This window comes from Gouania willdenowi, chromosome 5 (assembly GCF_900634775.1).
Source record: "Gouania willdenowi chromosome 5, fGouWil2.1, whole genome shotgun sequence".
Taxonomy (NCBI): domain Eukaryota; kingdom Metazoa; phylum Chordata; class Actinopteri; order Blenniiformes; family Gobiesocidae; genus Gouania; species Gouania willdenowi.
The window spans coordinates 4,995,238-5,139,416 of NC_041048.1; the positions used below are offsets into that span (position 1 = coordinate 4,995,238).

Genomic DNA, 144,179 nt, shown 5'->3' on the forward strand with positions numbered 1-144,179 from the left:
GTATATGCAAACAAATTAATACTCTGGGTATGAGCTTTTCAATTCAAATATGAAATATAAAATTATACATAAAAACTTTCTTTCCTCCTATTTTAACTTATAGATGTCACTGTATGTGTAGCTAGGCTACAGTGTTCGAGAACGGTTTCATTTCGTGTGTGTGTGCGCGCGCGGGGGGTCCAGTTTGGTGCGCGCGCGTGTGTGTGTGTGTGTGGTCCAGTTTGGTGCGCTCGCGTGGTCCAGTTTGGTGCGCGCGGGGTCCAGTTTGGTGCGCGCACGTGGGGTCCAGTTTGGTGCACGCGTGTGTGTGTGTGTGGGGTCCAGTTTGGTGCGCGTGCGTGTGTGTGTGTGTGTCTGTGTGTGTGTGTGTGTGCGCGTGGTCCAGTTTGGTGCGCGGGCGTAGGGTCCAGTTTGGTGCGCACGCTTGTGGGGTCTAGTTTGGTGCGCGTGTGTGTGTGTGGTCCAGTTTGGTGCGCGTGCGTGTGTGTGTGTGTGTGTTTGCGCACGTGGTCCAGTTTGGTGCGCGCGTGGTCCAGTTTGGTGCGCACGTAGGGTCCAGTTTGGTGCGCACGCTTGTGGGGTCTAGTTTGGTGCGCGTGTGTGGGGTCCGGTTTGGTGCGCGCGTGTGTGAGTGTGGGTGTGTGGTCAGTTTGGTGCGCGTGTGTGGTCCAGTTTTGTGCGCGCGTGGGTGTGTGGTCCAGTTTGGTGCGCGCGCGTGTGTGTGTGGTCCAGTTTGGTGCGCGCGTGTGTGTGTGGTCCAGTTTGGTGTGCGAGCGCGTGTGTGTGGTCCAGTTTGGTGTGTGTGGGTGTGTGGTCCAGTTTGGTGCGCGTGTGTCTGGATGTGTGGTCTAGTTTGGTGCGCGCGTGTGTGTGTGGGTGTGTGGTCCAGTTTGGTGCGCGCGTGTGTGTGTGGGTGTGTGGTCCAGTTTGGTGCGCGTGTGTGTGTGGGTGTGGTCCAGTTTGGTGCGCGCGTGTGTGTGGGTGTGTGGTCCAGTTTGGTGCGCGCGCGTAGGGGTGAGATGAATTTATAAGACCCTGTGGTCTTCCTAAACTTTTCAGAGATCGGGGACTTTCACTGCGTGGTTAAACACAAACGTGCGTGTGCGTGTCCTGGATAAACTGCAACATCCATTGTAGTATCACGTTTAAAAATCCGTTGATTTTCCATTTTTGTTTCTAAAAACAAAAATACAAGAGGACAGGACCAAAACAAAAACCACCTGTTTTTATTTATGGTGAGACAGGAAAATGTTCTTTTCAAAACAAGAGTACATCTATGAAGACCAGACATTTTTCTGTGCAAAAAAATCTCACATCTTGCTGAAATTTCCGCAGATGACAAACCTTGTCCCGCCGTTTCCGCTTCCGGTTCCGGTTCCAAATATATTTTTAAACAGCAGGGAAAATATAAAGATAATTCATATATTTTGACGCCAGAAATACAGCAGCGTCCTCATATATGTGCTCTTGTTTTGAAAAGAACAACTTCCTGTCTCACCATATTGAAAAACGGGCGTTTTTTTTTTTTTTTTTTTGTTTTTTCCTCTGGAATTTCTGTTTTATGGTTTTGGAAACAAAAATTCAAAATCAACCGGAATTTAAACGTTTGTTTATCCATTCTTGACCCTGATGAAGAAATATTCGTTAAATTTAAATTTAGTTTTTCAATTTGAAAACAAAAATCAAATAATATAGTCGTTTTTTTTTTGCTTTTGGATTTCCTTTTCTAAACGGAAAATTCAATGACCAAAACATACACTGATTATTTGTGCCAATGATCAAATCAGTGCCTCTGTTTATGGAATGGTATGGAATTGTGTCATGATGCTAAAAATAAACACAGAAAAGGACAAAAAAAAGTATGATTACTTGAAAAAACAAATAAAACAACTACATAAATACACCAAAAATAACACAAAATGAGTCAACACTCAAAACAAACACATAAGAAACGAAAATAAAAATACGCAACTTTCATGTAAAGCTCTACATTATTTTTTGAATATGCATCAAGCTCAAATAGTAATGTAAATGTTAAGTAACTTACGTTCACCTAATATTTAAATTCCCATTACTGCCTCTGGGCGGCGCTGCTCAAAGTGAAATCAAAGTGACAGGTGCGCATGCGCGGTCTGCCCTGAAAAGGATGTTTTTAGTCTTAAATGTGACATTGTTTCATGTTGTTTACAGAGAGTTTTTAGCTCCTCCTGGGTCTCTTCAATTCTAACCCTCGGAATCTGAATTTGAGCATCTTCGGACATCGTTTGAAGGACTTTATCAAAGGAAACTGATAACGTGAGTTTGATTATGATCAGTTAAAAAAAAAGTCTGTGTTCATGTGACTTCCCTTTAATGTTGTCAGTTTAATGGCGGTCAGATTGAACTGATAGAAAAACCAAAAGAACATAAAAACACGTCGGAACATAATCAGGTTCTTTGTGTAGAGGACGTTAGCTTGCTAGCTTCTGGGTTTTAGTAAATAAAACGATAATTGTGTGTTGGTGTTAATAGTTATTTATAGTTATTTATCCATTATTTTGTAGCCGAATCCTTCTACATTTGGTTAACATTGTTTTACAATAGGATGAACAGTTTTTGTTGTATACATTTGTGTTAGTTAAAGTGCAAAGCTTCAAATGGTCGTTTTTAGGAAGGACTTTGGTCTGTGGTTAAAGTTTCATTTCCCGGTAAAACAACAGCAGATCTAAAAAAAAAAAAAGAAACAAGATCTGTCTTTATTAATGCGCACAAAAAGCTAGATTTTGACGTTTGATGCATGAATGTTGCATCATAAACATATTTTTATATACAGTACCTTATTTATCTCTCCACTTTATAAGCCTTTTCACACTCTCGCGCTGGTTCAGTACTTCCGCATTAGGTCAAAGGTCAAAAGGGATAAAGTCGCCATGTTAGATAGTGTAGGAAACAAGTCTGTCAGAGATTTAGATTATTATTATTATTATTATTATTATTATTATTATTATTATTATTATTATTTTTACTGTTGAAGCGTTGATAAGATATTTTTCGTAAACATTGTATTGTTCTCTGGGACGGAAATACCGAGTTAGCCGCTAAAGCTAATGCTGCACACGAGCTGAAAATTCATTTTTTTCCTGACATTACAAACTGTTTCAGCTGATGGCTTCACTCCAGTTCACTTATCAACCTGTCCATCTTGTGTACTTCCTTCAAATTTATAAATTGAATTCAAATAATAGCTTAATAAAAATAATCATGGACCTGGTTAGTGAATTGTGTATTTCGTAACTTTACCTTTTCATACTGTCCTTTTCACACTCGGAAATCTCACTTGTCCCATCAATAACAAAATATCAAACCTGTCAAATGTTCGATTTGAAAATAAGTGAAATTTTCTGGTGCCCGTGACGAGCCAACCAAGCTCCAGTATCCCTTATATTTTAAAACAAATCTAAAGTAACCACCTGTCAATCATTTACTAAATACAATGATGTGATTAGAATCTGGACAGCACGTGTGAGTGAGTTCTGGCTTGTTATGGGGAAGGTCTTGGTTTGAATGTACTCATTGATCATCTATCTGAGCTTTACATTCTGTTCTGAGAGGTAAAACAAATAAGTTATTATATATATATGTGTATTTATATGTGTATATATATATGTATATATATATGTGTATATATATGTGTATATACTGTATATATATGTATATGTATATATATATGTGTATATACTGTATATATATATGTATATGTATATATATATATGTGTATATATATACATGCAATATTGTAGTTTTCTATATCTCCAAAATAGAAAACTCAATACATCTTGAATCTCGATATATCGCCCAGCCCTAATCCCTACATCATAAAACAGCCTAAATTAAAACATAAATGTGTATATGAAGCACATGTGTTTATTTAATATACTTACAGTTTATATACAAGTCAACACATTGCATATTTACTGTTAATTTCATGTGGCTTGTCTTTAAGTTAGTCATTTACATTTTATTTTTCATTACATATTATTTGAAATAAAAATAATGACTATAAGAATATGAACTGCTACTGTTTTCACTGCTGATGCTGCTTTGTCTCAGGTGACGTTGAACCAGGAGGACTGGGTCTGGGTCTGGGTCTGGGTCACTGAGGACCATGTGGTGGTTCCAGCAGGGTCTGAGCTTCCTGCCCTCTGCTTTAGTCATCTGGACCACGGCCTCCTTAGTGTTTGCTTACATCACAGCGGTGGTGCTGAGGCATGTGGATCCTCTGGTGCCCTACATCAGGTGTGTGTGTGCGTGTGTGGTGCGTGCGCGTGCGTGCGTTCTCTTCCCGATTCTTTAGCTTCAACACTAACCACTGTCATAACATAATTAGAGCTTTTATTTTTAATTTCAGAATTAGTCCCAAAGTGAAGACATCACAGCTAAAGATGAAAGAACACACGTTAGAACAAAATATCAAAGGATTAAAATGCAATAATGAGATTAACATAAGAAATTAAAAATGTCATCGAAGAAGAGAATCTGTAGCCTCCTGGTCAATTACTGTTTTCAGTTACAATTACATCTTTAATTACCCATATTCATTTATAATTAGTGATCAGCTGTTTTTGTCCCCAATTACAATTAAATTACAAATGTTTTTTTATCCTCAGAAAGTCAATTACAATTAATCACAATTACTGAGGCTGAAAAGTTAACCTTCCTCTTGTGTTAGCTTTCTGTTAGCATCTCTTATGCTAACAGGTCCTAAATCAGCTGTAAAATACACTATGAACAAATATCATCTAATGTTGATATTGTAATTGTTAGGCTTCCTAATCAATGAAAATATTGGTTTTAATATTTTTGGTGTGGACATCTGAGCTTCTTTTTGTGTCACTATAACCCTAGATTTCATTTTTTTTATCATGGTAAAATGTGTAAAAGCCTAATATGACACATTATTAACTATAGACATATGTGTAGAACTGTAACATTGTTCCCCAGTTTTGTGTTAAATTATAATTGACATTTTTTATAGAATTTTTATTTGGTTATCATGTGACCAAAAAGCTTAAAAAACAAACAGACAGGCAAGCATTAAATAATAAAGATAGTGTTAATAAGAGCTATTTTTAAGCTAGGTATCTATTTCATAATACTAATATATTACATTTATCATTATATAAAGTTTACTTCCTATTCATGTATTTATCATTGTGAAGAAATGTAATATCGTTGTAGATTAAGTAGCTCATCAAATAGTTCATATTAATGTTATATTTATTAGTATAAAAATATTATATATATCATTCTAGATTAAATAGATCATATTAATATATTATATTGATCATTAATTACAGAAATACTATGTATATCATTGTAAATGAAATGTCTTATCAAAGAGATCCTATTAATGTATTATATTTATCATTATTAAAAGGTTATACATATCATTGTAGATTAAATAGCTAATATTAATGCATTATATTTATAGCTCATCACAAGGGGACATGAGACTTAAATATGTGTGATGTTATAATTATGATATATTTAATGTGGTTGCAGTGACATTGGCACGACGGCACCAGAGAGATGTGTGTTTGGTATCATGATGGATGTTTCTGCTTTTTTAGGTAACACACAAACACACTGCACTGCTGTATAATAAATATATATATATAGTGGCTTTAGGATATAATTATCATTTAAACGGGATATGAGCACAGTTTCTAAAATAGAACTGTGTGTGTGTGTGCGTGTGTGTAGGCATAGCCACTGTGTACGTGCGCTACAAACAGGTGGAGGCTCTTACAGCTGAGGACCAGCTCCTCCTCCGCAGGCTGAACCTGGGGGGTCTCCTGCTGGGCTGCATCAGCTCCTTTGGGATGTGTGTGGTGGCAAACTTCCAGGTGAGTTTGTTTCCAGCTCCTCTAAATGCTGAGGTCATGTTAAAGCCTGGTGCTGACTCAGCGTGTGTCCGAGCAGAAAACCACGCTGTTCAGTGTGCACATCCTGGGAGCCGCGCTGACCTTTGGCGTGGGAGCGCTCTACATCCTGGTTCAGACGCTGCTGTCGCTCCACATGCACCCGCACGTGCACAGCAGGGGCGTGTACCTGGTACGCCTCGCCGTGGGATTGTGGACGCTGGTCAGCATCATCTGCAGTATCCACATTCAGTGATATATTATTTAATTTACCAAATCTATTAATTAGCATAAAACCATAAACCACATGATGGGAAATAAGGTTTAATCAGCAGGCAGGTGTCAAACAGCTGGGAATGTTTTAATTTTATTTAACCTTTTTATTTTATTCATACAAAATGTTGCTCAAAAACATTTTAGCAACGTTTATATTTTTATAGAATTTTTGCTGTTACTTCACAATATTAAAGTTGTAGGGGATGATATTTTTCTCACAGTAAAAATGAAATTAAATCCTTTCTAAGCGTCTTTACGGGTTTCGGGCGTCGATTGTAAAGTTACTTATGCTAAAATAAACTTTTTTGCACCATTTAGCAACAAACTACGTTTTAGAAAATGTATGTGAATTTTTTAATGTTACATTTGACCAGATTTTCAGCAATATTTGTGAAATTTGTGATGTTTACTTTTCTCGTAAAAATATAATGTCAATGATAAATATAAATGTGAAATGTTACAGCTAAATGTTAAATATGAATGTTGAATCTGAATGCTGAATATTAAATATAAATTTAAATGTTAAATATATGCAAATTCATAGGAAGTACCAAAATAAAAGCTCACCCGTGCCATTTAGATTGAATGTTTAAGATTTACATTTAACATTTAATATTTAATATTTATTTATATTTAACATTGACATTATATTTTTATTAGAAAAGTAAACATCACAAATTTCACAAATATTGCTGTAAATCTGGTCAAATGTAACATAAAAATGACATTTTTTAAACGTGGTTTGTTGCTAAATTTGCAGAAGTTGCTGATTATGTTAGCGTGTGCAACTTTACAATCGGTGGCCCATATACGGGACTCCATATCCCACGATGCAATGCGTGAAACTTTACCATCAATGTCTAGAGAACAGTGTTTACAGTGGAGATCAAAAGAAACTTTTAAGCGTAAATTTATTTCTGTTTTGAGAAAATTATCTTTGTTTTATTGATTTTTGACGCCTAAACTTTGTCTTTATCTGTGCTTTAAAAAAATGTTAGTTATCGTCCCGACCAGCTTTAAAGTCAGCGTTTTCAATTGAAAAGCTCTTTATGATTTATTGAAAAAAGAGATAAACATATATATTTCCCTTCAAAATAAGAGCACCAGACCAATGCTGAGCTGGTTTTAAAATAGTTTCATCAGGAGATTAAAACAAAGCAGATCTGAAACATGTGACCGACGTACGATGTGTTATTATCACAATATATATATATATATATATATATATATATATATAGTGATGGTTGGGATCCTTAACAGTGTCAGTGTTCATCTCCTCAGTCACCTTATACAGCAGTTTGCCAGAAGTGGAAGTCGTCCGGAAACTTCACTGGACGCCTGGAGAAAAGGTGTGTGTGTGTGTGTGTGTGTGTGTGTGTGTGTGTGTGTGTGTGTGTGTGTGTGTGTGTGTGTGTGTGTGTGTGTGTGTGTGTGTGTGTGTGTGTGTGTGTGTGTGTGTGTGTGTGTGTGTGTGTGTGTGTGTGTGTGTGTGTGTGTGTGTGTGTGTGTGTGTGTGTGTGTGTGTGATCAAAAACTGTACTTGGCCAATAAAACATTTCTGGTTTCTAAGACAGCACAAGAAATTTGACTTGGTAGTTGGTGCGCAAAACAAAAAAAAAACAAAGAAACAAGCCAGCAACAATAATAATAATAATGGTGATGAATATAAAGGATGAGGGATAAATAAAGGATAGATAGAGAATAAAGGACAAATATGATAAATATATATACAGTGCAGCAGGTAATGTCTGCATGGAGGTGGTGATCGGGTGGGGGGGTTCATGTGGATGGTGGCAGAGGGAAAGAAGCTGTTCCCCTCTCCAGAGGGGAGAGATTGAAACAGTTTATGACCGGGGTGGGAGGGGTCGGCCACAATCTTTCCTGCACGCCTCAGAATCCTGGAGGCGTACAGGTCCTGGAGGGAGGGCAGATTGCAGCCGATGACCTTCTCTGCAGAGTGGATGATACGCTGCAGTCTGGCCTTGTCCTTGGCCGTAGCTGCAGCGTACCAGATGGTGATGGAGGAGCAGAGGATGGACTGGATGATGGAGCTGTAGAAGTTCACCATCATCTTTGTTGGCAGACTGAACTTCTTCAGCTGCCGCAGGAAGTACATCCTCTGCTGAGCTTTTTTGATGAGGGAGCTGATGTTCAGCTCCCACTTAAGGTCCTGAGTGATGATGGTCCCCATCATAAAGACCAGAAGAAGAACACTTTCCTTTCTTATTGAAATCTTAAGGAAAGAAAGAAGTTCAGGGACCTTTAGAGAGTCTTTGATCCCTATACAGCGTCTAGTCCACTAATTAACAAACGTAGTGATAGGGCAGATACTCAGACACACGTTCATAAATAAAGTCAGTTTAACCTTTTTATGAGATAAAAGCTCATCACATGGTTTTTCCTTTTCATTACCTCTGTTTGTTAGCAGGAGTAACGTCAACGGTACTTAACGGATTTGAACTAAAAACAGTCCTTACACCATGGAAGATTCCTTTAAGTTTTGAATTAGATCTGGATCAATATACTGATTCTGGATCAGTTCGAAAAATTAACACATCCCTATCGCTCATCAGTGGTTAAATCTAAAAAAATTCATATCTTGGTTCGTAATTGATTGATTTTCATGAAGTTTGACTCAATTATGTCGAGATTTTTTTCTCAATTATTAGACCGGGTTTCATCCAGATTAAATCCAGAATGTGCATTTCATTACAGTTTAAAAAAAAATGGATATATCTACATTCTGTACTTATTTACAATATGTGGTCTGTAGAAAACAAACATATTTCTTGTTATTGTTTTGGTGTCTTCAGGGTTACGTGGCTCACCTCGTCAGTTCAGTGTCAGAATGGTCTCTGGCTCTGTCTTTCATCAGCTTCTTCCTGACCTACATCAGGGACTTCCAGGTAACCACACATGTTCTCACGCTGCTCTGAGATCTACCTTCACTTACATTTAGGCTGTGTTTGAAATGTCAAACTAACATACTACTCATATTTAGGGGTATGAAGAAAAAAAATAGATTTCACTATAAATCGTGATTTTTTGGGTGCCAACTTTAAATTGATTTAAAAAAAAAAAAATATTTTCTGATATTTAATCAATCAATATTTTTCTTATTGTATTTTTCACATTTTTGTAGACGTGTTTTTCTACTACTGGAGACATTGTTTCTTCTCAGCGGAGCAGCCTAACTACTGGGCATGTTAACCAGCTCCTGTTCCTACATAAACACCTTGAAAATTGTGCCTTTTCCACACCTCCACTCCGGTAGATGGCGCCGTAGAGCCACTTTGCTGTGCGGCGCAGCACCATTTCTGTAGTCGAGGCAGCCACATTGGCAGAAGCAAACTGACTCAAATCCCAAACAACATGGCAAACAAAATAACGTCTCCACAGTCCAAAACTGACGTTTGGAAGTACTTTAGCTTCCAACTTAGAGGTTGTAAAAATGAGCTTGATAAGGACAACGCCGTCTGCAAGATTTGCCTCGCTCCCGTGAAATATTGTGGGAACACGACTAACTTACGAGCTCACCTAGCAAGACATCATGCAGAGAAACCGCGTTTAATTTTAATATTAACTGGGTAGAATATCGTGATCTTGTGATTATATCGTATCGTATTGCAACATCCTTGCCAATACTCACCCCTATTCATACTAGGTTTGACGTCAAAATGAGTTTGTAGTGCGTTCACATTAGATAGTATGGAAAGACTGAGTACGCAACAAATACCTTGAAAGTATACTATATGGGGATATTTTTTAAGTGTGCAAGGTGGTCACACTAGTCATACTCAACTGTCCCATGATGCATTGCGAGCAGAATGTAAAATTGTCCTGGAACCAGCTTCAAGCTAAAAATCAAACATCCACTTTTCAAAACAAAAGCATGTCTTCCATTACTTTTTAAAGCTTTTGTAAATAGGGCTCTTGTTTTGAATTTTCGTCAGTAGCTCAATAGAGGGTCCTCGACAAATCTCAAAAAATGTTGGAATGAAATGTGTTTACGTGAGTTTTATGAATCAAATGAGCACATGTTGATATTCTACTTGGTCATTTTCTCACTTTCAAAGATGGAGAATCAACAGAGATATTTATCCTCAGTGTGATTCAGGTTTTATATGTTGTAGGTTCCAAATGCATCTTGGGAAACTTGGAATTATACTACAGTGGGAACGCTCATCATACTATCGATACTTATCGTATATAGTAAACAGTATATACTCATTGAGTTTGTGGTGCATAGTACGAAGTGTGACATTTCCAACACAGCCTCAGTTAGCGACGGTTCACATGAACAGGAAGTGGAGCCGTGTTTCCTGAGCTGACAGAGTTTTCCTGGTTTTTGTCTTGTTTTTATTAAATAAAGAAAATCAATTTGCGAGTGGAGGTGAACATGCAGACCACACACCTGTACGACTGGCCTCAGGGAGCCATGGTCGCCACCGCCGCGTCAAATCACAACATACCAGAAGCTTCTGAAACGTCGCCGCTGCTGGGCGGAGCCATGTATCCTCAGCTCTCTGATCCACGTCCATTCGTCAAATAATTTCAGCTAGTAAATGTAGTTTATGATGCTTTAGCACTTTGGCTTCAAGGTGAACACATGATTGTTCAACCATTCATCCTGACTGCTTCTTTAAACGCTGCTGGGAAACGGTTTGTAAACGTAAATTGGACTGATTGCTGTGTGTGTGTTTTCTGTGTGTGATAAAAACACTGAACTGAGCTATAAATTGTCTCCATTGGAGGATTAGCACCTTCCATGGCAGCAATGGTGTGTGTGAATAAGTGGAAACACTTAGCAGAGAAGTATTTTTTACACGTCTATTTGTGCTGGATCGGTTTCTATTAATGCTTTTTATTATAGATTTAACTGTAAATCGCAGATATTTTGGAGACTTTTTTACATTTACAAGCGCTAACGCTTTATATCACCGAATACTGGAATAATGTTCTGTTTATATTCTGTTATTAAATAAAGTTACAAAGTGATTTGTACAAAAACAGGATTTTACATTGATGCTTTATTCTTTCAATATTACATATTCATTCTCTAAGTTTTTAATTTAAAATTAAAACTATGGTGGTAGATTTCTGTCTATTTTTTTCAATCAAAAAAAGTATTTTCAATCGATGAAAAAGTGTTCAAATGCAAAAAAATAATATTTGAGACCTAAATATAATTGCATTTAAACACTTTTTATTATTATTGAAGTCATCTTTTTTTGTATTTGGGCCATATTATGGGTACTACATTTGTGTCTATTACTCACTCAAAAATTAAACATTTCAATCAAAGAAAAAAGAAAATTTATTTTATTTTCAATAAAAAAGGTGTTAATAATTTCAAAGAAAAATAAATCTACAAAAACAAATTTCAAAGAACCTTTTCAATCAAAAAAAGTTTACTTTAATCAAAAATTATTTCAAAGAAAGAGTTCAAATTCAAAAAGAAATATTTGTTACCCAAATAATTGCATTTGAACCCTTTTTTTGAAGTAAAACTATTTATTATATTATGGGTAGTACGTGTCTATTATTATTCAAACAAAAAATATAACATTTCAATGATTTTTAAAAAAAATCAAAACAATATTTTAAATCAAAGTGTTTGAATGCAAAACAAATTGAGCCCCAAAAATTGCATTTGAAGCTTATTTTATTTATTTGATTAAATCATTTTGACACTACGTTTTGAAGTGGGCGGAGCTTTCCTATGTGTCAGAAATGTTTGAGTGACAAGTTTCTCCACCAATGACTTTAGACAAATGATTCTCTCAACAACAAGCAAGTCACTTACCTCCATATAAAATATCCTCATAGTTTAAAAAAAAAAATAAAAATCATACAATCAACTTCAAAATAAGAGTCCCACACAGATCAGGTCACATGACAAGGTTTTAATTTTCCTCATAAAACTATTACATCTCTGTGCAACACTTTATTCTTTAGTCACATCTTTATTCTTTAGTCACGCCTTCATTATCGTCTCCACTTTAAACTGAACCGTTAACAAATTCAAACGAGGGATTTTACTTTGAAAGCTGAAACATAATCCGTGAAGTTGTCTTTTAAAAAAAAGCTCCCAACTAAACAATAACTCGTTTTCATCCAAAAATTGTCAAACGATTCGCTAAAGTTTAAGATTAAATGCAAAATAAATCCTCCTCTCTGTACTTAAAATATATATTACAACACATTAGGACCAATTAAACACTTCCACCTCTGTACAATTATTAAATAAATAAAGATAGTGGACGAGCAGCTTGTGTTAGCGGCGAAAATCAAAGATGGCCGCCTTCTGATACAAACAAAGGATTTATGATCAATTCACCACAAGATCCCAAAATTACAGCAGAGATGACTTTAATATTTTATAATGTTTCATTTATTCAGACAACTTTTTTTCCCAGGAAATTTGATCTCCTGACATGTTTCCACTGCCAACTGTCAGTCTTCCTCAGAGGTGATTGCTTGTCAGGAGATCAAATTCCTTAACCTTAACATTTTTTTTTTTTTTTTTAAAGACAAATGTAACTTGATGAAAGAGATGATTTTAGTCAAATCTGTTTTCAACACTTTTTCTTTGAAAATATTTCTTTTATTTTTTAATTTGAGATTATTTTTTTCTGTATTTGGGCTATATTAATGGGTTGTACATTTGAGTCTATTTTCAATCAAAAAAGTTTACTTTAATAAAAAATTTATATTTTCAAAAAAAAAAAAAAGAGTTCAAATGCAAAATCATGACATGTTTCCACTGACAACTGTCAGTCTTCCATCAAAGAAATCACCTATGAGGAAGACTGACAGTTGGCATGTTAGGAGACCAAATTCCCTGAGAAAAAGTTGTCTAAATAAATGAAACCTTGACATTTTATTTAAAAAGAAAAAAAGACAAAATTAACTTTATGGAAAGAGATGATTTTAGTGAAAATCAGTATTTTCTTGTTTTTAATAGAAGAAAACCCAGATAAGATTAATTCAAAATGAACTTCAAATGTGACTCAACCAGACCGTCATTGGTTCATCCAGTCATTGGTTCATCCAGTCATTGGTTCATTCAATCATTGGTTCATCTAATCATCTGACTCGTCAGCGGAATCTGTTTCATCTTTAAAGTGGCCAACTCAAGCTTTAAGGCGTTATTTCAGATCTACAAATGAAATCAAAGTCCTTCATGTAAAGGTTGAACAGCTTCATCTTCCTTTGAGTGAAGAATCTCTGAGACGATAATCAGCTGCTTTCAATTCCACCGTCACGTTTTTCACACTTTGGCACAAAACCAACCAGAAAAAAAAAAGTGCTCGAAAATCATTCTAGAGCGACTCCTGACGAATCTAGAACAAACGGAACGTTCACTACGTGCTGATTTCTGATTTAAATTCACCTTTAAAAGTTGTTGAGTCATGTTTGCGTTCAATCCCAGTGAGAGTCTGTGAGAGTTCATCATCAGACAGGAAGGAGCAAAGAGGAAAAAACAACCACGTCACAAGGCGTCAGTGGGCGGAGCCACGCTCTTGATGACTCAGCAGGAATTAAAGACGTTCAGGGGTTAATAATGCATCGTCACATCCCTCCTCTTCTCTTCACTACAGGTCAGTACGCAGATCCATCACAGATTATGTTCTGACCTCGACCAGGGAAAAGCTCCATCTGCCAGTACCGGGGGTCAGCATACACTGAGGGGGAGGAGTCAGAGGGTACAGCGGTTAACCAAATGTAAAAGGGAGAAACACACAACCAAAATATGTATTTTTAGATTGTTTCATTCAATCTACAGGCCAATCTTATCTATGTTAAGGTTTCATTTATTCAAACAACTGCTTTTCTTTAATCTCCTGACATGTTTCGACTGTCAACTGCCAGTCTTCTTCAAAGGCGTCTGCTGATCGCTTTGATGTGTCCTTGACTTTCGTGTAATAATTCCAGCTAGTTCTTTTCGTCTTCTTTCTTATTAAAATGGTAAGTTTTCATTCATTCCTTGACGTCCGCGTAATATTACGTGGAAGTCAAGGACACATCAAAGCCAGGAGATCAAAGTAATATTCCTGAAAACAGTTGTCTGAATAAATGAAACCATAACATATTCAAAATGAACATGGTGGAACAACCACATCTAGCAGCTTTTTTTTTTTTTATATCTATGAACATCTGCTGAACAATGTTTATTCTCTCTTTCCCACAACACGTGTCGTAGGTTTAATTTAATACATGTGATCATTTTCAAGTTTTTTGTTGTTGTTGCCATTTCCAATGTTCAGATGTTAAACTACTATGGATGATCCTTCTTTCAAATCTATCTATTTCATATCACATAACAATAATTTAGGAATTCAATCTCTCATGGTGTAAACTCAGTGGGCGTGCACTCTAGCTGTTCCCACTCAGCGTTCTTGAAGCCAAAATACGGCACTTAGGGGCGCTGCCATTTTCCAAGTTTGACGTCATTTGGAGCCAGAGCCAGCTCAGCTTGGTCCGGCGGGAGGAGTCCTGGTCTTACGCAAGCCCAGCTACGCCAAGAACATAAGAATCTTTCCCACAGGAAATTCTACCAACGTCTTGTTCAGATCATAGAGGTTAGTACAAAACCACCTTATATTTACACTCTAATATCTTGTTAAACAGCTGTCAATCATCGTAATATGACACAAAATCCTGTTTTTCAACCTCAAATAACTTATTTAAAACAAACTTGACAAAAACATCAGCACTTGGACACAATGTAGGGTAATAATAACTAATGATCACAGCAGAGTTTAAGTTTGAAAAAAAAATATGTGACGAGTATTTGAACTTTACAGTTTGACCCACATCCCATCTGTTATCATTGAGGAGGCGGGGTTTATGACCTATACTGCAACCAGTCAGCAAGGGAAGCTCTAACAATAAAAGCTTCACTCCACCGGGGAGCTTGTTCCGTCCATTCTTTTTGCAGTCTATGGTTTAAATCAGCATTAAAACTGACACAAAAATGTAAAAGTTTGTTACTGAAGCTCGAAAGTTTGTTTTGATCTCCACTCAAAGCACTTGTTTTACTGACTTTGTCTGAAATGTTTCAACCATTGCATTATGGGATACTGCAGTCTTTCTGATATTTCTTGCGTTTCTTCTCCAAACAAGGAGGACAGTGATTGGCTCGACTCAACTTTGAAATTGAATGTGTGGTGATCTACCAGGAACAGTCAGATTTTTTACTTTTAGTGAAAAATAAATCATGGCAAGAATTAAGTAAAACCTTCCAATTTGTGGCATTTCATTTATATAGGTAAGAACCATTATTGAACTGGTTATAACTGATTGTTAATGGTAAATAATAAGCTTGAGTACTGGTGATCACTGTCCAGGTACTGTTGTATCACTGTGTGTATCAGTGATTGGGTGTGAATTACCCATGTCTCCCTGTGAGAGCCACAGGTTGAAGGAGCTGCAGTGTTTCTGGCAGCGTGGCACCGGCAGGACTCGAACCGTCGGCAGCCCCTCACCCACAACCAACCACTCCAACACCCCGACGCCCTGAGACACACACACACACACATACACATACAGGACTCAGCACGGCCTCCTGTTTGACACACTAACAATCGGTCTGGGTGTGGCTCTACCTGAGACTCACCTTACTCTGAGAGTTATTGCTGTGGGTGACGAGGCAGCGTTGTAGGACGGTACCAGCACTGTCCAGTAGGGGGCAGAGCTCAGCTTTTGGAAAGAGCCACCGCAGCACTTTCTCCCTCGTGCCAGAGCTGAACCTCCTACAGACAGGAAAGGAGGAAGAAACGTGATTATTTTTCAGTTTTTGGGTTATTTACAAATTTCAACTTTGGATTTCTATTTATGCATCTAAATAAGAGAAAAGACCTTTAATTTTAATTAAAACAAAAAAACAGCCACAAAAGCATTCAAAAATAAAGATTTTATTCTCTTGATCCTAAAGTCTATTGAAAATAAACATTAGCAAAACAACAGAGAGAATGAAAAATAAAAAATAAATACAGAAAAAATTCTAGTTTTTTGATGATCTTATTTGTTTCATTAGTTTAATGTTTAATATTTAGCCACATGCATTTGGTTTAAATGTCTTTATTATTTAAAGCTAAATCTTGATCAAAGCTTTTAATCAAACTTGACTAAGGTGGAACTGATTGGACCGGAATAAAAACTAGGGCTAGGCAATATGGATCAAAACTCACATCTCAATATTTTTTTCTCAAAATGGAGATATACGATATAAATCTCAACATTTTTACCTCAAAGTCTACATTTACAGGTGTAAAAAGCCACACAGACACATTTCTTAACAAACAGCTGCACAATATGAGCCACTTTTGGCTTTTTTCTCCTTTAAGAGACAGCACATGTGAGTGAGTTCTATAGTGTGGCTTGTTCAGTGGTAGTGGTCTGGTTTAGGACACAATCAGTAATCTATCTAACTGAGCTTCTCATGTTTTTCTGAGAAGAAGCTAAAGCAGTGATTCCTAAAACAAATACTTAATACAAAATAAAAATAGATTGTTATCGGCAATATTTTCTATATCTCCAAAATAGAAATCTCAATATATTGCCCAACCCTAGTAAAAACACAGGTTTTTCCACAGACTAACGCGTACCAGAGCAGGGTGAAGTTGGCCGGTCCCTGAGGCAGCCCCGGGTTGTTGTCTTGCAGGTGGTCGTCGTCCTCCAGCAGGATGGACATGGAGCCAGAATGAGCCAGATAAAGCTCCTCCAGCTGCTGCCGCTGAACGCTGAGGGAGTCCCCGCCCTGCACGGAACAGTCATGAAGAAAGATAGAAAAAAAGGGGTAATTATCAAAGAAAGAACGATAAATAGAAGAGCAGAATGGTCAGAAATATGAATATGGAAAAGGAATGTGAGGAATTAAAGAAATAGAAAAATAATAAAGATGTATTGTCTTTGCACATCTTGCTTTATGAGAAAAAAAATGGAAATGTAACATTAAATCAAACAAAGGTCAAAAGAACAATACATTTAAAAAAAAGTAACAAAATATTTTGTAAAAAAAGAGACAAAAATAGAAATGATCACTGAGGCAGAGATGATGTGAATGTTGCTCAGTGTACAAAGCTGATCAGATAAGACCAGCAGTAAATGGTGGTCAATATGTGGGTCAATGACCTGACAACTTAATATTCTGTCCAATTTCCTTTTAGTTTCAATTAAAAAGTTTAAATGCATAAAAAATATCTAATATCTAGTAACTTATCGCTAAGTTTACCGCTGTAATTTATTCTGTTATTCAAAGTATGAAAATATTATGGTCATGACTGCTGTTTGGAACAGTTATATTATAGTCCTGTATAAGATTTCAAAGTTTTTCTATTTCCATCATAATATTCATGCAAACCTTGCCCAATGATGTCCATTTTATGAAATATCATGCAGTAAAATCCTAATACATCATTGACCAATCTATATTTCCATGCGTGTTGACCTCTGACCTTGAGTAGGACGAGCTGTGGCCCTCGCCGTAGCTTCACGGTGCCTCTGAGGCTCTCAGGAACTTCCAGCACTGAGGAGATTTCTGCGCATCCTGAACAGTTGACCAGAGTCTGCCTGAGAGAGCCGGCGCTCCACCACTCATGGAAACCTGCAGCAGGAACTTTGGTGACTATTAAAGAGTCTTTTCATCCAGTGTGCGTGGAAAAACTCAGGGTTCTCGCCAGCGCTGTTGAGCGTAGGGGCCCCCGACGTTGTACTTTTGCCCCCCTACAGCGCAATGGCGCCCCCTACGTTCAGTTTTCAGCAACATAGAGGGGATTTTATGTTTTCCTTTTTTAATCAGTACCATCGTAATAATTGTTGCACATTTGGAGACAAACATTACTTCCAGGCACCCACAGGATGTTTTAACTGTTTTTCATCTGAATAACTGAGAAACACATACATCAACTGCACCGTCTATTTTGTACAGGCGATTCGCTCAGATGCTCCCGTCTTTACCTGAGGACCCCTGCAGCCCTTTAGCTGCCCCCGATGCTGCCTGTGTGCACCATCCAATATAAAAAGTGTAGCTTTAACCAGACATAGCGCACATGAAGCTGTACGTCATGTTTATAACTAATGCACACGCACGGATGTGAACGCCGTCGAGTTGAAAAGTGTTCAGGCTTAAAGAGACATTGGCTTAATTTTGGTCGGACAGGTTTAGGGCCGTGTTCTCTCGAGTCGGGTCTTCTTTTTTCGGAATTAAAGCTGTGTGTGCGTGTGTTCCAATATTACTGTAGGTTCCACATAATACCCAATATTTCTTGTCTCTACTGTGTATGTGAGTATTTATTAGTGGAGGATCTCAAACTCCAGTCCTTAAGAGCCTGATTCCTGAGACTTTTAGATGTGTCCCTGCTCTAACACACCTGAATCAAACGAATAGCTCGTTATCATACTTCTGCAAAGCTTGATAACAACACATTGGTTTCAACCAGGTGAGTTGGAGCAGGGACACATCTAAAAGTCTTACGAATCAGGCCTTCGAGGACTGGAGTTTGCTACTCCTGCTTTAAAGTAAGGCTTGAACAAAGATTAAAAGCAACAACAAAAACAAACAAACTTTAGCTTTACTTCACTAAAGTTGGCCCTCAGAGTAAAACATTTCAAAATTTTCCACGCCCGTGGCACTCGCTTGCGCGCCACACGTTCCCCCATGCTGTGAAACATTCCTGGTGAGAACCCTGACACTTCTAAGCTACGATCCAACATTTCCCTGAGGTCTGGCTCTAACCTTGCAGGTTGTACTTCTTGGCGATAGGCAGCGAAAGCAGGCGGACGTGGCTGAGGGGAGACGACCAGTTGTAGCAGCCCAGGTTGACCAGGCCCAGCTGGGGGGAACTCTGAGGGTAAGTGAAGGCCAGCACCACCAGCAACAGGAGGCCCACAGCCACCATGAACTGACAACACACACACACACACACACACACACACACACACACACACACACACACACACACACACACTTCTGTTTGAAATAGCACACTAACGTACTTTACACTACAAACTCAATGAGTATATACTGTCTACTATATACTATTTAAAATATTTATGATTAGTATGATGATCGTTCCCACTATAGCATACTTCTGACTAAATCCTGAATCTCACTGAGGTTAAATATCTCTGTTGATTCTCCATCTTTGGAAGTTCTGAAAACATTCTTAGTGAGAAATTAACCAAGTACAATATCAACATGTGGACATTTGATCCATAAAACTCACGGAAACACATTTAATTCCCACATTTTGGAGATTTTCAGAGACCTTTTATTGTGCTACTGACAAAACTTCTAGTTCACTTCCAAACAAAATCCCTATTTCCAAAACTGTTAAAAACTAATGGAACACATTTGCATACTTAAAAAATGTCCCCATATAGTTTACATTTGGGTATTTCTCACATCTTTTCATACTATCTAATGTGAACACACTACATACTCATTTTGACGTCAGACTTAGTATGAGTCGTACAATAGTATGACATTAATAATAATAGTGATGTGCATTGCCATGAATTTGACGATACGATTCACGATACGTTATATCCCGCTGCTAAACAATGACACACATCGCAATGTTAAGTAGAAAATGGCATGTAATTATATTGTTTTATTATTATATTATATAACACGTTATGCTTTTCAAATTTCACATTATAGTTTTTAAAATTGTTAGTAAATTGAGACATTGGTAATGTTTAAGTTAGGAAATCTAGACAAAATTAAAGGGCCAGCATTAGATACGTTTATACTTCTTCCTACTTCTTTTCATTCATGTGTAAGAATTTGAAGATGCAAGATATTGTTTTGTTGTTATTTCTCGATGTTAATTTATAACTGTTTTTAAGTTGTCATTTACGTGATTGAAATAAATAAATCAAATCAAAATACAATTTCCTTTTTTTTAAACTTGTGAGAACAAGTAAATGGTAATTAGCTGTAATTAAAGTACAAATATCAAGTGGAATGTTTTAAAAAAAAAAACATAATTTGAAAGTTTGATAAAGTTTAACTGTTGCTTCTATAACAGAATCTTTTAAAAATTAAAAAGAGTAACCACATGCATCTATAAATGTGCCCAGTATGTTTTATGAAAATAAAGTGCAATCAACTTTCAGCTAAAATGCATTGAGGAGTGATGTAGTTTAACAAAGTTTACGTGCTATGCATATGTTAGTACAAATAAATGTTTTTTTTCTTTATAAAAACATGATTAAAAAAATCTCTTTGGACATTTTTGGGATCGACACGATCGCAATGTTTCACGCGGTAAAACATTGCGATATATCGCTGAATCCATTTTGTCTTACACCCTTACTGTTCATGGATTTAAATGTATTCTACAATTAGAAAACAAAACATTTCCGTTATCTGTGGCTTAGTCAAACTCCACTGTGAGTTCCTCACCTTGATGGTGGCTCTAAGGATGGGAAACTGTGGCGGTTCTCTCCGAGGCTCGTTGGTCTCCAGGACCTGTTTGATGAACTTCTCGATCTCGCTCTCCGACATGCCGTAGCGATAGCCCGACTGGCGGAGGATGTCGATGCTCTCCGACAGTTTGTCGTAGATACACGGCTCGCTCATGGTCGTCCCCATGAGAGCAGCAGAGGGAGGAACGTTGAGGAGGTGGAACCGGTCAATGTGCGGTGAACTCCAGAAACATGGCGTCCTCTGAGAAGGCAGTGCAGATATCAACCAATCACTGAGCAGAGTTCTAGCCCGAGTCCAGCCACGTTCACTTTACATTTCTCATCAGCCTAATATACTGTACATGGTTTTGGAAACTAGAAACCCACACGTGATCAAAACTCCATGCAAAGACTAAGACCAGCATTCCTTCAACTTTTAATCATCATGCTGTAAAGCGTCATTTTAATTACAGTAGGGATGTGACTTTGTTTGATGTGTCTTTTAATTTTTCATTTATTTATTAAGGTATGATTATCCCCCCTTCCCTCCCCCATTTTGTGTATGCTGTTTCCAATCATTTATTCAATTTGTGTATTTTTGTTGGTATTTTCTATATTTTTCTGTTATTTTGTGCATTTTCACTGTCATCTTATGTGTTTGAGTAATTTTGTTTATTTTAGTTGTATTCTGTGTGTTTTTCATCTTGTTTTGTCTTCATTTCTGTTGTCTTGTATGTTATTTCTCATTTTGTGTGTTTGTTGTTTGTATCTATGTTTTTTTTTTGTGTCATTTTGTGCATGCTGTTATGGATAATTTATTTATTTTCTGTATTTTGACTCAAGAATTCTTCCTTCCGCTGCCGTGCGGACTAGCAGTCTATTTATACGTTTCCGTATCAATAGCCAGGGCCAAAATAAAATGACTACAAAAACAAACAAAAGTACAGAGACAAGATTCCCAAAACAAACAATACACAAAATACAGAAAACTACAAAAAATTACATTAATATATGTTTCTTTGTTTTTATATAAAAAAGTAAATCCTTTGTTATTTCACGTGTTAATGCTATTCTAAATGCTGACATTAATGTATATATTGTGGCCCCTTAGATCAGACAATCACATTTTGTGGCTCCAGTTTTAATAAAAGTTGACCATCTCTGTAGTAATATGACAAATGCTAATACAATACAATAATAAATACTAAGTAATAATATTGTAACAAATTATTTTACTTATGAATGGTCGGTTTCCTCTTTAACAACAACAAGCAGGTTCTTCTACATGTTATCTTGGATAATACATAATTATGGATCAATTCAAAACTGCTTAAAGTTACCGTATTTATTACTTTATAATAACATGTTTATGACGTTATCGCATAAATTCCGCCCCCTGTGGTCACTAAATGTGACGGGTCACAGATTTCGGTGCAACACCTGAACCAGAACCGTTTGTGGTGTGAAAGTGAAGTTATGTGAGGCACAAACACGGTTTCCTTCTAAAAAAAAATCGACATTCGGGGAACTCCAGAAGGAGCTTGAAGTCCTCACCTCACAGGGTGGACCTGTAGCATACAGCACAGCCCCTCATTCCTCACGTCCTGATCCAAAACCAAGATATTTTAGCTTTAAACGACGACAAGCTGACGGACATATCTGTCCTAAGACGAGCCTTCTTCTTCTTCTGCTGCTGCTTCTGCGTCTTCTTCTTCTACTGTTTAACCACAGACGCCTACACTGGCGCCACCAATTGGTTAGATGTGGAACTGCAACCAAACTGTTAAACTTTACTGTATACATTTTCTAAAAATGTAATTTTGTGAAGTAAAGCAAGTGAAATGAAAGACGAAAAAATATACAAAAGGACAGCAAAATAAATACTCCAAAAATTAACCACATTGACCGTAAAAAATGTAGAAAAATTTACATTAAAATACACAAAATGACTCAAAAAACAAAAAAATTATACTGAAAGACCAAATACTACAAAAAAATAACCACAATGACCCCAAAAAACATTTTTAAAATAACTTTACAATACAATAAATATTTCTAAAAATACACACTCCAAAAAAAAATCATTACAAATTACATAAAGATATACACAAAACTATTCCAAAAATACACAAACCGCACAAAATAATAACACAATATAGAAAGACTTAATACACAAATTAAACATGCAAAACAATAATATACAATACAGCCACAAAATACTACAAACAATTAATGACAGGAAAATACACAAAACAAAGAAAACTTGTTCTGTTAATGCTCAGATTGGTCATCAATATTCTTTATTTTTTGTTCTGTTATGAATGTTGATAATGTGGGCCTTGGTTCACACAATCATATTTGTGTGTGACTCCATTCCTTAAACAGTTATTTACTGGATGCAAACGAGTAACAGCAGCTGAGTGAGGAAGCTGGTGTCCAATTACCATGGTGGCTCCGACATCAAGTTTATACACACGGCGACACATTCAGGAAACAAGGTCCAGATACCAAACTCTGCTGAGAGCCTTATATATAAATGTGTTAGCAATAGAAATGAGTGTGAATATATCTTTATTTATTTATAGCAGCTAACACACAGTTAGTGAGACGAGTTAGTCGAAGAAGAAAACTCAATAAAAAAAATCCAACTTACATTTCCATTCCTGAAAATGGCACATGAATGATGAAGCAGGTTTATTGAACTCAGTCCCCACAGTGTAAAGGCCACACAAAAAACAAACCAAAAAAAAGGTCAAAATATGAGAGAATAGTTTCCCTAACAGATCAGATATTTCAGAGTCATTTACGTGACATTAATTTAATATATCTATTAATCCTGGTGTACTCTGTTTGAGCATGTGCAGGGAAACCATGGACTAACCTCCAGTCCAAACCACAGTGGAAGACGCATTCACTGATCTGGACTAAAAGATACCATCCAGACAAGAATAACAAGCCTAGAGGTGAGAAATACAAAAAAATTCTCCTTTCTAGTTAATACAAAAAGAGAGAAGAAAAATATATATATAAATGATTGGAAATGAACTGATGTAACAATAATAATAGCTTCTCCTGCATGTCAGACAATTTCCAAATTATACTTGGAAATGAAAATGATGGTATATTATCCCCCAGAATTCAATGCATTGTCCACATTTCAGTTATTAATTTCAATTATTCTTAACTTTATTGTACACTGTTATAGAAAATACGGCTGGAATAGCTTCTGTGACAACTTTTCGTGTGTGGCCCAAAAACATCATTGATTGTGTCTTCTTGCAGTGAGTTAAAGTCAGACGTTATGAACAGTCAGTCAGCATACAGACACAGACAGAAGCAGCCGATGGATGCACATTAAAAATCACCACTGCTCAGTCAGAGAAAGTCCTCCACAGCCACTTCAAGTCACACAGGAAGCTTGTGCGTGTTTGTTTACAGGGAATCAGAACCAAAACTCAGTCCTGGAACGACTTTTAGAGCCACCGTCATAGACGTCCTTTGGAAGTGGGAGGAGTCTAGTGCTGCGTCCACTTAATGCTCTTCAGGTCGATGCCTTCCTGAACCATTTCCCACAACGGACTGAGGAAGAGAGAAAGAAACAAGGTGAGAGGAACGAAGAAGAAAAAGTAAGAGACATGCCGTGTTCTAAACATTTTACTAACGTACTACTCATACTAAGTCTGACGTCAAAATGAGTATGTAGTGTGTTCACATTAGATAGTATGAAAAGATTGAGTAGGCGAGTAATACAGGGATGTATACTATATGGGGACATTTTTTAAGTATGCACGGTGGGCACACGAGTCATACTCAACCATCTCATGATGCATTGTAAGCAAAACGTAAAATCATTATGTGACCGGCTTTAAGCTAAAAATAAAACATCCCCTTTTCAAAACAAAAGCATCTTTTGTTGTCTTCCATTAATTTTTTAACGCTTTTGTAAATAGGGCTCTTATTTTGAAGTCAACCGAAAGTTTTGTCAGCCTTCTTAATTATTCCCATTTTCTGCATTTTTTCCTCTTAAGACATTTTCAGCACTTATAAACCCTTTCCACCACTTTTCCAACGTAATGTTTCAGATGTTGACACATTATTGTCACCTTTAACCTCTTTTCACCATATTTCAGGCTTTTCCAATTTAACCACATTCATGATTTGTCATGCCCATTATTTGCCAGTTTAAATTAATTGTTCCTACTTTTTAAATTACATTTCCCCCATTTCTGCCACTGTTAAGCCAATATTGACACTTTAAACCCTTCGTACCACTTTTTGGCCACCCTAAGTTGCAACTTTTAACCAATTTCTGTTTTTTAAAATCCAATTTCACCACCATTTTTGGTCACTTTTAACAAACGCGTTACAGGAGCATGTTTTTCTTTTCTGTATGAAATAAATCCAATCAACGTTACTTAATCTTAGCACTGCACTTTTGACTGAATGCACATTTGAATGCATCCATGTGGGAGAATAAAAGAATAAAACCCTAGTAGAACAACTCTAAGGAGTAAATGTCTTTATTTTTCTTTCTGTTCTCAGCGTTGGACGACTACTGTGCTCACCTCATCTCTCTGAGTCTGCGGACCTGATGGATGCATTTCTCTGCTGTGTAATCCACCTCCTCCTCTGTGGTGAACCTGCCAATACCAAACCTGAAACACACACACACACACACACACACACTGAAAGCTGGGAATCCTGTGAAGGTGGAAGCTACCAGGGAAACATACCAGTGGAAATCACACACCGTGGTCACCGTCACACGTCAGTAACATGTTACTCTTTTTTTCCCTGCAATTATCTTTTTTTCTTCACTGATTTTAGATTAGCTTTATTTGACTTTTCCAAAAAAGATGTGAAATTAACAAATTTTTCATAATAATTATGAGTGAAATTATTAGACAAACTCATTAGGGTGAGGACCAACATGTATTATTAAAACAAAACCATTATAGAATCATTTTTGTCAATGTGTGTGTGTACTTGTTCTAATGCAGGGGTGTCGAACTTATTTTAGTTCTCAAGTGAGCTGCAGATTTTAGGTGGGGTACCATCATTATGCCCTAGTGTTCAATATCAGTCCCTGCAGGATATTCACTTCAAAAATTCTTGATTTAGAATAATTTTGTGGAATTGTTTGAGGGAAATTGCAAGATTTGTGGAAATATTTAGAGTTCTTTCTTTAAAAATGACTATTCATATTATATAAACAAAAGAAAAACTGCAAGCCCCTTAAAATAATGTGAATTGGTGAATATGAGATATCTACAACTGGATTATTTGGTAATTTACACAATAATTCCTGTTTTCTCTGTCACTTTTACTGTCTCCTGCGAGCAGAATTGGATACTCTAAAGGGCCGGATTTGGCCCCCGGGCCTTGAGTTTGACACATGTGACCTAATGCATTGCCCCTGTGTTGACAGGTAACCTGTCCACTAAGCCCCGCCCTCTCCCCATGAGTAAGCAGTGATGAGCTCTAGAGAATAAAACAGGACTAGGAGGATCATTAGAACCATTATTGGATTTGGAGCTGATGATGGATGTACCTGATGGATGAGTGAGCCAGATCTTCATCTGCACCGATGGCTCTGAGGACGTACGAGGGCTCCAGAGACGCTGATGTGCACGCACTTTAGCGGTGACACACACACACACACAGAGAGAGAGAGAAATGTGAATATGAAGAAGAAACATTTTGGGGTGATAAATGTTGATTAAAATGTGTGTCTGACCTCCCAGAGGACAAAGCCACGTCCTTCAGTGCCATCAGTAGACTCTCCCCCTCCACATATGCAAAGGACAGGTTGACACAGCCTGGAGAAAACACACACAGAACGCAAATAAACACACAAAAACATTAACGCTACATGATCAGAAGTACTTGATTCATTCCAGTGGGAAATTACTTTGTCACTTTGAAAAGAAGAAACACGAACAAAGAAATAGAAATACATACGTACATAATTAAGACTTAATTAAATAAAGATTAAATAAAAGTGCACAACTTGCAGTAGAAAAATATTTTCACAATAATAATACAAATATAATAGTAACAAGAAGAATAACAAGAAGCTGAGGTTAAAAGATGGGAGGAGGGACAGGTTTCCTCCTCATTGATTGACAGCTCTATGTGGAACTGTGCAGCACTGTGACTGGGCGTGTCTTAAATCCTCTAAAAGCAATGCCCATAATAAAGTTTTTTTTTTAAATTTCCCCCAAGTGGCAACAAAGGGGTGAACTTACACTTTAAAGTTAACATTACTGCAAATGTTTTGCAGGTGAATCAAGAGTACAGGTCACATAATTAATAATAATGGAACTTAAACACTGAACATATGCTCGACTTAACACAGAAAAAAAAAAAAAAACACCTAAAAGTGCTGGAGACAGATTTTTTTTTTTTTAAAAAAGACAAAGTATAGGCCTCAGATCAATAAATCCAAAATAATTTGCTCAAAAAAATGTCATATTTTTTCTCCACTGTAAAATCTGCGTATTGGCATTCTTGGAAAAGTTTTGTGCATTGCATTGTGGGATGTGGAGTCCCTTAGACGGATTCATAGAAGTGCTTTTACATAATTCTTACCGCAATTTATTTTTGTTTGCCCCAAAAAACTCTCCCAAAGTCACTTCCCAACACATTCCTGGACCAATATCATGATAACAATCTTATGAAAAAAATTGTCTTCAGCAGCTTTAACACAACATGAAATAAAGATGGTTTAAATCAAGTAACCATCACAAATGCAATGGTATTGGTTCTGTTTTCTGTCAAATCCTCAATAAGTGACTGTAGGTGTTACCAGGGTAACGCTGCTCTGGGTCTCCATTCATGATGACATCAGGAATCTCCGACATGATCCTCTGGACCAGACGATTGGCCAGCATGGAAACTCTCTGATGGTCGTACTACACACACACACACACACACTCAGCATTTACTGTCCTTTTTCGTACCAAGATGCACGACTGTGTATTTTCACCTCCATCTCCTTCTGGGCGATGCTGCAGGCGGCTCCGATGCCAACAGCCAGAGGCGTCGGGACGGTCCCAGAGCGCAGACCTCTTTCCTGCCCGCCGCCATTCTGCAGAGGCTCCAGACGGACCCGGGGCCTGCGGCGCACATACAGAGCTCCCACACCTGTGCACGGAATCAAGAGCATGAAACCAAAGAAGATAAGACAAAGTCTGAGACGCCGTCCTACTAAACTGGTACGTTACGGAAACTTCTTGACTTTTCTTTGTGATAACATTTACTTTACCTAATCCAGAAGATAATATTATATCCAAGTAATCTGTCTTCATGACTCAGTGTACAACTACTGTTGCCTCGTGTTACTATGGTTACAACACACCGCAATTACCTATTTTGAAATCTTTTTCCCCCCCAGAAATTTTTTTTTATTACACCTTCTTGGAAACTCAACAAAGTTGTTCACATTAGGTATAGTAATTATGTGCATATAAAAAACAGTAACAAAAAAACTACGAAAACAAAAGAAAACTGACAATAATAACAGTAGCAATGATATTAATAGTAGGAATAATAGCCACAATAGTGTTAAACAAATAAGCAAAGCAATAAATTAAAAAGAAAAAGGGTCCCACGAAACTACTATGTATATGTATACATATATATATATAACACACATACCCATAGATATACTGTATGTATACACGTATAAATAAAATGGACATCATTTATGAAATAAACTGAAAGTAAATAAATAAAATACACAGAACAAAATTAAACGCACAGCATATTAATATTTTAAATAAAATGAAAATAAAATGTATATAATTTAAAACAACTAAATAAAATAAATAATTAAAATAAAAGTTGAGATAAGTCAGATTGTAAACAGAGGTTCTTCAACAAACATACCAGTCATAATGTAACAATGTGTGCAAAGAATGCGTACGATTCACATCAATCAAAACACATTAACAAGAACAACCATAACAACAAAACAGGGTTTTTGTAATGAAAACAATTTAATGTGAACCTCAACTTTCCCACTGAAACACAATTCTAATGTCAGTGATGAATGAAAATAAATATTACTGTAACATGCTAACTGCTATTAGTGTTGTGCCATCCATTGACCTATTAATGAAAAACTATTCCAAGACTTTCCATTAAAAAAAAAAAACACAAAAACAAAGAAAAACATTTCACCTTTAGGGCCGTAGATTTTGTGGCCGCTGATAGACATTAAATCGATCTTGGAGTCGGAGACGTTGATGGGAATCTTCCCGACAGCCTGAGCTGCATCGGTGTGGAAGAAAACGCCTTTAGAGCGACAAATGTGGCCTGGAAATTAAAGAATAAAACTCAGTGAATGTGATCTCATATGAAATGAATCAGCATAAAAGTGGCAAATGATTGTTCAGTGCCATGGTTACCAATATCTTTGACAGGCTGCATCACCCCGATCTCATTGTTGACCATCATCACGGACACTACGGAGGTGTCAGGACGGATGGAGGCCTCCAGCAGCTAACGGAACAAAACAGGAAGTGTGCGTTTTTTTTTTTTTTTTTTTTTTAAACAAACTTTGAAAGCCGTGTGTGTGTGCGTGTGTGGATTCAACGAGGAATCTCACCTCCAAGTCCAACAGTCCGCTCTTATGGACGGGCAGGTAAGTGATCTGGAAACCTTCAGACTCAAGGATCCGACACGAGTCCAGGACGCACTTGTGTTCGGTCTGCGTGGTGATCACATGACGCTTCTTGGACTGGTAGAACCTGGCCACGCCCTGTGGAGACCAAACACGTGAGCAACAACTCTACAATGTCACTCTTTGTTTACACATCAATAATTATTATTAATAATAATAATAAAAAATATAATATTTATTCAGTTATCCTTTGGTACATTTTTCATTCTTGGGTTATTTATTTTTTAAATTATGTTTTTTGTATAATTATTTAAAGCTTTATTTAAATTTAAACTGTACACATATTGTTAGTTTAAAAGTAGTAGAATAACAGATTTTTTCCTAACATGATAAATAATTGTGATTATGATCGTGATTTCAATATTGATGAAAAATAATTGTGATGATTATTTTGCCCTAGTAGGGTATGTGTGAATTGTCATGAATCTGACGATACGATTCACGATTTGCATGTCACAATATATCCCAATACTAAACAATATTATATGCATCGCAATATATTGCAAAATCAGGAATTACAATACGTACAAAATGGTATGAAATACAATTTATTTCATTTTTAAAAAACTTTTTAAAACAAATAAAACTAAATCAGACACAAAAAAAAAAAATAATTCACAGAAGAATGAAGTAAAAACACTTCTTAAAGAAACTTTTCCACCATCTTTTCATTTTTCTACGTCTCACAATGCACTACAGACTCAATGAGTATATACTGTCTACTATATACTATAAGTGTGATTAGGATGGTGGGCGTTCCCACTGAAGTAAAGTTCCATGTTTCCCAAGATGCATTTGGAACCTACGGCGACAAAAACCTGAATCACACTGAGGCTAAATATCTCTGTTGATTCTCCATCTTTGAAAGTTCTGAAAACATTTTAAGTGAGAAAGTGACCAAGTAGAACATCAACATGTGCTCATTTGATCCATAAAACTCATGTAAACACATTTCATTCTGACATTTCAGAGACCCTCCCTCCATTGTGCTACTGACGAAACTTCTGGTTAACTTCAAAACAAGAGCCAGCAGGAGATGCTTTTATTTTGAAAAGTTAATAGTTGATTCCATGGGGTGGATGAGTATGACTAGTGTGCCCATTATGCATTCTTAAAAAATGTCCCCATTAAGTATACATCCAGGTATTTCTTGCATACTCAATAATTTCATGTAAACACACTACATATAGATTTAGTATGAGTAGTATGTTAGTATGACATTCATAACAGCCTAAGTCACAAACTGTGAGTAAATTATCTTCTATTAGGTCTAAGAGGCCTAAACTATGTCTTTATCTGATAATAACTTATCATTAGTGATAAACTGATTTATATCGAACGATTTTTGCCTTTATTGGCATCGACCGATGCGGGCTGCTGCCTTTGCTGGTACACATTATTTACAGAGAGCAGAATTATTTTTTTACTTGTACCTCACCTTTGTTAATTTTAATAACGGTTTCTTTTTTAAAAAAAAATTGAGACTTGTACCATTTGTTATCATCATTGTGTAATTTTTATGATGTAAATTGAGGGAGCAAAAGTAGTATCGGCTCAAGAAAATCGTTCAGGCTGATGGGAAAATAAATATAATATCGGCATCGTCCCTAAAAAATCGCTATCGGTCTGTCCCTACTTATTACTAGCAGGTTTCAATGTTGACATTTGTTCACTGATTTATTCATTAAATTCCCACAAAATGTCAACAACTCTGTGTACTTTTCCTAGTTGTGAATTACCTTGATGGCCATGTTGTTGGACTCTGTAGCTCCACTGGTGAAGATGATCTCTCTGGGATCTGCTCTGATCAAATCAGCCACCTGCTGCTCAGACACACAAACATCCATCACTGGCTCAGACACACACTCTTAATGATGTCACTGCTGTCATGTGACCTCACGGTGGTGTCACAGGAAGCTGTTGTTCACTACTACAATCATCCCAACAGAGTGATAACATTAAAAACCAGGTGTCTCTTTACCTTTCTGGCCACTTCCATGGCGGTCTCGCTCTCCCAGCCGTAGGCGTGTGTTCTGGAGTGGGGGTTACCGTAGTAATTCACCTGGTACGGCAACATGGCGTCCAAAACGCGGGGGTCCTGATGGCAAACAATACAATATCAACCAAAGTTGGGATTTAGGTTGGGGAATCTCTGACATTAGCGCCGTAACCATGACAACCCAGGAGGAAACGGTTACCATAGGTGTTGTTGCCTGGAAGTCCATGTAGAGGGGGCGGAGCTCATCCTTCTCCAGTTCACGCTTTTTGATTAGCTCTGTGGGACGAAACACGATCAGCTGAGTTTAAGATTCAATGATGTCTGATTGAATATTAACTTTTAGCCAACATTACTTCTCCTGAGATTTCATAAGATAAAACAATAACAAAAACTTTTCAATGATCCATAAAATGAAGTAGCACGTCTTTTAAAGTTTATAACTAGGAATGCCCACAGAACATGCAATGTTTGGCAAAGAAATAGTGACTGAGACGGGATTCATAGTAGGCAGGGAGCCAGGGCCACTCCTCCTTTTCATTACAATAATATCCTGTTATCTTATACCAGGGGTCACAAACCTTTCTGAAACTGTGAGCTACATCATAGATACTGTTTAGTCAGAAGGACCATCAGTTAGAAAATCACTTCTTACATACTAAAATTTCACAGTTTCACTTTAATTAGAGGGTAAGATAATAAGGAAGACTAGCGATAACTTTAAAAAGTAGGACATTTTGTGGTTTTTTTTTTTTTTTTACTTCAGTGACCTCAAAGTCAAAGCTTTTAAAAGCCTGGATAATCATCACTAGTTTGTTACTGATTGTCAGACCTGATTTTGTTGATTTGTATTGCTTTTAGTGTAGTAGGAGATAAACATAAATTTAATGCGTTTTTCTGTGTTTATTGTAAGATGTTTGGTGAAATTATTGACAAATTTTTCATGTTCCTTACAAATTTGGCACTTTTTCAATCCAGGAATAAAACACACTTAAAAGGACATTAATTGACAATAAAATTGCTAAGACACATGATCTTCTTTTGTTTACTTAGGCTACTTGATATAAAAAGGTAGAAATTGATAATAAACAGGAGTAATGCTCACTAAGTTGGTGATTAAAGTAATGGTTGTTTACTCTATTACTGGACAAAGTCAGTATGTGACACTTTCTCTTTCGGTAGGAGTTAAGTTTTCCCCAAACTGCGTCACAGTCTTAGTTAGCTCCATGCTAGCTGTTATATGAGACAAAACGACTATTTAAACTCCAGTTACCTTGCTGCGGTGATGCAGCGGCTGTCCGCTCAGAGACCAGCCGGACAGAGAGCCACAGGGCCGGTTTGAGCAGCCGAGAGGACACGTTACTACCCGTGGAAAGCATTTGGTCGGCGGGTGTTTAGGAGCCAGGGACCTGCAGACCTCCGTCAACCACAATGAGTTCAATGAACCCAAACCTGCTGAAACCGCAGCACTTTGGGGTAAAATCTAATAAAGTCCCGACTGAACAGTCTGAGGTTAAATGTGAAGGAAGCTCGGTTTGATAACAGAAATAGTTCCGCAGCGTGTGTGTGTCATCATCAACGTACGTAACAACTTTAAAAAGCATATCCTGTGTGAAATTTCAAAATAAAATACATTCAAACACGTAACCCGTATTCAATTTGAAAAGCTAGTTTTCATTTCGTGGTTGCTTAAAATGTTAAAAGCATACAATCAGAATTATATTAAGTAAAAGCTAAATATCTGCATGGTTTGTTACTTATCTAACACATTAAATTAATTAATTTAAATGATTTTATTGACAAACGTTGACTACTGTATGATTTCTTGTGAAAATAAATAAATGATACATACAATTTAGACAAAACGGAATTAAACAGTATTTCTGAGTATAAATTTATTTAACCATTGCCTATAATTAAATACATATTCTGAATTATTATTTTTTTTTTTCCGTCGTTGATCTGCTCAACGTGTTTTGTTGTTTTTTTTGTCTGTAATGTGTGTAGCTTGACGTGGTGGAGGTATCAGCATGTTCGTTACGTGTCGACGCAGTTTCATAGTTGCACAAGGACCGGACACGGGGGCGGGACTTCCGCCGAAGAATTCCGCACTCTCATTGGCTAGTCATGGATGTTTTGGTGCTTCGTGGGGCGGGTAGCAGAGGAATTTCCAACATTGTTACTAACCAAGAAAACCTTCAAACTTAAGTAACGAAGATGATTAGATGTAAATAATTTTGTGTTTGTATTTTCACTGTAAGGAATCTGAGTAAACCAAGAAGAAGCATACATTTGAATAGGAAAACAACATCATTATATTTGATTGTTTAGTGTTTTTTTTTTTTTACCTTGTCTGCACATGCTGTCGAAGGTTAACACTACAAGAAGTGCAATCTTTTGACAGCAATGCATATTTTATTATTGCAATTAAATAAATTTATTTATTTCATTGCATAATTGTGACCGTCACCAGCTCTCCCTAGGGAAGGGTAAGAAATACTTTATTAAAGGGAGGATGTAAAAAAGAGAGGGCAGTGTTACACCAAGGTGAGGGGTTGGAGGGGGGTGGGGAAGTTAACAGGGAAGAGGGATACAAGATAGGATATGGAATGGGTGGGGAATAGTTTTAAGTGATGCGATGTGAAATTGTGGTTGTGTATATTGTGTTTATTGTTGTGTTGTCAAGCCAGTTTGGTGACCAGTGTGTGGTTTAGGAATAATGGTGGTGGCTGTGAACAGAGGAAGAGGTGAGTGGAAATTCCATAAAACAGGTATTTGGGAACAACGTGTCTAAGGTTGAGCCCAGTATGAGTGTTATCCCACAGCCCAAGGCCAGTGCATCCATGACAAATGTATTTCCAAGTACCGCCACTGCAAAACCCAAGAGCCGCCCCCGGGCCCGAAGAAGCAGTCAGGCCAGCAGCAAGAGCAGGCAGCCTAAGGGCCCCCGGCGACCACCCCACGGCCAAGCAGTCCCCCGAACGCCCCCAAGATCCCAAGCCGAGAGGCAGCCATCGCCCCCCCATACACACCCGAGAAAGCCCCAAGGAGCCAAGGACCCAGCGCACCACGCCACCAATCCCACCCCCAACCCCCAGACCCCCCACCCCATCGACCCCCCCACCCCCCCACCCCACCCCCGCGCCCAACCCCCCGAGGGGAGGGCCCAGAGAACTCCCTGCCCGAGGCCCCAGCGGAGGAGCCGAAGCCCACGCCCAGCAGACGACCAGAACCGCGCCGAACAGGCAGCCAGTGGGCACCCGCCGGCGAGCCCAGAGCCAGCAGGGGCCCGACCCCAGGCCAGAAGGACCCGGAACGGATGCGGCACCAGGAGCAGCCCGCCCAGGGAGGACGACCACACCCCAAGCCGCATAAGGCACCAGGGGGCCGCTGGGAATCTCCCCGCCGGCCCCCAGGCACCCCAACCTAGCCCCCCACGGCGCCCCAGATCACCCTTCACTGATGCCGCCCGCGCCACGAGCTTCAGTTTTTTTTTTTTTTTTTAAAGCCAGGGCCCCCTCCAAGGGCCATGCCAGACCGCCCCGCCGGGATGTGGCCCCCTATTCCGGCCCCCGACACCCTACCTCACGGGGCACTGCCCAAGCAGGGGCCGTACCAGTAGGTACGCAAGGGCGCGGCACGCGCCACCCGCCCCGAAAGACCCCCGCCAGGACCGGCCCGGCCAGCAGGCCAAGCACCCCGGGCCCCAGGAGCACCCCCCGGGACCAGGACCCCCCAAGGGCAAGCCCCCGGGCCAAGCCGCCCGGGACGCATCCCCCACCCCCGCCCGGGACCCGGCCACGGCTCAGCAGGACCGCACAGCCCCGGACAGCCCACGGCCAGCAGCCCAGGGCCCGCCGCCCCCCGGACAGCGCCAGCCACGGAGCAGCGCCCCCCGCCGGCCCGCGAGCAACCGGCGATCCCCACCGCGGGGACGGAGGCACCCCAATGGCACACATCAAGTGCGGGACAGCAGCCCCCAGCCAAAGATGCCCCGGACCCACCCACCAGTCCGCAAACGGCAGGATAGACCCACCAGGCGGCCGACAGCAACCTCCACCACCGGAACAGCTAGCGCCGCCCCCCAGTAAACAGCATCACCCCGAGGCGCCAAGCAACCCCGCCCCAACCCCGGCGAGGACACCAGCACACCCCCAGCACACCCACCCCCCAAAACCGGCGAGGCAGGCCGCCCCGGGCCCGCACACCGCGGGGCCCGCCCCCAAGGCCACCCCGAGACCCACCGCCACGCCCGACCGCACCATCCTGATGTATTTTTACTCTAAGCAGTGGCCCAGCCACCAACAGAGGAGCCAGGCCCCCACCGGAGAGGCCCAAATATGTGAACCAACCCACCACCCTGTTATGGTGCCTCTCCATTCCCCAATGGAGAGGCACTTCCCTATCCCCTGTGTGAATGTGTGTTTAGTGAATGTATGGGGTGTAATTAAAAGAAGGGGGAAGGAGGGGAGCGGTGCTCCCCATCCTGCCTCTGTGGATATATGTGTATGTGGTGTAATAGGCCGGAGGGTGTAGGTGAGTACACCCTCCGGGGGGTGGCATGTTGAAGTGCGATTAAAATTGGAGGGATTAGTATGGTAACTAGAGGTGGGAGTGCCGCCCCCACGCCACTACATAGTGACACAGGTGGTGGCCCCCTCCACCCCCAGTCCCACCATCCAGCCCCCCAAGGGTTGGGTATGGGTGTGTGGTGCGTTATGTGAGTGAGCCAGACCAGCTGGGAGTGAGGTGAAGTGTACATGTAGGAGGCCTGTCTGGTGCGAGCCGGGGCCGTCCGCATGGCGGGCCACGCGAGAGGGTAGATGGTGCAGACGGTAAGCGGCACTGCGGGCCCCGGAGCAGCAAAGCCGGAGACCCCCCCCACGGCACCCCCCCAGACCGTGACGGCCCCGCGGAGCACGGCGGCACCCCCCACCCCCGGGCGCAGCCAGGCACCAACCCCATCCCCCGGTGCTCCAGGGGGCGACCCCCGCCGCACGCCGGCCCAGAGCGACGCCCCCCCGCCGCCAAGGAGGGCGGCCGAGCAGGGGGGAGGCCCGTGCCCGCACCAGGGCCAGCACAGGCCCACCCGGCGCCACGATATAACACTCTCCACCGGGAGGCGGCCCCGGCCCCCCCGACGAAAGAGGACACCATCTACCGCCAAGCAGGGCCACCCCGCCAGCCACGGACCGGCAAGCCCGAGTACCGAAGCACCCCCAGCCCGGTACCGCCATCCCACACCAACGGCGCCAGTAGAGCCCCCCCCCCCCCCCACGGAGGCGATCCCCGACGACCCACGCACCGGCACGAGACACCCCCCCGACGCCAGCACACCCCGGACGACAGCGGGCCCCAGGCCACCAGCCCCGCCCCGCCCAAGGCTGCGCAGCGCCGCCACGCGCCGCGGCCGGTCTTGTTTACTGATTGTTTAGTGTTTGATGGCTGTAGGGATGGAGGACCCTGATGTTGATCTGGTCGTCAAAACAGTTTGTCCAGCTAGTCGAAAGAAGGGCACAAGTATGTTGAAAATCATTGGTTTCCTTAATATCTACTTTTTATTATTATTATTATTATTATTATTATTATTATTATTATTATTATTTTAAGTTTATGTAAAACTGCAAAAAATAGGCTTAGGCTTGTCTTTTTATACAAAATGGGCAAGAAGGTAAATAAAGTATATTTTCATTTAATGAAAAACAAATGGTCATTTTAAATTGAAAAGTGCTTTCCTGAAATATGTGAAGATTGTTATGGTGTGTTGTCTCCGAGCATGGGTTTTATGACCATACACATCCATTATTTGTTGAATCAAATCTTATGAAATTTAAAGACAGTGTTTATTGTAAAACAACACAATTCATGTTCAAAGCTAAATTAAATGCTCTTCCAGAAGGCATTAAAAATACTTATATCTACAGACCAGCAAATACAGCCTAAGAGATCAATTTATGTACCAAAAGCAAGATTGGAAGTTAAACGAAGATGGGGTTAAATTATGTTGATAAAGAAACAAAAATGAGTGAAAAACTATTTATTATTAAAAAAAAGACAATGCCACAATATAATTTAAAAATTATGTAAAGCAGTAGGAATATGTTTGAAAGAGTATAAAGTGTACTTTGATAAATGTTGTAAATAATGCAATATATATGTATATATATTGCATTATTTGAAAAAGGCAACTGAAATGTACTTTGTTGAATGCTTGCATTTATTTCGTGTGTATTATTTGAGAAAGATAGATTCAATGTAATAATTTATGTTGGGCATATAAGCATTTTTGCTTCTGCCTGTTTCAGTGTTGTTATATATTTTTAAATTGTGATTTATTTGAAGATTTTTGTCATGACTGAAACAAACTGAACACAGGGTGAAGCAAAGCCAATTTATTTGGAGCAACTCAATGTGCTTTAATTAAACTTCAGGGATTTATAGTGGTGAGCTTGGCTCTCTGATTTGTTAATCATGTTAATCCGGGAAAATTCCAGCCTGCTTTTATTAAATTCGCCCCATATTTACTTAGTCTTTGGGTCAGCCAGCAGGAGGCGTCCTCTCCATGACCAGTTATGGGGCCCGCCCCACTGACGTCATCATGTCAGTTATCGCGATACTTGCACCGCCCGACATTTCACGCAGGGCTGCAGAAAGAAGCGACGAGCAGATCTCCGTGCATGAGTAAAACTCCTGTGTGTCTAAGTGACAAATTTCTCGGTAAGAAGCCATCGTTGGTGGTCCACTTAGTGACTCACCCACACAAGTAGCGGAGTGTAACGGGGACGGCGGAAAGCGCTGGTCCTCCTCGCTGCTTCAGCACACACACAAAGCAGGCTACACTGCTAGCTAAGCTAGCTAAGCAAACTTTAGCGTTAGCATGGCACGCTGCTGCTAAGATTAACCAATGACAGTTAGCAACTCGGAATGAAATGACCACACAGCTTTGACATTTAAAAGTAAATGGCAAAAAAATATTAAATTAGTTTTTATTACGCGTTCTGGCTGTAATAGAAAAGAAAGTAAAGCTTATATAGCCATCGTATTGGGGCCTAAGATGGTGTCCACTGTGGATGAGTCCGCTCAGTCAGGTTGAAATTGGGGGCGTATCTATGGTGGTGCAGCTTCTGTGCCGCTTTTGTACTGCACACATGTCTGTGGTGATGGTCAATATTGTTTTTATGTTTAAAGTTCCCAGTTGAAACGATGTTGCCGTCAGGAAACCCTATGCCACGCCCTTCAAACCTGTCCAAAGTGACGTCACAGGTATCGATAATGCTTTATTGGATAATGTCAGGTGGCTTTGTGTTTATGTGAGGCCTGAAAGATGCACTGTACCATATCCTCTCATGTGGTGACTCGGCTGTTTAAATGATGACACTGCAGAGTTCTCTCTCTCTTTTTGTCTTTCTGACTTTTCTTCCACAGGAGGGATTAAAGTGTGGATGTATTTCACCTTGTTTTAGTTGTGTAACACTATATAAGATGAAACTTAATCAGAAAGTTGGAAAGAAAATCCTAATATGTCAGTATTTGAAATTGCCTGGTCAAAGCGATATGTGTCAGCAAAGCTAATTTGGTTTGAGTTATGGAGCGGTGGGTGTCACCATATGCATTGTTTTCTACACCTGAAGTTTTTGTGACTTATTTAAAGTGAATTTTCCCTCTTCTGATTTTTCTTGCTTATGAGTTGTTAATCTGTTTTATTTTCCTTCTTTGCCTGCTTCAGGAACTGCAGATGGAAACTAGCAAGAATGCTATAATCTGTTACAGAGTGTCTTTATCTGTTTATTTTTATTATTTTTTCTTTTATATGGTCCCTGATAATTAAAAAAAATAGAAAAATAAAACACTATATAGGACATCCCTGAATTAGCTAATTAATCTATCTTGAGATTTTTTTTTTAAACATAAAATATATATTTTCAATTTAAAAAAAAAATTACAGCCAACATTCCTCAATATTATTAATACTATCATTATTTGTCCTTTCAAATTAAAATGTCAATAATTGAATACTTTCTCTCACTTATGATTACAACAGTGTTGCATCCTTGAGTTTTGGGCGATATTGATCCAATTTGTTAATCAACATGAATCATACATACTTTTACATCTTATTATGTAGTGTAAGTGTTGTAATGTTACATCATGCTTGAAGGAGTGATATTACTCAGTGAACAACCGTCAGCAGCAGTAGGTGTGAGGAAAAGTGACCCATTTATTATTAACCAATGGGTTACATACATTAAATAACCTTAAACATAAGAATATCATAAAAACATATAAAAGAAGCGACAGAAAAATAAATATTGATAAATTAATTAATAATTAATACATTTTTAATGTGCAAACTTATCGCTAGTTTAACTTAAACATACAAATGTTCTACAATTGAATAGAATAAATAAATAATTTTTTTTTTTTTTTAGAAAACCCTGAAAAATAAGCCAAAAAGTAACTTAAAGTGCAAAATAACAAGTTATCTTCAGTTAATGTTTCTGCCAGTATTTACTGTAGTTATATATATCTATTAGATTTTTAATTTTTTTTGTGCTGATATTGGACCAATTTCCAAAATCAGTATTGAATCGGGACGGACTCCCCTATTGACTACTTGCTGCACATCGCAACGGTTTTGACGTGTTAAATTAGTGTCATTCTGCTCTGTGGACAAATTTCATTACATTTTGTTAAAAACATCCTTAACAAACCAAAGAGTTAAACTACATTTTAACTATAAGAACAAAGGCTGCTGGATTAATGTTTTCATGTGTGCTGCTGTGCAACAGTGGGGAACTTTGGATATTAGGACAGCGTGCACCAGGGTTGGGGTCAGTTACATTTTTTTGTTACAATTACGTTTTCAATTACCCATATTCAATTACAATTCAATTATGATTAGAGTGACCAGCATCTTTTCCAATTACAAATAAATTACAATCATTTTTTTATCTTCAGAAAGTCAATTGCAATTCTCAGTTTCTAAAGTTCAATTACAATTAATCACAATTACTGAGCCTGAAATAAATAGCCTAATAAAAGTTAACATTCCTCTTGTGTTAGCATCTCTTATGATAACGAGTCCTAAATCAGTTGTAAAATATACTAAAAACAAATATCTATCATCTAATTCATTTCCTATCTATTGGTTATCTTATTACGCTTGCTAATCAATGAAAATATAGGTTTTGATATCTTTGCTGTGGGTTTTTTAGCCTTTTTTCTGTCGGCATAGCCCTCGATTTCCTTTTTTTAATGGTAAAGTGTGGGAAAGCTTGATATGAAACATATTTTGATAATTAACTACATATGTGTGGAACTGTACATAGAACTGTAACATGGTTCCCCAGTTAAATTATAATTGACAATGTTTTATCGAATTTTCATGGCAATTACAATTACAAAGTCAGTCATCTAGGCTCAATTACAATTTCATTACGATTATGACAGCAATAGATTTTTAAAATTCAATTTACCCCATCATTGTAGTTAATTATCAATTACACGATTACAATTGTTATTGACCCCACCCTGGTTTAGACTTTGCTTGTTGTTAATGATTTAACTTTTAAACTAGAGTTGAAGGTAAGTTGTTGGACATGCCTTCAGTTTAAGCTTCTAATAAAGTGATCAGACTGTTTGGTGCAGGTCTTTTCTCTCCAAATGATATTTCATTGTCTTGTTTGGTCTGTTGGTCTTATTTTACTCATCCTGTTGTTATTTTCTCTCCTGCTTTGGAATTTACATTTTTCAGCTTTAAGAATTTAAATTCATGTAATTTCTCATTGTTTGGCCTTTTTAGTTGCCTATAGGGGCTCGGAGTCATGTCTCGTAAGCTTTGCAGGGTTCTGAGATCATTTTACCTGCTTCTTGATATCAAAGTAAATTGTGCAATTACACTTTCCTCTGCTGTGTTTTCCTTGCTGCTGCTTTTGATGCTGATACGGTGAACCAACAGAGGGATACTAGTTGTAAATTCAAATACTTCAATTCCTCAATGTTGATGCTTGGATTGTGCTCTAGCAGGGCTTTGTTCTCTCTCAGTATTGCACTGTTTACACGCAGGTGGTTGCTTTAAATGTTGATTGTGAACTTGTTTTTCCATTTTTTTGTGTGTGTGTGTCTGTGTGTGTCACAAAGACTAGCAGGTAAGGGTTAAGCTATCCATCCCTGGATTTGTTTGCAGATGATTGTGGAATCCGTGAGTGTTGCTCAAACTGGACATTATGGGTTGAAGCACTTTATCCTTTGGAGATGATTGCTTTCCTTTGACCAGGTGCTTCCCACGCTGCTTTACTGCCAAATGGTTACTTGATGTTGTGGGGTTGACATAAAGCCATTGTTTGGGGCAATATGTTTATTTCACACCGTTTACATGATGCAGATGTTTCTCTGTTTTACATGTTTTCAAAATTGCTTTTGACAAAATGCTTTTGCTGCTGTTGCGGTTACTGGCGTGGCTTCTTAGGTCAAGTTGTTGTTTTGTTGCTTTTTGCTGGTTGACATGTTGCCACTTGGGTTGAAGTTCTGAAGCTGGTTGATGCTGACGGTGCTTGAGATTGGAGGTCTGTATCATTTTGTTCATTGACAGAAAAGTTTTGTGGTCACTTAGTTTTTGCTGAATGTTGTTGACTTGTTAGTGATGCTCACTCTTCCTTAATCGTTGGGGGTGATTATGACTCCCCGGTGGAATAACAGATTTTATTGTTTTTCAATGGAGGTTCTTCAGTCAGTATTTTTTTCAATGGTTAGCTTTTGTATAAGGAAGCTTCTCAACACATTTAGGGCCTCCGATTTTCCGTTTTAAAATTTCGCAAATTATGTTTTATGGTCACGTTACACGTTTTACTTTCCGTTTCATCACCTTTCCTTGTTTAGATGACTTTACTGGCTATTGAACTTCCTGAAATCACACCAAACATGCTGAATATGGTTAATAGTCAACTGCTGTTAGTAGTAGTAGTGGTATTGTTGTCCCGATACAACTTTTTCCCTTCTGATTAGGGATCGACCGATATTGATTTTTTAAGGGCCGATACGATTTTTTTCTTAGGCCTTAGCCGATTACAGATACAAACCTGCCAATTTTTTTGAGCCGATATTTAGAACCGATACTACTTTTACTCCCTCAATTTACATCATAAAAATTACACAATGATGATAACAAATGTTACAAGTCTCAATTTAAAACAAAGAACATTTATTGAAATTAACCAAAGGTGAGGTAGAATGACACCAAGTAAAAAAATTGTTCATTATTTAACAAATAATAGAAACAGGTGATGTAGAACAAGAACAAGTAAAAAAAATAGTGACATCTCATGAAATATTATGAAAAAGAACTGTTCATCCTTGTCCTGAAAATAGCTTTGACAAAAGTTGGCATGACTGAAGATGTATTTTATGAACAGGATTATTGCGTATAAAGATATATAATTATAGTATTAAACACAAAAAGAAACCATGAATAATAGTCTATTCCAAAACTACCCCAGAACATAAATTAGCAGAGGAAAATAACGTGATGTCGGATGTGCATTAAGCAGCATACTGTTCAAGTTTCTGTTCTAAATTTCATCGACATTAACAGGAATAAATATTCAAACGAGTAGTAAACTGTTTCTCAAAGTTTTAAAAACTTTTCATCTCAGCGCAGTGCTCTCATATCACTGTAATGTTTGTATCCCACTGAGTGAGAAGCAAAGAGGTAGGGAGAGAGAAACACACACACGCCAAACCTCCAGCCAGCTGCTTGTTAAATACAACTGTGACAACACTACGGAACAACCTCAGCTAAGTTAAACAGCTAAAAGATGCTTTGTTAGATTAAAACTTGCCATTGGGGTTGAAGAGCTTCCTTCACGCTCTGCTAGTGGCGGGAGGGGCTCTGCACTCTGCAGCCTCTGTCTCCAGCAACACGGAGCAGCCTGTGGCAGCCACTCTATATATAAAGGGAATCGGCGAACGCAGCAGCACGAATCAGCCGATGCCGATACAAGTAAAACACGCAAAAATTGGTCGATCACTACTTCTGATACGATACCGATATTGCAGCCTTGAGTATTGGCCGATATCGATACGATGCGATATTGGCGTGAATCATACATACTTAATTACTTATGTTGTAGTGGGGAATGTTAGAAAAGGCTTGATCAAGTGATGTTACTCAGAGAACAATAGTCAGCAACAGTAGGTATGAGAAAAACTGACCCATTTATTATTAACCAATTGGTTACATAAATTTGAACTTTCAACATAATCTACAGTATTCTACAATATATAATGTATATATCGGAGATTTTAGATGCAGTCCGATAAAATTCAATATTAGTTTTCTAGCTGATATCGGTCAGATATCAATATCGGTTTGGGACACCTCTGTTATTAATTGTACATTTTATATGCTTCAGATGACTTACAGAATCAAGACGGTTATGCTGAAATCATGTGAGCGATATTAGCAGTTTAACAGATGAAATTCCATGGAAATTTGTCATACGATCCCTAAACATTATTTGTGAAACTTTTAATCACTGGTGAATCATCTTCACATTTTACACAAACGCCCTGTATTTTGAGATGCTTCTGCCCTGACTTGATCACCAATTTAATTAATACATAATCAGCTAAACCAGAGGCTTTTTAGATTTGAATGCAGTCATCAAATTACACAAACACATTATCATTCACAAAATAACACATATTCGATCCGTAACAAGTAGCAAGAGATTTTGAACAGGAATACTGGTGAAATTGGACATATTTGTCAGTTTCTTTCTTTCTAGACATTCAATCACCCATGTTCTGGTTAAAAAAAATATCATGTAAATGTGATCTTGTCCCAAAACATGCATGTGAGATATTTCCGTGTCATGTCGGGACCTCCTTTTAGTTGAAAAGAGTCGGATTGTGTTTTTTTATCACGGAAATCGAAGGCCCTACACGTCACATTCCTTGTACACAAAACCATAGCATAATCGGATTTATTTTTCAGGCTTTTCTCACGTTTCAGTTTTGTGCAAAAATTTTTATTTGGTTTAATTTTAATATTTTGTTTTATTGTTCATTTACAAGTTGTATGGCATCTCTGAAGCTATTTTCAGAATTCTCAAGAAACAATTACTGCTGCATTCTGGACAAAAGTAAACCTTATGTTAGCCTCAAACTACCACTTGGCCATATGCTGATTTTAATACTTTCAGATTAAACTAATCATTGCTCATCAAATGTTTAAGTGGCAGAAATTGGTATTTGATACTTAGATTCATCGGTTAATCTTTATTGTCTGTTAGACTGTGGTACAGCTTAACTGTACAATGCATGCAATTGTTTTCATTCAAATACTTAGCTATCTTTAACCCAGGGCCATGCAGATACCAAAGTATGGTGTATTGTACTGATTGATGCTTTGCCTTTCAGCTGCAGCAACAGTCGTGTTTCCTGGACCCTGCAGTCTCTTATTGTATTGGTTAATTGTGCTTTCTTTGGCCTCTTCTGGAGCGTTTGTTTTGTCTTAATGTGTAATTTTTGACACAGACCAAGAAGCAAGCACAGCAGTCCTTTGAATAATCTATTGTTTCCATACATGTTTGTGCAACATTTTAGGGCGGTTTGACCAAAAATGTATATCACGGTATTTTTCAAAATTCAAATGGTTTCATGGTATATGCGCTTTGTTGCTCCACGTGCCCGGACGCCTGTCCCCAGTGTTGGTGACGCAGCAGCTGTGTGTGGTTGTCGCAGTGTCCGTGAACGCAGCATGGACCGTGTCTGTCCCTAGTGTTGGTGACGCAGCAACTGTGTGTAGCTTCCATGTCGGACCTTGATTCACAGGAGGAAGACTCAGGATGAGGAAGTTTCCTCCTTTTGGATTTTCAAAATGAGGTCACCCTACGCACTCGCACAGATGCGACCAGATGAAATTTTCACTTGCACACACTGGAAAAAATAGTTGCATTTGCAAGACCTGTGAAATTAGCTTTTTAAGCTCTCAACTGTTACTTTTTCAAATCACACAAAGTTTTGTTATCTGTTAATTAGTTGGGTGTAGTTATTTAAAAAAATTAAAACATTGTATATCAAGCATTTATTACATATAAGGTTTAATTTCTCTACTTAATATCAGAGTGCTACAGCAATAAATAATAATAACCAAAAGGTTCAGACTCCAATATGCGCCACTGACAGAGGAACTTTTTTCATATGTCTGTGCAGGTTGTCTGTTGAACCTGTTATTAAATATTTAGAAGGCTCCGTCTGCATTCTTCTCTGAAACTTTCAATGACATTGTATCCAAAATTACTGTTTTCTTTAACTCCTTTTCCTCACCTTCGTCGCACAATCACTGATTAATTAATGCAACTTCAACCAAAGTATTTGCTGTTCTCGTAGATTTTTTTGTCTTGCTGTTTTGAAAACTAAATCTAAACCTTGAAGTTGTTTATGCTTAATTATTGCTGTGTGGCCTAAGAGTAACTGAAATATTTAACTAATGAAACATAAGATTTATTAGGTTTGCTTGTTGTTTTTGCTATGTGCAAAAACCACTGGTTTCCAGATATGAATGCTCAGTATAATTTTCTTCACTTTTCTAAACTGAATATTTTAATCACTTCCACCAGTGTCTGCCCTGCTAAATTATACTTTTTGGTAATTGAAACACGTCTGGACACCACTGGTATGATCTTTTTTTTTGCTTGTTATCTGACGGTAGTATTGCTTTTTCCCCAGGTTGTAGGGCTGTTGTTTAACAGTCAGTATGGCTGTAGTCATCAGGCTGCAGGGTCTGCCAATAGTGGCTGGCACCATGGACATCAGACACTTCTTCTCCGGCCTCACCATTCCTGACGGAGGAGTTCACATCGTAGGCGGTGAGCATGGTGAGGCGTTCATTGTCTTCGCCACTGATGAGGATGCTCGACTTGGAATGATGCGAACTGGGGGGTCGATTAAAGGCTCTAAAGTGTCGCTGTTACTGAGCAGCAAGACAGAAATGCAGAATATGATTGAACTCAGCCGCCGAAGATTTGAAGGTGGCACAGGTGGTGTGGAGATGGCTGCACCTACAGCAGGAAATGGCGGTCGACCAACGGGATCCACACCCATACCAACAGTGCAGTCTGGGCCAGTTGGAAGAAGCGGTGGCCACGGTAACCAAGCATTCACTAACGCAACAGCTGCCGTGACAGTAGCTAGCTCTTTGCAGGAGTCACAAAGCATCAAGACTGCATCCAGCTTGGGCAACGTGGTGCCGAGCTACCCAAACAGTTATACTTCTGCCCCCACCATTACTACAGCTCTGGCTTCACTTAGTGCAGGCCCCCCTCCTATCCCTCCACTCCCAAACATGGCAGCCATGCCCCCAATGCCCACGATGCCCACAATGCCCTCTATTCCAGTTCCTCCACCAGTGTCTTCCCTCCCTCCTGTCCCCACCATCTCACAACTTTCCCAAGGACCTCCATTACCTCCTATGTCTCACTTGCAACACATGTCCTCTCTGCCTCCATTCAACCCCTCCTTACCTCCACCTGCAGGGCTAGGCTCTGGCCTTCCACTTGGGACTCCCAATCCGATGCTGTTCAACCATCTCACCCCGTTTGCATCTCTTGGACTACATGCTCATATGAAGGCTGCAGCTACTGGTTCAGTGGCAAGTAATCCTGATGAAATGTTTGTTCTACTACAGAACCTAGCTTTCTCATGCTCAGAAATGGAAGTTAGGGATTTTTTCCGGGGTCTGGGAGTTGAAGGTGTTCGTCTCATTAGGGATGTTCAAGGTCGACCAACCGGCAGGGCCATTGTCAAGTTTTTCTCACCTCAAGACAGTTTTGAGGCTTTGAAACAAGGTGGTGGAATGATGGGCCAGAGATTCATAGAAATTACCCCAGGCTCACAACAACAGTGGCACAGTCTTGGTGATGGTGGGATGGTTCATCCTTCCCACATTGGTATCAAATCAAACCATGGATGTGACATAAGGGACCAGCTGCACCGTCGTGGTAGTGCTGGACCTGGAGGAAGAGATCAGCGAGGACGCTCCCGATCTCCCCACAGGCAAGAGTTCTGCGTCTACTTAAAAGGTCTTCCCTATGAAGTAGACAAGAAACAGATAAAGGAGTTTTTCAAGAGTTTATCCATTTTAGAAGAGAGCATCTACATTGCTTATGGGCCCAATGGCCGAGCCACAGGGGAGGGCTTCCTTGAGTTTAAATCGGAGCAAGATCACAAGATTGCTCTGAGTGCACACATGCAGTACATGGGCTCTCGATTCATTCAAGTCCACCCAATTAGTCGAAAGGGTATGATTGATAAAATTGAATCTATTCGTAAACGTGAAGCAACAGGTGATGGCAAAAACCTTGATGGCCAGAAAACTCCCAGGAATTGTGCCCACATCTCAAACATACCATACAACATCTCAAAGAAAGATGTACGTGCTTTCTTTGAGGGTTTGTGTATTTATGAAGATAGTCTCAAGGTCCTGACGGATAGCAATGGCAACGGTTTAGGTCAAGCTGTATTCCAGCTGCAAACCGAGGAAGACGCCCGCAAAGCAGAAAGATTGCATCGTCAAAAACTTAATGGCCGCGATGCCTTTGTTCATTTGATAACATTTGAGCAGATGCAAGAAATTGAGAGGAATCCACCTCCCCAAAATAAGAGAGGCCAGCGCCAACAAAATCAGCCGAATCATAACCAGAACAAACACCAGCAAGCACAGACTGCTCCCCAGCAGACGCCGATCCATCCATTCACAGGCATTGGGGGCGATGAATTTAGTTTTCTTAGAAACACAATGGGGAATCTCAATAGTACCCCGTTTGTGACTCCATTCTCAGCACCAGGAAATGGGTTAATAGGCCCTCCTCCCATGCCTCCATTGGCTGCAGGGCTGGGCGATGTGAATTTAGGTGTTGCTCCCCCACTTGTTGCTGGTCTACCTGGAGCACAGATCCTAGAACCTCCAAGTTTTCGGCCTGGAGTTGCTGGAGGTACGCCATTTGGCCAAGAAGGACTGAGAGTCTTGGCTCCCTTTGATGGCGGCAACAGAAAAGGAGGAGGAGGACAGAGTCGTACGACAGGGACCAACAATAACCAAGGACGTCCAGTGGGCGGAGCATCTGGTGGACAGCCGGCATTTAGCCCAAGTGCTGAAGGCATCCACACTCAGCCAGTCCCCAGTGGATCCAATCCTAACAATCAATGTAATACTGGTGCCCCAACAATTGTAAAGCTGCAGAACATGCCGTTTACCGTAACTGTGGATGAGATTCTGGACTTCTTCTATGGTTACCAGGTGCTGCCGGGTTCAGTATGCCTACAGTTTAGTGACAAAGGCATGCCAACAGGAGAGGCCATGGTGGCCTTTCAGAACCACGAGGAAGCTTCTGCTGCCGTTATGGACCTTAATGACCGACCTATTGGAGCGCGCAAAGTCAAGATTAGCCTTGGTTGATGAGTTGCAGTTCCCAGTACAAATCCCTTATAACTGTCTATCTTCTAAACTGTCATTCAACAACTTGGTTGAGATCTGTTTCTGTCACTTTACTGCTTATTACTAAATCCACTCCTCTCACACATCAATTGGTAAGCCTCGCCATTTCCTGCTGGTCTAATGGGAGACAATGGTTCAAACTGTGCTGTGCTACTCTTCTACTTACCGAACTTGGTCAATTAGCACAATTTGACAATGATGGATGTGATTGAGGTGATCATGTGATCTAGTTTACTTTTTTTTTCTTTTTCTTTTTTTCTTTTTTTTTTAAAACCTGGTTTTTGTGACAGTGCAGCGTTTTGTCAACACATGTTTGGACTTTGAGTTGCCCTCTGAGTTGATGATGTTGAAAGGCTGAACATTTTTTGCTGTATCTGCATAAAAATGCTGTGATGCGATGGTATGAAATCAATATGCTCTGTTGCTATGAAAAAGTGCTAAAAATGCTACAGTGTGTTGCTATGATAAAATGTCTGCTCTGTTGCTGATGTAACTTTTCTTCCTGTGCTATTTGCTATACAAAAAAGTCTCCTCACTCTGTTGCAATGCTTTAAACATGTGTGAGCCCTTTCACAATAATGCTTTATTGCTACGGGAATTCTGTCACATTCCATTGTGGGTGACGTAAAAACTGCTTATTATTCATTTCAAATTTACGGCATGTTGATACGGTCTATGATCTTTTCCTTTGATGTGGTTTAAAATAATGAATAATGCAGACACCAGGATCTGTTGCCATGGTTAAATGATGGATTGAGTATTGATCAGCAGCTTCCTGTTGCCCTGGGATGGGCATATGGCTGATGTTTTTCTCTGTCATGCTTTTATTATTTTTTGCTTACTTTGGGGAAAGAAATGCATCTTCCTCAATTACTTTCTAGGTGTTTGGACAGAAGAACAAATTAGCCTGTAGCGTTTTTAGGTCTGTAGCTTTTTTGTTGTATTTGTTAGGTAACATTTTTGTGATATGTGATTTCAGCAACTATTTTTGTTTTGTTTTTTTATCTTCAATGTTAAATGAGTATTATGGAAACATTTTGTGATGTGGAGTATCCTCCCCCCTCCCATACTTTGGCAAATAAAAGGATATTCCTCTCTGAATATTTGCTCTTCTCTGTGTAATGCTGAAAGCTTGTGATTGTAGGTAAGCAGACCTGTTTAAATGACTTTAGCTGAATTGTTTTGCATGGTCTGTGACCATGTTTAAGGTAATTTGGAGTAGGTACGTTAATAATTTAAGAATTAAGGACATTAATCTTGTTTTTTTGTTAGGATTTTAATCCAAGCTGATTAATTTATGCTGTTTTGGATTCCAAAAGTTATTTTGTTTTAAAGTAAACTGGTGGGAAGTTCAAATACAAATTAACAACTGGAAAAATACACAATTGTTAATGGTAACACCTTTTCAAATACAACTTTTCAGTCCTTTTTTTTAGTTAATTTGGTTCACTAATAGCTTAAAACGGCAATGAATAGTTACTAGAGATTGGCAATATTATCTGCCTATATTAGTTTTTAAATGTACCGGTATATACTGGTCTACATTGGTATCTTTTTTTTCCACAGCAATTGAAAAACCGAAATGTTCTGTTACTTGAGATGGCATAAAAAACTGAATATGGCACTTTTCTCCATTACTAGGTTGATTAGGTATTATTTTGCAAACTAGCACAGATGCCTGATTGTGTAGTACAGAAGTTAAATTCTTGCTAGTGTTGTACGTCGCTTTGGACAAAAGTGTCTGCTAAATTAAATTGTAGACATAACCTGTTATTTCCATGCATATATATATATAATGCACACTATGGTAGTATTGGCAAGGATGTTGTCATACGATACGTATCATGATACTTGGGTCGCACTACGATATCGCGATATGTTGTCATATTCTACCCAGTTAATCTCAAAATTAAATGTAGAGATGAAAAATCAAGTTGCTGTACATGTTCATCTGAAGATATTGATCATTCAGAGGACAAATTGAGTCAAAACTATTTGCCTTATACATCCTATCAATTACTATATCTACAGTGCCATCTACCGGAGTAGAGGTGTGGAATTGGCACAATTTTTAAAGTTTTTTTGTAGGAACGGGAGCTGGGCTGCTTTGCTGAGAAGTGACGATGTCTACAGCAGTAGAAAACGCGCAGAAATGTGAAAAATACAATAAGAAAAATATTGATTGAATATCAGAATTTTTTTAATTACTGCATTGCCGGCAGTAAGTCGAAATCGTTTCCGGTGAGGGTTGGACTCCATCAGGGCTTCCCTTTGTCACCGATTCTGTTAATAACTTTTATGGACAGAATTTCTAGGTGCAGTCAGGGCATTGAGGGGGTCCGGTTCGGGGGCCTCAGTATTGCATCACTGCTTTTTGCAGATGATGTGGTCCTGTTGGCTCCAACATACCGTGACCTTCAACTCTCACTGGATCGGTTCGCAGCCGAGTGTGAAGCGGCCAGAATGAGAATCAGCACCTCGAAATCAGAGTCCATGGTTCTCGACCGGAAAAAGGTGGAGTGCCTTCTCCGGGTTGGAGATGAGGTTCTGCCCCAGGTGGAGGAGTTCAAGTACCTCGGGGTCTTGTTCACGAGTGAGGGAAGGATGGAGCGAGAGATCGACAGGCGGATTGGTGCGGCGTCTGCAGTGATGCGGAGTCTGCACCAGTCCGTCATTGTAAAAAGGGAGCTGAGCCAAAAAGCGAAGCTCTCGATTTACAGGTCGGTCTACGTTCCAACCCTCACCTATGGTCATGAACTTTGGGTCATGACCGAAAGAACAAGATCACGGGTACAAGCGGCCGAAATGAGTTTCCTCCGTAGGGTGGCTGGGCTCTCCCTTAGAGATAGGGTGAGAAGCTCAGTCATTCGGGAGGGGCTCAAAGTAGAGTCACTGCTCCTCCGCATCGAGAAGAGCCAGATGAGGTGGCTCGGGCACCTAATTAGGATGCCCCCTGAACGCCTCCCTAGTGAGGCGTTCAGGGCACGTCCCTCCGGAAGGAGGCCCCGGGGAAGACCCAGGACACCCTGGAGAGACTATGTCTCTCGGCTGACCTGGGAACGTCTCGGGGTCCTCCCGGAAGAGCTGGAGGAAGTGGCCGGGGAGAGGGAAGTCTGGGCCTCCCTACTGAGGATGCTGCCCCCGCGACCCGGAAACGGTTAAGCGGGAGAAGATGGATGGATGGATGGATGGATAAAAAAAAAAAAAAATCGATTCAAAATCGACCCCTAAATTATTGCGAAAGACACACATAGAATGACCTAATATTAGCTATACATTTAGTGCTGTCAAAAGCTAATATTGAACCTCTCTAATAGATAAACTTCAAAACAGTGTACATCTTAAGATGTTCATTGTATCTTTTAATGATAACTAGAGCTGGCAGGTTGTTTTTTACACATATTATGGTAGATGAGTGGCAATGACCTAGACCAATCACCGAGCAGCTTTCTAAGGGTCAAAATATTTGGCAGTTCTAATCAGCAGCTGTTCTTTGAAAGGACGTGGTGTCGATTTTAATTGCAAATTGTTGAACAAAAAATCTTTATCTTTTTCAAAATCTTTCAGTTTCATCAAAATTATTCTACAAAATGTTCCCAAATTGAATAAAAATTGGTCACAAAGTCAATGAAATGTAATGATTTGATATTGTCTGTAAATTTCATTACTTTACACATTTATAGGGCAGAATAATGCTGATATTGGTCCGTATTTGGCCCTTGAACAAAAAAACATGTTTGACACCCCTGATCCAGAGCCACAATATCATACCATAAGTTAGAACTGCATGGTATAGGTTTTTGAAATGAAGGGGGGAGCGCAGACCTCCGATAAGTGCCAACTCTCCTCTTTTCCAGATGTTGGCAGTCATCTGGATCAGTGATCCTGATCATGGTACCATGATGATCCAGATCCCCTCCAAAGTTTAATGGAATCTTTTCCATGGCGTAAGGTCTGTGGTTGAAGTTTTGCCTAAATCCATTAAGTACTTGTGACGTAAGCCTGCTAACAGACAAATACCAGTCAATATTACTGTGATAAACTAGATCAGCAGCTCAACCATAGGGCTTTTAAATAAACAATTATTGAGAATCACATCAGAGTAACAAATAGTTTATTTCTCCCACTCCTTTGAAAGCACATTTTTTACTTGCTTGCTTTGGTGCTGATGAAATTGAGTCTTTGAGAGAAATGTTTGTTTTTTTTGCAGCTAGTCTTTGTTTGGTTTTGTCAAGTGAAAACATGTTGACGAACAATATGAGCTGAAAGACGATCTCAACATTTAGTTTAGGTTGGTTTGTCAAACCTAAGGCCCGGGGGTCAAATTAGGCCCTTTGGAACATCCAATTTGGCTCGCAGAAGAAAGTAAAAATGACAGCAAACATGAAACTCAGCAATATTTGCAGGACCTCACAGTTTTCCTGGTGCTTATATTGCATGAATGTTGTCATTTCAAATGTTAAACTGTTGAAAAAGAACTCAAAATTCTTACAAAAATCTTTTATTTTTCATAAATTTTCGTTTATTGAATAGATGGTCACAATTCTAGGAAATTTAAAGTGAAGACCCTGTTGGGACTGACATCTGTCACTTAAGGCTTGAATATAGTTGGTTTCTTACATATTTTGTATTTTATGTGTACGTACAAGTGCACACTATGGCATAATGTTTAAATTACTCATTTTCCTGCATAAAATATGTGGCCCACTTGAGATTGTATTGCTTCCTATTTGGCCCCTGAACACATTGGTGTTAAAGGCGTTCATTAATGACGTTGTGTAGGGATGTGAAACCTGTGCCTAAATGATGCTCTGTATGAACCAGGCAAGCTCACAGGTGAGTGTTGGAATTAAAATAAATATTTAAATCTGATGGTAACTGGTGCAGAACGGATCCACAGAGAATTGGAGTACCTCAGTGAGCATATTGCAGGCGAATCTAAAAATATATCTGCTGGCTTGTTCGTAACTGCTCTGTGATATTTTGTCGACTAGGTAGAAAATTGTAGAAAACATTCAGTGCCACATGCATAGGACAGTTAGGTTAAGCTAAGTTAAGACAGCAGGTCTTAATGCACAATTCTGATTTTGTTTTTGAGAAATCAGATTTTTGGGTGTGTGTTCGTTGATATTACACAATAAATGTGACAAATATGAACTGAAGTGACCGAAATGTGCAACAAATGTCCTGAGGCACTATGTGACCATACAGGCACGTATGTGTTTACAGAAGTAAATATGGTAGCGTAGTGCTGGGAAAGATATCGATATTCTTATTTTGGCAATTTAGAAAATGGCAATATCGCCTATATCGATATATAAATATTTTTATAGCTTATTTTCTATTAAAACGCTTGTTTTATTAGTCTCTACTTTTGCTACTTCTCAGAACAGCATGAAAAGCACAGTTGGATGGATTTCTGAGTGCGTCATAACCCAGACCTTCCCCTAAACAAGCCACACTACAGAACTCACTCACACGTGCTGTCCCTTAATGGTGAAAAAGCAAAAGTGGCACGTATTGTGCAGCTTTGTTAATAAATGTGCCTGTGTGGCATTTGTCATTGGCAAATTTAACCCAGGATAGTTTTTCTGATCAGACTTTATTTGAATTAAAAATTTCAAGATTTAAATCATATATTTCCATTTCGAGAAAAAATATCGAGATATGAATTTTGGTCCATATCGGCCAGTCCTATGGGGCGTGTTTGTTTCATCGTTACCATGTGTGTGTGTGTGTCTGGCACTGATAAAGTTTCTGATCAACAGAAGTCGGCACCATAACCACCAACTAATTTGAAGACATTTTTTTTCTCTGCTCCTCCCACTTTGATGCAGAATTGTGATGTATTTAGCATTTTAATGATGTAAAGGTCGGATAACTGCGGCAACAGTGGCATTGCAAAATATCATGTATCAGATTTAGGAGCACGTTAAAGTGGACCGGGTTGAATTTTTAAAAATGTAGATTTGTGCTTTTCAAACTGTCTTTAACAGGTCGTGTACATGTTGCATGGTGGATTTAGGCCTTAGTTATTTACCTCCAGGCTGAACGTAGTCTTAGGTTCTGCTAGTTCTTTTTTTAAAGGTGTCTGCATCTAACAGTTGAAGTGTGGCACTTTGGAAATGGATGATTAATAAATAAAGTGGAAGCTCTCGTCTTAGTAATAACATGTTTAATTTGTTTCATGTGATTGAAAACTGTGAGTGCTTCCATTTTGTGGCCCCAGGACAGAAGAAGGTAAACCAGTAAAGGTAGTGGGATGCTTTTGGCCAGGGATGGGCAACACTGTCACAGCAGGGGCCACAAAGATGTGATTGTATCTGGTCTGAAGGCCACATTATCAACATTTATGTTAGCATTTAGTTTAATGATTGATCTGAGCATTAATATCTTGTAATTTTGTATATTTTTCTGTATTAATGTTGTCTGTGCATTTGTGGGGTCACTGTCTGTATTTTTGTTGCTGTTTTCTGTATTTTACTGTCATTTTGTGTAATTTTGTTGACAGTTTGTGTGCCTTTGGAGCTATTCTGTAATGTGGTGGTGTTTTTTGTGTGTTTTTGTAGTGATTGTGTTTGTCTTTGTCATTTTGTGTACTTTGTGCACTTTGCTGTCGATTTGTTTGTTTTGGGAGTTATTTTGTGTATCATGTTGGGCTTTATAGTTTATATTCCTTCCAATTTTGTTTTGGGGGCCGCACAAAATTAGGCCGAGAGCCACACGCGGACCCCGGGCCGCCAGTTGCCCATGTCTGCTTTAGGCAGTGGTATGCTGTTACTATTCACGGACCACCTAAGTTCCATAGTCATAATCAAACCATTATTAGCCATCAGCCATTTCTAAAGTAACCCAGACTTTAGCTAATGACGTTATGGTGATACTTTAGACGAGTCCTTTAACGCATCACATGACCAGGCTTTATGAACCATTAGATTTAGGTGACCTTTACGACAGAGTCTAGAATCCACTAAATTAGGCAAGGAGAAAGAAAGTCAACATCTTTAAAAGGTTTAATAATGTTTTCTAGCACTCCTCTGACTTAAAATCATTGTGCTTTTATTTATGTTTTGTTGCTTTGGTCAGTTTTTTATTACGAGTAATTGGTAATGTCCATCTGTTAATGTGGATGTTTGTTCGCAGGATATCTCAAAAAGTTCTGGACAGATTTAAATTAAATTTGGTGAGCTGATAGCAAATGTCAAAAGGAAGAACCAGTTTGATTTTGGAGATGATCCGGAAAGTACCGTAGATACAGTAGCTAGAAGCACTATTTGAACAAGGATATTTCCGAAAGTTATGAATGGATTTAAATAAGATTTGGCGAGCTGATCTAAACTTGGCGGAGGTTTGCGCTCTGAGTGTTTTTGTTGTATTATTGTTTTTTCTAAGTGACAAACGAGATTTACCAAAGTGAAATATGAATGGCTTGCAGCAGAATAATCTTTGGACTTAGTTTACATCTGATACATTATAAAGGCTTATGTCCAGAGGTGAAAGTAATGGATTGTACTGATGTTACTGTACTTGAGTTGTTTTTATGGGTATGGATATTTCTAAACCACTCATTTTAATTGTAGTTACTGTAAGTATGTTTCAAAAGAAGTAAAATCATTTGTTACATTTCTACACCCAACTGTTACTGAGTAAATTATAATTTTTAGTTTTAAAAGTGACATAGTTTCACATTAACATTGTGAAACAAGTAAGTACTGTAAGAAGGTTTTTTTTAAATTTATTTATAAAGCGCTTTTCACAGATAAAAATCACAAAGTGCTGTACAGAACAGAGGATAAGTTAAAACAACAGGAGCAACATCATAAAAGGATAATAAGTTACAAAAAAAATAAATAAATCAATTTAACCAAAAGCTTTTCTAAAAAGCGAAGTCTTCAAGTGATTCTTAAAGGAGTCCACACAGTCAGGCTCATGGAGGGACTGGTGAAGGTCATTCCAGAGTCTGGGGGCCACAGCCTGGAACGCCAGGTCTCCTCGGGTTTTAAAATGAGTTTTTGGGATCTTTAGGAGACCCTGGCCTGAAGTGTGCGCCCTGAAGTGTAGGGGCACAACAAGTCAGTGATATACTGAGGGGCCTGACATGCAACGCACGGAAAGTCAGGACTAAAATTTTATACTGACCGGTAGCCAAAGAAGACTGGAAAGATACAAAAATATGAAATGATCAAATGCATCACATCATAACCAACTAAACCGATTAAACATAATGATTGGTGCCAAAACAGCATTGAATGGTGCTTATTTTCTCAGTTTTTAGATTTCATAAAGACATTTTTTGTACATTTTGACAAACCTTTTATTTTATACAGGTGTCTTTGTGGAAAATGAATTAAGTTCCAATTGTGCAAAATGTTTCTCTTTTTTAAGTTTATACATGAGATGTTTACTGTATGTAAGGGAACCATGACAAGATTTATTACCAAAAATAAACGTGGGTGGTGAAAGTAACTAGTAACTTTTACTTTGAGTGCTATTTAATTGAGCTACTTTTTACTTGTACTTGATTATTTTATGTATGATTAATTTGTACTTGCGTACAATTTCAATCTCGTAACAGTACTTCTACCTGAGTAGGATATATCAGTACTCTTTACACCTCTGTTTGTGTGTGCCTCTTGTGTCTGTCTCTATGCTATTTGTAAATAACAAACACATTTGATGGAAATGAAAAAACACAAGTCATGGCTGCAGTTTTAAGTCTTCTGAATTCTACTACTTTGTTGTCCTGTGTTGCCACTGAAATGATCTAAGGTGATTTAAACATTTGTGACCTTTGGTTTGCTGTTTCAATTCTGCTTTTTTTTAAATCAATTTTTGTTGTTTATTTTGCCTAAATACATCTGTATTGTTCTCTACTTGATGCTCTCAGCAGCTTCAAAGCTTCTACAAACATGTCAGGTTTGTTCAGCTGCTGCTGCCTCGGCTGTTGTTGTTGTTTTCTCCTGAACGTGCAGGAGATGTAGTTGCTCTGTACTGCTAGGGTTGGTAACGTTGCCCCGTTCCTTCTGTGCAGTTTGCATGTTCTCCCTGACATGTATGTTTAAACTCTGATTGGACGGATTGTGTAATTGCGTGATTTTTTTTTAAAATTTTTTAAAAATAGACTTTTAGACAAACCTGTAACCATATAACCAGGGCGTATGGCTACGGTCTTGAATTCGGCTCCATGAAGCTTAAGTGAGTTAATTTAGAAGATGGATGGAATAATGAATGAATACGTTTAACAAGGAAAAAGATCTACACACCTTTAACAGTGTGTAATTTCACTTTCCCAAATAGCAATGTCATAAAATAAAGGACAAAAACATTCACTAAGATTATGAAGTTTAAAGTTATTTCATTTAACTTTATTTTCAGAATCAGAATCAAAAAGGTTTTATTTCGCCAAGTACAGTTTTAAATAGCACAAGGAATTTAAATTTGCAGTTGGTGTGAAGAACAAAAGACAAAAACTAACCACAAGCAATAATAATAAAAACAATAAGAATAATAATAATAATAAGATAAATATAAAGGACCAGGGATAAATAAGTAATAAATATATACAACTGCTGCAGGCTCATTAACTTTATTTTTTATTTGGTGTAGCTTGAGTAATCTAGTCTTTAGCAACTTTTTCTTGTTTTATTACCTATTTCTAATGCTACTTTTATTTTGAAAGATCACGTTTTGTTACGTGACTCTTTCTTTAGCTGCGAGCAGGGCGTATGATTGACACAAATTTAGACCAATCAGATCAATGATGAGAAAAATCTTGTCCAATCGGAGCGTCGTATTTCTATCTGCCGCTCCCTGTTGCTGAAGGCTGAAATCTCACTTCAACGGTAGGATTTAGGATTTCGTTTTTAATACAATACAAACTTTGTATTTAGTAAGTGTTTCAATTAGCTGTTCTGTTGATTCTTTAAGTATCGTTTGGTGAAGTAGCAGTTGTTCACCAGGTGTTTATAACAAAGTTGTTTCGGCTTTTACGTGTGAGCTGAAGTCTTCCGCCTTGTTGTTTCATCCTGTTCGAACTAAAGATTAAACATAGCGGACTGAGGGTGATTCACACCGCTTTTATTGATTTACAACATATGTTTACGTATGCCTGTTTCAAATGTGCCGGTTTATGTGGTTTCACTGCTTTAGAAATCTCTGTTCAATCTCCGGCTTGTAAAGCTTTCAACTGGCGGTTCGGAGGCCCAGACGCGGCCCTCAGTCTAATTTTGTGTGGCCCTAAAAGTAAATGTAGAGAAATTACTCCAAAAACGAATACAAAATCACAGATAAATACACAAAATTACTCCCAGAACACACAAGACAACAATAACAGGGAAACATACACAACGACATAAGAAACAACCAAAAGACACCAAAAACACACACACAGAGAGAATAATATACTGTAAATAATACCAACAACGCACAAAAACACACAAAATGAAAGAAAAAACACTCAAAATAATGATAGAAATGTTCTTGATTAGAAAATGAACTGACAATACAAGAATTAGGATCTCTTCAGGATGTCTAAATACTGTTTTATTCCACTTCTTTACAAAATAAGATTCTTTAAAATGTGTGTTATCACTCATTCATTCCATCACTATGATTGATAGATGTTTTTTCATGAAATTCTCAGCAAATTGTTGTCTTAGGTCAAAGGGGGGACTCAGATTCAGAAGTAAGAGAAAAGGGGTGCTTGAGCCCAAAAGAGTTTGAGAACCACTGGTTTAAGCCGTGCTATATTATTTATTATTGTATTTGTGTTATTGCAATGTTTTGCGTTAAAAGATTAATAAGGTTGTTTTTCTTCTGTTCATTTGTGCTTTTATTTGTTCTGACTGTTTTGCTTTACAAACATTTTTCTGTTCATAAAGTTATTTTAAAACGTGTTTTTAACATAGTGTTTTTGTTTCTTTTCCTTCTCCAGATGGCCGACTGTGTCTCAAAGGTGGAGCTGACCATCTCCTGCACCAACCTGCTGAAAAAAGACGTTGGGTCACAGTCGGATCCTCTGTGCGTTCTGCTGCAGAAGTCTGGAGACAAATGGAGCGAGGTATTATTATTATTGAATGGGTCAATGCGCTTATGTGCTAGTTAAACTGCTATTCATTTTAAATCCTTGTTTTCTGTGCGTCAGCTGGGTCGCACAGAGCAGATTAACAACACCGCCAGTCCATCCTTCAGCCAACGCCTCAGGGTGGATTATCACTTTGAGACGGTTCAGAATCTAAAGCTGGGCGTCTACGACATTGACAACTCCACCTCAAAGCTTAAAGACGATGATTACCTGGGAGGGGTGGAGCTAACACTGGGACAGGTACACAGCAAACATCATTCACTTTAGTGCAAATATTGATCAAAATGATTCATTTAGTGTCAAACTCATGACCCGGGTGCCAAATCCGGCCCTTTGGAGCATCCAATTCGGCCCGCAGGAGGAGTAAGTTAAAATTACAGAGAAGACATGAATCATGGTGTAAAAGAGACTCAACACTCCTGGTGCTAAAATCACACGATTGCAGTCATTTTTAATGTTAAATTGTTGAAAAACTCAAAACATATTTCCCTTAATTAAATAGAAATTGGTCACAGAATCTAGGAAATTTCAAGTAAAGGTCTTGTTGGGACTGATATCTGTCACTCTTTTCCTGGATAAATTGTCCGTTACTTAACATATTTTGTATTTTATGTATACGTAGAAGTTCAAAACTAGGGCACAAAAATTTGGAAATTCCTAATTTTCCCACACAAAATCTTTGGCCCACTTGAGATCAAACTGCTTCGTATTTTACCCATGAACTAAAATGTGTTAGACACCCCTGGAGTATGGGAACATCCAGAACTTCTAAAACATCAGAGAAGATGCTGAAGCTATCCTGGAACCCAAGACACTCTGACAAATATAATTTCATGAAAATAATGTAAATACATAATGTTCTAGGCAAGGCAAATGTATTTGTATAACACATTTCATACACGAGGCAATTCAATGTGCTTTACATGCTCAAAAAGTGCAACAGAAAACTTTCAACAAAAATCAATACAAACATAAACAAACAAATTTAAAATCAGCAGTAAAAACATTTAATCAACAATAATATGATTAAAAATATCCCTCATAGTCATACACAGTAGAGAAAAAGAAGAGCCTTTAACTTGCAGTTAAAAATGTTCCCATGTGATGTGTGAACTGTTCGTTCCACTTCTTTGCAGCATAACAACTAAAAAGGTTCTACGTAATTATAGCTTGGAGCTTGGGATGTTTTAGGCAATTCAATGTGCTTTACATGATAAAAAAAAATTGTAGCTGAAAATATTTAACAGTTTAAAAATTCAAAAACATTAAAAACAGGAATAAAAACATTTCAAATGTTGAGTAATTGAAACTCCTTTTTTCTTTTATCAGTTGCCAAGTATTAACTCTCAAACTATACACTGTGAATATTATAGGGTTGATGCTGCCCTCTGCTGGACAAACTGTACACTACCACTGTGTGCTTTCTCCTCTGTTTGTTTCAGATCGTTTCCAGTAAAACCATCACCAGACCCCTTCAGCTGAAGAAAGACAAGCCTGCAGGGAAAGGTTCCATCACTGTATGTACAACTTTGGACTTTTTACAATACATTTTTCTGTTGATTTTGCATCTTTTCATACTTCCAACATGAACGTCTGTTGTGTTTGTGTGTGTTTACAGATCACAGCAGAAGAGATTAACGACAACAGAGCCATTGTGTTGGAGATGGAGGCCAGAAATCTTGACAAGAAGGTAAATCTGCTCTTGAATTTTATTATCTCTGTCTCCACCTTCTTACATCTCTGTGAGCTTCTGACTTCAAAATAAACGTTTCTGCTGCATTATACCTACCGAAGGGTAAAACATTTAGACAAATGAAATGGTTTAGACCAGAGGGGTATTCCAGAAAGGAGGTTCAACAAACTCTGAGTCTATCCATAAACTGTGTTTCTAATTTCATTACAGCTGGTATGAAGTGGGTCAATCAACTCTGAGTATGTAAACCTTGGGTTACGTACATGCACGGGTGCGATAAAAAGCCATCATAAATGGAGCAAAGATAACACGAACTACCATGGCAACCACCCAGTGTTTGTGGAATATGAGCCTGTTCTAAAGGTGCGTTCACACAGAACGCCACTTCAATGACTATAGTCGCTTAAATCGTTCACTTCATCACTCCAGTGATATGACGATAGGGGAATGATATGAATAAAATGTGTCTGAGGAGCCGGGACTACAGCAGAGGGCTGATCACTGTTTTTACAGCACTTTTCATAGACAGCTCCACTTTACTTAAGGTTTAAATGCTCAGCTTACAGAGTTACTAAAGGATGAGTTCATGCAGAATATACTTAGAATTTAAAAGGTGTATTTCACTTTCATTTGGCTCCAGTAAGTTGAGGAAGTGTATAGCCCTTCCGCTGCAGAGGCTATAAAGACAGCGACGGCTGCTTGATGTTGCGTCACTTATATTGATTTTTAATGTAATGTAGTCGTCTGGACGTTCAAAATAGACGTGATTAAAAAAATTACTCAATCTAGATTCGAACCTCCAAAACGCGCTTCCTTAACCCGCTGGGCCAACGTAACTTTCAAGCTATGTATCCAACTCTACGCTTCATAACTATACATCCAGCTGTATTACATAAGAAATAATGTAAATGTGGAGCCTTAAATGTGTATTCATTTAAATCCATCTCCCGCTTTACATTTGCCACAGGTTTATTTCCAGTGAACTACAGACGTCAATAGGCGTTTTAATTCAGAGCAACAATATTGAGAATTTCCTTAAATGTTCTTCATCCCCAATGTTGTAAAGAAAATTACTGTTTACAAAAAAACTTAAAGCAACACACATTAGTAATGATATGAGCATGTGTGTGGTGTGTGTGATGTTACTAATGTGTGTCAGAGAGTGTTACGGTACAAATCCTGTGGGTTTCTATCTGTAGAAACCCAGGATTTCTTGGACAAAACCAGCCAGTGAGCGGGTTCAGTTCACCGCGAATGTTACCATGGTGACATACTCAGAGAAGAACCTACCTCGCTTTCAGGAATGGGATGCTCAGAGTTTCCCTCGTTTGAGCCCGAACATACTCAAAGTTTGAAAATAACCCGCTTTCAGGAATACCCCTCAGCTCTGGTAACATTTGAGGTCATGCTTTTTTTTTCAGGATACATTCGGGAAGTCTGATCCATTCCTGGAGTTTTTTAAACAATCAGCAGATGGAAAGTGGCTCCTGGTCTACAGGACAGAGGTACCAGCAAACACCAGCACACGTTTACTTGTCTGTTCTGGAGAATTCAACGTTATTATCCCTGTGATGACTTCCAAGTGTTTCTGTGAATTGCTGATGTAAATCATTACTCTGTGGCCTTAATTCTGTCAAGTCTCGTGTGAAACACTCAACGTATTTTAGACACCGTTTACTCAAGAACGTTTTCTAGAGAAAATTCAAGAGTTTTGTTTTGCGTTTTGGTGCTTGAAAAGGGAACTTTCTAAAAACGAGATACAGAGTGGACATTTCTGAAAGTGCTTCCCTCTCCGTCTCTGTGTTAACTGGGAACCAACATTTTCTGTCACTTGCATGTGCATTGTGCATGTGCCTCACTCTTTGGAGTTTAACTTAACTTCTCCAACAAAGTGTTGATTTACTTCTTCATAACTTGGATCAGTGAAGACGTATTTCATGCCTGCACCAGATTCTGACAACACTCACAGTGCTACACTCCTACTTAGAGCTTTAAATATTTGCCTGAACCCGGGGTCAGGCTTAATTTCTCTCTTCTTAACACAGATTCTGGTTAGACTAGGTTCAGACTCTGCGCGTTGAATAAATGGTCAGGTGATGTGTTTGGATTAACGCAAGAAAAAATGCACAAATATTTGCTGTGGAGGTTAGTGGAGGCTGTTCTCTGGTACATGAATATATGTTAAAAAAAATGCTTAAACCACTTTTTCCTGTGTTAATGCTCATATTGGTCATTTTTCCAAATGCTAACAAATGTTGATACTATGGCCCTCAGATTCACATTTTTGTGGGCCCCACTCATAGAAGTTGCCCACCTCTGGTGTAGGGTCACATGAAGCTGCTTGTCATGTTTATAGTTGTATGTTGAACAAGTGGCTCATAAATAAAGCTGAGTTATTAAAGAATTTCACCTCGGATCATTCTACATGTGTGCATGGAGCACAGATGTGAAATAGTGTTGGCAGCAATGGGCTCAGCCTTGAAGAAAGATCGGCTTTATTCTGGTTCAGGACGTATTCTGTTGTGTGAATGCAGAACTTTTTGAAAACCAAAACAAGAGTCTTAGCATGACAAACAGTCTCCAGTAGTGGATGTGGTAGAAAGCACAGGATGGATGGTGATGGTTGTTTTGTTTGCAGGTGGTGATGAACAATCTGAATCCCAGCTGGAAGAAGTTCAACGTTCCTCTGCAGACATTCTGCAACTGTGACCTTGAAAAACCACTGAAGGTTCCACCAATCAAACCTTAGCTCCTCATAATCCTCTCCAGTCGTGACTTCATCTCTTCTCCTCGTGTTGCAGGTGAGCTGCTCTGATTACGACAGTGACGGAACTCATGACCTGATCGGTACTTTCACCACTAAAGTCTCTGAGCTGCAGAAAGCAGCACATGGAGCACCGGTGAGTTTACTTCTACTAGAATGTGGGTTTTATTCGACTTGTGAGCAGTGAGAATAAAACTAAAGCATGTCCTCCCTCAGGTGGAGTTTGACTGCATCAACCCCGACAAACAGAAGAAAAAGAAAAGCTACAAAAACTCTGGAGTTGTGTCTGTGAAAAGCTGCAAGGTAGAGATTAGAATACAGCTGATGTCCATTGTTTACACGTTATTATGCGTGTGTAAAATGATCAGATATTGTATTTTTGTGAAGCTTCACTTGTGTTTGTATGCAGATGGAAACTCACTTCTCCTTCCTGGACTACGTGATGGGCGGCTGCCAGATCAACTTTACTGTATGTTCATAGATGCATTAAGCAGCTAATCTCTTTTAGATTTATAACTTAATAACTAAACAATCCATTCAGTGTTCTGGTGTTTATTTTCCAATAAGATGTTGATGGGGTGAAGTGAAGTGACGAGTTCCTTTCCTCCACATCTGCAGGTTGGGATCGACTTCACTGGCTCCAATGGTGACCCTCGCCTACCCAACACTCTTCACTACTTGAGTCCGGATGGTTTGAACGAGTACCTGTCTGCTCTGTGGTCCGTGGGTCAGGTGATCCAGGACTACGACAGGTTAGTACCATAAAAACAGGGGATGCACCGAAATGACAATTCTTGGCCAAAAACCGAAAATGAGAAAACCAAAATGCTGAAAGAAATTACTAAGCAAATTATTAGCATCATTGCATTTATGGCTCTGAATGTGTACCAATCTTACTCAAATTGAAAAAATTGCAATTTTATAAATTCATATTAATGCTTCAAGGAATAAATCAATAAAAAATTTGAAAGTATTTATTTAGCACTGACATTCCAACAATGCACAATATAAAAAAATAAATTAAAAAAAAGTTTAACTTGACCCACTCATGCATTAAATAATATTGCACATAATTGAGCTGCTGGAAGTCAAATTAAATCTGTTCTCTCATTAAAACACAAAGTGCATTGAAGTTCTTGATGTAAATACAGCTTCTCTGCTTTATTAATTCATACATGCATGTTCTTGGAGATGCACACAGTGTGCTCAGATTGTGCTGTGGAGCATTTCTTGTGTGCACTGGTTTAATCTCATCCAAGTAATGATCTTTATAATGCAGACCAAGTACAGTCATGGAGGGCAGAAGTGAGACGTGCGCTGACAGACTGAAACCAGATTAATGCAGCTGATGCGCTGCCGTGTGGTCCTTGTTAACGGAGGGCTACACGTAACTACAGCTTCTACGTGACACAGACGCATAAAACACACTTACGTGCCCCATCTCAAACTCTTCTCAGAGAACGCTTTAGTGCTCAGATGTATTAAATACAGCTGATCTGTGAGTCCGCGGACAAGTTGGTCTGTTTCCAGACAAGCGCTCGCTGACCACGGTGTTTGCTTGCGTCATCACAACATCCTGTTTCAGTCGGCTTGTATAGGTGAGAAAAGTGTTTTGACCGAAAACCAAAAATGCACTTTTGGCCCATTTTCAATAGCCGGAATTTGGGTGCATCACTACTGAAAACCACATTGAACTACAATATCCCAAAGTCTGATCACCAAAGATTTCAACTTTACATTTTACTGCTGGAGATTTCAATTGTTGACTTTCTTTCCAGTGATAAACTATTCCCTGCGTTTGGTTTTGGAGCTAAACTGCCTCCAGACTACAAGGTCAGCGTAATATCCAACTACTGATCACACTGAAGTGTAAATATATACTTTTTATTGACTGAATGTTGTGATGATGATCCTACAGGATGCGAACCACGATTTTGCCCTCAACTTCAACCCAACTAATCCTTACTGCCAAGGTAAGACACAATGAGAGCAATGAGCTTATATTCTAAATAATGCATAAGTGTTGTGGAAATTAGCAACTCATTTTAGTTCAGGAGAGAAATACAGACTAGTATGAGCAAAGAGCAAATTCAACTTAATGTGCCTTAGTTTACACTTCCACATATAAATGATATGAAGTATGTGAGTATATCAGTCCCTACAGGATCTTCAATTAATATTCCCTGATTTTGAAAGCAATTTGTGAAAATTATGAAGACATTTTTTATGGAAAATTTGCAAGATTTTTTAGATTAAAAATGATGGCCGTCATGTGATGTAAGAACTGGATAACTGAGCTCTGCAAATATTGTCGAGTGTAATTGAATTTATTTGTATTTGGAAAGACTGAGATATCTACATGTAAATTAGTTTGTAATTTACAAAATGTTTCATGTTTTTACTATAATTTTTACTTTCTCAAGCAGACCAAATTTGATACTCTCAAGGGCTGGATTTGGCCCCTGGGCCTTGATTCATTTCAGAAGATGAGTTTCTCTATGATGTGGATGAATGAAAAAGTTTGGATTTACCTTGTAACTTATAGCTCATTTATATATTATTTATTTATTCCACCAAGGAGTTATTATGCCAGCGTTTATTTGTTTGCAGGATTATGTCAAAATTATTTCAGGGATTATGACAAAATTTTAACCAAAAATAGACCTTATACCATGGAAGATTCCATTAAATGTTGGAGGTGATCTGGATAAATGAACTGATTCTGGATCAGTTTCAAAATTCTAAAAATCTCATCATTGGCAAATGTAAAAAAATTCATACTTTGGTTCATTATTGACCGATCTTTGTAAAATTTGACTGTTACTGGATCCTCGGGTATCCCACCTAGTTTCATCTGTATCAGATCTGGAGTGTGCGTTTCATTGATTTAGAACATTATCATTATAAATAGGGAGCTTGACAGAGGTTTGCGCTCTCTTAGTGCTCTTATTTCATACATTTAGAGGCACAAATCATCTTAATAAATATGTTCAATATTTCCCTCATTCTAACCTAATGTAGGGTGTGTCACCATCAATTGTAACACACATAATTTAAATAAAAATGATGAAAACCATTTAATTTACTCTCTGAACTGAGTGTAGTAGAGACAAAAGGGCGTGTCCTCATTGTAGATGGCTGCCCTTCCTTAAACTGCCTCATTGTTATCACTCCTTCTGATTTCTTCATCATCCTCCAGGCATCGAGGGAATAATCTCAGCCTACAGGATGTTTCTTCCCAAACTTGGATTTTCTGGACCAACAAACTTTTCTCCGCTCATCAACAAAGTTGCTTCTATTGCCTCCGTTGCTGCACAGGCCAACTCAGCCTCTGTGAGGAAACTCAGAAAGAATCATTTCTATAACAAACACACGGAACTGACTCTAGACTGTGTTTTCATTTCTACAGCAATACTTCGTCCTCCTCATCCTCACTGACGGCGAGATCACTGACTTCGACCAGACCAAGGACGCCATCGTTCGGGCCTCGCGGCTGCCTCTGTCCATCATCATCGTGGGGGTGGGACCATCTAATTTTAAAGCTATGGACCTGCTGGATGGAGACGATGGAAAGCTCAAGTCCACAGTTGGGGAGGCCATTGCCAGAGATATCGTCCAATTCGTTCCGTACAGAAAGTTCAAAGATGTAAGAAAATGCAAATTCACTCACAAAGACCTTGATCTGTTTATTAAGCTTGATAATCTTTTTACTTTAGAGAAACAGAAAACGACAAACAACATTAATTTAAATAACACACGGGCCAATGTGTCACCTGCTCAGTCGCTGATCCTCTCCCACATAGCGTTTAAATGCACTTCCGAAACAGGATGTAACATGATCGAAGAATTCAGCCGTCGCATTTATCAACACCCGATCATTTGGACGCTGGGATTGGTCAGATATCACACTTTGGTCCTGTCGTACGACCACGTGTGAACTCAGATTAGCACCTGTTGATGAATGAGGGCCATGGACTCAAATTGTTACTTTACTACTGTATCTATTATGACTTTAAAGTACTTTTACGTTGTAGGTGCAAACCCAAATTGAACAAAGCCATGAGTTGTTTTAAAACTGCTCCAACTCTTGTGTTGACGTTGTCTACCTCCTCTTTTTTTTTCTCTCTCTCTCTCTCTCTATTTCTCTATAGGCTCCAATAACCGCTCTGGCTCAGGCCGTCCTCGCTGAGGTTCCAAACCAGCTGGTGTCGTATTTCAAAATGAGAGGCTTCGACCCCCCCAAACCTAAAGCTGCTCCTAAATCCTAAACTCAGAACGTTCCCTCCATCACCTGCAGCTAAAAAAAACCATAAGGACCACCTTTATCTCATTCCACACCCACTGCACACGCCTACAATCAGATATAGCCAATCACCAGAGGCGCACAGGTTCTGTTAGCCTATAACGTAGCAGCACTCGGCTGTTGGCCAAACAATAATGCCATTGAGTTAGACGTATAATCAGATATTCTTATTTTCTATACATTTTTATATTCTCAGCTGCTGCTCTTCTATGCATGTCACGTATTGCTTTGGCAGAACCAAATGTTTAAAACAATCTTTTTATCGTCAGTTTTTAAATATATACCTTCACGTCTCTAATATGTTATATTAAAATTTAGATAAAATGGAAGGTTCAGTATATCCAATCTTTTAAATGCGAGTGTTTATATTTTACATTTAGATTAATCCAGTTGATGAGAATACTTTTGTATTACTATATTTTAGTACATAGCAATGCTTTTATTTTGGTGCGCCATAAATGCTATATTAGGTGGTGGGTAAACTGTTAGAATTAAGACTTAAATAAAGACATTTAATCATAATAGAATAGAAAACCTAATCAAAAGTCATTGAAAAGATGATACTTGATATGAACATGTTTGTTGGTACCATCCCATCTTAAAAGGGGAACAAACAAAAACCTTTGTAGGTTAAAATGATAGTTAGTGTTTAGTTTAGTATGGTAGTTTTGTTTTTTTTTTTTTACACAGTGCCAATAATCTGCAATAAGTTTCTGCACTTAATGCTTGATACCTGCATCATAAATATTAGCTTTACTCCTCGTGGCCTTAGTTTAATCTCTATTGCACATTTAGCCTGGGATGATGATGCTGTAATAACTTCACGCACACATCCTTAAAAACTGATCTTGCCCCACAAAACTAAGATTCAGCGTGGGAAAATATCTGATCAGAATTCTTTTTAGGTTTTACAGCCAAATCAGCCTCATTATTTCTGCACTTTCTTCTAACTTCTAGAGGCTTCTTTACCAGAGGTTTGCTGCTTTTTTTTCTAGATTCTAAATGATGTCACACCTGCCATTAGTAGAACTGCCCTAATCACTTTGTTTTTCAACTTTAGGGTCGTGACTCCATGTGGGGTCGCCTGAATTTCAAATGGGATCCACCTGAAATGTCTAGTAATTAATAAAAAAAAAAAAGAATACAAATACTTTCTGATTAAAAATATTTTGTTTAAAATTCAAATGATTGTTTTTTAATTTAAAACTGATTAATCTTTTAAGATGAAAGTTTATCCTATTTTCAAATGCAGATGATGAAATAAGGAAATACACCATGCAGAATAAAGTGCCTTATCAAATTGAGCTCCAATTTAAGCTCCTCCCACCTCTGCAGCCCATGACATCATATCGGAAGACCTGAAACCAAAATGTTTGCTTCAGAAAACTATGCAAATAAAACAGCTTTAGGTTTACTGGAAATGTATATTATTTAGAGTGTAATTTAATTTACATTTCTTGTATTCCACTAGAGATTATTTCTTTTCATTAATCTACATTCAGATCTCAGTTAGTCCCCAGGCCAAAGGTTTGGATACTCAATATATTTTTTTTTGCAACAGAATATGTATGATTCATACACAAAGAGTCACTTCTCAGATGTCACGTCTGATCTAAATATCAGGTGAAGTTGTAAAGTCTAAATTCAAAGTGAAAAATTATACATTTTATATCAGTTTATGTTGTCGCTGCAAAATGAAACTCTAAAACCCAGCCTTATTTTTCATTTTGTCACGTTTATTGACCAAGTGTCTGATAACATCGGCCTACTATACTTTAGGTTAAACTGAATAAAATCTCGTCTACAATGGTGTAAAAACATGATCAATTTCAATATTGTAGACTAATTTAAAAAAAAACAAAAAAAATGACACGAAGCAGAAACTTCTGTTGGCTTCCACACCTTTGGCCAGTGTCGTATAAAAGCCTGTTTATTAGCACCAGTTTAACTGATTTTTATTTCTAGTTTTACATTTTTTTAGTTTATTTTAATTCCCATTGAAATTGTGATTAAAAAGCAAAGGAATTAATAATGTTGAGGTCACATAACTATCAGTGTTAGATCTGATTTTTTATTTTTAAATCAATGGATTGTATGTTTAATACTAAATAAATAATACTTTTAAATAATTAGTAGCTTGTTGCCTTATAGTGCCATGTAGTCACACAGTTTGAGTCGCCTTAAAAACAATTACAAAATAAAACCTGCTGCCAGCATTATGACTAAAGTCACTTTAATTCGTCTTAAATTTTTAGTTTAGTGTTAATCAGATGTTTTGTGTTTGGGATAGAACATAACTTTATGCAAAAATCTTTTTTAAAAATCATTTTAATCATCGATTTTAAAATAAAGGTATTCATTATTGTAAGTTGAATTATTGGACCATTATAAGTTGTTTCTGTCGTTATTTTGAATGTACTGAGGCTCACACGATAGAATAAAACCTTCAGACACGTGATATTCTTGTTTAAAATGTCAAGTCTTTATTTTACATGATTTGTATTAAGTGTTTGTTTTTTTCTATTATTACATTGAAATGCATTTCAAATGGAAAACCACTGTTTTGCTGAATGCTCACTTTGTGCTGGAATGTTATTAGGTCAGATATTAAAATCTAACATTTATTAAAGCATGTTGGCATTGATAATTATCACAATGACTATATTACCTCCCAGAATGCATCACTGTGTAGGGCTTTTCTGTGCTTCTGTTTGACCTACGCCATCATGTAACGACAACTTCAGGGTCAGGAATGTGTTGGAAAGCAATAAAATAAAACTTTTTATAAGTGGGAGAGGAATTTGTTCTCTTTTTTTACAGTTTACAAAAACTGGTAATTTGTTTGTTATTCAGTTACAAAATGTTCTTTTATTTGGAAAAACAGATTTTTGAAATAAATTGAAACATACAAAAATGTAAGAAAGAAAATAGTTATTGCTGAACTGTAGAAGTTAATTATTATTATTAATAATAATAATAGTAATTAAGTGAATGAAGTGTCAATAATAGGACACAAAGAAGAAGAAAAAAATGAAGCCGAAGTCAGAAATAACTGATTATCAAAATGATGTTTTCAGAGATTTTTATTTTATTTTTTTTGTTTTGTTTTGTGTTTGGAGCGATTTTTGTCAATCTTCAAGTATTTGTAATATTTTTTTTTAATTTGCTCTTGAAGTCATTCTTGTGTATTTTAGTTGACGTTTTGTAAATTTTCCAGTTTTGTTATTTTGTGTTTATTTTTATTGATGTTTTGTAAAGTTTTCAGGTATTTGTGTGTAATATTTTTGTTTTATTTACTTTTGAAGTCATTCATGTGTATTTTAGTTGATGTTTTGTAAAGTTTCCATATATTTTGTGTTTATTTTGTTATTTTTTTGTATTTGTGTTGATGTTTTGTACAGTCTTCATGTAGTTGTGTGTAATATTTTTGTTTTATTTGTTTTTCTGCATTTCAGTTGACTTTTTGTAAATTTTTCAGTTATTTTCATTTATTTTGTGTATTTTTGTATAGTTTTTAAGTATTTATGTTTTACATGTTTTGTTTTATTTGCTTTTGGAGTCATTCTTATGTATTTTAGTTGACGTTTTGTTCAGTTTTATTTTATTTTTTGAGGAATTGATGTCATTTTGTGTATTTTCATTTTACTTTTGAAGCCAAACAACATTAGACCAAGGGCTTTATGTGGCCCCCACTGAGTTCCTGCGTTGTGTTAATTAGGGAAAAAAAAGTGCTTTGGAAATTAGGATCAGTGTATTATTTGAGTATTAATATAAATTATTATTATTAGTATACAATGATTGCATATGATTAAACCTTTTTGTCTTTGCTCAAGCAAGTGCCATTTTGGGGGTCCCGATCCATCTGTTGAGATCCTTTTATTTTGAAGGGAAAACATTCAGGAGTCTTTTATTTAAATGTTATTTTACCTTGATTCACAAACTTGCTGCTTCTGTGTGTTTTTAAGGAGGAAACTAGTTGAGCAACTCTATTTGCTTTCTCAAACATTACAGAAGACCTGCCCAAACACACACACACACACACACACAGGAACAAGCCTACGCGCACACACAGGACAGGATCCCAGCAGTGGACCATAGAGACCATGTTAGAGGGACATCATGTCCATCAGTGTTCACCTGAAGAAGATTTCCAACCTTCCAGGACGGTCGGACAGAAAGGTGGAACTCTGCTTCAGAGGTATACGCTACTCACTCTTCTTCTCTCTGTTCTCTGGTGTTACCTGGAAGAAGTCAAATGAAACTCCTGACAATGATGAAGGGTTTCATAATGGAAAAATATACAAGTCATATTTGACTTTCTATTGCTACTTTTATCACAGTGGGGGCCAAAATTTTTATTTATTTTTTAATCTGAGGGCCACATTGATATCAGCATTTAGATTAATGATTAATTATTAGCATTAATACAGGCAATAACAAAAGATTTGTGTTTTTTGTTTGTTTTTGAGTAATTTAGTTGATTTCTGGGGTGGGTTTTATGGTACATTTTATTAATTTTTCCTGTAATTTTAGCCATCTCTAGTTATTTTTGTGTATTTCTGTTGTTGTTTTTAGAAAATTGTTTTTATTTTGTTTGGTCATCTCTTGTTAACTTTCTGGATTTCTGTAATTTTTAAAAGTATTTTATAAGTATTCTGTTTTATTTTGTTGTCAGTTTTGTAAATTTCTTTGTGACTTTTGTGTATTTTTACTTGTCATGTGTGACAATGATAATGTTCCGGTTGGTTAGATTCTAGAAGCCGTGATATCGTGTGGCCCTTGGATCAGATTATTACACTGTTGTGGTCCCCGTTGCCATTAAGTGGCCCATGTTTGCAATGATGTGTATCAGAGATGGAAGGAGGTTCAAACAGAGTCTTTTGATGCCAGTCATAAAATGCAGAACACGGTGGAGGCTCCATCATACTGTGGGGCTGTTTGGTCATCAAAGGCATTAAATTAATGAAAGGATGAAAAGCATGAGTTGTGTTGACCAGAGTCAGTGAAAAGAGTTTGACGGTGTGAAAACTGTGTCATTGCTTTATTTGTTGTTGTTTATTGTTTGGTCGGACTTGCTTGATAATGCTAAGGCTAATGCTAATCCATGTCTGAAGGCTCGTGATGTTGCTGTGGTAACTGGTTTGTCTCCCCTCCAGATTTCACCCATAAAACCCGAGTCCTGCAGTGTGAGAACGTGGCCGTCTTCAATGAGGTCAGTCACTGTAAATCATCTTATATCAAAATAATAGTTGTGATGTTTTTGATGATTCACAGACATTTTTTGTTGACGTTTTGTATATTTTTCAATTATTTATTTGGGTAATTCTTGTCAGTTTTTGTATATTTTCTGCCATTCAGTGTATTTGTGTTTTATTCATGCATGTTTTTGGAGTCAGTTTGTTCTAATTTTGTATATTTTTGGTAACACTTTATAATAACCATCATCTTTAAAGGGTAAATAATGGTAAATAGATAGTTAATGAACCTTTAGTTAATAGTTATTTACTGTTAACAAACAATAAAATGATAGTTAATAATGTTTTTTAGTGATTTGTAATGCTATAATTGACGTTATATTGTATGAACAGTTTATTGATGCACACATTACAACATTTTATACACTTTATAAAGTGTTATTGATTAACAATGATTAAAAAACATTGATGATGTAAACATTACAGAGACACATGGGCCAGATATTTGTTAATGGTTTATAAATGTTTTATGAAGCATCTATTATCATTATTTGGTTGTTATTATAAAGTTGGAACTGAAGATTATGATCCCTTACTAATGCTTTATAAAGCATCTATAAACATGTTTTAGATAGATAATTAATACTTTACTAATGGTTAATAATTGGTTTATAATCCGTCTACAAACATTATCTGGATGCGTTATTGTGAAGTTGGAACTGATTTTTATTAACAGTAAATAACTATTAACTAAAGGTTCATTAACTATCTATTTACCATTATTGAGATGGTTATTACAAAGTGATACCATATTTTCTGTTATTTTACGTATTAGTGTTTTCTTTATGCATCTTTTTGGAATCATTTTATGCATTTTCATTGCAGTTTTCAATACGTTTTGTCATTTAGTGTATTTTCTTTCTCATTTTCTATATTTTTATCTTTATTTTTCTGTCATTGTGCGTGTTTTTGGGATCATTTTGTGCATTTTTTTGGGGGGTTGATTCAATATCAGGCCGAGGGCCGCATGTGGCCCCCGGGCCGGTGATTGCCCACATCTGGTTTGGAGTCCTCGCTGTAGGAGTGTTGTGTATCTGTGTTGTGTATCTGTGTTGTGTATCTGTGTTGTGTATCTGTGTTGTGTATCTGTGTTGTGTATCTCTGTTGTGTATCTGAGCAGGAAGCTGCTTCTGTTTGCCTGCTTCAGATTGAAACTATTTTAAAGAGCTGATAGGAAGCAGATCTCCTCCTACAGTCAATACATGTAACCGTTCCTTCAACACACACACACACACACACACACACACACATGATAACAGCTGATCTGATTCTTCTTTATTCAACTAAACTTATTGTTTTGTGATCTTTTTTATCCACCTTTGATGTTTATGGATGCTGGAGTCTTTCTTCAGTTGTGAAAACATACAGCCCTCATCTAATTATCTCATCTAATGTCAAGATGACTGTCTAATTTTACACATCATGACTTAAACAAGAAACAAAACAACAAAAAATAGACAAATGACAACGAAAACACTCAAAAGAACAACAAGAATGAACAAAATCCCTCAAAAAACACACTAAAATGCAACAAAAGTAAACAAGAATACTTCAAAATACAACAAAAAGGCAGAAAAATACACAAATGACTCCAAAAACACACATAATACCACAAAAGTAAACAAAATTACATAAAAAAATTAAACACACCAAAATACAACTAAAAGTCACAAAAATACACATGACAACATAAATAAACCAAATGTCTCCAAAAACACACAAAAGAACAACAAATGTAGACAAAATGTCAACAAAAACACAAATGACAAATATACACGATTTACACACAAAAAAACCTTTGATCTTTCCTGTATCAAAGCTTCGATTGGTTATCATTCTATATTCTGTGGCCCTTGGATAAAGCAATCACATTTTATGTCCCTCGCTGTAATAAAACTCGCACATCTCTGATTTACTACATCTTTATTTTGGCATTAATAAAGTATTAATGTTATTATCACATACCTCTGGTCTCACTCACTCAACTCTCTTCTGAGAATGCAAAAACTATTTTAAAAAAAGTTTCTTTTTCGTCATCACAATTAAAAACAACAGACAATCCCACACTGTGCAGCCACTCCTTAAACACACACACACACACACACACACACACACACACACACACACACACACACACACACACACACACACATCTAAAACACAACATACAATCTTAACTGCATTCTATGCTAAAGGCAACTATGTGAAACTGAACCGTGTGTGTGTGTGTGTGTGTGTGTGTGTGTGTGTGTGTGTTTTTGAAGCATTTTCGTTGGCCCTACTATGGCAAAGGGATCGCTGATGAAGCTCTGTCCATCAAAGTTTATAACAGCAGTAAAGTTTTTACAAACAGGTAAACTACACACAAACACACATACACACAAATCGAAACACACATTTTAACTACAAATCCAAAGCTGATGTTTGTTTTACAATCAACCTGGACTGAAGAAGTTATTCACAGTTTAGGGGCCAAATACACAACAGCCTGATCAAAAATGGGCCCTAATTCAGCCTATAGGTGAAGAAAATGAGTCATTTTATGGGTAGTGTGCCCTAATTGCACCTCCATGTATACATGACATGTAAAGTATGTGAGGCACCGACAATATCCAAGCAATAAGTGACATATATCTGCCCTTGCACAATCTACATTTCAATTTCCTTGATTTTGTGACCAATTTCTACTTAATTTGGCAAAATCTTGTGGAATATTTGGAGGAAAATTGCAGAATTTTGGAAAAATCGAGAGTCCTTTCAACAATTTGCATTTAGAAATGACTGCCATCATGTGATATATGCAGTGGAAAACTGTGAGCCATGCAAATGTGTGTAAATGGGGGGGGTTATATATCCCCAACTGAAATATTTAGTAATAGACACAATGGTTCATGTATCGTCTGTAATTTTTATTTTCTCCTGCGGGCCGAATTGGATGATCTAAAGGGCCGGATATGGTCCCCAAGCCTTGAGTTTGACTGAGGTTCTCTAAGTGCATTTAATATGCAAAGAGTCTGAAAGGTATTTAACCTGGGTCTGTGTGTGTGTGTGTGTGTGTGTGTGTGTGTGTGTGTGTGTGTGTGTGTGTGTGTGCGCGCAGACTGCTAGGTCAGCTGGTTATCAGTCTCCAACATGTTGTCACTGCAGGGAGGATGCTGCTCCGTGAACCTCTCACTGACGCCAACTATGGTCTGACTGATGTAAGGAGACACACACACACACACACACACACACACACACACACACACACACACACACACACACACACACACACACACACACACACACACACACACACACACACACACACACACACACACGCACACACACACGCACACACACCTCTGTCCTGTTGCCACAGGTTTACATTGAGATCGATGTGAGATTCCATCCTGTCGAGGGAAGAGCAGGAAACTGGGAGGGGCATGAGTTCCTTCAGGAGGAACAGAGGAATGAGTAAGTAGCATTCACGCTGGGAAACGCTAAATAAATATTGTTGAGCTAAAAGCTGCTGAGGACGATAAATAACTTGGTTTTTTATAACACAAACAAAGACAGTCTATAGGCCTCATAGATCAATGAACTGAAGGAACAGAATTTACTCACAAAGGTTAAAATTGCAACACTCAAGTTTGATATATCGACTCCATCATAAACATTCCTGCATTGCATTGCATTGTGGGATTTGAAGTCCAGTAGAAGAATGCAACGACATTTCAGGAGATCAAAGTACATTTCCTGAAAATAAAAATGCTTTAACCTTGACATATTATTCAAAAAGAAGACAAAATGAACTTGCTGGAATTGTTACACTGAAGTCAAGGACACATCAATGTGATCAGCAGACACCTCTGAAGAAAACTGGCAGTTGACAGTCCTAACATGTGAGGAGATCAAAGTAAATTTCCAGACAAAAAACACATTATTCAAAAAGAGGACAAAATGAACTTGTTGGAATTACTGCGCGGAAGTCAATGACACATCAAAGCAATCAGCAGATACCTCCAAAGATGACTGGCAGTTGACAGTCGTAACATGTCAGGAGATCAAAGTAAATTTCCTGAAGACCATTTGTCTGATTAAATGAAACCTTGACACATTATTCAAAAAGAGGACAAAATTAACTTTCTGGAATTATTACGTGGAAATCAAGGACACATCAAAGCAATTAGCAGATACCTCTGAAGAAAACTGGCAGCTAACAGTCAAAACATGTCAGGAGATCAAGGTAAATTTCCAGAAATAAACACATTATTCAAAAAGAGGACAAAACAAACTAGCTGGAAATAGAATGCAAAGATGTTACAAGTGTTTTTACTTCATTTTTTCTGTGATTTCTCGTGTTTCTACATCAGACGAGTCAGTGATTCACTTCATCTCTTTATGTTGTGTTTTTTTTTTTAAGTGGTCACTTTCACTTTGTTAGTTTGTCCCTTGAAGGGCAATTTGACGTGCAGCAGACAAGAGACATCAGTCTTAACCACAAACATAACATAACATAACATAACATAACATGACATGACATGACAACATACATCATAAAACAACATAAGAGGTGAGAGCACCACTACCTAATAATTAAAATAAATAAATTGATGCACAGGCAGAGACTTACAGTATATCTATTTTTACTGATATGCAGTGGCTCCCATTTCATTTTATTCAGGTGTTTCTGTAAAGCCACAATATCAACGTCCACCATATTGTTTTTTCACTTTGGCCGAGTTTTTGGCATTTAGCTTTTTGATGAAGTACAGTTAAAGTTTACAAAAGATATTAGTCATCGTCCTCATGCAGCAGCTTTAAGGACTAAAACACATACTGTATGTTTTGCAGAGTTGATAAACTGCCCTGATTTCATCATCATTTTGTGTTTTTGACTCTTCCTCAGCTCGGTCCTGGTCATCAGGAATCAAGGATTTCAGGAACCTTCACAGAGGTGAACTCATCCTTTGCTGCACATTATTAATGCAGGAAAACTAATGATCTGTGGGTCATTCCATGTCATTTCAACAAATTTTAAGGACATTCCTCGCACTTCAGTCTAAAAAAATTCAGATATTTTTTAACCAATTGTTCCGTGATTATTCAGTAGTCGGATATCGGTTGATTTTCGTACACAACATAGGAAACTGAAATTTGGTATAGTAATACAGTTATTTTAGAACAATTGTTTTATATCCCAAGAAAGAGTGATCTTTATACTGTCAATGAAAACAGAGATGAGATTTTTTTACATTCCCACATGCAGTTATGGGTCAATGAAAAAAGTTAAAAAAAATTATTTTTCTAGATTTCAAGAGATTGTCACCAAAGAACCAATTCATATATGTGACTAATCATTAGTGATGTGAACAATCTATGTACTGTACATATCTCTAAGCTGATCATATTACAGGAGGCTGAGACATATGATAAGTTGTTTACTGAAGGCCCACAAATGTTCTAGACCCAAACCCTGAAAAACTTGTTTCCTATTTTGATGAGCTGTAATGCAGATGTTTTCTATATTCTTAGAGAGTAGATGGAGCTGTATTACTATACCAATACAGTAATACAGCTCGCTGGGCGACCGTGGATCAGTGGGAGAGTAGGTCGTCCAGTAACCACAGGGGCAAGTCATTGTCGTGTCCTTGGGCAAGGCACTTTACCCACATTGCCTCGTATGAATGGGTATGAATTGTGCATGAATGTTGGTTGTGGTCAGAGGGGAAGTCGGTGCGAAACGGCAGCCACGCGTCTGTCAGTATGCCTCAGGGCAGCTGTGGCTACATTGTAGTTTACCACCACCGGAGTGACTGGTGTGAATGAATTATGGTTTCTGTACACGCTTTGAGTCTCCTTGAAAAAAGCGCTATATAAATCCAAGCCATTATTATTATTATTACTATTACCAATTACCAATACCGCCCTCACTAAATTGTCCATATCTCAAAAAGTATTCATCTGATCAAACTAAAAATATACACTATGTTTATTGAATAATCACGGAACAGTTGGTATTTTTGAGACCAAAGTGCGTGGACCATTTGTTGAAATGACATAAAATGACTGACTGTGTAATAACCAACAATATTTCACTACTTATGAGCAGGAGAATGAATAAAAATGTCCGTGCTCTGTTTTCCATCAGTGTGAGGAATACTGGGCGTCCCGATCAAAGGGACAGAGAAACACGACGTCTGGGTCAGAGTTTGGCCCGGACCGGTGAAGATGACGATGATGACGACGATGATTTTGATGACGACCTGCTAGACTTAGATATGAGTACCATTGTCTTTACTCCTCTTTTGAGGTCCGTCTGCTTCACAGAAACTGTCCCTATTAACTCCTCTGATGGGAAAAATGAACTAACTCGCTCACGCTTTCTTTTGTCCGTGTTTCTGTCTTCTTCTGTGTTCGTGTGTAGTCGGTTCAGACCTCAGTGCAGGAGTTCAGTTACATCTATGCCCAAAGCTAAAAGCTTTCAGGTGTGTTTAGTCATCCATCTTTCCATTGGTTCCATTTATTCCAGTTGAAAAAACAGCACCAGCCTGCAGACGTGAAGACAATCACATGGTGCTACACTCTGTCACTGATTAAACCTTGTTAAGCCAAGTGAAATACAATTTTTCTTTAAGATTTAGGGGTGCTCGTAAACGTTTTGGGCAATAAGCAAACATTTTTACAATCACATTTAACTTCAAATCTATAACAGGTTCATGGAGACTGGACATTTTTTATCAGATAGAGACAGCGTAGACCTCATGGATCAATAAATTGAAGATTATTTGCCCAAAAAAGATAAAGACATTTCCGGAAAAGTTTCACGCATTGCATTGTGGGAATTGGAGTCCAGTAGACGGATGTATAAAAGTGTTTTTACTTTATTCTTACTGTAATTTCTTGTGTTTGCCCTAAAAACTCTGCCAAAATGACTTCTCAACACATTTCTGGTGTTTTTACTGAAAGTTGTGATAAAACAATGGCGGATGTTAATTTTGGGGTTTAATTCGGCTGAAATTAAATGTCTGGTGTAGTTAGGTGATATCACTGGACATACTGGGAACAAACTATGGTGTCAAGCCAATTACTGTCCTCCTTACCTGAGGAGGAAACAGAGAAATCACAGTAAGAATGAAGGAAAAACACTTCCATGCATTCATTTACAGGACTCCACCTCCCACAATGCAATGCACAAAACAACACAATGACAATGTCAATAAACCAAGTGTTTAGAGTAGAGATCAAAACAAGATTTTTGAGCTGCATTTTAAACCTTTTATATCTTTTTTTAACAAATGATGTTGGATTTATTGGTCTTTGAGGCTTACTCTTATTTCTTTATCATCTCCAGGTGTTTTCATTTGAAACAATTCAGACACAAATATGTCTAAAATTATCCTTATAAGTTAAGTAACCTTGTATTGAAGTCACCTGAAATAAAAACCTCTATCAATATGTTTGCTGTGTGTGTGTGCGTGTGTGTGCGTGCGTGCGTGCGTGCATGTGTGCGTGTGTGTTCAGGTGAACGTGAACATCCTGGAAGCCCAAAAACTGACAGGAGTGAACATCAACCCTGCAGTTTTTGTTAAGATTGGAAGCCAGAAAAAACACACGGCCACGCAAAAATCTACAAACTGCCCTTTCTACAACGAGGTACGAGCTCTAGTCTGATAATCTGATGTTTTATTTATAATATGGTACAACAATTAAAGACAAGACAACAGAAAATAAATCACAACAATGAAGTGGATCAGAGGAACACAACTGCCTGTGTGATGTGAGATGTAGCATTTTGCCAGTGAATAACCTTTGTTTAGCTTAAAATATGTGTTTTTTTTCTTGTTTTTCACAACAGTAAAGGAAAGTTGAAGTATCTGGTTTTGAAAGGATAAAGGTGCTTGTTCAATAGAGTAAAATATATTCACTTTGTTTTTTGGGGTGTTTTCAGAACTTCCAGTTTGATTTTCAGGAGGCTCCCAAGCTCTTCTTGGAAGAAGTCATTGAGATAAAGGTTTATTACTGTTTTTTTTTTTTTTTTTTTTTAAATGAGTTTGTCTTTTCTCCAGTTTATCATGCATCTCACATGTTACTCCGCCTCCTTTCAGGTGGTCCATCGAGGAATACTGGCCTTCCTCATGACTCACATCGGGACCTTTAAGATTGACATCTCCACTGTTTACAACCAGCCAGGTACCAGGACCCAACCAGTGCTAAACGAAGTAGTACTAGTTTTACTCAGGTTTAAAACATGCACTTTAACTGTTTTCCAGATCATCGTTTCTACCAGAAGTGGGCCCCACTCACAGATCCCAGTGACACCAGATCAGGGATTAAAGGTTACGTCAAAGCGACGCTCAACGTGCTGATGAAGGGCGACGCTCTGAGCACGCCCGCGCTGGCTTCATCCTCCTCATCCTCAGCCAGTGAGGACATAGAAAAGTCAGTGAGCCTCGGAATTAAAAAAACAAGCAAAACACAAACATTCATCATCATTCAAATGTGTGATATTTCTCCAAAATATCTGTGTATTTGTATTGGTGTTTGATGAAAAAGGTGCCTTGCATTAATCCGAGTTAAACCCAAAAGGTGCTGATTTTTACAGTGTTTTGTTGGTGTTGGTGTTGTTGACTAATAACGTTTGTCATAGTTTTAGTCGACAATTTGTTTTTATTTGACTAAAAATAGACCAAACAAAGAATTGATTGAGTTTCTGTCAGTTAGTCATCAGGACTATTTCAGTTATAGTCTAGTTTTAGTCAACTAAAGGACATTAAGATTTTAGTCGACTAAATCTGTCACAGATGAAGTCAACTAAAATATAAATTATAAGAGGATGGTATCAATGTTTGTAAATACACACAGACAAATTTGATGTGATCAATATGTAAGACCACATGATCACATGAGCTCTGATTGGATTTCGTTCCATGTGGCAAATGTTTTAGTTCCCTAATTGTTAGTTAACAAAAATATAAATACATTTCTATATACTTTTTGTCCACATTTTTTTATTTTTAATTGTCGTAGTCTAGTTATTGTCACTTAAAAAAAATGTAGTCGACGAAAACTATGACGAAAAATTGTAGTCGTCAAAATGACCACTGGTACAGTACAGATATATACATATAAATATTATAAGACAAGTTAAGGTTTCACATGGAATATTAGACAATAGTGAACATAGTAAGAACCGTTTTGTGAGTGGAAGAAAAAAATACTCATTATGTAAGATTATTTATTGTACAAGCCGATTTATATGAAATATTTTAGCTTTTAATAACTTATACATTAATACCATCCTATATCAGGTTGATCAGTGGTAATTAAATATTCAAAAAATTATTCAACCCTTTGGCTGCATTTATTATTCAACTATATCTGTAACAGATTTAGTCGACTATGTCAATGATTTAAGAAAGTGTCTATTCGTACGGTTGCCGTACGGTCAAACCCCTGATGCTATTGGTACGTTTACCGAAGTACAAGTACGTAGCGTCTTAGGGTTTGATTTAGTTTTAGTCACGTGACCTAAACTGGCCAATGAGGGGCACTGCGTACGGGTAGAATGTCAGTATATTGATACGGGAACTGTACGGATAGGGCTAACCCTAACCCTATAATGGGCTAAAACTAGACTAAAATTTTGACTAAAGTTTCATTTTAGTGGAAAAACTATAAATCAAAATTTTCTGAAAAATGACCACTGTAAACCATATTATGTCACCCACTCTACTGTAGAATAAGCTCATGTAACTACGTGTTAATCTTTCTTACCAGCTGTTTTACCAACTAACACTGGCTAAATACAAAAAGAGAAAACTCTAATCTGAATGTTTTTGTGATAGTCGTAGTCGTAACGATAATGACTGTAAGTTTTAGATGAACTCAGTGCTTCTTCTTCTCTGGTTTCTGATGCTGAGGTGGTTTTTTCTGCACAGGAATCTGCTGCTTCCTCGTGGCATGCCCTCTGAGCGCCCGTGGGCTCGGTTTCGCGTTCGGATCTACAGGGCCGAGGGTTTGCCCACTATGGGGGCGGGGCTTATGGCCAAAATGTCCGTCACTGACCGGGCTGTATTCATTGACCCTTATGTGCGTGTGAGCTTTGCTGGGCAACAGGTAACAAGACACAGATTGAAAACTACTAAAGAACCATCTTTTTTTTTTTCTTTTTAATAATCCCTTTGTTTGTGTTATTTATTTTTAACGTTTGTTTTATTTGTGACTTGACTAATGTGAAGCACTTTGTGATAACTAAACGTTACTTACTACTGGACAACTCTTACTTAAGATAAAGAATACATTGAATTTCTAAGTTTTTCTTCTTGATTTGGATGATTAGCAACATTACGACTTGTTAAGTTGTAGTAACAACATTAAAGGGATGTGTTACGGCAAATTTGCGGTTGACCTCATTTGGAGACATGATTTATTGCTCTGGTTGAATGATGGAGTCCAGTCGAGGCATTGATGATTTTATAAAAAAGGTTTATTATAAAACTAAGTAAAAAAGAGTACAAAGATGGACAAAATTAGTGACCGCCCGGGCGGACGTCCGATGATCGAGTGGCCCACAGTTCTAACTCATCACGTATATTCCCCCTCAGTCCCCCTCCCTCCTCCCCCCAGGAGATAAAGAGGACAGAGGAGGTGAAAGAAGAGGGTGAAAAGAGACAGTTTCTTCTTTAGGTCAAAACAACCAGTTCTCTGGTATCTCCTGATTGTCGTGAGTGTTGGAGGTGTGTGCGTGTATGGTGTTTATGTGTATGAATGGATGTGTATTGGGTGTTTATGTGTGACTATGTGAGTGTGTGTAGGCATGTGAGTGTGTGATGCCTCTGTGTCTGAGGGATAAGATGTGTTTTGGGAAGCTGACCTCGAGAAGAGAGCAGAAAACATGAGACAGCAGAAATGAAAAGTCTCAACTTAAAGCCTTAAAAAGAATAAGGTCTATGAGTAAATATGTTAATAAACATAACTAACAATTTTTGCCCTGACAGATGAAAACTTTTAGTACGGAGACATTTTTTTTTTACTATTATTGCTCAGAAGCTGAATGAGAAACATATTGATCGTCTTGTGTCCTTTCCTGTTTTCAGGGTGATACGTCGGTGGCCAGTGCCACAAGCAATCCAGTTTGGAACGAGGAAATCTCCTTTATCGAGCAGTTTCCACCTCTGGCTCAGGGGTTTAAGATCCAGATCAATGATGATGCTAAGATGGGAGATGTTGCTCTTGCGACTCACTACTTAGACCTCCAAAAGGTTTCTGATCCCACCAGGAATGGTACCTTCCACACAATCAGCCAAGCATTTAACACAAATATTTAACATTTTTGGACCCATTCCTACAAAGATAATGAATTCTCTACTAGTGTAAGGAGCATTTAGCTAAAATTATTATTATTTATAATTTATTGCATTAATTTACAAACAACGTGTCAATTTCACAGACAGCTGTCATCAAAAGTACACTACATTTCTTTTTTGTATAACACAAAACAGAAAAAAAAAAATATATATATATATATAAATAAAAAGTGTAAGTGCCTTTTCGTCACACGTCCTTTAATGAAATGATGCACTTGTGAAGTCTACTTAGTCTATTTTCAGAGTAAATTTTATTCATGTTTTGTATGTTATCTCTAAGTGTTAATGTTATTTTTTCATCATCTAAAGTTTGCTCTACCGTTTTCAACCAAGCATTTATTTTGGGTGAGATTTGTTGTTTCCATGTCCTTGTCACCTGCTTCATAACTGCAACACACCAAACATTAAAAAGTGGAATATCCGCCTTGTTTATTATTAATAGTTCATGTATTCTTCAAAGGTGTTCTAATTCCAGGTTTTAATTTAGTTCAAACATATCTGTCAGTGCCTTCTCGACCTAATACGAACAAATTTGATTGTAATTTGATTGAAAAGTCATTTTCATGGAACACTTGCTTCAAAATGTTAATTAAATTGGACCAAGAGTTATAAATTCTTCCTTCTGCTTTCTTTTATTTTTCAGATAAATGTGTAAATTTGGATAATTTTTATTTTATTTTATAGTATTATTTCATATTTATCCTACTTGTTGATATCGTTGCCTAATATTTTTGCCCTCTAAAGTATTTATAGAATGGCAAGAATGTTTTGAAATTACCTTTTTAATACAACTATTGCCATTGTAGATTTAAAAAAATAAATAAATAAAATTGAAAGTTGTCAACCTAAATAAATACAGGAATAAAAATAAACTTTTACCCAAATTTGTTTATTGCTCGATCAAATGCTAGCATGGTTCGATACTAGCTTTTTTTCTTTGTAAATTGCAGGAAGTAATAAAATGTTTTTTTTTTTTTTGCTTTCTTCAGGTTTTAACCCCACCTTTGGCCCAAGCTGGGTTAACCTTTATGGTTCTCCTCAGAACTCCACGCTTGGAGACGTGCACCAGGTGAACTACGGTAGTCCTGCTGATTGAGATGTTAGCTTAGCATGTTAGCATTGCATCACAAGGTGGGCTAACAACAGGTTGAACCATAGCAACATTCACATAGACGGCTCCACTTCAGCCGCCATCTTACCAGAGACTAACTACACACAACAAGCAGCTTCTGTCAGGACTCCATCACATTATAAAACTATTATGGGATGTTTCATTGTATGCAGCAAGACTTGCAGTATATGTTAGTAAATAAGAGACAAATGTGTAATAGTTGTATTTACATGACTAGTGCAGTGCCCGTAGGTGGTATGTATTGCTATAGAAAAGTGGGCGGTTCTGTAGCTTTTTCATGAATGGTTAAATGAGGATGTGTTTGAAGGTGGGACGTCAGGGACATTTAGGTTTATTGTGAAATGTGTAGAGTGATAACTATTGTGTTTTCATATATTTTGGATTTTAGCAAGGACACTGTAGGGAGTTGAACCCCATCTATTCCAATTCCAGTTTGTTGTCCTCACGGATCCAGATCTCCTCAGGCTCAGTCCGGACTCGTTTAGTGTCATTTGTAAAGCATTTATGAAATAATTCATTAACGGTATCATTGCAGTCCAAACAAATTCAACGTTGCACGCCCTTGAACCAAGCAGCAGCCATGTTGAAAGTCTCAGGTCAGTCTGATTCTGACACACAGAGATATTTCACACACACACACACACACACACACACACACACACACACACACACACACACACACACACACACACACACACACACACACACACAGAAGCTGGTTGCCATGCAATGGTTTGTCCTGGGTAAGATGGCGTCCATTTTTGGAGTTTACTTCCAGAGGATCTCCTCGATAGGACAAAATAAAAAAAGGAATCTTTTGGGTGTTTTTAGGCAAAACTATAGGGGAGTGTGAATGGTTGCATACTGGTCTTAAGATTATGTTTGTCTATTTAAAGTTCCAAACAAACAAATAAGTAAATTACTAGAGCCAACTGTTATTTGTACCTTATTTTTATGAATTAAAGGATATTTTATTTTTCAATTGTCAGAGTTAATTGATTTCTGACTAATCTTTATGATCATTACTTTTATTTATGAATTAGGCTTTAAATGAAGGTCTGGGTGAGGGGATATTTTACCGTGGACGAATACTTCTTGCTCTCTCCATGGAGGTTTACTCCTCGCATTCCGCCCTCGGAGATACAGTCTCATCCATGGCGGGAAAGGTAACCTCGATGAGAAGTAAATCTTTATACCACAAAATCCAAATGCACACATTTTTGATAATTACTCTGAAATTTGCTTTTAAAGCTGCATAAATAAGGCATTATAGCGAAGCAAAATGTATTAGAATATAAAAATTCATTCTGCAGACTTTTGTTTTTGATAAATTTATTAAAAAACATGAATAGTCACATGTAGTATGTGTAAAATGAATAAATCTGAATAATATTCCTGAGTTGTAAATGCTTGTGAAGGTGAAAGGTGCTCTGGGTAAACTGGGACAGAGAAGGAAGAAAAGCAAAGAAGGTGAGTTGAGGAGCTCAAATGACCTTTTTACAAATGCATTGATTTATATTTATTAAGCTTCCTTACATTGTGCTTTTAACTAATTGAACCATTTCAATAACATGGAAACATCAGGACATTGTGAAATTCCATGATGCTGTTTTAAGTTTGTGAAGCAGTTTCAGCGTTGGTCATTATTGATGGTTCATTTTTAGTCTTGTGTTGTACATGCATATTTAAAATTCATTTTGCTCTTACATATTGTTGTATTTAAATGTATTTTAGTGTTTTATGTGTGTGCATTTGTCGACTTGGGGACTCAAGATGAACAAATGAGCTTTTATTACCTAATGAAGCAGATTTACATGTTTGTGTTTATAATATGTATTGTCTATTGAATAAATAAATCTGAAAGTAAAGATTTAACATTTTTTAAATGAATTTTTTTTAATACTTTTACTACGAAAACATTTAAAACTATTTTTAAATGTCTCAATTTTAATGATTCAATACTTTTTTTCCAATATTAATTTGTAAAAGTTAAGAAAACTCTGTACAAGTGAAGTTTTTTTTGTTAAGTATTTAATTTTTCATGCCTCTAATTAATTCTATCCATGAAAATGTTATTTTTACTATGACGTTTTTTTTAAATTTTTTTTAAAAATGTGTTATTAGGTCGTGATGGATTAGTGTCCAGGTATTTTAAGTCATATTTTTAAAAAGAAACAATAATAGTGGTTTGTTTACTTGTTGCTGCTTTAGGGATACCTGCTGCTGGGTCAACAGACGAGTCTGGTGACAGTGGAGTTGAAGTACCAGAGGCTGTTACAGTGATGGTGGAGGAGACCTACCCACTGCCAGAGGTCAGTGACATCATCATCATTATATCATTTCTTAATATGATGTGTGTTGTGTTCATTTCACTGTTTTACTTAAGGTTAAAAAACTAGATTTAAATTGATCTTTTTCAAAGCAATTGGTATATGATTTTTTATGTATTTTTTTAAATTTATGTCTAGGTTTTATTTCTTCTTCAATTGTTTAGGTGTGTTTTCTCTCTTGTATTCATGACTTTAGAAATATTTTAGGCTATAAATGTATTCTATATGTTCATCAAATTGAGCAAGTGACATTAGAAGGATGTTTGGTAACACTTTACTTGAAGTTTTATACATAAGGCTGTCATTACGCTGTCATTGGGCATGAATAAGGTGTCATGAAAGCTGTCATTAAGTGTCACTCGCTAAATTATGACACCTTTAGAGCTATGTTGGCATTTTTTGGGTTAGGTGGAAGGATCTAGTGGGGTTAGGGTTAGAGCTAAGGTTAGGGTTAGTGGTTAGGGTAACGAAGGACACTTAGTCAGCCTTCATGACACCTTATTCATGCTAATGACAGATGTCATGTCATAATAATGACAGCGTAATGTCAGTCTTTATGTATAAAACTTGGGAGTTTCATCTATCCATGATGATGGTGGATCACAGACTCTAGCCCGTCTTTAAATGACAATAACATGAATATTGTACTTATGAAGGTGTTTTATCAAGCACAGATCTTCCAATAAGTACATACAGAAACGTTTAGGTAAAACATGTAAAAACAGTGGAGGGTCCCTCATGGTTTTTATCTACCTTTCCTCTTCATCCATTGTCCACAGGGCTTCCTGGGTCAGAAGGAAGAGTTCCTATTGTTTGCATCTCTGTTTGAAGTCACTATGATTGACCTGTCCGTGGGAAGCAAACCAATATCCTTTGAGCTCTCCATTGGTAAGTACCACACACCCTATGTATCAACATATGTCCTACACATGATGGGAACACGGAATGGCCAGTAGTAGAAGAACCTGCATGGTATAGCAACACCTTCAGGATTCAGGAAGGAAGCAAATCTACAAAATGTTGTACTGGAAGAAGAAAAAAGTATCCCACCTGCTGCAATTTGGCCATAGAAACTATAAAGTCTGTATCTTTACCTATCTGTAGACTGTCAACATACAACTTTAATATTTGCTCCTAAATTCAGAGTTTTGTTAGTGTCATCACAGACACTTGCAGCCATGTGACAGCATTGTCATATTGTTGTTTTAGACACTGTAACAGTATGTTAATGAAATACTTTAATACAATCAAATATAATCTCTAAACTAGTTTAAAGAAAGTTTTGGACACTCAGTGTATTTAATATATAATTGTTTTTGGTAATTTTATAAAGGCAATTTACAGAAAAACTAAATTATGAAGTAGTTTGAAGAGTCATGTCTTAAAGCAGATAATATGATAAAGATATTGTCCTTTATTAGTAACTTTACAGGGAAATTCCACCTCTGCATTGTGAGCCATTGTCTCCTTGGCATAGCAGATAGCAGTGGGAAGCCTCTTTGACCTTTTGTTGGGTTCCTTCTCAACCTTTATGACAATAATGTAAACTCCCGTGTTGTAGGGAACTATGGAAAGCTGGTTGAACTACAGAAATCAAAGAAGAGCCAAAGTAAAGACGACCTTCGAAAGAGCAGAGAAGACCTGAGGAGATCCAGGGAGGATCTGACTGATGAGGCACAAAGTCTGCTGGAGTCAGAGGACGAACTGGAAGTTCTCAACCCTGAAGCAGAGAGCAGGTCTTTGACTCCTGCTATGAGACCACAACCGACAGAATACAATGGGTAAGTAATGGCCACTCCATTCACTTCTAGGTGAACATTTTAAAGTTACCTGTCAATGGGATTTTGATGGATCTGTACTGACAAAATGAGGTGGATTAAACCTTGACAGGCAGGAGTTTGTAAAAGGATTGAATGGTGTGTTACTGTGATTATCCTAAAGCAAGTGTGTCAAACTTATTTGACTTCAGGGGCCAAATACGGAGCAGTTTGATCTCAAGAGGGCCACAGATTTTATGCAAAGTAATTTCAACATTATTGTGCTCTAGTTTACACTTCATAAAATACAGAATATCTAAGAAACCGATCATATACAAGCAATAAGTGACAGATATTAGTCTCAACAGGATCTTCACTTTAGGTTTTTTAGATTTTGTTACCAATTTTTATTCAATTAAGGAAAATATCATGTTATAATTTGAGGAAAATTGAAGGATTTTGTAAGAAATGTGATTTTTTTTCAACAGTTTAACATTAAAAAATAACTGCAATATGAGCACCAGGAGAGTTGAGTTTCATTCACACAATGATTCATGTTTTCTCTGTAATTTTTACTTTCTCCCGCGGGCCGAATTGGATGCTCCAGATGGTCGGATTTGGCCCCCGTGCCATGAGCTTGACACGTGTACTAAAATGATGCACAGATTCAAAGTTTCAAGGTTAGGTCATGCTTTGGTAATACTTGATCTCTTTTAAGACCTAATGCCATTAAGAACACAACATCCATATGTCAATATTCCTAGAAAGACATGGTTGTCTTAAAGAAGTTGAGTTTTCTGAACAGAAGTTTGGATATGTTCATGTTTGTGACTCATTTTTGCGATGTAAAAGAACAACAAACTCTCTTATTTTCTCTCGTTTGTCAGTTTTGAACCTTGTATTCATTTTTAGGCTTTATCAAATTTGCTACAAACATTACATTCATCTCACAAGTTACAGTAAGAAAGAAAAGTCTAAAACAATCAATGCCTTCCCTCACATTATGACCTAATTTACCCCCTCCCACCACACAAATTCTGCTCTTTCCAAGGTCCTTCAAGTGTATCCATCTCCAGTCCCCATCAGTCAACCTGAAGCCTTGTGTGTATATCTGGAGTCAGTTTATGGATCACAGCTTTCGCATGTATCAAGCTAACTGGCTCAACAAGATGGCCGACAGACTGGTAAGAGTCCGTAAGAGTCCAGTGTTTGGAAAAAAGGTATTTAAGATGGCAGTCCACAGGCTCTATGAAGCCCATCTTTCAAAGACAATAAAATAATATGGTGCATAATGTGTCGGGTTGTAACAATCCATTTGAATCAATAGATTTATTGGTTTAGCAATGATCCAATCAAATCAATGGAAACTAAAACAATCGATCAACATTGTCAGTGAAACACAGCAGAGTCTGTTTTCTTCTTCTTTTTGCTAAAAACAACAACAAGCTGAGCGTGCAGGTCTGCAGCTGGACTCTCTTGAAATTGCTTAATATATTTTTTAGCTAGAGGTGAAATGTAACCGTGTTAAATATAATATTGTCTTAAATTGATCTTAGGCTCCAAAATCAAATTGAAAATATTTGAAATCCAATTGTGGCAGACTTTGTCATATTGGCAAATATTGAACCTGTATCAAAAGATTCAATATCAAATCATATCGTGATTTCCACCTTTAATATTGAGGTGTTTTACATGTAGAAGCCTTTAGTCAAACTTTTAAAAACAGTGGAGGATCCCTTTATAAGGGACACCTTTAATTGTTCGGATTCTTTACAGTTACCGTAATAAAGAAAGGTTTTGTTTTTTTAACCATTGAATTAAAGATAATTTGTTTAACCAGGGCACCACATTTTCTATCTCCTTTCTAAGAAAGACTTTACTACGCCCTTGTTGGCTTATCAATATCTCTTCTTTGGACCACTTTGATTGATCCCAACCCTTCAGATTGGTCACTTCACACACAACCTGCTAAGATGGTCTGAACCAATCGTATCTCTATGACTAATTTTTTTTTTTAATCTGTAGACTTGTTTTTTTTGTTAAACAGCAGGTTCGGTTTCACTAATGGATGTAATTATACACAGATTGTCTGTGTTATTGTGTTTGGACTGTCGAATGTAGATCAACTCTTCTGTGGTTGGTCTTCTTCTAGGAAATTGGTCTGAATGAAGTGGAAATCCTGTTGCGGAGGCCGAGGAGTAACGTGAAGGAGCGTTTAGTGGAGGTTCTGCTGGAGCTGGTGGTTTCCTGCAAGTCAGTGTGCTTCAAAAAACACTTTTAATTTCACTTTTACTTAAAGTCTGAATCCTTCAGTCTCCATCTTTATCTCTGCAGACAGTTCAGCGCTCTCTCTGAAAAGAAGTCACAGTGTCGTCCCAACACTTTGGACAAATGCAGGAGGCAGTTCATCAAGAAGAACTTGGTGAGTTTCTTCTTGTTGGCATTTTTCTCCTGTCTCGCTTTCTTTCTCTGACAAAATGTTCCCAGATAGTGTTGGCCAGACAGGCGGTCAGAAATCGTCGGAGGATCACCAAACGAACAGCCAAACAGCGGCTCATGGACACCAGGAAGATCCTGAAGAAGCTGCGGCAACTGGCAGAAGAGGTGAGCAGTCATGGAGAAGTCGGCCTAAATCATCAGAAAATATGTCATGCACTGAGTAAATTCTAAGATGTCCGCTGCAGCCCTTTTCCCTCCACAGGTTTCCACGCAGAGAGGATATGACTGTTTAGGATTTATTTCAGCTGGTATCCCTTGTGATTTCAAGCAGCAGTTTTCTTGTACTACTTTGTGGTTGTTTCAACTCCTAAAAATCCTGATCCCTGGCTTAAGTTTTGTTTTGTGGTGTTACAGTCCAAGTAGTATCCAAATAAACTGGTGACTAACTATCGATTGTGTTGCTGGTGCGATGCACACAATAGATGTTAGAAAATGCACAATTAGAGGTTGGGAAACATTTTATATATTATTTTATAATTTGTTTTCCATATTTACATATAATACTTAGTGCTACCAACGATAGCCGTCAACACACGCAGGAGTTGATCACAAGAAACGAGGAGCACTAGTAGATTCATAACACCAGCTGTGGTTCCTTTAATCAGATATGGTCAAGTGTTTGTTGTAATCTCCACATTTTATTTGGATTAATCTACGTGTTCATAACGGTTCAATTCACCACAGTACACCTGTCATGTGACTTTATGCGCTGCTCCTATTGGCCAGCGAGCTATTCTACAACATGAATCATTCTTTATTTATAAATCAATGTTGCTTTCCTACTATTTTCCTTTTATTTTAATTTTCCTCTCCTCTTATATTTGTTTCTTTATATTTCTTTATGCTAAATGTTATATTTTCTCACCATGGGCTAATATAGTTTTATCTCGATTTGTCTATATTGTTTCTTTTAGTTTTGTCTTGTCCAACAATCTTGTCTTGTTCTCTTTCCAGCCACAGAGTACCATTCCTGATGCTTTTCTCTGGTTACTCAGTGGAAACAGGCGATTGGCTTACGTTAGGATCCCTGCCCACTCCATCTTCTTTTCATTGGTGGAAGAGCAGAAGGGGCGGGACTGTGGCAAAGTCACCACTCTATACATGAAGGCACGCATGCAGTTTAACCATGTTATAACTGAAGATATTGTCTGTTCATTCATTCATTTGATCCAACCATCCATCCATCATCCATCCATCCATCCATCCATCCATCCCATCCATCCATCCATCCATCCATCCATCCATCCATCCATCCATCCATCCATCCATCATCCATCCATCCATCCATCCATCCATCCATCCATCCACCCACCATCCACCCATCCACCCATCCATTCATTCATTCTACCATCCACCCATCCATCCATCCATCCATCCATCCATCCATCCATCCATCCATCCATCCATCCATCCATCCCATCCATCCATCCATCCACCCACCCATCCACCCATCCATCCATCCATTCATTCATTCTACCATCCATCCATCCTTGACATCTCAACATTAAAAATGTAAGCATTAAAAATACATTTTTTGGACTGTCTGTGAAGATTATTCAAGGAAACGATCCAAATTCAAAGAAAACAAACCTTACAGAAAGACTAGAATGCATCATGAGACTAATTTATCATTTGTTTTATTACAACTTTTTCAAAACAATGTCTCATTTAAAACAGTCTATCTATCCATTACTTAAGTGTCTCCTAGTTTGTTGGTAATATTTTTGTGATATTTCTTTTAGAAACTGGACTAAATATTATAGAGTAAATATCGAATGGAAATCATTTCTTTATTTAAAATTTGATACCTGCTGAAATAATATCTATTGCTTTTTAAGCAGTTTTTGCAGTATGAGTATGTAATAGTCTGATTCCTTTCACTAATTTACTACAATGAGAAATACCTGCCTTTTAAATGCCTTTTACTGTATATCTTTCAGTCACCTGGTAGTATGGCACATGAGATTTTTGCAAAGCTGGAAGTTTACCTGTGGTTTGGTAACGTGAAGTACAGTAAAGACGCCATCAACAGCCTGCCAGAGGAGTTCATGCCTGTTTATGAAGAGATGGAGGAACAAAGCAAGCAGGACACTGGTGAGGGGAGGAGGAGGCTTCCTGTCAGCTTGTCCTGTCAGGGTGAGTTTGTGATTTTATTTTTTTAATCAAAGATAGTTGAATATGTTGTTTGAATGTATAATAAAGATTGCCATCTGTACATTACCTTTCTTTCCTCAGACAGCAGATACTTTCAGCTACGATGCCACCTGTACCAGGGGCGTGGCCTGATGGCTGCCGATGACGATGGCCTTTCTGACCCTTTTGCCAAAGTGGTATTCTCCACACAGTGCCAGCTTACCAGGGTTTGTACAATGAAGGAGCATCAATCTACAACCAGAGCTTTTTTTTAAATGCAACAGTATAAGTGAATTAAACAAATACAGTTCTCAGGGTTGATTTCTAGTTTTCCAAGTGAAGAAAGCTGTTGTTACCAAAGTCCAAGAATGAATCACAACATAACATATTTATTCACTTTTAGACTTTGAAATCACTATAGGTTCATTAGTTTTTCATGGTTTTACATTTGTGTTAATTGGATCCTTACCATTTACACTATCACATTTTGATATCTGAGTTTTTAAAGGAGTCCTCCACTCTATTTACAAATTTTGTAGCTAACGTACAGTAGAGCTGTCCCGATATCAGTATCGGTTTGTTGCTCTGACATAACTGATATAATTGTAGCCTCAACCAATTGGATTTATTAATGAGTCAGATTGGTTCGGAATGAACGATGCAAACTAAAAGTATATTTTTAATATAAATGAATCATAGCATCTGTGTTTGCATCATTAAATATATATACAATAAATACTTAAATGGAAATCTGAGTACTCAAAGTTGTATCTGACATCCCTACAGTATAAATGAAGGGTAATTTTCTCATCTGCTAAGATAACCAGTGTAACCATCCCATGTGGACATTTAGTAACTTTCAGGCAATATTTGTAATAAGAGTGGAGGATCCCGTTAGTTGTGGTGAATGAGACGGAGTAAAGCTTTAGGGTTGTTGGTCAGATGCAGATACAGGGTTTATTAGGTCAAAGGTTTTGGGGTTCGGAGGTAAGCTAGCTTTCAGTGTGTGTGCCTCAGTGAATCTGCTGATCTTCAGTGCTCTTAGTGTTATGTATGTTGTTGATAGCTGTAGTCATAACATAGCAGAGCCTCCTCAGGCAGAAGACTTGGTACGTGCTATCAGTGTACGGTGGTATCTGGCCTGCTTAGGACAGTCTGACCAGAATTCTGTAATATCAACCACTAATTAAACCTTTTGTCCTTGGTGCTGTATCCCACATGACGGTCAGCACAGATCACGTTTGCGTTTTGATTTAGGTGGTAAACGACACCGTCTCTCCAGCCTGGTCTGAGTGTTTGTTGTTTGATCGAGTTCTTCTGGAAGGAACGAGAGAGCAACTGGAAGAGGACCCGCCCCTCGTCATCATCAACATCTACGACTACGACTCAGTGGTAATTGTTTTCCTGTCAACGTGTCACGTGTTGTAACAGATACACGTGTTTAAGATTTTCTAGAGTTAAGAATCTATGAGTGACAGTGTGTATGTACTGTATGCCATCTTGTGTGCAGGGCCGGCCGAAGCCTCTGGGTCGAGCATTTGCGCAGCCGGAGTTCAAGACTGTGGAGAATTACTACAAAAAGCCCCGCCTCCATTTCTATGATGTCAGCATGGGGCGGGCCGCGGCCGGAGAGCTGCTAGCTGCCTTTGAGCTCATCGAGCTGGACTACGCCAGCTTTGGCGAGGTGACTTCAGTTAATCCAGGGACTCAGGGGTGTCCAAACCTAGATTTGGACACCCCTGAGTTTATCAGTCAGTCAATCATATTCAATAAGTTTCTGTACCAAGAGCGTTTTTGTTCTTGGTGTAAAGTAACAAAAATAGGAAGATATATAACATTGTGGTAATTTGATCTTTTAATATTATTTTTTTGTTTAATGATCAGTGTCTAAATTGGCTGCAGTAGAGAATGAGGTATGATTGTGATGTCTGTCTCAATGTGTGACCCCTGTGAAAAATGAGTCTTCTGTTCAGGGTCTAAAGGAATTGGCCTAAAAGTTGAAGGAGTATAATGGTGATAAATCGTTCACCAGTTTGATCCTACAACTTGCAGGAAAGCTATCAAGAATAAAGGAGCAGCACCATCTGCTTCACCCTCAAAACCAACCTTGTGGGCCATATCCACTGAGTTTAAATTAATTAATATTATTAATTATAGACAATAATGGAATCATTTAAACACAATTCATTCCCAATGTCAGCAGAAAAAGGCAAAATAAATCCTCTGTGTCACACATAAAATACTACCATTGTTAGGTCAAGTCAAGACCAGTCAATTTGATTTATAGAGCACATTTCACAACAACAGACAATTGACCAAAGTGCTGTTAAAGAGATTATAAAATGTATATTTATAATGTTGGCACAGACCACACAGTAACAGACAGAGATTCCTTGCTTTTATAGAAAGATTATTACATTTTTGTTTTTAGCGATAAAGGTTTTGTTTGCGGTTCAGATTATCTGTATAATCACTAGCATGACTTTTAAATGTCTCCAAAGACGCCAAAGAAACCTAACCAAGTGTGTTTATTTTGACTGTTGACTTTGTTAGGTAAACTCAATACTGTTGATTTAGTAAATACTGAGTATTAAAGTCTGTTCTGTTGCAGCCTCGTCTTCCCGCCAGTGTGGAGCCTCAGACTTTAGCCTACATGGAAGATCAGAAATCATACATCATCCCAGAGGGAGTGCGACCGGTTCTGAAAACCTTCAGGATTGAAGTTAGTCGCACAAAAACACGCTTTTGCAGATGTTTCCATGGCAGATGTAAGGTTACTGTATTCGTTCAGGTGCTGTTCTGGGGAGTGCGGGAGCTGAAGCGAGTGCAGCTGTTTGAGGTGGAGCGCCCCCTGGTGAGGGTGGAGTGTGCAGGAAAACAGCTGGAATCTGAGGAGATCATCAGCTACAAGACCAACCCAAACTTCAAAGAGCTGGTCAGCTACATCGATGTGGTCAGTTCTAGTCATTGATCAGTCTGACACACCCAACAAATACAAACAAACCTCCCAACTGCTTTTGACTAGACCTACCAGACATATGAACATATCTTTACTATTTTTCTTTTTCAACTTTATGTTGATAAAAAAAGCAATACGAGCTTTGCAAATACCTTTCAAACATCTCACACAGCAGCAGCATTCAACAGGTCTATGACATATACATGTGCAACAATATACTGTATGGAGGCTTTAATAAAAATAATACTTATAAATAATGATTTTATTTAGTGGCACCTGTCAGGATTCCAAAGGTCACTGTACAAGCTACAGCAATAAAATAACACACATTAAATACTTTGAAAAGTAAAAGTTAATTATAAAAGTAATAACAGGGATTTTTAATATAAAAAGAAAAAAAATAATTGTTTTAAATAAAGAACAGTAACAAAGGAAAAAAAGTACATACATACATACTAACAAAATGGTTGCTAAACCAAATTAATAATGAGTCAGACAGGTCATTAAATAATGTTAATAGCTCAGAGATTTTCTGTTCTTTCAAGTAAAGTTTAAATGTTTGATTTTTTTTTCAATAAAACAAACACAAACAGACTTAAATTGCGTATATCAGGACTGTGAAAGGATCTGTTTAATCCTCCCTGGTCGTGTCCGAATAGAGTTTCCATACAAATGAAGACTTTACACAGTTTAGCATCAGCCGAGCAGTGAATGATGCTAAGCTAATGCTCAGAATGATGTTGCTAAGGCCTAAGCTAACTGTGCATCCATTATGTAGCTGGTCATTATTGTTTGTAACCAGAATTAATGACATGAAAACCCCAAAATATACATTTTTATAACAATTGTAGAACTTGTTGTTTGTGTATGAAGACAATATTGGCTATCAAATATGTCTGACAGGTTAAAACAAAATAACGCTAATAACAACCATGACTCAGCGAGTAAGTGCTGATTTAGAGCTGTTCACTTTATCCTTTGTGCTGACAGGAGTTACCAGAGCAGTCCTACCTCCATCCTCCTCTGACGGTGTTTGTGGTGGAGCACAGAGCCTTTGGTCAGACCGCTCTGGTGGGTTCTGCTGTCGTCCAGAATCTCATGGACTACGGTCCACAAGAACTGGACCAAGATGTGGAGGAAGATTATGAGGAGGTCAAAGAGAAAGGTCTGTGCTGTTTAACTAATGTACGTAGGTTTGTTTTATCAGTAAAATTGTTAGACGTGCTTATAGATGCGTCATTTCACCGTTTTCTGCATTTTGATTATCTATCTCATCATATAAATGCTAACGCTAGCAAAACTCACTAAACTAATTAGCACGCAAACCTCGTCCACTTTATGTGACAACCATCGTGAACGCCAACAAAATCTTTATCCATCCATCCATCCATCCATCCATCCATCCATCCATCCATCCATCCATCCTTCCATCCATTTTCAGAGAAACTATTCAAACACAGAAAACAAATGTTATGGAAAGACCAGAAAGAGACAAAATGTACAATTTGTTTTATTCTGTCAAAGTTTTTCAAATTCAAGTTCATGTCTAATTTATAGCAGACTCCATTTGCAGTTACTTTTTTCTTCTTCTTCTTCTTCTTCTTCTTCTTCTTCTTTCTTCTTCTTCTTCTTTTCTTCTTCTTCTTCTTTTCTTCTCTTCTTCTTTTTCTTCTTCTTCTTCTTCCTTCTTCTTTTTTATTCTTCTTTCTTCTTCTTCTTCTTTTCTTTTTCTTCTTTTGCTTTTCTTCTTCTTCTTCTTCTTCTCTTCTTGCTCTTCTTCTTCTCTCTTCTTTCTTCTTCTAAAATTCAAGTTCATGTCTAATTTATAGCAGACTCCATTTGCAGTTACTTTTTCTTCTTCTTCTTCTTCTTCTTCTTCTTCTCTTCTTCTTCTTCTTCTTCTTCTTCTTCGGCTTCTGCTTCTTCTTCTTCTTCTTCTTCTTCTTCTTCTTCTTCTTCTTCCTTCACGTCAGACCAAATGTGTTCACTTCTACTACAAAGTTGTGTTAAAATTAGTGGTAGAAGGACAATGTTTTCATCAAAGAACAAGAACAAATATATTAGATTTCTGCATGAATTACTCTTAAAATATGATTATCATTTCTAAAGTAATCATAGCCTCTTTGTCATCATCAAGTGTTTTATAAATACCTTTTTTTTTTTTTTCAAAGTTCTTCCAAAGAAGAAGAGCACCCTGAAGATCATCCCTCTGGCTTCGATGAAGAGCATGAAACTCACCAGTTTGACAGTTGCAGAGTCAATAATTCCCATCAATCCCATTAAGCTGGTTAACGTAGGTGTCTCCAACCCTGTGGGTCGGAGGGTTTTGAAATAACATTTTGTCTTTTACACTTTTAAAAACAGCACAGACACACATTGCATATGTGAACGTCTTTAGGCACCGTTTCAAAAGCTGAAAAACAAAGAGGAAGAGCTGGAAGAGGAGGCTCCAGAGGTGGAAGAGTTGGACTGGTGGTCCAAATACTACGCATCACTGGAAGAGTTAGAGAAGCTGGTGAGATGCCAATGATAATGCCAAATATGTCCTACATAACTGAAGCCAATGTGCTGGAATACAATTTATTGTTATTTTTTTTTATGAATGACTTCTAAACATGTTCATCCACATGTAAATGTCGATGTGTTTGCAGGCTGCTGAAAAGGAGGAGATGGAAGAACAAGCAGAAACAGGTGGATACCTTGTTAAAATGGCGGTTAGCAATGCTAACGCTTAGCTAGCTTAGACCCACAGATCAAAGCCAGACTTCCACACATTCGGGTTAGAAACATAACTCATAGAACGACAGGATGAAACTGAATAAATAACCAACAACGAAACAAAAGGAATGGAAATAAGTAACGCCACAAAAACAAAAAAATATATACAATATGTCACATGTGTCAAACTCAAGGCCTGGGGGCCAAATTGGGTCCTTTTTAGAGCATCCAAGTCGGCCTGCATGAGAAAGTAAAAAATCAAAGAAACATGAATCATTGTGTAAATTACCAACTAGTTCAGTTGTAGATATCTCCAAAATAATACACACATTCAATAAAACTCCACAATATTCACAGAGCTCACATATTCTCCATGCTTATATCACATGATGTCATTTTTAATCTGAAATTGTTAAAAGAATTCTCAATTTTTCCAAAAATCCTGAATTTTTCTTTAAATTATTCCACAAACGGTTCACAAATTACATAAAAATTGGCCACAAAATCTAAAAATTTTAAAGTGAAGATCCTGCAGGGACTGATACTGTATCAGAGCACAATAATGTTCAAATTCCTAATTTTCCTGCATAAAATCTGCTCCCCACTTAAGATCAACTGCGTCATATTTGGCCCCTGACCCCTGCAATATCTGTATTTAATCATTAGTGCTTGTTTTTGTTTGTTCAAGAGGGAGCAAATCTCACGATGGCCAACATTGAAGAGGACGAGGAGGAGGAGGATGTGGTGGTGGGGACGATCGATCCCCCAAAGCGTAAGAAGATAGCAACTCTACAGGTGAGAGCTCATAGCACAGTCCTAGGTCTCATTTGTTTTCACTGTGTATGGCAGTGGTTCTCAAACGTTGTGTCCAGCTGTTTGCAGGTGATCTGGAATCTGAGTTTAGTCAGTTTCAAGACTGGCTGCACGTCTTCCCGCTCTACAAAGGCAGAGCCAGTCTTAATGATGAAGAGGATGACGATGAGGAGAGGCTGATGGGAAAATACAAGGTGAAGAAGCTGACGTGGGAGGACTGTTAATCCTGTTGTCTGTGAGAAATTGATCGTTGTCCATCCACAGGGATCCTTCCTGGTTTATCCCATTGACCCTGACGACCTTGACAACACAAACGTTGAGATCACAAATGGAATCCCCAAAAACTCCCCCATCAAAGTCTTAGTCAGAGTTTACATTGTCAAGGTTTGTCTTTTAAACTTATCACAGAGCACTTTTGGGTGAATTTTTTTTTATTGTTTTATTTTAATGTTTTATTTTATTCATAAGGCTGACATTACGCTGTTAGCTGTCGTTAGCATGAACAAGCTGTTATCAAGGCTGTCATTAAGTGTCGTTTTCTATCTTATGACACCTTTTGAACTATGTTAGCATTTTTAGGTGGAGGCAGGGTTTTTTGTCCAGACCAGTCCACTACATTATCAGCCACACCATATAGAAGCTGTTATAAAGTCAGTGATTCTCAACATGTGGCTCTTTATTTCTTAATTTTAATTATTGTTATTCAAAAATCTTTTTAACCCTTTTTTACATATTTCCTTTTGCCATTTTTGCATCTATCCATCTTTATTCTTACTTTAACTACCTTTTGCCAAAAAATATCCCTTTTTTTCATATTTTTTGTTCTTTTTGACACTTTCATCCAATTTTTGTCCTTTCTTCAATTTTCTTTGGCCACTTTTCATCCCAATAAGCTAACTTTTGACCACATTTTCCCCCACACTTTGTTCCATATTTTTGCCTTTTTTCACTACTGTTTGTTTCACCACATTTTGCCCATTTAAGCTACTGTTTACCTGGTTTCTCTTTATTTGCCTTTTTTTTGGCCACTCTTGACTGCTTTTGGCAGATTTTTATCACTTTTCACTCTTTGCTTGTCACGTTTTTGCCGCTTTTGGACCATTTTTGCCTATCTGTTAATGTCTGCCTCCACTCGCTCGTTACAATAATGGCCCCATAATTTTGGGGCCCCAAACAGCCTCTCGTCCTCTGTCAGATCATCCTTCACTAGCTTTCCTTTGTTTCCTGCAGGCCACCACCCTGGCACCCACTGACCCTAATGGGAAAGCTGACCCATACCTTATCATCCAAATAGGCGAGCAGACTCAGGACTCCAAAGATCGCTACATTCCTAAACAACTCAACCCAACATTTGGAGAGTCAGTTTTCTCCATCTGTCTGTCTGTCTGTCCGTCCGTCTGTTCTATTTCAAAGTTGACCCTCTCTCTCTGTCTATCAGGGTGTTTGAACTCACCGTGTCTTTCCCACTGGAGACGGAGATGGTCATCATGGTCATGGACCACGACTTGGTGGGGGCCGATGACCTCATAGGCGAGACTCGTATTGACTTGGAGAACCGATTCTACAGCCGTCACAGAGCTTCCTGTGGTCTGGCTCTCTACTATGACGTGTTAGTACCAACATAATTCACTTATTTCCAGATTGTGATAAAGTAGATGGAAAACATGTCGTACTAAAACTAGTAGTGGAAATAGGGCTGGGCAATATGGACCAAAACTCATATCTCAATATGTTTCCACAAAATGGTGATAAACATTATAAATCCTTAAGGTCCAGATCCAGATTTTTATTTTAATTATGTGAGTTTTGGTTTGGCGAGTAACAGGAAAAACCTGTTTTTGGGTGGCCGCCATTTTGAATTGTCTGATATGGTGACCCTGTTGAGAATTGTCTCCACCTCCCACCTGATTTTAATTGAGCAGGTTAAAAACTGCAAGTATGGCAAATTACATTCTTGTAAACAAATGTGCACAATTCTTCCCCTAACAGACGGTACTACTATAAGAGACAGCACGTGTGAGTGAGTCCTGTAGAGTGGATGTCTAGGGGAAGGTCTGGGTTTGGATGCGCTCCGTAATTCATCTAACTGTGCAGGGACTCATAAAATGAGTATTTTAATACAAAATAAGCTGTAAAATATATCAATATAGTTGATATTTTAATGTTCTATATTGCCAAATTAGAAAACTCTATATATTGGATCTCGATATATTGCCCAGCCCTACGTGGAAACATAACCAATTGACACTTTGCATTGAACTAATGGCATATTTTGGTTCTCTCTCTAGTGACGGCTACAATCAGTGGCGTGATGCAAAGAAGCCGTCGACTATTTTAGGTGAACTGTGTAAAAAGAATGGAATCCCAACTCCAGAGTACAGAACGTCTGAAGTCAAAGTCCTGAACAAGATTTTTAAAATCCCTCCTGACGCTGTACCTGAAGGTAAGACTATAGCAAACATCTGGATAAAACAGCTGGATATTATTATGGCTATCGACAACTTTATGTTGAATACAGTCGTGTGGTCATTGTGCAATGATTTGAACAACATTATTGTAGAAGATTTTTTTTTAGAACATTTATTGCTTAATTGTTGTTATTTTCTAATTAACTTTTGTATTGTCTGTTCCAGTTTAATGTTTGTCAACTTTTTATTTTTTTGACTCAAAAACCAAAACAGGTGCTAATAGAAGATTAAACCTTAATTAATCAGAAGATGAAACTAAGGCTGTTCGAAGTGTCACACTCTGACTACACACTACAAACTCAATGAGTTTATACTGTCTACTACTGTATATACTATAAGTATGATTACGATGATGAGCGTTCCCACTGAAGTATACTTTCAAGTTTCCCAAGATGCATTTGGAACCTACGACAAAAATCTGATTCACACTGAGGCTAAATATCTCTGTTGATCCTCCACCTTTGAAAGTTCTGAAAACATTTGAAGTGAGAAAGTGACCAAGTAGAATATCAACATGTGCTCATTTCATCCATAAAACTCACATAAACACATTTTATTCTGACATTTCGGTGATTTTTGGCGACCCTCCATTGTGTTCCTGACAAAACTTCTGGTTAACTTCAAAACAAGAGCCCTATTCACAAAAGCATTAAAAAACTAATGGACGACAAGAAGAGATGCTTTTATTTTGAAAAGAGGATGTTTAGTTTTTAGCTTGAAGCTGGTGTCACGGACTGAGTTTACCTCTGTACTGAGATTATAACCCAAACCCAATCAAATAAACAAATAAAACACGTGTCCGTTCACTTTGAAAAATGAATTATTCTTTTTTTTAGCATCATTTTCTGGGAGTGTGCATGTATGCACATATACAATCTCAGTATGATGCGAACTCAGTACATGACACTGGTCCCAGGACGATTTTACATTCCACTCACAATGCATGATGGGGTGGTTGAGTATGACTAGTTTTCCCATTGTGCACAAAATGTAAGGGTTCTGCTTTAACTGACACTGCTCTTTACAACATGTGGACAGTGTAGTGACTCTTATTCAATGTAATGTCCCTTTAGTGCAGTACATTGCATTTTGTTAGCTTTGCTCAGTGTTAGAAGGTGTTTTACCGCTTGAAAATATGAGGACAAATGCTTGCGACACATTTTGTTGGTGTGTTTTTTGACCAAAAAAACAAAAAAAGAACTGTTTGCTCTTGTAAAACGAAAGAACCCCCAAAATAAGAGATACATAAAAGAGGGTTTAGTCTCCTGCCATATTTTCAATTCTCGTGTTCTGTTCTTAAAAAGTACCGATTATGCTTTACCCACTTATTATAGTCACATGAGTGTTACGATTCCATAAAATTGTTACATGGTAGGGGTCATTTGAATCAAAACAGGAGAACACTTAGATTAAAGAGCAAAGAACATTCCATTATTAGTGTGTTTTGGTGTATGATGTTATCAGCTCTTCTGAAGAAGAACCAGAGAACCCCAGAGGAGGAGGCTGAGATGGAGGAGCATGCAGCCCTGAGCGTGCTGAGGCGATGGGGGGAGATGAATGAGTTCATCCTTGGAGCCGTACCTCTGGTACCAGAACATGTGGAGATCCGCTCCCTGCAATCCCCAGGCAGTCCTGGACTTCCACGGGTGAACGTCATAGGGTGCTCAGCAAACTGGGTCCTGTTTAAAATGACGTCACTAATTCTGTGCACATTATGTAGGGTTATCTTCACATGTGGGTGGACATGTTTCCCACTGACGTCCCAGCCCCGCCCCCGGTGGACATTAAACCACGCCTCCCAGAACAGTAAGTGGACACAAGCAGTTTCACAGCTCTGGGCTGATATAATGTCTTTGTTTTTGTTTCCATGGCAATAGGTATGAGATGCAAGTCATCATCTGGAACACCGACGACGTGTATTTGGACGACATTAACCCGTTTACAGGCAACCCGTCCTCTGACATCTATGTTAAAGGGTCTGAGCAACACGCACAAAATACACACCCACACAAGCAAACTTACTTTTTTGTGTGACAGGTAATATAGCACCATGTTTTAAATCAAAAACACAAAAAGTTTTGTTTATCAAGGAGTCTAAGTACCTTTTTTCATCAGAATCAGATATACTTTATTGATCCAAGGGAGAAATTACTTTTTTACAGATGCTCCTGAGATATTTCATATATATATATGCATATTTTTTTCTCTTATTTTGTGTATTGTTGTTGTTTTGTGAGTTGCTGGTAATATTTAGTATGATTATCATTTTTAACTAAAAAATAACCATTATAAAACCCCATGTTTTTAATGCTTTCAATTGTTAAATCCCCAGCAGTTCAGAAACACTGTCCCTAGAACACGTTTTACATGAGTTTTGAGACTTTTGGAGGCTCAGCCATGTTTGATTTTTGCAGTTGGATTAAAGGACTGGAGGGAGCGAAGCAGGAGACAGATGTTCACTTTAACTCTTTGACCGGAGAAGGAAACTTCAACTGGAGATTCATCTTCCGCTTTGACTACCTTCCTACTGAGGTACTAACACACTTTACACACGTTCCTGGTTGTGTTATTCATTCTATTGTGCGGCTGTAGCTTAAAATGCAGTTTTCATATTCAGTTTAAAAGATAATAAATTCATTTTCTCATGTTCATTGGAGCTGAGGGAAAGGTTGTAGAGCTAATCTGATGGTTGATTAGTCTTTTTTTGGGGTGTTGTGTTTAATCTCCTGCAGAAAGAGGTGGTGTTTAAGAAGAAGGAATCCTTTTTCTCTTTGGAGGAGTCAGAGTTTCGTCAGCCGGCATTTCTAACTCTCCAGGTTTGGGACTACGATCACATCGCAGCCAATGACTTTCTGGGTAAGTGACTGAGACAAAAGTTACAAAACATCTTTAAAGAGAAACTAATGTGCGTCTAGGCTGGAAATAAATTAAAAAAATGCCTTGATTATGGGTGTGGCTCCTGGAGAAGTTAAGACGCGCCCAGTCTATACTTTGAAATCTGAAAAGAACAATCTATGCTATGCTAACTAGCTGCTCAATACTTACTATAGGATCATTTTCCAGAGCTCCCACACACTTTGGTCTCAAAAGGATGAATACTTTTTGAGATATGGCCAATTTAGTGAGGATTTATGTGTCGATTTTTGCTCGTCCTTATTTTTCTTTCATTTTCAGCTTCCAATATCTCAGAAACTACATCACATAGGAAAATAGTAACACAGCTCCACCTTCTCCATTCATTCATTCATTCATTTTCAGACCCACTTATTCCTGTTCAGGGTTGCGGGGGTCTGTCGGTGCCAATCTCCACCTACTCCATATGAAATATCTGCTATACATCCTATCTGGTGGACATGCCAGCCCCTCAAAATTAAATTTTGGGTCTTCAGTAAACAACTTAGCATATGTCTCAGCTCCCTGTAATATGATCAGCTGTGAGCTATGAACATAGACTGTTCACATCACTAATGATTAGTCACATACTGTATATGCATTGGTTCTTGGGTGACAGTCTCTTAAAATACAGAAAAATGCTTTTATTTTTATTGGCCCATAACTGCATTTGAGAATATAAGAAAAACAACTCTGATCTCTGTTTTAATTTTTAGTATTTCATTTAGTATTCACCTTTGGAGCTATTTTACTATTCGCGTAAAAAGCCACCAAAATGTCACAAACCAACATTTTCAACCAAGAGCAAAAATTTGTTCTAATAATCAAGTTTTATTCCATAGAGGGCTGTCACTCTTACATTTTTACAACAAAATACACCAAATTGAAATATTTTGAATAAAATGTCAAGAGTTGGACAAAAATCAATTGCCAACATTTAAGTATTTCCTAATTTTATTCATTAAGTTAAGGATAGGATACATTTTACTTGTCCCTATGTCTAACCTATCTTTACCAAACCACAGCATAACATGTTCATTTCATTCTTCCAGGATCAATAGAGCTTCGTCTTAACGACATGGTGCGACCGGCAAAGAGTTCCGACAAATGTACCATTGAGTTGGCGAAGGATCGCGCCACTCCCCGTTTCTCCATCTTTCGTTCCAAGAAGATGAAGGGCTGGTGGCCCCTGGTCCGCCAGAAGACAGCCGAAGACTTTGAGAGGGAGGAGAAGGAAAGGGAGGAGGCCAAGAAGAAAGGGAAGAAGAAGAAGAAGAAGAAGGACAAGAGGAGCAAGATGAAAAAGGAAGACATCGAGTACACGGACAGTTTGGGCAACACATTCCTCCTAATGGTATGAAAATCTACTTTCACATTAAATTCACAACGCACGAAAATGACTTAACAGAGTCTACAGACAGTTTGTTTTTCTGAGCCTGCTTTGAAATGGAGTTTCTAAATTACCTTTAAAAGTCAACCCAACAGAAAAATGTCTAGAGCAGTGTTTCTCAAACTTTTTTAGCTCAAGTAATTCCCTTTCTCTGACTTTTTAATCCAAGTACCCCATTTGTCTGACTACTACATTTTAAAGAATTTAACTATGTACATAAGTGGAATGAAACAATATTTAGTGCCTCTTGAATATAATTATTTTTATAGTTTTTATCATTTCCGGTATTCTCCTGCCTGGTGTGGGACCAAGACTGACTCTTGTATTTTCAGTTTATGTTCTGATCCAAATCATTTCTATCATCATTTTGTGTGTTTTCTGTGTCATTTTGTTGTTTGTTTTTTTCTTTTTATTATTAAGTATATTTTTCTGTTATTTGGTGTGGTTTTTGTTGTCATTTTTGTGTGTTGTTGGTATTATTTTAATTATTCTTTCTCAGTGTGTGTGTTTCTGGTGTCGTTTTGTATGTTTCTCTGCTATTTTTGTCGTGATCTTGTGTATTTTTCTCTCATTTAGTGTGCCTTTGTTGTTTTGTGTGTTTCTGGTAAAAGTATTTTTTACTCTTAGTGTGTGGTTTTTGTGTCATTTTGTGTATTTTGTCATTGTTTCTTCTATTATTCAGTATATTTTCATCTTATTTTGTGTATGTGTTTTTGTTGTTGTTTTGTGAGTTGCTGATAATATTTAGTATGATTACTATTTTTTAACTAAAATACACATTATAAAACCCTGTATTTTTAATACTTTCATTTGTAATTTTCTACACACTCTCAAGTACCCCCTGTAGTGCCATTGCGTACCCCTAGGGGTACACGTACCCCCATTTGAGAAACACCAGTCTACAGATTTGATCCTTACAGGAATGTAAGAAACGAGGTTAAATAAAAAAGAAATTAAAAGATGTATAAAAAGAAGATAATCTTTTTAGGCAGAGATTGAAAACTTTTCTAATTCCGTTTTTTGTGAAGGGGAAGTTGGAGGCGGAGCTTCAGCTGGTGACATTGGAGCAGGCCGAGGCCAATCCTGTTGGGAAGGCACGCAAGGAGCCTGAGCCCCTGGACAAACCAAAGTACTCCAAAGCATCCACACACAAGCTTTAGCTTAGCTTCTTAGCAACAATAAGATTCACATCATTAAAGTCCTTCATTTTCACTTATTGTAACAGCACAACACACCTTGGAGTGACAGGAGACAACAAAACTTGGAGCTCACAGTTCACAGTGTTAAGCTGCACATTAAAGGCTCAAACTGAGACATATGGCACTATTTAGTTAAGACACGCACTTGGCACAGACATGTTAAAGCTGCTGGAGATGATAATATTTGATCAGATATAGACAGTGTGTGTGTGTGTGTGTGTGTAGGCCTCAGAGATCAATACATCAATGATCATTCGATTGGGAGCAAAAATATATAAAAGGTTGAAACTGCTAAACTTTGTTTTGATCTCCACTGTAAACATTCTTATAGACATTGTCAGAAAAGTATTACGCATTGCATTATGGGATGTGGAGTGTTTTACTTCATTCTTATCTGTGTCAAAATGACTTTTCGACACATTTGTGGTGTTTATATGGACTTAAAGTTGTAGCAGCAAAAAAAATGGCGGATGTTTATTTTGGGGATTACACGTAAAGATCTGAATCCAGTCGATCTATATCACTGGATCTCATCTAGTGAAGTGATGTCACAGGAACAAACAAAACAAACTGTAACACTACTTAAAGTTTTATACATTACGCTGTCATTATTTGTCATTAGCATGAATAAGGTGTCATTAAGTGTTGTTCACTAAATTATGACACCTTTGGAGCTATGTTGGGATCTTTTGGGTTAGGTGGAGGGATCTAGTGGGGTTAGGTAGGGTTAGGTCCATTGATTATCTTTTCTCCATGAAACCCCCTGACTGGTTTTAGACCGATCCAGTTTGGAATAGGGAATGAAAGGGAGGGCACGGGCTGACGCATATTACTCGGGTTTAGGATTAGGGTTAGGGTAACAAAAGTCACTTAATGACAGCCTTTATGACACTTTATTCATGCTAATGACAGGTATCATGTCATATAATGACAGCGTAATATCAGCCTTTATGTATAACACTTCGAATAAAGTGTTACCAAACAAACTTCCAAGCAGAAATGTCAACCTTTTACATCTTTTCTTCCAGCATAATTTTTAATTACTTTAGCTATGATGCTACACTGTGTCTTTATCTGATAAAAATGATCGTCTCCAGCAGCTTTACTGTATGTCAGTGTAATCATTTTACGATGACTGGCAGAATCCACTTTCAGAAAGTGGATGGAGCTGTCGGGAACAGACATGAAACGCAGCACATAACATGCTGTCTGTTGTTTTTAATCTGTTGTTTCTCAACCTGTGGCTCTGCACACTCAGTATGAACGTCTGTCTCTCCTCTCCAGTCGACCCACCACCAGCTTTAATTGGTTCGTCAACCCACTGAAAACCTTCATCTTCATCATATGGAAAAAGTTCAAGAAGTACATCATCGCCCTGCTCATCCTCGTCATCCTCGGCCTCTTCATCGGCCTCATCTTCTACACCATGCCTGGGCAGATCTCCACCCTCATCATCAAAGGATGAAGACACTTACCATCTAACTTCTTTTTTTTTAACTTCTCAGTCAGTTTTCTCTTTTCCAGTCATAAAATAATGTATTCAACCTGGGTGCACTACATTACCCAGCAGCCTCTGTGATTATAAGCATTAAGAAGAAGATCCTTTTTCATTTTAAAGGATTTCACATGAAAGGAAATCAACCCCATTGCTTTCCCTGTATATCAAAGCCACTTATACTGTAACTCACTTTGTTCCCCGATGGGCAGAATTTGAAAAATCTCATCATCGCCTCCCTTTTAATAATCATATTTTCAATCAAAGATGGTGCAAAACAATCAGTAACAAATATCTGCAACTAAATGATTAAAGGCACATGTGTCAAACTCGAGGCCCAGGGGCCAAAACCAGCCTTTTGGAGAATAACATTTGGCCCGTAGGATAAAGTCGTTAGTACAGAAAACATGAATCATTGTTTCCTCCACTTGAGATCAAACTAGTTCGTATTTGGCCCATGAACTAAAATATTTAATGATTTACATTGTTTTATTTTATTTACTTTTATATAACGAAAGTGTTAGTGATCAAAATGGTGTGCCCTTGTGTTTTATTAAATAACTAATTAAACAAAAACACCATTTAAAAAGCAGTTTTGTTAATGTGAAGCAATTGTTTTAATTCTATTACTGACTTTCAATATATATATATTGGTGTGTTCATATTAATGTTTTTATGTAAGTTTATTTCAAGTATATAGGAGTGACTTTGCAGATTCTACTAAAGCACTAATTAATTCTAGAATTCAGCTCCTTTCAATATCAGGCTATATAAATAAATGAGGGGTTGCTCATTAGAATGAAACATGAAATCTACTTTCTATCTACATTCTGAGGTAGAAATGAATGAGTGATTCTCAACTGGTGGGTCGGGACCCAAAAGTGGGTCGCGGACCTGTACTGAGTGGGTTGTGAATAGGTGGTCAAAAATAAGTACATACTTGGAGTCTCTTGTGTTGGACTTGTCTTTTATTTTGAAAGAAACTTTTCTTTTGACAGGCATGCTGTGAAGTGCATGTTGCACAGGAAATTATATAGATTCATGTTTTTAAAAAAGAGAATGTGTGTTTTCAACAACTAGTTTTGAAAAAACGTGGGGCGCGATTTAATAGCCGTGGAAAAATGTGGGTCCCAGGGTGAGACCAGTTGAGAACCACTGTTTTAAAGTATAGTCCTCAGTTGTTGTTTCGCTCTTGTCTAAGGCTTTTGTGGGTTTTCTCTGTGATAGTTTACTCCATGCATGTAAATGATAAGTCTTAGTTTTGCTGTGCAATTTAAACACACTTTCAATCCTTGTTATAATTTTCCCTTTTATCGCTAGCAACTCATTTTTCTATGAACATTCATATCGGTATTTAGATAAATGACCAATCTGAGCATTTATACTGGGAAAAAAGAAGGGTTCTTGTATTGATATGATTTGATTGTTTTGTGTATTTTTGTTGTAATATTGTGTGTTTTTGGAGTCATTTTATGTAGTTTTGTTGCCTCATGGTGTATTTTATTAATTAGGGCATACAAACTGGCAAAAAATTTCAAACGCCTCAAAACGGAGGTAAGGCTATAGTAAGGCACAAAAACGAGCAGAAAAGTTAAAAGTGAGAAAAAATTTCAAAGACCTCAAAATGGAGATAAGGCTATAGTAAGGCACAAAAAGGGGCAAAAAATTCAAAGTGCGAAATTTTTTCAAACACCTCAAACTGAAGGTAAGGCATAAAAATGAGCAAAAAAGTTAAAAGTGTGAAAAAATTTCAAACACCTCAAAACGGAGGTATGGCTAGAGTAGGGCATTAAACCGGGCGAAACATTTTTAAATGCCTCAAAAAAAAGTTGTAGTAAGGCATACGAACAGACAAAACATTTATAGCGCCTCAAGACGAATGTAGGGCTAAAGTAAGCCATAGAAACGGGCAAAAAATTTCAATGGGCGAAACATTTTTAAACGCCTCAAAACGGAACTAAGGCATAAAAATGGGAAAAAAATTCAAAGTGCGAAAAAATTTCAAACTCCTCAAAATGAAGCTAAGTCATTAGTAAAGCCTTAAAATGGCTGAAAAAATTTCAAACGCCTCAAAACGAAAGAAAGGCTATAGTAATGCAAAAAAACGGGCGAAATTTTTTTAAATACCTCAAAACGGAGGTAAGGCATAAAAACGGGCGAAAAAATTTCCAACGCCTCAAAATGGAGCACATACTTAAACAGGGCTGAGAAAGCATTAAGGCACAAAAAATGACAAAAAACAAACATCACCCAAAATCAAAAGTAAGGCTATATTGTTTCAAAAATTAAAAAAAAATAAAAAATGAGTTAGGACATTCATTAGACCGTAAAAACTAATGCAAATATAATGCACATACTTAAAATGGGCTAAGAAAGCAATAAGGCACAAAAAATGACAAAAAACAAAAATCAGCAAAAATCAAAAGTAAGGCTATAAGAAGGCATTTTTTTTCAAAAATTTCGAAAAAAAAAAAAAATTGAGTTAGGACCATCATTAGACCGTAAAAACTACTGCAAATATAATGCACATACTTAAAATGGGCTAAGAAAGCAATAAGGCACAAAAAATGACAAAAACAAAAATAAGCCAAAATCAAAAGTAAGGCTATAACAAGGTATATTTTTTCAAAGATTTCAAAAAAAAAAAAAAATTGAGTTAGGACCATCATTAGACCCTAAAAACTACTGCAAATATAATGCACATACTTAAAATGGGCTAAGAAAGCAATAAGGCACAAAAAATGACAAAAACAAAAATAAGCCAAAATCAAAAGTAAGGCTATAACAAGGTATATTTTTTCAAAGATTTCAAAAAAAAAAAAAAATTGAGTTAGGACCATCATTAGACCCTAAAAACTAATGCAAATATAATGCACATACTTAAAATGGGCTAAGAAAGTAGTAAGGCACAAAAAATGACAAAAAACAAAAATCAGCAAAAATCAAAAGTAAGGCTATAACAAGGCATATTTTTTCAAAAATTTGAAAAAAAAAAAAAATTGAGTTAGGACCATCATTAGACCCTAAAAAACTACTGCAAATATAATGCACATACTTAAAATGGGCTAAGAAAGCAGCAAGGCACAAAAAATGGCAAAAAACAAAAATCACCTAAAATCAAAAGTAAGGCTATAACAAGGCATATTTTTTCAAAAATTAAAAAAAAAAAAAAAAATTGAGTTAGGACCATCATTAGACCCTGAAAACTACTGCAGATATAATACACATACTTAAAATGGGCTAAGAAAGCAGTAAGGCACAAAAAATGACAAAAAACAAAAATCAGCAAAAATCAAAAGTAAGGCTATAACAAGGCATATTTTTTCAAAAATTTGAAAAAAAAAAAAAATTGAGTTAGGACCATCATTAGACCCTAAAAACTACTGCAAATATAATGCACATACTTAAAATGGGCTAAGAAAGCAGTAAGGCACAAAAAATGGCAAAAAACAAAAATCACCTAAAATCAAAAGTAAGGCTATAACAAGGCATATTTTTTCAAAAATTAAAAAAAAAAAAAAAATTGAGTTAGGACCATCATTAGACCCTAAAAACTACTGCAAATATAATGCACATACTTAAAATGGGCTAAGAAAGCAATAAGGCACAAAAAGTGACAATAAACAAAAATCAGCAAAAATCAAAAGTAAGGCTATAACAAGGCATTTTTTTTCAAAAATTTCGAAAAAAAAAAAAATTGAGTTAGGACCATCATTAGACCCTAAAAACTACTGCAAATATAATGCACATACTTAAAATGGGCTAAGAAAGCAGTAAGGCTCAAAAAATGACAAAAAACTAAAATCACCCAAAATCAAAAGTAAGGCTATAACAAGGCATATTTTTTCAAAAATTTCAAAAAAAAAAAAATTTAGTTAGGAACATCATTAGACCCTAAAAACTACTGCAAATATAATGCACATACTTAAAATGGGCTAAGAAAGCAGTAAGGCACAAAAATTGACAAAAAACAAAAATCAGCAAAAATCAAAAGTAAGGCTATAACAAGGCGTATTTTTTCAAAAATTTCAAATAAAAAAAAAAATTGAGTTAGGACCATCATTAGACCCTAAAAACTACTGCAAATATAATGCACATACTGAAACTGGGCTAAGTAAGCAGTAAGGCACAAAAAATGACAAAAACAAAAATAAGCCAAAATCAAAAGTAAGGCTATAACAAGGCATTTTTTTCAAAAATTTCAAAAAAAAAAAAAAATTGAGTTAGGACCATCATTAGACCCTAAAAACTACTGCAAATATAATGCACATACTTAAAATGGGCTAAGAAAGCAATAAGGCACAACAAATGACAAAAAACAAAAATCAGCAAAAATCAAAAGTAAGGCTATAACAAGGCATATTTTTTCAAAAATTTCCAAAAAAAAAAAAATTGAGTTAGGACCATCATTAGACCCTAAAAACTACTGCAAATATAATGCACATACTTAAAATGGGCTAAGAAAGCAGTAAGGCACAAAAATCGACAAAAAACAAAAATCAGCAAAATCAAAAGTAAGGCTATAACAAAGCATATTTTTTCAAAAATTAAAAAAAAAAAAAAATTGAGTTAGGACCATCATTAGACCCTAAAAACTACTGCAAATATAACTGCACATACTTAAAATGGGCTAAGAAAGCATAAGGCACAAAAAATGACAAAAAACAAAAATAAGCCAAAATCAAAAGTAAGGCTATAACAAGGTATATTTTTTCAAAAATTTCAAAAAAAAAAAAAAATTGAGTTAGGACCATCCTTAGACCCTAAAGACTACTGCAAATATAATGCACATACTTAAAATGGGCTAAGAAAGCAGTAAGGCACAAAAAATGACAAAAAACAAAAATAAGCCAAAATCAAAAGTAAGGCTATAACAAGGTATATTTTTTCAAAAATTTCAAAAAAAAAAAAAAAATTGAGTTAGGACCATCATTAGACCCTAAAGACTACTGCAAATATAATGCACATACTTAAAATGGGCTAAGAAAGCAGTAAGGCACAAAAAATGACAAAAAACAAAAATCAGCAAAAATCAAAAGTAAGGCTATAACAAGGCATTTTTTTTCAAAAATTTCAAAAAAAAAAAAAATTGAGTTAGGACCATCATTAGACCCTAAAAACTACTGCAAATATAATGCACATACTTAAAATGGGCTAAGAAAGCAGTAAGGCACAAAAAATGACCAAAAACTAAAATCAGCAAAAATCAAAAGTAAGGCTATAACAAGGCATATTTTTTCAAAAATTTGAAAAAAAAAAAAAAATTGAGTTAGGAGCATCATTAGACCCTAAAAACTACTGCAAATATAATGCACATACTTAAAATGGGCTAAGAAAGCAGTAAGGCACAAAAAATGACAAAAAACATAAATAACCCAAAATCAAAAGTAAGGCTATAACAAGGCATTTTTTTTCAAAAATTAAAAAAAAAAAAAAAAATGAGTTAGGACCATCATTAGACCCTAAAAACTACTGCAGATATAATGCACATACTTAAATGGGCTAAGAAAGCAGTAAGGCACAAAAAATGACAAAAAACAAAAATCATACAAAATAAAAAAGTAAGGCTATAACAAGGCATATTTTTTCAAATATTAAAAAAAAAAAAAAATTGAGTTAGGACCATCATTAGACCCTAAAAACTACTGCAGATATAATACACATACTTAAAATGGGCTAAGAGAGCAGTAAGGCACAAAAAATGACAAAAAACAAAAATAAGCCAAAATCAAAAGTAAGGCTATAACAAGGTATATTTTTTCAAAAATTTCAAAAAAAAAAAAAAAATTGAGTTAGGACCATCATTAGACCCTAAAAACTACTGCAAATATAATGCACATACTTAAAATGGGCTAAGAAAGCAGTAAGGCACAAAAAATGACCAAAAACTAAAATCAGCCAAAATCAAAAGTAAGGCTATAACAAGGCATATTTTTTCAAAAATTTGAAAAAAAAAAAAATTGAGTTAGGACCATCATTAGACCCTAAAAACTACTGCAGATATAATGCACATACTTAAATGGGCTAAGAAAGCAGTAAGGCACAAAAAATGACAAAAAACAAAAATCATCAAAAATCAAAAGTAAGGCTATAACAAGGCATATTTTTTCAAAAATTAAAAAAAAAAAAAATTGAGTTAGGACCATCATTAGACCCTAAAAACTACTGCAGATATAATACGCATACTTAAAATGGGCTAAGAAAGCAGTAAGGCACAAAAAATGACAAAAAACAAAAATAAGCCAAAATCAAAAGTAAGGCTATAACAAGGCATTTTTTCAAAAATTTCCAAAAAAAAAAAATGAGTTAGGACCATCATTAGACCCTAAAAACTACTGCAAATATAATGCACATACTTAAAATGGGCTAAGAAAGCAGTAAGGCACAAAAAATGACAAAAAACTAAAATACCAAAATAAAAGTAAGGCTATAACAAGGCATTTTTTTTTCAAAAATTTAAAAAAAAAAAAAATTGAGTTAGGACCATCATTAGACCCTAAAACCTACTGCAAATATAATGCACATACTTAAAATGGGCTAAGAAAGCAGTAAGGCACAAAAAATGACAAAAAACACACAAAATCAAAAGTAAGGCTATAACAAGGCATATTTTTTCAAAAATTAAAAAAAAAAAAAAAAAAATTGAGTTAGGACCATCATTAGACCCTAAAAACTACTGCAAATATAATGCACATACTTAAATGGGGCTAAGAAAGCAGTAAGGCACAAAAAATGACAAAAAACAAAATCAGCCAAAAATCAAAAGTAAGGCTATAACAAGGCATATTTTTTTCAAAAATTTCAAAAAAAAAAAAAATTGAGTTAGAACCATCATTAGACCCTAAAAACTACTGCAAATATAATGCACATACTTAAAATGGGCTAAGAAAGCAGTAAGGCACAAAAAATGACCAAAAACTAAAATCAGCAAAAATCAAAAGTAAGGCTATAACAAGGCATATTTTTTTCAAAAATTTGAAAAAAAAAAAAAATTGAGTTAGGACCATCATTAGACCCTAAAAACTACTGCAAATATAATGCACATACTGAAAATGGGCTAAGAAAGCAATAAGGCACAAAAAATGACAAAAAACAAAAATCAGGCATTTTTTTTCAAAAATTTGAAAAAAAAAAAAAAATTGAGTTAGGAGCATCATTAGACCCTAAAAACTACTGCAAATATAATGCACATACTTAAAATGGGCTAAGAAAGCAGTAAGGCACAAAAAATGACAAAAAACAAAAATAAGCCAAAATCAAAAGTAAGGCTATAACAAGGCATTTTTTTTCAAAAATTAAAAAAAAAAAAAAAAAAAAAAAAAAATGAGTTAGGACCATCATTAGACCCTAAAAACTACTGCAGATATAATGCACATACTTAAATGGGCTAAGAAAGCAGTAAGGCACAAAAAATGACAAAAAACAAAAATCATCAAAAATCAAAAGTAAGGCTATAACAAGGCATATTTTTTCAAAAATTAAAAAAAAAAAAAATTGAGTTAGGACCATCATTAGACCCTAAAAACTACTGCAGATATAATACGCATACTTAAAATGGGCTAAGAAAGCAGTAAGGCACAAAAAATGACAAAAAACAAAAATAAGCCAAAATCAAAAGTAAGGCTATAACAAGGCATTTTTTCAAAAATTTCCAAAAAAAAAAAAATGAGTTAGGACCATCATTAGACCCTAAAAACTACTGCAAATATAATGCACATACTTAAAATAGGCTAAGAAAGCTGTAAGGCACAAAAAATGACAAAAAACAAAAATCAGGCATTTTTTTTCAAAAAATTTGAAAAAAAAAAAAAAATTGAGTTAGGACCATCATTAGACCCTAAAACCTACTGCAAATATAATGCACATACTTAAAATGGGCTAAGAAAGCAGTAAGGCACAAAAAATGACAAAAAACAAAAATAAGCCAAAATCAAAAGTAAGGCTATAACAAGGCATTTTTTTTCAAAAATTAAAAAAAAAAAAAAAAAAAAAATGAGTTAGGACCATCATTAGACCCTAAAAACTACTGCAGATATAATGCACATACTTAAATGGGCTAAGAAAGCAGTAAGGCACAAAAAATGACAAAAAAAAAAAATAAGCCAAAATCAAAAGTAAGGCTATAACAAGGAATTTTTTTTCAAATTTCAAAAAAAAAAAAAAATTGAGTTAGAACCATCATTAGAACATAAAAAACTACTGCAAATATAATGCACATACGTAAAATGGGCATAGAAAGCAATAAGGCACAAAAATGACAAAAAACTAAAATCACCCAAAATCAAAAGTAAGGCTATAACAAGGCATATTTTTTCAAAAATTTCAAAAAAAAAAAAATTGAGTTAGGAACATCATTAGACCCTAAAAACTACTGCAAATATAATGCACATACTTAAAATGGGCTAAGAAAGCAGTAAGGCACAAAAAATGACAAAAAACTAAAATCACCCAAAATCAAAAGTAAGGCTATAACAAGGCATATTTTTTCAAAAATTTCAAAAAAAAAAAAATTGAGTTAGGAACATCATTAGACCCTAAAAACTACTGCAAATATAATGCACATACCTAAAATGGGCTAAGTAAGCAGTAAGGCACAAAAAATGACAAAAACAAAAATAAGCCAAAATCAAAAGTAAGGCTATAACAAGGCATATTTTTTCTAAAATTTCAAAAAAAAAAAAAATTGAGTTAGGAACATCAATTAGACCCTAAAAACTACTGCAAATATAATGCACATACTTAAAATGGGCTAAGAAAGCAATAAGGCACAAAAAATGACAAAAAACAAAAATCAGCAAAAATCAAAAGTAAGGCTATAACAAGGCATATTTTTTCAAAAATTTAAAAAAAAAAAAAAAATTGAGTTAGGACCATCATTAGACACTAAAAACTACTGCAAATATAATGCACATACTTAAAATGGGCTAAGAAAGCAGTAAGGCACAAAAAATGACAAAAAACTAAAATCACCCAAAATCAAAAGTAAGGCTATAACAAGGCATATTTTTTCAAAAATTTCAAAAAAAACAAAATTTGAGTTAGGACCATCATTAGACCCTAAAAACTACTGCAAATATAATGCACATACCTAAAATGGGCAAAGAGACCAGTAAGGCACAAAAAATGACAAAAAACAAAAATCATCAAAATCAAAAGTAAGGCTATAACAAGGTATATTTTTTCAAAGATTTCAAAAAAAAAAAAAAATTGAGTTAGGACCATCATTAGACCCTAAAAACTACTGCAAATATAATGCACATACTTAAAATGGGCTAAGAAAGCAGTAAGGCACAAAAAATGGCAAAAAACAAAAATCACCTAAAATCAAAAGTAAGGCTATAACAAGGCATATTTTTTCTAAAATTTCAAAAAAAAAAAAAATTGAGTTAGGAACATCAATAGACCCTAAAAACTACTGCAAATATAATGCACATACTTAAAATGGGCTAAGAAAGCAATAAGGCACAAAAAATGACAAAAAACAAAAATCAGCAAAAATCAAAAGTATACAAGGCATATTTTTTCAAAAATTTGAAAAAAAAAAAAAAATTGAGTTAGGACCATCATTAGACCCTAAAAACTACTGCAAATATAATGCACATACTTAAAATGGGCTAAGAAAGCAGTAAGGCACAAAAAATGGCAAAAAACAAAAATCACCTAAAATCAAAAGTAAGGCTATAACAAGGCATATTTTTTTCTAAAATTTCAAAAAAAAAAAAAATTGAGTTAGGAACATCAATAGACCCTAAAAACTACTGCAAATATAATGCACATACTTAAAATGGGCTAAGAAAGCAATAAGGCACAAAAAATGACAAAAAACAAAAATCAGCAAAAATCAAAAGTAAGGCTATAACAAGGCATATTTTTTCAAAAATTTCAAAAAAAAAAAAAAAATTGAGTTAGGACCATCATTAGACCCTAAAAACTACTGCAAATATAATGCACATACTTAAAATGGGCTAAGAAAGCAGTAAGGCACAAAAAATGACAAAAAACTAAAATCACCCAAAATCAAAAGTAAGGCTATAACAAGGCATATTTTTTCAAAAATTTCAAAAAAAAAAAAAATTGAGTTAGGACCATCATTAGACCCTAAAAACTACTGCAAATATAATGCACATACTTAAAATGGGCTAAAGAAAGCAGTAAGGCACAAAAAATGAAAAAAACAAAATCACCAAAATCAAAAGTAAGGCTATAACAAGGCATATTTTTTCAAAAATTTGAAAAAAAAAAAAAATTGAGTTAGGACCATCATTAGACCCTAAAAACTACTGCAAATATAATGCACATACTTAAAATGGGCTAAGAAAGCAGTAAGGCACAAAAAATGACAAAAAACAAAAATAAGCCAAATCAAAAGTAAGGCTATAACAAGGCATTTTTTTTCAAAAATTAAAAAAAAAAAAAAAAAAAAATGAGTTAGGACCATCATTAGACCCTAAAAACTACTGCAGATATAATGCACATACTTAAATGGGCTAAGAAAGCAGTAAGGCACAAAAAATGACAAAAAACAAAAATAAGCCAAAATCAAAAGTAAGGCTATAACAAGGCATTTTTTTTCAAATTTCAAAAAATAAAAAAATTGAGTTAGAACCATCATTAGACCCTAAAAACTACTGCAAATATAATGCACATACTTAAAATGGGCTAAGAAAGCAATAAGGCACAAAAAATGACAAAAAACTAAAATCACCCAAAATCAAAAGTAAGGCTATAACAAGGCATATTTTTTCAAAAATTTCAAAAAAAAAAAAATTGAGTTAGGAACATCATTAGACCCTAAAAACTACTGCAAATATAATGCACATACTTAAAATGGGCAAAGAAAGCAGTAAGGCACAAAAAATGACAAAAAACTAAAATCACCCAAAATCAAAAGTAAGGCTATAACAAGGCATATTTTTTCAAAAATTTCAAAAAAAAAAAATTGAGTTAGGAACATCATTAGACCCTAAAAACTACTGCAAATATAATGCACATACCTAAAATGGGCTAAGTAAGCAGTAAGGCACAAAAAATGACAAAAACAAAAATAAGCCAAAATCAAAAGTAAGGCTATGACAAGGCATTTTTTTTCAAAAATTTCAAAAAAAAAAAAATTGAGTTAGGACCATCATTAGACGCTAAAAACTACGGCAAATATAATGCACATACTTAAAATGGCCTAAGAAAGCTGTGAGGCACAAAAAATGACAAAAAACAAAAATAAGCCAAAATCAAAAGTAAGGCTATAACAAGGCATATTTTTTCTAAAATTTCAAAAAAAAAAAAAATTGAGTTAGGAACATCAATAGACCCTAAAAACTACTGCAAATATAATGCACATACTTAAAATGGGCTAAGAAAGCAATAAGGCACAAAAAATGACAAAAAACAAAAATCAGCAAAATCAAAAGTAAGGCTATAACAAGGCATATTTTTTCAAAAATTTAAAAAAAAAAAAAAATTGAGTTAGGACCATCATTAGACACTAAAAACTACTGCAAATATAATGCACATACTTAAAATGGGCTAAGAAAGCAGTAAGGCACAAAAAATGACAAAAAACTAAAATCACCCAAAATCAAAAGTAAGGCTATAACAAGGCATATTTTTTCAAAAATTTCAAAAAAAAACAAAATTTGAGTTAGGACCATCATTAGACCCTAAAAACTACTGCAAATATAATGCACATACCTAAAATGGGCAAAGAGACCAGTAAGGCACAAAAAATGACAAAAAACAAAAATCATCAAAAATCAAAAGTAAGGCTATAACAAGGTATATTTTTTCAAAGATTTCAAAAAAAAAAAAATTGAGTTAGGACCATCATTAGACCCTAAAAACTACTGCAAATATAATGCACATACTTAAAATGGGCTAAGAAAGCAGTAAGGCACAAAAAATGGCAAAAAACAAAAATCACCTAAAATCAAAAGTAAGGCTATAACAAGGCATATTTTTTCTAAAATTTCAAAAAAAAAAAAATTGAGTTAGGAACATCAATAGACCCTAAAAACTACTGCAAATATAATGCACATACTTAAAATGGGCTAAGAAAGCAATAAGGCACAAAAAATGACAAAAAACAAAAATCAGCAAAAATCAAAAGTATACAAGGCATATTTTTTCAAAAATTTGAAAAAAAAAAAAAAATTGAGTTAGGACCATCATTAGACCCTAAAAACTACTGCAAATATAATGCACATACTTAAAATGGGCTAAGAAAGCAGTAAGGCACAAAAAATGGCAAAAAACAAAAATCACCTAAAATCAAAAGTAAGGCTATAACAAGGCATATTTTTTCTAAAATTTCAAAAAAAAAAAAATTGAGTTAGGAACATCAATAGACCCTAAAAACTACTGCAAATATAATGCACATACTTAAAATGGGCTAAGAAAGCAATAAGGCACAAAAAATGACAAATAAACAAAAACCAGCAAAAATCAAAAGTAAGGCTATAACAAGGCATATTTTTTCAAAAATTTCAAAAAAAAAAAAAAATTGAGTTAGGACCATCATTAGACACTAAAAACTACTGCAAATATAATGCACATACTTAAAATGGGCTAAGAAAGCAGTAAGGCACAAAAAATGACAAAAAACTAAAATCACCCAAAATCAAAAGTAAGGCTATAACAAGGCATATTTTTTCAAAAATTTCAAAAAAACAAAATTTGAGTTAGGACCATCATTAGACCCTAAAAACTACTGCAAATATAATGCACATACCTAAAATGGGCAAAGAGAGCAGTAAGGCACAAAAAATGACAAAAAACAAAAATCATCAAAAATCAAAAGTAAGGCTATAACAAGGCATATTTTTTCAAAAATTAAAAAAAAAAAAAAATTGAGTTAGGACCATCATTAGACCCTGAAAACTACTGCAGATATAATACACATACTTAAAATGGGCTAAGAAAGCAGTAAGGCACAAAAAATGACAAAAAACAAAAATAAGCCAAAATCAAAAGTAAGGCTATAACAAGGCATTTTTTTTCAAAAATTAAAAAAAAAAAAAAAAAAAAAAAGAGTTAGGACCATCATTAGACCCTAAAAACTACTGCAAATATAATGCACATACTTAAAATGGGCTAAGAAAGCAATAAGGCACAAAAAGTGACAATAAACAAAAATCAGCAAAAATCAAAAGTAAGGCTATAACAAGGCATTTTTTTTCAAAAATTTCGAAAAAAAAAAAATTGAGTTAGGACCATCATTAGACCCTAAAAACTACTGCAAATATAATGCACATACTTAAAATGGGCTAAGAAAGCAATAAGGCACAAAAAATGACAAAAAACAAAAATCAGCAAAAATCAAAAGTAAGGCTATAACAAGGCATTTTTTTTCAAAAATTTCGAAAAAAAAAAAATTGAGTTAGGACCATCATTAGACCCTAAAAACTACTGCAAATATAATGCACATACTTAAAATGGGCTAAGAAAGCAGTAAGGCTCAAAAAATGACAAAAAACTAAAATCACCCAAAATCAAAAGTAAGGCTATAACAAGGCATATTTTTTCAAAAATTTCAAAAAAAAAAAAATTTAGTTAGGAACATCATTAGACCCTAAAAACTACTGCAAATATAATGCACATACTTAAAATGGGCTAAGAAAGCAGTAAGGCACAAAAATTGACAAAAAACAAAAATCAGCAAAAATCAAAAGTAAGGCTATAACAAGGCGTATTTTTTCAAAAATTTCAAATAAAAAAAAAAAATTGAGTTAGGACCATCATTAGACCCTAAAAACTACTGCAAATATAATGCACATACTGAAACTGGGCTAAGTAAGCAGTAAGGCACAAAAAATGACAAAAACAAAAATAAGCCAAAATCAAAAGTAAGGCTATAACAAGGCATTTTTTTTCAAAAATTTCAAAAAAAAAAAAAAATTGAGTTAGGACCATCATTAGACCCTAAAAACTACTGCAAATATAATGCACATACTTAAAATGGGCTAAGAAAGCAATAAGGCACAACAAATGACAAAAAACAAAAATCAGCAAAAATCAAAAGTAAGGCTATAACAAGGCATATTTTTCAAAAATTTCAAAAAAAAAAAAAAATTGAGTTAGGACCATCATTAGACCCTAAAAACTACTGCAAATATAATGCACATACTTAAAATGGGCTAAGAAAGCAGTAAGGCACAAAAATCGACAAAAAACAAAAATCAGCAAAAATCAAAAGTAAGGCTATAACAAGGCATATTTTTTCAAAAATTAAAAAAAAAAAAAAATTGAGTTAGGACCATCATTAGACCCTAAAAACTACTGCAAATATAACGCACATACTTAAAATGGGCTAAGAAAGCAATAAGGCACAAAAAATGACAAAAAACAAAAATAAGCCAAAATCAAAAGTAAGGCTATAACAAGGTATATTTTTTAAAAAATTTCAAAAAAAAAAAAAAATTGAGTTAGGACCATCATTAGACCCTAAAGACTACTGCAAATATAATGCACATACTTAAAATGGGCTAAGAAAGCAGTAAGGCACAAAAAATGACAAAAAACAAAAATCAGCAAAAATCAAAAGTAAGGCTATAACAAGGCATTTTTTTTCAAAAATTTCAAAAAAAAAAAAAATTGAGTTAGGACCATCATTAGACCCTAAAAACTACTGCAAATATAATGCACATACTTAAAATGGGCTAAGAAAGCAGTAAGGCACAAAAAATGACCAAAAACTAAAATCAGCAAAAATCAAAAGTAAGGCTATAACAAGGCATATTTTTTCAAAAATTTGAAAAAAAAAAAAATTGAGTTAGGACCATCATTAGACCCTAAAAACTACTGCAAATATAATGCACATACTGAAAATGGGCTAAGAAAGCAGTAAGGCACAAAAAATGACAAAAAAGAAGGCATTTTTTTTCAAAAAATTCAAAAAAAAAAAAATTTGAGTTAGGAGCATCATTAGACCCTAAAAACTACTGCAAATATAATGCACATACTTAAAATGGGCTAAGAAAGCAGTAAGGCACAAAAAATGACAAAAAACAAAAATAAGCCAAAATCAAAAGTAAGGCTATAACAAGGCATTTTTTTTCAAAAATTAAAAAAAAAAAAAAAAAATGAGTTAGGACCATCATTAGACCCTAAAAACTACTGCAGATATAATGCACATACTTAAATGGGCTAAGAAAGCAGTAAGGCACAAAAAATGACAAAAAACAAAAATCATCAAAAATCAAAAGTAAGGCTATAACAAGGCATATTTTTTCAAAAATTAAAAAAAAAAAAAAATTGAGTTAGGACCATCATTAGACCCTAAAAACTACTGCAGATATAATACACATACTTAAAATGGGCTAAGAGAGCAGTAAGGCACAAAAAATGACAAAAAACAAAAATAAGCCAAAATCAAAAGTAAGGCTATAACAAGGTATATTTTTTCAAAAATTTCAAAAAAAAAAAAAAAATTGAGTTAGGACCATCATTAGACCCTAAAAACTACTGCAAATATAATGCACATACTTAAAATGGGCTAAGAAAGCAGTAAGGCACAAAAAATGACCAAAAACTAAAATCAGCAAAAATCAAAAGTAAGGCTATAACAAGGCATATTTTTTCAAAAATTTGAAAAAAAAAAAAATTGAGTTAGGACCATCATTAGACCCTAAAAACTACTGCAAATATAATGCACATACTGAAAATGGGCTAAGAAAGCAGTAAGGCACAAAAAATGACAAAAAACAAAAATCAGGCATTTTTTTTTCAAAAATTTGAAAAAAAAAAAAAAATTGAGTTAGGAGCATCATTAGACCCTAAAAACTACTGCAAATATAATGCACATACTTAAAATGGGCTAAGAAAGCAGTAAGGCACAAAAAATGACAAAAAACAAAAATAAGCCAAAATCAAAAGTAAGGCTATAACAAGGCATTTTTTTTCAAAAATTAAAAAAAAAAAAAAAAAAAAAAAAAAAAAATGAGTTAGGACCATCATTAGACCCTAAAAACTACTGCAGATATAATGCACATACTTAAATGGGCTAAGAAAGCAGTAAGGCACAAAAAATGACAAAAAACAAAAATCATCAAAAATCAAAAGTAAGGCTATAACAAGGCATATTTTTTCAAAAATTAAAAAAAAAAAAAATTGAGTTAGGACCATCATTAGACCCTAAAACTACTGCAGATATAATATGCATACTTAAAATGGGCTAAGAAAGCAGTAAGGCACAAAAAATGACAAAAAACAAAAATAAGCCAAAATCAAAAGTAAGGCTATAACAAGGCATTTTTTCAAAAATTTCCAAAAAAAAAAAAATGAGTTAGGACCATCATTAGACCCTAAAAACTACTGCAAATATAATGCACATACTTAAAATGGGCTAAGAAAGCTGTAAGGCACAAAAAATGACAAAAAACAAAAATCAGGCATTTTTTTTCAAAAATTTGAAAAAAAAAAAAAATTGAGTTAGGACCATCATTAGACCCTAAAACCTACTGCAAATATAATGCACATACTTAAAATGGGCTAAGAAAGCAGTAAGGCACAAAAAATGACAAAAAACAAAAATAAGCCAAAATCAAAAGTAAGGCTATAACAAGGCATTTTTTTTTCAAAAATTAAAAAAAAAAAAAAAAAAAAAAATGAGTTAGGACCATCATTAGACCCTAAAAACTACTGCAGATATAATGCACATACTTAAATGGGCTAAGAAAGCAGTAAGGCACAAAAAATGACAAAAAACAAAAATAAGCCAAAATCAAAAGTAAGGCTATAACAAGGCATTTTTTTTCAAATTTCAAAAAATAAAAAAATTGAGTTAGAACCATCATTAGACCCTAAAAACTACTGCAAATATAATGCACATACTTAAAATGGGCTAAGAAAGTTAGGACCATCATTAGACCCTAAAAACTACGGCAAATATAATGCACATACTTAAAATGGCCTAAGAAAGCTGTGAGGCACAAAAAATGACAAAAAACAAAAATAAGCCAAAATCAAAAGTAAGGCTATAACAAGGCATATTTTTTCAAAAATTTAAAAAAAAAAAAAAAATTGAGTTAGGACCATCATTAGACCATAAAAACTACTGCAAATATAATGCACATACTTAAAATGGGCTAAGAAAGCAGTAAGGCACAAAAAATTCCTGAAAACTAAAATCACCCAAAATCAAAAGTAAGGCTATAACAAGGCATATTTTTTCAAAAATTTCAAAAAAAAAGAAAAAAATTGAGTTAGGACCATCATTAGACCCTAAAAACTACTGCAATTATAATGCACATACTTAAAATGGGCTAAGAAAGCAATAAGGCACAAAAAATGACAAAAAACAAAAATCAGCAAAAATCAAAAGTAAGGCTATAACAAGGCATATTTTTTCAAAAATTTAAAAAAAAAAAAAAAATTGAGTTAGGACCATCATTAGACCATAAAAACTACTGCAAATATAATGCACATACTTAAACAGGGCTAAGAAAGCAGTAAGGCACAAAAAATGACACAAAACTAAAATCACCCGAAATCAAAACAGGGCATATTATTTCAAAAATAAAAAAGAGTTAGGACCATTATTAGACACTAAAAATTACTGCAAATATAATGTACATACTTAAACAGGGCTAAGAAAGCATTAAGGCACAAAAAATGGCAAAAATCAAAAATCACACAAAATCAAAAGTAAGGCTAAAGCAAGGCATATTTTTTCTAAAATTTCAAAAAAAAAAAAAAAAAAAAAAACGAAGGTAAGGTTAAGGTAAGGCTAAAAATGGCAAAAAATTTCAATGTGTGAAAAAATTCCAAACTCCTCAAAACGAAGCAAAGGCTATAGTAAGGCATAAAAATGGGCATAAAAGTTCAAAGTTCGAAAAATTTTCAAATACCTCAAAACGGAGGTAAGGCTACGGTAAGGCATACAAACGGGCAAAAAATTTCAAACGCCTCAAAAGGGAGGTAAGGCTATACGAAGTCATAAAAGCGGGTGAAAAATTTTGAAATGCCTCAAAACAGAGCTAAGGCTATAGTAAGGCATAAAAATCGGGAAACATTTTTTAAAAGCTTCAAAACGAAGGGAAGGCTAAGGTAAGGCATACAAACGGGCAAAAAAGTTAAGTGTGAAAAATTTCAAACTCCTCAAGACGAAGGTAAGGCTAAGGTAAGCCATAAAAACAGGCAAAAAATTTCAATGGGCGAAAAAATTTCAAACGCCTCAAAACGAAGCAAAGGCATTAGTAAGGCATAAAAACGGGTGAAAAAAATTTCAAACGCCTCAAAATGGAGCTAAGGCTATGGTAAGGCATAAAAATCAGCGAAAAAGATTTCAAAGGTCTCAAAATGAAAGGAAGGCTAAGGTAAGGCATACAAACATGCAAAAAAGTTCAAAGTGCGAAAAAATTTCAAACTCCTCAAAAAAAGGGAAGGCTAAGGTAAGGCATTAAAACAGGGCAAAAAAATTTCAAACACCTCAAAATGAAGGTAAAGCTAAGGTTGGGCATACAAACGGGCAAAAAAATTCAAAGGGCAAAAATTTTTCAAACGCCTCAAAGCCAAGGTAAGGCTAAGGTCAGGCATAAAAAGAGGCAAAATATTTCAAAGGGTGAAAAAATGTCAAACTCTTCAAAACGGAGCTAAGCTTATAGTACTGCATGAAAATGGGCGAAAAAATTTCAAACTCCTCAAAACGGAGGTAAGGCTACAGTAAGGCATAAATATGGGCAAAACATTTTTAAATGCCTAAAAACGGAGTTCACGTTATAGTAAGGCATACAAACAAGCAAAGAATTTCAAAGGGCGAAAAAATTACAAAAGCCTCAAAACGGAGGCAAGGCTATGGTAAGGCATAAATATGGGCGGTAAAAATTGAAACACCAAAAACCTAGGTAAGGCTTTTGCCATTTGAAGGCATGACAATAGAAAAATGTTGGCTGCCGTAATTGTAATTGAGTTGTAATTGAACATGGGTAATATAGACGAAATTGTTATTGAAATATGTAATTGACTCCAACCCCAATTTACCATCCCCCAAATTAATTTAAAAACGAGATTAATGATCACTGAAAATACTTTAAATTGCAAATGTTACCTGAAGTTAAAATTAGAATCCAAATTCAGTCTAAAATAATAATATTTTATATTTAATAGTATAATATTTAGTATAAACTATCCTCTCTGCCATCAAAGTAGTGAATGAAGTGGTTTACTGCGTAGTTTTGTGGGAAAGATGTATTAAAGATATAAACTGGGATTTAAAGCGTGATGGGGGCGGGGGGTTACATCTCGTTCCATATAGTTTTCCATCGAAGGGGAAATTAATAATCATATTCAGTCTTTTTTTTGGGTTTACTTCTCTGTTGCTTTTTTACACCGAAAGGTGGTGATGTAATGGTTTGAGTTTCTCCCAGTGTTTCCAGTCCACCCAGTGCACCTCTGCGCCCGGTCAGCAGGGCGCGCCGCCGCGGTATGTGAGCACTGTGAACGCGCCTCTCTCTCCATGCTGGAAGAGAAAAGACGCAAAAAATCAAGAAAGGAGAAATAAAAAGAGCGGACCGTGAAAAAAACGCCAAACCGGACCAGGAGCGACGACCCCCCATCCCCCGAAGAAGAAGAGCCTCTCCAGGCAGGTCGCTGTGCGCACGCCGCTCTTTGTCACGCACGGATCTATGCGCTGCTTTTTATGAATGAAGACGCCCCAGTGGAGCTGGAGCTGGATGGACATTGTTAGTTTTTACACCTCACCTGTCTGTGTGGTTTTTTTTCTGTGGACACTTGGAGCTGATGGGATCATTACCTCCATCACCTTTTGTGTTTGCTGAGGCGGTGTGCACAGACCTGATCTGAAAACCGGTGCGCACACGCGCACACGCCTCATTTGAATGTCTGCACACTAACATTTCATTTCATTTATTCCCTGCGCCCTCGCTCTCTGGTGCTGCGGGTCTCCTGGTCCATCAGGTCCTGGTCCATCGGGTCCTGGTCCTCAGGTCCTGGTCCTCAGGTCCTGGTCCATCAGGTCCTGGTCCATCGGGTCGTGGTCCATCAGGTCCTGGTCCATCAGGTCCTGGTCCATCGGGTCGTGGTCCATCAGGTCCTGGTCCATCAGGTCCTGGTCCATCGGGTCGTGGTCCATCAGGTCCTGGTCCTCAGGTCCTGGTCCATCAGGTCCTGGTCCATCAGGTCCTGGTCCATCAGGTCCTGGTCCATCAGGTCCTGGTCCATCAGGTCCTGGTCCATCGGGTCGTGGTCCATCAGGTCCTGGTCCTCAGGTCCTGGTCCATCAGGTCCTGGTCCATCAGGTCCTGGTCCATCAGGTCCTGGTCCTCAGGTCCTGGTCCTCAGGTCCTGGTCCATCAGGTCCTGGTCCATCGGGTCGTGGTCCTCAGGTCCTGGTCCATCAGGTCCTGGTCCTCAGGTCCTGGTCCATCAGGTCCTGGTCCTCAGGTCCTGGTCCTCAGGTCCTGGTCCATCAGGTCCTGGTCCATCGGGTCGTGGTCCATCAGGTCCTGGTCCTCAGGTCCTGGTCCATCAGGTCCTGGTCCATCAGGTCCTGGTCCTCAGGTCCTGGTCCATCAGGTCCTGGTCCTCAGGTCCTGGTCCATCAGGTCCTGGTCCTCAGGTCCGGATCAGGTCCCAGACGTGCACCACCATGCCCGAGTGTGTGTCGGTGTCTGAGTTCGTGCAGGAGGTCCAGGAGGACTGGAGCTCTCCAACCACCTCCTCCTTCACCTCCAAGATGATCAACTGCAGGAACACCGTCTACCTGCTGGAGGAGGTCAGTCCTTTATTATGAGCCATGCAATTAATAATGAGTGAGGATACAGCATTTCATTATATACTGTACATATTATTATTATTATAGAGCAGATTTGGTCCAATAACTCGTCTCCCAAATGTATTGTGATTTTTCTGACCAGGGTTCCCCAATGAACGTGTCCTCATGCACTTACATTACGTTCATGGTGTAGTTCTAAGTTTAACGGTTATTGATTAATTATCAAAACTGAATTACATTTTTTCCCATTCATACATTGGAATAGTGACGTCATAAGGAACTGTCCAATGTATTAATCATGACTACAGCAGCACCTCCTGTTGTTAGTGATTAGTATTAGTTTTGCTGTGGTAATAATACTGTAATTCAGAGCCAGAGCGTTATACTGACTCCAAGGAGTTATACTGACTCTGAGGGGTAATTCTGAGTTAGAGGCATTATTCTGACTTTAAATTGCTATAATGAATCCGAGGGGTTAAATACTGACTCTGAGGTTATACTTACTGCACCCTGAACATTCTTACTTGCAGGTTTTTTGGGAAATGCAGTTTGTCTAATTATTCTGAGATTGTGTTAAGAAGGAGGTTCAGGATGAAAGGACATCATTAAATATGTATGTATGTATTTGTTATTTCATTAGTTATTTACATGATTACAATCATTGACCCCAAACCTGGTCACAACACACAATAGTAACCATAAAAAGTCCTGTGGAATAAATAAAAATAATAAACTGAAAATTGACAACAATTTGCAACAAAAATTAAGACTTACTGGCCCCAACTGACATGGAGCAGTAACTGATTATTTTAAAGCAAAAGGAGAAATCAAATAAAGTGGACAAATACTTAACCCATGTATTGTGTTTTTCTGAGGTTGTTTACTTGGTGTTAGATTCAAACCCAGTATTCCCACACTCACAGGAATCAGTGACACCCCGCTCTCCGCTCTAACACTGTACCCCCAACAGAGAAGGCACACGTTACCACGGTAACAGATTAATCCTAATTACATCTCCTGCTATTGTTGTTTGACAGTAATGAGCAGAAAGCCAGGGAGACGGTTAGTAATGAGGATTCCAGATAATCTGCTGCTGTCTTAAGGAAGTGTTTCACACAGATCAAATAAAATGGCTTTAATTTAAGTACATTTGCTTTTTATGTTTACAGTATATAAACTAAATTTCTTGGTTGAAATACAAAGACTTGCTTTGTTTATTTATGGCATTTCACCTGGATGAAATTATGACATCGTTGTTGTTTTCGTTCATGAGTTTAAAGTCACTATGAATTACATTTTAATCCAGGGAAGGGCGATTTTAGTTTGTGTGATCAGTTGGCCAAAGGATTTCATCGGTTTTTCTTGTCGTTTTGTATATGTCTCTCTTATTTTGTGAATTTATTTTGGGTTTTTTTGCGCGTTATATGAGTCATTCTGAGTATTTTTGTTGTCATTTTGTGTTTTTAGAGTCATTTTTGTTGTTATTCTGTATTCTCTTCTCTTATTTTTGTTGAATTTGTAGTCATCTTATGTGTTTTTGAAGTCAATTTCTTTTTTTGTTGTCTTGTTGTCCAATTTTTCTTTAAAGGCGCAGACCACGACTCTCAGATACCTACCTCCCCCTCCTTCCCCGCTGCTCTCTTGCCCTGCCTCCAAACTTTCCAAAGTCCCACCCTCAGAGGAGCTAACAAGCTAACGTTAGTCCGACAGCAACATCACAGTAATATAACATGCTCTGTTAAAAGCATATTACTGCAGCGCTTCTCTCTCTCTATGTGCACACACCTCAGCAGCAACAACACAGTGGCACTTACAGCAGCCACATGGAGGCTGCTGTGCGCACATGAACAACACATGCACCACAGAGTTCTAGTGTAACAATTACAAATCAAACATAATGTAAATCAAACAGCAGTAAATATACCTTTCAAGCAGAAAAGTTGCTAATTCCATCTTCTACTCCTGGTTCTTTTTGCTCGGTCGCGGTGCATTCTGGCAATCTGCCAAAGGCTGCAGGAGCAGCAGGGGGCGGGGCTCAATGAGCCTATTTTTTCACATAAACTACTAGTTTCATGTAAAGCTGTCCTTACATAAGGACAGCTTTAGTAAATATGACAAAAAGTCACTTTTATAAGAGTTGCAGACTGCACCTTTAATACATTTCTGTGTTTTGGAGTAATTTTGTGTATTCATGCTTTTTAAGTACATACTGACGTAAATCATAATTTTCACACTTTAGTTCCACGTCATATTGTTTTCTCGGTTGTATATCTAATGCAGTCTAATTATTTAATGCTCTTTTAGGTTCTGCTACATTTTTATTACTTTATTGACTTTCAGGCTTTGGACAGCGATAGGTTGGTGTTGCAGAAGATGAAGAAAGCAGCAAAAGCCAAATACACATCAGGACTAGGTGCGCACACACACTCACACTGAAATAATTTGTGGCGTAAAGATAAAGTAGAGATCTATAACATGAACAAAGAATGCATGGAACCCAAACTCTGACGGATCCTCCGTCTCCCACAGATCACGTGTCCCACCTGGAGCACTACATCAACTCCATGGAGAAACTTTCCGTCAACTGTCACTCAAACGGAGAGACAGAGGTCGGCTCCGCCTTTTGTCGAATGGCAGATTTTTCCAAGGAGCTCCTCTGCCCAATGAAGAACCAGGTGAAGCATCACTGAGGTCAAGGGTCACAGCAGTCCAACGTGAAACGATTGGAGGCTTATTTTCAGCCTTTGCTGTTTATGGAGCACATCTGGACGTATTGAAACGAACAACCTGAAAGATCTCTGAGGTCTTTTAAAGGCTTTTTATTGAAAAGAAAACAATTTGGTTTCATTGATGGTATCTGTTTTTCTTTCTTTCAAAAAATTATAATTTGGGGAAAATAAATTGTATAAATTAATGAAACTTAATTCTAACATGACTACAGACCATTTTATCATAAAATAAGCACAATATTTTAACATTAATATTGACATTTATTGTTTTTCTCACATTTTCGTAAAAAAATAAAGGATCAAAAGGCTGATGCTTTATGTCCGTACTGGAGAAAGGTGCATACATGTGATTAAACCATTTGGATTGGTAGTTCAATCTAATCCATTCATGTTTTCATCCTGTATGAGGACATAAAGATCTAATGTATTTAGATAGAGCCTTCTCTTATCCTGTTGGATCCAAACCCTGTCATTTAAAGCCACTTCATTCACTGAAGATGTTTTAACGAAAATACAGTAGACGTGGACCAAACTCTAAAATCTGCTTTTTAAGGACATCATGTTTTAATGAAAATATCTATTTTAACGCTAATTTTTGTGTTAAGTTGCTTTCCACTGTGAGTGATCTGTTGTTTGTTTGTGCAGTTAAAGAGCATGCATCACAACATCAACTTCTTCCTGGATTCTCTGGTTAAAGGAGACCTGAGGGAAGTTAAAGGGGTGAGTGCTTTGTTCATTTATTTATTTACTGTTACCTTTCCTGCATTATTGTTCCTTATTAACCATGTTCTCCATGTCAGCTGCAGTTTGCACATTAATTGTTGTGTTTTTTTAAATCTGTTTGCAGGACTTAAAGAAGCCATTCGAGCGAGCGTGGAGGGATTACGAGAGCAGATTGTGAGTTTTTCGTCCAAAACTTTACGTGTTTCTCTTATCTTGACATGCTGTAGAGGAATCACATGGTGCTCAATTATTATAAAGATGCAGGGGTGAACTTTAAAATATATTTTACTGTTGGACAAGTTCTAGAAGATGTTAAAATATGCATACTCTGTATCCTTCCTCGAATGTATTTTTGAATATTCTCATATTTTCTCTAGTTTACTTCCATATTCCCATGAATATAGGTGAATTGGAGTGAATGTGATGGTGTTTCTCTGTATTAGTATTAGTACTCACCATCGCAACACAGTTAAAACAAAATGGATCTAAATTGTTATTTTTTTTTAAAAAAAAGGTAAAAATTGTGACTATTCTTCTTCAAAAACTCATAAAAATCTGTGATCGTGAGGGCCGCCAGTTCCAGCTCCGCGGTTTTTCACAGACAATGAAGCAGAGAAGAAGAGCTCTCCTAAGGGAGCTTTACTCTCCTTTAAACAGTGTTGAAGTTAAGCGAGCCTGCAGTCACAGATGTTTTCTACTGTTTTTATTCTCTTTTGCTAAACAAAAGTGGATTAAATTGACATCTTTAACTTTTCATGATTATTTAGCACAAATTGGCATTTTGATCTAAAAATATGTGAAATTATCTAAAAATCAGACTGAATGTTTCACTCCATTTGAAAACAATGGGATGTTTACAGGCAGTGGGGCCGTGTGACATCATCAATTACGTGATATCAAGATAGCGTAACACAGGCTATAAAACTGTAAAGTAGTCCCATTTTAAAAGGCAATTAAATGCTTAGATCTACTAATAAGTACATTTCAAATGTTTTAGGCCACATTTGTGAAAACAGTGGAGGATCCCTTCAAAAAGAAGCAAGACGAGTTTGAAAGGATGAATCCAGCAGCTGTTCTTGGTGTATAAAGTTCTCACGGTTTCTGACGCACATGCATGGCTGAGTTGTGATGAATAAATGAACGTATGGATGCAGTAAGCAGGTGGAGAAGGAGAAGAGGGAGCTGGCTCGGCAGTACGGGATGGTGAGGAGCGAGGTGAGCGGAGGAGAGATCGCTGAGGAGCTGGAGAAAGAGCGGCGTTCCTTCCAACTGAGCATGTGTGAGGTCAGTGACCCCGCCCACTCACACCCATAGTGCCATCTCCCTCTGAAACTCCTCCTCCTTTCTGTCCCTCTCACAGTATCTGATTAAGGTCAACGACATAAAGACGAAGAGAGGTGTGGACCTCCTTCAGAACCTCATCAAACACTACCACAGCCACAACAAGTAGGAGCTCACAATGCACTACAGAGAGGAGTCAATAGCACACGCTCAGCTCACTGTCTGTGTGTGTGTGTGTGTGTGTGTGTGTGTGTGTGAACAGCTTCCTGCAGGAGTGTGTGTCTACGGCTCAGAGGCTGCAGCAGTACATAGAAGAGCTGAATGGCGTCCTGGGCACCGTACGTCCACATTAACAGCACAGTGCTGACAGTGAGAGGTCAAAGTGTATGGAGAGCTTTATCATGTGTGTGTGTGTGTGTGTGTGTGTGTGTGTGTGTGTGTGTGTGTGTGTGTGTGTGTGTGTGTGTGTGCAGGTGAAGCAGCGACAGGAGGAAGAGAAGCGTCAGCTGTGTGCGATCAGAGATCAGCTGAGGCCGGTCGTCCACACGGAGCAGGTCAGACAGTCAGACCTGGACCTGTGTTGGAAATCACATACTAACTAACATACTACTCATACTAACATACTACTCATACTAACATACTACTCATAACAACGTACTACTAATACTAACGTACTACTCATAACGTACTCATACTAACATACTACTCATACTAACGTACTACTCATAACGTACTCATACTAACATACTACTCATACTAACGTACTACTCATAACGTACTCATACTAACATACTACAAATACTAACGTACTACTCATAACGTACTACTCATACTAACGTACTACTCATAACGTACTACTCATAACGTACTACTCATAACGTACTACTCATACTAAGTCTAACATCAAAATTAGTATGTAGTGCGTTCACATTAGATAGTATGAATTATGATAGTATGCATTGCATTGGACCGGCTTCAAGCTAAAAATCAAACATCCTCTTTTAAAATAAAAGCATCTCTCCTTGTTTTATAATTAGGGCTCTTGTTTTGAAGTTAACCAGAAGTTTAGTCAGTAGCACAATGATGTGTCTCCGAAAATCTCCCAAATGTCAGCATGAAATGTGTTTACGTGAGTTTTATGGATCAAATGAGCACATGTTGATATTCTTCTTGGTCATTTTCTCATTTAAAATGTTTTCAGAACTTTTAAAGATGGAGAATCAACAGATATATTTAACCTCAGTGTGATTCAGGTTTTATTCCTTGTAGGTTCCAAATGTATCTTGGAAGTATACTTCAGTGGGAATGATCACCATCCTACTCATACTATCCATACTTATAGTATACAGTATATACTATAATTGTAGTACATAGTATGCGATTTCGAACACAGACCAGGACCTGTCTACAATTTACTGCTGTTAGACAGGTGATCAGTGTGTGTGCGTGTGTGTGTGTGTGTGTGTATGTGTGTGTGTGTGTGTAGGACTCCCTACCTAAGCAGGTGTACAGTATGCATCAGCTACTGGGGGATAAGCAGTATGGTACGGAAAGATCAGGATTCCTCTACAAGAAGAGTGACGGGTACTCACGCACGCACACACACACGCACGCACACACGCACACACACACACACACACACACGCACGCACACACACACACACACACACACACACACACAACCTGCTGATCCTTTTTATCCACATTCTGTTTGTTTGTGTTTCAGGCTGAGGAAAATGTGGCAGAAGAGGAAATGTTCGGTTCATAACTGTTACCTAACCATCGCACATGCAACAGTAAGTGTCACTGCTCACCTGTTCAACAGGAGGGAAATATTTACATTTTCAATTTCACATTTTAAAGTTTTTGCTGTTTAATTAAAAGTTCAAGATAGAGCTTGTGCTTCACAGTCTCTTGAAATAGATAAATATTGAAAAGATATATAATTCCCCACCCCACTCCCCCCTTTTTTAGTTGAAAAGTGTTTGGTTTAAAAGTGTAAATTTTTTTTGAGTTTGTCTCTCAGTTTATCTTATTTGAATGTATTTATGTGCAGAAACACCAGCAGTGTGAATAATTGTGTGGGTAAAATCTACTCACAGGTTGACCTTGGCTGCTGTCTTTGATTAACGTTTATATTATTCTGATTTTTGCAGCTCATTGAGAGATGTTATTTCATGTAAATTATAATCATACATTTCATTTGAAAATCAGCGCCTTTCAGGACACCCAAGGTCACTTTACAGTGCATAATAAAACCACAAGAGTGTATAGTTCAAACCCACAATAAAAAATTAAGCTAAAACAGCATAAAAACAACAGTAAAAGTGAAGCTAAAACGCAGAGAGGACAGAGGTGGTCTGTATAAATTATATACTTTTTAAAAATACAAGGTGATTTTCTAAGACTTCTTCTGTTTTTAATCAGCTTTATTGATGTTAAAATTAAAAACAACCTCAATCCTCTCCTTTTAATCTTTCTGATCCAAAGACGTGATTCTATTCGTATCATCAGCAGCAGCATCAGCAGCACAGTATAAATCTGAAATCTCTCACAGCTTATCGTGTTTATCTCGACTGAGACAATATTTACCTCCTCATCCTCTCGTCTCCAGCAGAACAAACCTCCAACCAGACTGAACCTGCTGACCTGTCAGGTCAAACCCAGCGTGGAGGACAAAAAGTGCTTCGATCTGATCTCACGTAAGACTTTCATACACTTCCATACAGCACATCTTTATAAATAAGAGTTAGTAACAGTGGCCCTCATTTCTCAACCTTGCGTGAAAACATTTGGTCGGACACAGGACTAACTGATTAAAGCGCGCGGCTGAGTTTAATTGTCATTAACGTGTTACGCCCTTGAATCTTCCTGGTTTGGAGGCCCCGCCCACTGACGTCAAACAAACACTGGCAAGAAAAGAAAGGAAATCTTCACATCTGAGATGGAGCAAAACAAAGATGTGCTTTTTGACAGTGTGAAAACTGGACATTGGACGCGTTTGCTCCTGTCGGCCACCGTGTAAAGGTCTGCCCCCCTGTGTGCGCTGCGTACATTCTAGAGAGACACATGAATTATACCATTTATATCAGCATCAGGTGTCCGTAGACTTTAGGCAATAAATAACAAATTAAAAGAAATTTACAAATAAAAGCTTTAAAAGTGACTAAATGTTGTCCCATGACTGTTTATTATGCCTTTAGCAAAGTTCACCTATAAGTCATTGTATTACTGATGAAGTTTATGGTATACTTTACATTTTAAAAGCATGAATGATACACAGCAGTGTTACCCTGGTCAAATACAGTGCAGAGCAAACAGTGGTATCAGTAATAAGGAAGGTAGGCTTTTGTTTGTGTATTTAATTCCTTTTAATAATCCCTTTTGATTTGTTCTAAATGTATGTCTGCTTATGCTTAAATGACAGCTGAGGTTTGTTTAATACATTATTTTCAGTCACATTTTGCTGCTGAACCACAAATCCAAACACTCAGATTAGCGTACACAAGGTCAGACCTGACGTGAGATCTGATCGTAGCGTACACTGACGTCAGAATTGATAAATACCCAAACTTGTGTAAATATGCACATATCTGATTGTATAAAAGGTTGATAAATGATGGCCATTGTGAGCATGAATACATCCTAAACACAGTTCTTGGACTGACTGGAGTCACGCAAGTTAAAGACGTCCGTGTGACCCGAACCAAAAAAAGTATTTTCCTCCTCAGATAATCGGACGTATCACTTTCTGGCGGAGGATGAGGCGGAGTGTGTGGCGTGAGTCAAACCAGCTTTATTCTGATTGTTGGTTAAAGTTTAGTTAAAGCATCAGGTTTTATTCTTTGTCACCTAGAGTTTTATATAAATAAAGAGTTTTTTATGTGTTCAGGTGGATCTCGGTGCTCAGTAACAGTAAACAGGAGGCTCTGAACATGGCCCTGGATGGGGGAGTGGGAGCAGGGGGAGGGTGTGAGAGCAGCGTGGAGGATCTGACCCGAGCCATCACAGACGACATACGGCGAATGCCCGGAAACACGAACTGTGCCGACTGCGGCGCTGCAGGTAATCTCCTCCTATTAGACCATTCGTACATTTACAGGATCTCTGGTTGAGCTCACAATGGAAAGCAATCTGAAAGCTGATTGGACGTCAATGAAGCAGTTTGACTGACAATTACGAAGGGTTCTGTGAATGCACTAATGAAGCCGTCAGGGTTAAATTTGTCCAATTTTGTAAAGAAGCACTGCTCTAAGAGACAGGGTGACTGAAGGTGTGGCCAAAGTTTGGAACCCATGTGTCAAACACAAGGTCTGGGGGCCAAATTCGGCCCTTCGATTCATACATTTCAGCCGGCATGAAAAAGTAAAAATGACAGAAAACATGAATTGTAAAGTAATTACGTTGTTGATGTCTCAGTCCCTCCAAATACACAAATTCCTTGAAACTCCGCAATATTTTTGCTTTGATATTGTAGATAAATTCATTTATACACGGAAATGCAAACTAAGAAGCAAATGTTTTGAAATTCCTTATTTTCCCGCCTAATACCCGCTCCACTTGAGATCAAACTGGTCCGTATTCGTCCCCTGAACTAAAATGAGTTTGTCAGCCCTGGTTTAGATGGTCTTCTCCATATTTTGGCTATTACAGGAGTTTTTAAATTCCCTGTTGGCTTTTAACATCAGAAACCAGTCCGTACATTCTCCTCTGACTTTCAGCATCAAAGAAGAATTTGAATCCTGAGAACTTTCCTCCTTTTCCCTCCATTCTCTGTCCATGAACATCCTCGCTGATCAGTCACACTGAAATTTAAACCCATTTTCTCTCCTGATGTTTGTTCCTTCAGGTTTTACTGTGAAGTCTTTCTCTTTAGATCCTGGATGGCTCTCCACAAACCTGGGAGTTCTCACCTGCATCGAGTGTTCAGGGATCCACAGGGAGATGGGAGTCCACGTCTCCAGGATCCAATCCCTCAGCCTGGACGTGCTGGGCACGTCAGACCTGCTGGTGGGTCAAACCCAGCCCTCTGTGAACTGCTTCGTCAAACATCCATCAATGCTCGTTACAGTGGAAAAAAACAAACACACTTCCTGGTGTTTCTCTGTTTCAGCTGGCCAGGAATGTTGGAAACTCAGGTTTTAATGAAATCCTGGAGGCGAACCTGCTGAGCCCATCACTGAAACCCTCCCAACACAGCCTCATGTAGGACACACACACACACACACACACACATTATAATAATAATGATGATAATACGTTTTCTTTAAAAGTGCTTTTCAGACACATTACAGTGATTAAAACAAAAAAATATAATTCATGAAAAGGAAAAAAATTAAAGAACAACAGTAAACGGTGCTTAAATCCACCAGTGAAGGCTATAATAATGGATGTACGATAATGATCTGTCAGATAACTTCAGGAAAAAAAAGAAAACAAGACAAAATAATGAGCGGGAAAAAAGAAGAATAAATAGAGAAAAAAGAAAAAATGAAAGAAAAAAGAGAATAAAAAGAGGGAAAAGGGAAAAAAAAAAGAGAAAAAAATGAAAAATATAACTTCAAACTAATAACTGCTACATGCTAAGCTAACTAAAACATGTGGGTCTGGAGGCTACTATGGAATTCCTTCAGTCAGCACATTTAACATCTGACATACTGTACATGGAACGGAAACATCTAAACTTTCCTCATTCTTCTCATAGAAACAATGATATTTGAAAGGAATATGAAACTATCTGCACAGAAAAAAAAGCTGTGATGATGTGGAGACGTTTCATTCACACTACTTTTTATCTTTATAGTCACACAGCTGCATGTTTAATGTGAATTATTTATTATTTTAACTTTGACAGGAACAGAATATTCGGTTACACTTTATTTAAAGTTTTTATATTTTAGTGAACAACACTTAACAGCCTTCATGACACCTTATTCCATATTCAAAACCCATCTCTTCCAATCTGCCCATTCTGTAAAATATCATTTCTAATTTCACCTCCATTGCTTTTCTTTACTCTTCTTTTTTGTATTATACTGTTTTTAATGTATTGTACTGTTTTTTTTAATTATGTTTTTATTGTAAAGTGGCCTTGGGTGGCCTGAAAGGCGCTTTTTAAATAAAATAAATTATTATTATTATTATTTTTATTATTATTAATAATGCTAATGACATATAACAGCATACTGTTTGTCTTACTGTATGTATAAAACTTCAAGTAAAGTGTTACCGAATATTCTTTATCTGTTTGTTAAGAAACTACTTGAACAAAGTAAAGCTAAAGTCATTTTTTGTTTCAATTGTTTTGTTTTATCTAAAATGTATTTAACCTTTAACTCTAAACAAACATAATAAATGACAAACTTCACATTTTTAGTTTTTTTTTGATCAGTTTTTAGCTGTGGAAGCACCGCATGATCTGTTTTGGGGATTTTTGTAAAACCTCCTTTACCCGTATTTTACTGTTAACGCGACCTTGATATTTTTACGGCTTGTAGGAAGGAGAGAAAAGACTTCATCCTGTCAAAATACCAGGATGTTTATTTTGTGAGGCGGAGCTACAGTTCGGCTTCAGCGTTAAGGCTGGGTCTGCAGGAGGCGACCAAGAGCTGCGACATCTACAGCCTGATCCATCTGTACGCTCAGAAGGCCGAGCTCAGCCAACCTCTGCCAACTCACGTCCAGGTGACAAACACCAGCGTTGTGTTTCAGACCCTTTAATATACACACATATACACAAATATGTGCTCTGTTATTTATGCAAACATTAAAACTGCTGGAGACAGTTTTTTTAATCAGATAAAGACATTGTGTAGACCTCATAGATCAATAAATCAAAGATTATTTGCTTGAAAAAAATGTAAAAAGTTAGAAGAAATTAACGCACAAAAGTTTGTTTGTATCTCCACTGTAAACACTTAATTTTAAGTGGAATGAACGTATGCAAGATCTATTAATTAAAACAACAGAATAGACCAGCCACTTACCAGTACTTTGGATTTAAGTTGAATTCACCATTATGTGTTTACATGGTCATTTCTAATCTTTTTAAAGAGGATTAATTTTTATTCTGAATTAAAGGGGAATTAATGCTCTTATATAAACGTAGCCAATTAGGATCGTTTTAGACATATTTTTGTCTGGATTATTTCAAATTTAAGATGAGAGAGAGAAATAATAACTTGTGTAGAAATCAATAAATCCAAGAGAATTTGTTAAAAACAACAAAACCAAGACATAAAACGTTTACGGTACATTGCCGCTCAAAAATTTGTTTTGATCTCCACTCTAAACACTGGGTTTATTGACGTTGTTGGAAAGATTTTGCGCATTGCATTGCATTGTGGGATGTGGAGTCCAGTAGAAGTGTTTTTCCCGTCATTCTTACTTTTTGACTCCATTTTTGTTCTAGTTTGTTCCCAGTGATCTCGTCGCACTCCACCAGACATTCCATTTAGCATCTTTCCGTATAAACCCCAAAATAAACATCCTCTATTGTTTTGATGCAACGTTCAGTGAAAACACCAACAATGTGTTGGGAGGTCACAATAAACAACATTAAGAATGATGTAAAAACACTTCTATGCGTCTGTCTACGGAAGTGGTTCTCAACCTTTTCAACCCGTGACCCCCAAAATAAAGGATCCAGAGACCAGGGACCCCCACTGTAGCTGAAGGTGGTTGAACAGACATGAACATTGAAGACAGGACCATC

The 144,179-nt window shown here is 37.0% G+C and overlaps 6 protein-coding genes across 12 annotated transcripts in view; 4 read left to right on the plus strand and 2 right to left on the minus strand.

Moving 5' to 3' along the window:
* The first annotated feature begins 2,094 nt into the window (after positions 1-2,094).
* Positions 2,095-11,191, plus strand: LOC114463378 (DNA damage-regulated autophagy modulator protein 2-like). 2 transcript variants are annotated; one of them, XM_028446914.1, is made up of 8 exons: positions 2,095-2,295; positions 4,090-4,275; positions 5,542-5,609; positions 5,743-5,885; positions 5,962-6,139; positions 7,443-7,525; positions 8,990-9,082; positions 9,319-10,204. In XM_028446914.1, the coding sequence occupies exons 2-8, from the start codon at positions 4,145-4,147 to the stop codon at positions 9,448-9,450; spliced, it is 828 nt and encodes a 275-aa protein (XP_028302715.1). In that variant the 5' UTR covers positions 2,095-2,295; positions 4,090-4,144; the 3' UTR covers positions 9,451-10,204. The 2 variants fall into 2 exon arrangements, with proteins under 2 accessions (XP_028302715.1, XP_028302714.1); XM_028446913.1 differs by lacking the exon at positions 9,319-10,204 and adding an exon at positions 10,549-11,191 and having other exon boundaries at positions 2,099-2,295.
* A 1,465-nt stretch (positions 11,192-12,656) lies between these two features.
* c5h6orf89 (chromosome 5 C6orf89 homolog) lies at positions 12,657-22,292 on the minus strand. The gene is made up of 8 exons (XM_028448095.1): positions 22,149-22,292; positions 20,593-20,856; positions 18,919-19,084; positions 17,639-17,787; positions 16,790-16,941; positions 15,799-15,934; positions 15,575-15,698; positions 12,657-13,864 (listed from the first exon to the last, which is right to left on the minus strand). The coding sequence occupies exons 2-8, from the start codon at positions 20,779-20,781 to the stop codon at positions 13,782-13,784; spliced, it is 999 nt and encodes a 332-aa protein (XP_028303896.1). The 5' UTR covers positions 20,782-20,856; positions 22,149-22,292; the 3' UTR covers positions 12,657-13,781.
* Positions 22,293-23,148: 856 nt separating this feature from the next.
* nfs1 (NFS1 cysteine desulfurase) lies at positions 23,149-32,872 on the minus strand. The gene is made up of 13 exons (XM_028447829.1): positions 32,550-32,872; positions 31,479-31,555; positions 31,262-31,378; positions 31,020-31,103; positions 29,206-29,358; positions 29,006-29,099; positions 28,779-28,913; positions 27,583-27,740; positions 27,403-27,508; positions 26,332-26,413; positions 26,146-26,229; positions 25,160-25,249; positions 23,149-24,173 (listed from the first exon to the last, which is right to left on the minus strand). The coding sequence occupies exons 1-13, from the start codon at positions 32,653-32,655 to the stop codon at positions 24,110-24,112; spliced, it is 1,350 nt and encodes a 449-aa protein (XP_028303630.1). The 5' UTR covers positions 32,656-32,872; the 3' UTR covers positions 23,149-24,109.
* Positions 32,873-37,885: 5,013 nt separating this feature from the next.
* On the plus strand, positions 37,886-71,410 carry LOC114462830 (copine-1-like). Of its 3 annotated transcripts, none has more exons than XM_028445876.1 (16): positions 37,886-37,993; positions 59,707-59,832; positions 59,917-60,096; positions 61,299-61,373; positions 61,475-61,546; positions 62,971-63,054; positions 64,188-64,277; positions 64,351-64,449; positions 64,530-64,616; positions 64,723-64,782; positions 64,932-65,065; positions 66,092-66,146; positions 66,232-66,286; positions 67,513-67,646; positions 67,723-67,959; positions 68,465-71,410. In XM_028445876.1, the coding sequence occupies exons 2-16, from the start codon at positions 59,707-59,709 to the stop codon at positions 68,579-68,581; spliced, it is 1,605 nt and encodes a 534-aa protein (XP_028301677.1). In that variant the 5' UTR covers positions 37,886-37,993; the 3' UTR covers positions 68,582-71,410. The 3 variants fall into 3 exon arrangements, with proteins under 3 accessions (XP_028301677.1, XP_028301675.1, XP_028301676.1); XM_028445875.1 differs by lacking the exon at positions 37,886-37,993 and adding an exon at positions 58,521-58,615; XM_028445874.1 differs by lacking the exons at positions 59,707-59,832; positions 59,917-60,096; positions 61,299-61,373; ... (10 more) ...; positions 67,723-67,959; positions 68,465-71,410 and adding an exon at positions 46,007-49,874.
* A 1,227-nt stretch (positions 71,411-72,637) lies between these two features.
* fer1l4 (fer-1 like family member 4) lies at positions 72,638-112,475 on the plus strand. 2 transcript variants are annotated; one of them, XM_028447159.1, is made up of 49 exons: positions 72,638-72,814; positions 73,773-73,828; positions 76,136-76,224; positions 76,972-77,071; positions 77,233-77,327; positions 78,763-78,810; positions 80,005-80,166; positions 80,281-80,341; positions 81,378-81,509; positions 81,805-81,867; positions 81,962-82,046; positions 82,127-82,295; positions 83,795-83,972; positions 84,953-85,139; positions 86,212-86,291; positions 87,398-87,520; positions 87,773-87,824; positions 88,566-88,666; positions 89,464-89,572; positions 90,246-90,465; positions 91,493-91,625; positions 92,594-92,694; positions 92,776-92,863; positions 92,929-93,045; positions 93,895-94,047; positions 94,881-95,076; positions 95,176-95,300; positions 96,331-96,465; positions 96,584-96,757; positions 97,685-97,795; positions 97,865-98,026; positions 99,023-99,197; positions 100,204-100,325; positions 100,431-100,547; positions 100,684-100,723; positions 101,439-101,545; positions 101,623-101,757; positions 101,828-101,947; positions 102,794-102,921; positions 103,002-103,172; positions 103,852-104,006; positions 105,496-105,677; positions 105,752-105,837; positions 105,909-106,007; positions 106,446-106,563; positions 106,764-106,887; positions 107,976-108,277; positions 109,342-109,442; positions 110,797-112,475. In XM_028447159.1, the coding sequence occupies exons 1-49, from the start codon at positions 72,736-72,738 to the stop codon at positions 110,975-110,977; spliced, it is 6,147 nt and encodes a 2,048-aa protein (XP_028302960.1). In that variant the 5' UTR covers positions 72,638-72,735; the 3' UTR covers positions 110,978-112,475. The 2 variants fall into 2 exon arrangements, with proteins under 2 accessions (XP_028302960.1, XP_028302961.1); XM_028447160.1 differs by lacking the exon at positions 72,638-72,814 and having other exon boundaries at positions 73,795-73,828; positions 77,019-77,071.
* Positions 112,476-131,547: 19,072 nt separating this feature from the next.
* unm_sa1614 (un-named sa1614) overlaps positions 131,548-144,179 on the plus strand; it is a 20,269-nt gene continuing 7,637 nt past the window's right edge. For 2 of the 3 annotated variants that reach the window (XM_028446447.1, XM_028446449.1), the window contains exons 1-17: positions 131,548-131,732; positions 134,073-134,145; positions 134,262-134,407; positions 135,107-135,181; positions 135,309-135,358; positions 136,339-136,468; positions 136,545-136,630; positions 136,728-136,803; positions 136,939-137,019; positions 137,952-138,049; positions 138,192-138,261; positions 139,080-139,167; positions 140,197-140,245; positions 140,358-140,530; positions 141,342-141,475; positions 141,579-141,670; positions 142,963-143,149. In XM_028446447.1, coding sequence (XP_028302248.1) covers positions 131,607-131,732; positions 134,073-134,145; positions 134,262-134,407; positions 135,107-135,181; positions 135,309-135,358; positions 136,339-136,468; positions 136,545-136,630; positions 136,728-136,803; positions 136,939-137,019; positions 137,952-138,049; positions 138,192-138,261; positions 139,080-139,167; positions 140,197-140,245; positions 140,358-140,530; positions 141,342-141,475; positions 141,579-141,670; positions 142,963-143,149 — 1,734 coding nt within the window. In that variant the 5' untranslated portion in view covers positions 131,548-131,606. The remainder of the gene's footprint in view (positions 131,733-134,072; positions 134,146-134,261; positions 134,408-135,106; positions 135,182-135,308; positions 135,359-136,338; positions 136,469-136,544; positions 136,631-136,727; positions 136,804-136,938; positions 137,020-137,951; positions 138,050-138,191; positions 138,262-139,079; positions 139,168-140,196; positions 140,246-140,357; positions 140,531-141,341; positions 141,476-141,578; positions 141,671-142,962; positions 143,150-144,179) is intronic. The other variant, XM_028446448.1, reaches the window with a different exon arrangement.

Bases quoted from the DNA above. Each gene is read 5' to 3' on its own strand.
- nfs1 (XM_028447829.1), bottom strand. From the start codon at position 32,655: ATGCTTTCCACGGGTAGTAACGTGTCCTCTCGGCTGCTCAAACCGGCC. The intron at 31,379-31,478 runs GTAACCGTTTCC...GTTTGCCATCAG, and splicing joins TCCAGGCAACAACACCTATG to GACCCCCGCGTTTTGGACGC. The intron at 31,104-31,261 runs GTAAAGAGACAC...GTGTCTGAGCAG, and splicing joins CCATGGAAGTGGCCAGAAAG to CAGGTGGCTGATTTGATCAG.
- LOC114463378 (XM_028446913.1), top strand. From the start codon at position 4,145: ATGTGGTGGTTCCAGCAGGGTCTGAGCTTCCTGCCCTCTGCTTTAGTC. The intron at 4,276-5,541 runs GTGTGTGTGTGC...ATGTGGTTGCAG, and splicing joins CCTCTGGTGCCCTACATCAG to TGACATTGGCACGACGGCAC. The intron at 7,526-8,989 runs GTGTGTGTGTGT...TGGTGTCTTCAG, and splicing joins ACTGGACGCCTGGAGAAAAG to GGTTACGTGGCTCACCTCGT.
- c5h6orf89 (XM_028448095.1), bottom strand. From the start codon at position 20,781: ATGGGGACGACCATGAGCGAGCCGTGTATCTACGACAAACTGTCGGAG. The intron at 19,085-20,592 runs GTGAGGAACTCA...GTGTGTTGTCAG, and splicing joins TCCTTAGAGCCACCATCAAG to TTCATGGTGGCTGTGGGCCT. The intron at 15,699-15,798 runs GTGAGTCTCAGG...TGTGTGTCTCAG, and splicing joins GCAATAACTCTCAGAGTAAG to GGCGTCGGGGTGTTGGAGTG.
- fer1l4 (XM_028447159.1), top strand. From the start codon at position 72,736: ATGTCCATCAGTGTTCACCTGAAGAAGATTTCCAACCTTCCAGGACGG. The intron at 100,548-100,683 runs GTGAGATGCCAA...ATGTGTTTGCAG, and splicing joins TGGAAGAGTTAGAGAAGCTG to GCTGCTGAAAAGGAGGAGAT. The intron at 106,564-106,763 runs GTACTAACACAC...AATCTCCTGCAG, and splicing joins TTGACTACCTTCCTACTGAG to AAAGAGGTGGTGTTTAAGAA.
- LOC114462830 (XM_028445874.1), top strand. From the start codon at position 46,035: ATGGCTGTAGTCATCAGGCTGCAGGGTCTGCCAATAGTGGCTGGCACC.